Raw genomic sequence first — 137158 nt, 5'->3', positions numbered from 1 at the left:
TATAAGGTCCTATGTTGGGTCCTAAGTTTCATAGGGTGGACTTTGGTTCGAGCTTGAAACTAGGTTCGGGAGCCAGGTTTAGGATCTCAAATACAAGAAACCAAGTTTGCACACCAAGGATTTGGGTCTGGGCATCTAAGACCCGGGTCTAGGCTTTGCAAACCCACGTGCGGAGCATCGAACTCGAGTCACAACGTCAAGGCCCCAAGTCCAAACACTAGGAATGGTGCGATGCGGTGAGGGTAATCTGAGTGAATTTTTAGATTTTATCTGTGTTCTTTTGTACGGACTGAAATTTATATTTTAATCATGAAAATGTTTTTCTCTAATTCTAGTTTTAGATTATGTTAAACAGGAAAAAATATGGAAAATTTGGTGTAGATTTGATTTTATTATTGTTCCTCAACCAATTGGGAAGAACTCTGTGTTAAAATTGGATTATTAAATACAAAGTGATGATTATTACTTGGCCAAAAAATAAAAGGATGGGTTTTAGTTGAAGCATTCATTTTCTCCGTTTGACATTGAACTTTGAGAAAACTTCAAATAAGGACTTGAAATGAAGTCATTTTCTTAAAAGATGACCCAAAATGGATCTTATCTCAAATAAAGGTCTGAAGTGACCAAGTAAGTCTCAAATAAAGGTATGAGTCACCGGATGGTGAGCATTTGATATTTCCGATGACCGGATAGAGTATCTTTCTCCATATAAAGATTTAAAAGGAAAGAAAAAACTAAAAAAGCTCCCAAGAAGAGAGTCTTCGCTCGCTCAAGAGAGGAGATCCTCGCCAATAGGCATGTGGCCCTGTTGGTAAAAAGGTTTGGGGGGTTGGGGACACTGGTTTCATAAGTGCGGTTCGACTCCCACGCTCTGTAGAGGAAGAGCAAAAATCAGAAAATGAGGAAAGTTAGAAATAGGACGGACAAAAAAAAAGATCCTATGTTCCATTCCAATCAAAATCCAATTAAATCTCACTTTCCAATTTGATTCCAGCTTTGTTGCCCTAAAACCCCTCTCTCCCTATTCTATGGTTTATGTTGATTTGCTCTTGTGAATTCTTCTTGCCCTAGAGGGGAAACAAACAATGCGACATCCTTACCAAAAAAATAATTCCTTACCAAAACAACAAACAATGCGACAGTTCCGACAAAGCACGTCCATGACGACTTAAACTGCCACCAACAGCAATGTGGCGAGTGTAGAGCTGGCGCCGGTGAACGGAGGTCAACGACACTCGCTGGCAAACTCAAAAAGGCCGAGCGCACACCCCCACCTTTTTTTTGCTTTTTTTTCTTTTTTTAATTTGTATCCATATTTTTTTTTGGACAAAAATGCCATCTTTAGACAACCGGAAAAACCAACTACTTGCCGACTGGAGAAAATTTGGCCGGCTGGCGAGCTTAGACCCTTATTTGAGACTAACTTGATCACTTCAGGCCTTTAATTTGGGACAAGATCCACTTTGGTCTCTTTTTTAAAAAAATAAAGACACTTCATGTCCTTATTTGGAATTTTCCCTTGAACTTTTGTAGGAGTCCATAGTTAAAAGCTAGTGATCCAATTACTGTTTCTCCAATGCTAAAAGAGAATTTAGTGAGCTTTCTAAAGGAAAAGGTAATATATAACGTAAAGATGGTAATGTACTAAATTTTCTATCATCCACGGTTCCCTAATAATTTTAAGATATCGTTAACAAGTGTCTCAGGCACTTATTAAAAATATATAATTAAGAAATAATTTGATTTCCAATGCACCATTTATACACAGTATGAGAGAATCATATATTGGAAATAACAACTATTTTTTTTTTTGGATATTTAATAAGTGTGTCGAGACACTTGTTAACGAAATCCATGAGTTTAAATTATGTCTATTTCAAATTATGAAATGCGGAAAACTAAGTTTTGTTTATCCGACAAAGATAAAGAGATTATTTTAATGTTTTGAAATGAAAATTATTAAACGCGGAAGAAAGATTGATCTTTTCAAGAGGCCTTCCAATGGAAGTTTTCTTTTTTTGCTGGAGCTGATGAGTGAGGCTCATCCAAATAGGCCAAAGCTTAAGAGGAAGGTGTCTTATTATGGACAAAAAAAATTTATAATATACAGAGATGTAACAAATCACTATTTGAATTCAATTCTTTCATTCAAATCTAATCTCTTTTGAACTTTTAATGATATGCCTAAACCTGCAAGTAATCCACGTAAGTCCTAGAAAATTTGGAAATGGAGTGACAAGCGGACCTGGGTCTAGGGTCTAGGCATTGGGTCCTAAGTATGGGTGAACAGTTCCAGGCTCCACTTAGAACCTACCAATTAGAATAATTTCCCTAATTTTTGAAATCCGAAACCTATCATGTATACCTAGAAACCTGAACCTATACCCTATCATAAGTTTCAAGGTTGATTTCAAGATCTACCCAGGTTTCACATATACTCTTAATTGAACGATTGCGGTAAATCATCACCTCTAATGACAATCATTTGCTACAATCCACTTGTAACAACTCATATTTAGACACCCAAAGAATATGAAATATTAACAAAGTAAGTAAAAATCTCAATCATAGATATCGCTAGAAATGGGAGATCATAATAGTGTTTCATAATACACACTCATCATTGGATGCCATCAAATGCCGCAAGATCGCGCGAAGATATAGCACAAAAAAACACAAAGACTTGTTCCAAGTTCTAGGTTCTAGATTCCAAGGAACTTACTCATCAGAACAGGTTTCCCAATTTTCGAAATCTGGAATCTACCCTGCATATCCTAGAATTTAGAACCGAATCTTAGGTTCCTGCTTCTATCCCGGAACTATGCTCACCCCTAGTTTGAGCTCAAAACTAGGTTTGGTAGCTAGGTCCGAATTTGGAAGCCAAGAACCCAAGTTTGCACAACAAGGACTTGGGTCCGAGCATCTAAGACCCCGATCAAGGCATTGCAAACCCAAGTGCAAAGCAGCATCAAACTCCGATCACCACATCAGGGCTCAAATCCGAGTTCCAAGAATGGTCAACATGATGGAAATATGAGTGATTTTTAAATTGGGCAAATACCACCAAAAACCTCAAATTATGTCTACTATGAAACAAATACCCCTAACTTTTTGTGTCAACAAAAACCCTAAACTTGGCCACTGTAATACATAAACCCCTAACTTTTTTGTATCGCGAAAAAATCCAAACTTATACATATGCGATATATATATCCTCTATTATAGTTCCATCTAATGTATATTTGTCATACTGGTATAAGTTTTGGATTTTTTATGACACAAAAAAATGTTTAGGGTTAGGGTTTTTAATGACACAAAAAAAAAATTGGGGGTATTTGTGTCACATTTGAATAGTTTGGGGTTTTTTGTGGTATTGACTTTATATTTTATTGATGTTCTTTTCTAAGGACTAAATTTTATTGTTTTGAACACAAAAATACTTTTCGCTGATTTTATTTTTTGTAAACGGTGTTAAACATGAATAAGTAGGAAAAAAGAAGAAACGATATTTTGTGACGCCCGTAAAAATCTACCAATGTGTTTTCTAAGATGTTCGATTGTAAGATTTGATTTTACTATTGTTCCTCGGCCAATAGGGAAGAACACCGTGTGGACATTTGATTGTTAAATATAAAGTATGGTCTTTTGCTTAGCAATAACGAAGGATGGCTTGTAATCCAAGTATTCTTATTCTACATTCGAGAGATTGAACTTTCGTAGTAGTCCCATGGTCAAGCTAGTGCTCCCATTTCCTAAGCGTTTCTCCGAGGCTAAGAGAGAATTTAGTGGGTAAAGAGGGAAAAAAGTCATACTTTTCAAAAGAGAATTTCCATAGCTCTCTCCAAAAGTAATCTATGAGATCAGGATGATAAGATACCGAATTTTCTAACCTCCACGAATCTCTAATTAGTTTGTGATAATGTTGCACGAGTGTCCAGATACTCATTAATAATTTTTTAGATAAGTGCCCTAAAAGTCCTAAAACTTGTTATAAAAGTGCAATTGAGTCTTAAAACTTTCAAAAAATACAATCCAATCCTAAAACTTGTCATGAAAGTGCAATTAAGTCTTAAAACTTTCAAAAAATATAATCAAGTCCTAAAACTTGTCACGAAAGTACAATCGAATCCAAAAACTTTCAAAAAATATATTAACGAAAGAACTCGATTAGACAAATTTAATGAATTTTAAGACTTGTTGGCACTTTTGGAAAGTTTAAAACTCAGTTGCACTTTCGTGACAAATTTTAAGACTTATTTGCACTTTTTAAAAGTTTCAAAACTCAATTGCACTTCCTTAACAAGTTTTAGAACTTACAATGCACTTACCCCGTAATTTTTTATTTGAATGTTAAGTGACGCAAGACACAAATTAACAAAATCCATAAGTTTTCGAAATATCAATTTAAAATTATTATAGTTGAAAAACTTATTTTGTCTATCCCACAAATATAGAGAATTTATTTCGAATTTTTTTAAAAAATTTTACAAAAACCAATAACGAACAACACAAGACCAAAACCCGGGACTCGAGAGGCTTTTTGTCCCAAAATCCATTACCAACCACCACCCAATTGCTGGTGTAACACCAATACGCTTAAGGACTTCACTATGTCGACGTACAAGTTGAATGCAAAAGTCTAAATGTCGCCGCATGTTCCATTATGCAGAAAACAGGTACGCAGGAACGAAATCATTACGATGAATTATTATGGAGAGAATGAAGCCAATGTATTTACATGGTAACAGCGAAATAGTAATCTTTTATGCAACCACTTAAGCACCAAGTTCAGTTCTCCTTTATCATAAAACCAAGGATGGGGCAGGAATTCATCAAGGATGGAGAAGGAAATATAGAGATAACTAATGGAGTTTTCAGCGATTTATTGCTCATGCACATACAGGTTCAGTAGCTTTCTTCAGCCATGCCATTTCAGCATCATCCAAGTATGGGGCCAATATATCTCTACACTTTGAATGGTATGTGTTCAGCCAATCGATCTCTTCAGGTGTCAATAAACTCAAGTTGATCAGCTTGGTCTGATACGGTGCCTAGATAGAAAACAAATTATAAGTACGGAAAAGAGCTCGACGATTTAGAATAACATTAAATTAGTAACCACATCTTAAAATATTATTTATCTGATAAGATGTTAAACACCAATGATGCCTATGAAAGAGAGTGATGTGGTGATAATTCTCCAATAAAATGACTCCGTTAACAATTTAGTTTTTCCAATAAGTGAATGTTCAAGTCAAGTCCTTCAAACTCCATAGGGTATCACATTTTAATAGAAACAATGGTTAAATAATGATTTAAGGTGATCATGCCTCTTTTTTTTTTTCGTCGAAAGAGATCATGCCTCTAGGAAACAACATTGAATGGGAAAAATTTCTGCTCATGCTTCAAGTGTTGTTTGGTCCGTACATGTCTTCGTTTGTTATCTTTTCAAAAGACGAATAAAAGCAAATTTTCATTTTTTCCCCCTTATTCTCTCCATATTCAATGCACTTAAAAAATCCAACTACTAGTCGCCAGTCAAAAATGTAATGAGATGACTCGACCAGTGACAAAGCAAAGAGATATTGAATATGTCAAATTTGTCGACAAGATTGAAATATCACCAACTATAAGGAAGAATTGCATAGCCAATAAAGGAAAACCAAAGTGGAAAAGCAACCTTTCTTTGTAATAACAACTTACCCATGTTATATGCTCAAATGATAAGTACCCCTTGTCACCAAAGTTGAATTTTGTATCCGCTTCATTGACCACCAAGACATTCTCTAGCCTTATACCAAAGTTCCCATCTTCATAGTAGCCAGGTTCTGAAAAAAGTGTCCATTTTAGGAAATCAATGCAACCTTGATGTAACGGGATTTTCAAATATGGTTCATGAAATGCCTCAATGAATAAGTGATGCACAACAGCAGATGGACAATAATACAGAATGCCAATTACAAAATTAGGGCTGCTTCTTTGAAGAAAGACACATCTGAATAAAGATCAAACATAGAGGCACAGGCAGTTGTGAGTAGCATTCCAAGTAATATCTTTGAGTAATTTCACAGTGCTGTCCTAAAGCAGCAAGTCATAACCTTAAACTACTCCAGAAACAATTGAATCAAATTCTACCAGCTGCTCTTAAATCTACTAAATTCAATAGAGCTCTCTTCTACCAAGAAGGTTATCATATTTCACATTCCACAAAATAACCACGAACAGAAATGTTACGGAGTAATAAATTCTGGAAGCATTGCTCCTGGTGCATATTGATCCTAGACCACAGTTAATAGACCACATCACCTCAGCCTTATACATCGAATGGCTGAGATAACAATGCCCCCGGCATCTAATACTTTTCCCAAATTACGAGCCGGTACACTACTAATACTAACCATCTGTAACTGTCATTGAAGCTTGCATTGGCACATTACGAGCCTGCGGTCTGAAACTGATCAAATGCGGACCTGATCATTGAAAGGTCAAGTTAAACAACATTAGCTAGATTATATATCAAAAGTAGCTAAGCTTGCCTAGACTGAGCTGGGATGGCAGATATCATGGCCAAATATGGCAATAAATGTGCTTTATCCCTGCTCATCCACATACCTTCATGAACATTTAGAAAAGATCCGATTCCATGCCCTGTGCCATGTCGATAATCGAGCCCGTCCTTCCACAAAGGTACTCGGGCAAGAATGTCCAAAGCATAACCTTAAAGATTTAATTAATAGAAACTTACATAAGACGAAGGAAAAAAATCTCAGCTTATGTTGACAAGACTAACCCCTGAATACAACTTGGTTTAGAAGTATAATTTATTCGAGTGCGAGGGTGAAGGATTGTGATACCATTTGTTCCATTCGGAAATCTGGCATTTCCCAGAGCGATATGCCCTTTTAGTACCTGGATAAAGCCCAGAACCAAAAGCTCTCAGAAGCCTGTAAGACTTAGCATGAATCCGAAATCAAAGCACTTGCTGTTTTGCAGAGGGAGAAGGAATTAACTGGATTCAAATAAGTAGACAAAGCACATAATCAAGACACTGTACTTTCTTAATTAAAGCTTGGATCTGTGCTCAGGAATATGAGGTCTCTACACTACTAACGCCAGCGAATATATGGATGACAATTTAAACATATGAAAGAGATATCTGGAGAAGAGAAAGATGCAAGAACGTGAGGTGTATTTACAAGCCAAGGTGCTTTGCACCACTTGCATTAGTAGCAGCCCTCAATGGTTAAAGGGAGTCATTATGAACAATGTCGGTGGAGACATCAATGTTCACAGATGGAAACACAGTAGATGACATGCAAAGGCATAGATAAAACAACAAGGCTTCCAGCCATAACTAGAGGTTTATATCATAGGAAGACAACATTTTACTCTGGTATTAGGCGATACTAACAGCTATTGAGGGGTGAAGGGGGTATCACCCTGTGAAGTTGATGGCATATTAGAGACTGGTCAAGATATGACTTAAAATACTCAAGTTCTAAGACAATTAGAGAAATTAAGGACAGAACACTGCAATAGGAAGAGGTAGATTCACATCAGGGCGGCAGCCAATGATGAAATGATTCACTGAGAATAAGAAAATAGCAAAGGAGGCCAGACGATGTTGGAAATATTGAAAGAGCTACAAAAGAAAGTGATAGCACACTGCCGATGAATCTCTTCAAGGTAGCATCAAAACTAACGTGTTTCATTCAGTCCTATGGCCAATTTATCGGTTCAAAAACTGCATGTGGGACTTCATCCTTATTCTTAAAACTAATCAAAAGAACTTCATCTTTTACTGAATTCAAGAAAACATTAGGTGCAGTGCTATGGAATACACCCCATGCACTCCCTACCCTAAGATCACATGAGTCTCATTCAGGGCCCACCCCCCGATGAGATCTATAATCTCACCTAGATTCTACCACCATATAATTGCCACGTAACTATATAACATAGCTGAACCGAAACAACTCACCGCTGTATAGCATGCTTTCTCATGTGCTGAAGGTCTACCAAAATGAACAGTTCGAGTTATATCTGTTGTTCCATCTAGATACTTTGGATACAGCATCCACATGACCAAGAAAGGAAACCATAAGCCTCAGGAAAAAGATCACATGATAAGATGCAAATTGACAGATTCCCTTGTTGTTAAAGCAGCCAATTTTTAAATAACAAACACCAAACAGAAGCACAGCTCAGATACCTGTGCTCCGGAATCAAATAGATAAATGCAATCTGCATCTAACTCTGCACAACTGTCCCGCTGTGGTGAATAATGGATGATTGCCGCATTTGGACCGACTGATGAAATGGTAGGAAAACTTAAACTTTTGAAATGCTGCAAATGTTAAAGAAAAGGATATTGGTTATTCCATAGAAACATCATACAAACATGTGGTAGCCTGTGCGAATCAAAATAGGTTTGAATATCGTATATATTATATCACTAGAGATACATGAACAGTTACAAGCATTCACATAGCGCAAAATTACAAAAAGCAAATGCAAGAGTAACTCCTCTACTGACCGCACCTGCAGACTGTTGGGTTTACAAACATCTTACGCATGCATAATGTTTTCTTAGGCATACATTTGTAAGACATCAAAATATGAGTCCAATATCGAAAAAAATAAATAAATAAATAAATAAAGATTCCGCACAATTCTGTGGAAAGCCATGAGTAGGGGATTACCTCTTTCGAAGCTCGAAATGACTCCAGCTTATCACTCACAGTCACCTCCGTTAGTTTCTTTCCTTCCCTGCTATTATGACCAGACATGTTACACAGATGTGCCTTGAACCTAAATTTTGGAAGATAACTAGCGAAAAAGAAATCAAGTGATGCTTTAAATCAACTGGCGTGTGACATTAGAAATTTGCCAATGCATTCGTCAATAAGCTACACTTTAGAAACTCACATTCAGCCCACAAAATTAGTTTGCTTCACCAGATGTGCCCTAAAAGAAAAAGAAGGAAACATTTCCTTTACAGGCTTATGATGAGCCTTTGAAAGAGAAATGGTACGCACAAAGAGAAGAGGTTCACAGTCCTTGATGTCGGAGTTCATAGTCAAAGTACTAACCTCTTTATTATTAGCTTCATGTTATCCAGAAACCAAATTTAAAGAGGCTAAATGATTAGGGAGGTAGATGGCGTCAAGCAATAAAGATACCAGAGTACTTCAAGCCCCTCTTATTAGGTGGTGCATCAGCTCAAATTCTGTCACCTCGACTAACAGAAGACGGACGATGAGGACCTCACTAGAAGGCCAAAAGTATAAAGAATTATCTTAATGGAGCTAGCACTGATCCATCATGTTCCCCAAAAGAGTTTCCTACTATGAGCAGAAGATTTTCATTCAGACATAGCCAATGCCAGAACTGCCACCATGTCCCCACCACTAGAATACACTGATTCTCTAGGGAAAGCAGTGCCAACACACATCGAAGAACATTGAAATCAGGGGCTCAGTTAATGTCTCTCATAAGGTTCTATGCAACAATTGTTAATTCAAATAGAAGCGGTTCACCCCAGATGCTTCTTTCATCCAACATCTCACACAGTCACATGCTTTATTGGCATTAAGGATGACCAAACAATGGAATGTTCTTTTGCTGTTTGAGAATCTACAGATAGATATTATAGACTAGCTGCAAGCCTTCCTATCCTCATGGCTGATTCAAGTAATGACTTCAAAATGAACATTTTTCCGCAAAGTTGAAGCTTGTGGTTCTGGTAAGTTGAGCTGAGATGATGTCCCTCCTGCTCATTGATTAGAGCGGGCGCATCTCTTGAAAACTAGCAGGAAACTAATCCAAGTTAACAAATGTTTTTGCTTTGCTATTCCTATAATATTGAAACTCTTTCACTATCTATTCTTGAATGAGTAATCCAACTTTCCCCTTGACTCTGCATTTGCATCCAAACCAAAATAACTGGCAACAAAATTATGACCAGCAAAATGAACTTACAACTGCTTTTTCTGGGTCAAAGTCTCTCCCTCCACGAAGTAACCAGAAGCACCATAGTCTTCTTGCATCTGAGCAATTAGACAAACAAGATCATGCATCACTCACTAAAGAAACGTTCTTGTATGATGGAAATAAGAAAGATCTCCATGTGTGGCATGATAAGGAAAAGGAAAATAGTTCTCAAGGCTAATGCAAGAAGAATCCGTGGCATACCTGCTTATCCAACCAGACAAGATATTGTACAACAGCTGCACCATCTCTGATGTGTGCCTTCCTTAACCCATCCAACTCAATTGGATTCTGAAATTTACAGAGTTAGGCTTCATTAAGAAAAATTGGCATGCTTTCATAATCAAAAGTAGCTGACCAATACATTGCCGACAAGGATTTAAAAAAAAGGAATATCCTAGTCTTATCAAAATAGTAGGATGGTAAAGTCATGTAATTGGGCTATTTACCACAAGATGGATTTAGAAGAGGCCTCTTGAATGTGTAATGGATTTGAAATGTGCAAGATTAGACAACTTGAGATTTCTATACTATAAAATGCTAATAGTCTTCCTGCCAAATTGAGATTTCTATGCAAGATTACCACAAGAATATCACTGCTCATAGTCTTCCTGCCATTGTCTTCCAGATGATGTAAGTTAATGGCCAGATGACCAGGCAGAAAATTATCAATTCTTGGCTATAGAGTCTTTATGGCCTTGTACTTTACAAATCAGAACCCAGTGATCCTTTGCACGCGCATTCAATTTAAATTGGCTTATTCTGCTCATAACTATCAGACCCTCTTACAGATTAATTCCTAAAAATTATGATCCTCAAAAAACTGAATGCTTTTCATTCCCATATTATTTCAGCTAAAACCAAATAATTTGCAGACCTTATTCTTAAATATCAACTAATAAAGAAAAGGCCTCCTAAAAAGAAGCACCTGGGTTGGACGAAATGTTCAGGAAGTATGACGTAGCAGCAGCACAAAAGCTATCTTATCAGTTCATATCATTAATGGGACAAAACACATAAAAGGAAATCATGGAGGATCCACAATAGAGAATCATAATCATTCTTTCATATCAACGTCCATATAAAGAGGACATGTTGTTTTCAACGACACATTAGAGTATGCACATCTCAATGCCAATGTCCACCAGAAGTGAAGCTTTAATATTATTAAATGGTATCCAGTCCACCAATTCGACCCTAGTCAATCATGAGATCAAACCTTCCACCGACATAGAACAACCGAAAGACGGTGCCAGCTCAGATTTTTTAGCTAACATCAGCTTATTTCGATGATCACTACCTTATGTATGACATCATTACTACATACACTCGAAGATCATGGGCGAACATTATAAGTGACCATTACTACCTCACAGATAGGGAATGCATGTATTACCTTCAAAGCTTTTGCAAGGGCCAAAGGAGATTGCTTCAGGAGAACTCTATCGGAATTTAGTTTCGAATACAAAGCATAGCAGCAGGATCCAGGATCAGCCCATATCAAGTCAATACTATTTCCATCTTCTGCTTCAGTCTTAATGCTTTCAGCTGTATCCTCCCTAGAGCCAATGCCTGTTCCCCCAGAAACCTCACTTTGAGTTTCTTTGAATGCACATGGGCCAAGCTGGTTGGATGCAAGTAAGCTCACATCTGCGCTTACTGCACCATACTCCCGCACTTCGATTCCATTCTCTTTTAAATAGCCACTGACCTGCATATGACTCACATGATTAGCGCAAGCGTATCACTAACAAAACATGATAGGAGAGAATAAGAAACATCTACTTATAATAAGATGGAGACTGAATATGTCAGGAAGAACCAACCACGCCTCGATGATGACTATATCATAAGGAAAAGGGGTGATAACCAAACCTCAGAAGATAGCTTCCCATGGTCCACATAAAAGAAAGCTGAAGTGGGCGTGACTACGGCAAATGCATGAACTACGGGGCAGTAAGACACGTCACTTCCTCGAATGTTATACAGCCAAGCAACCTGCAAAGTAACAGTTAAGTTCTAATACTGCCAATAAAAAGTATCTACAATATATATGATTGGGAGATGACCCATCTAAAAAATCATGCCTCATCAAGGGCTGTGATTACTATGCCACGAGCTTTCTCCTGTGTAAGCTTTTCTCTCAAATCATGCAGTTTATCTGTGGTTGATCGACCAGCAAATTCCAGGGCATGTACATTCACCGGATTTATTTCAGGAGGTGGCCTATTTTTCCAAACCTCATCAACCAAGTTGGTGGAAGTCTGAACCAACTTCTGCTGTTTTTTGGCAAAAGCACGTTCCCATCTCTGCGCAGTGTCTATGGACACGCACCAAGGATCGGTGCCAATTGCCGCATCATTTGGCAAGTTCTGATGAAGGATAGACATGAAATCCACACGGAGCGAAAAAGGTTACTTAAAATATTGTCGGGAGTAATCTAAATAAGCAACAGAAACTTACTGTTCAGTTGGACCAAGTACTCTGAAGTACATAAGCAGGAGCATAAGTATTAGCACTTTAAAATTGTCTTATAGCATAGGTTAGGCCAGATTTATCTGAAGGGAAAAACATGATACTGGCTTAGACATGAGACAAGAACGACAAAGCCAGTCAGAGAAGACTTTCAGCGTACCAGAACTTAAGTAAAATAAAATCATCGTTGATTGGCAATCATCACAGACATTTAAAATGAAGAGCTTATATCTAAAAAGTTTTTGGCCAACAAAAAATTATATAACCCACTTCATAGAGGTCAAGAAATCGCGGAACGATTAATTGAGGAACTGTCAAAGAACATGTCTCAACTTCTGATCTTGCGCAGAACAAAGTAGAATTAGAATGGCCTTTAAGCTTAAAAAGTTGTCCAAAATTCACCAAGAAGATATAGACTCACGTCTGCCATCCAAACATCCACAGCAGGGTCTTCTCCTATGCGCATGAGTTTCCACTGATCACTAAGCTGTTGAGCAGCCTGTAAGAAATAACGCCCATCGGTCCATAGCAGTGCTTCATTGATTGTTATAAGAGCCAAACCTGCACGATTCAAATTAAAAGAGTTTAACTAAGACATACTCCATAAATTTAATAAATCACATACAAATTCTAAAAATCTTAATTTTCTGCAGATTTCTCCAAACACAAAAGAAAATAGATCAATGAGTTGATGCTGGTGAAACATTAGTGATGACTTTCGTCAGTCGCGTGACTGTCAAAGTATGACATTTCTCTGCATTAAGGTGCAAACACTCTTCCTCTTCCTCTTTTATTTCTCCGAACCAAGCATTTGCCGCATATGCAGATCTTAAACATGTGAAATTACACTAAAGGAAGCAGGCAATTCAGCCTACAGTTCAAAAGGATCCTTAAAATAAACCTAGTGTAAACGTCATTTGCAATGCCATAAAAACAAGATACAGCCGATACATTGCTACGACACCTCATCAGATGCATAAAATACAACTGTACTAGAATCTAGCACTAAAGCAGCATCGACCAAAAGAAATCCTCACCCATTTTAGGATGAAAAGCCCTATCGGAACAACGTTGTCAATTTCATCCCACGGCATTTTAATCAATTCAGAACACCAGCTCATGTTCAAAGAACACTTTTCTATTTTTCCACCAAAACTTTTGAAATCCAAGTAAAACGGAGAAATGCTCTCTCATCTTTTTAAGGTTGCAGTTACACGACAGTCAAAAGTTTCGTCAAGCACAATGCCATGAAAATGAGGACACACATGTTTCTCACATTTCTAGTCAGTAGGAATCATGTATCGATCCGAAACAATTGATGCCTATGTCTACCATTTCTTCATAAATATTAACTCAGATGTTCAATCCCGAAAAGCCGAAAGAAAGTACGACAGCGCTGGTATATCAGTTTGCCTGGCAGAAATTAATGTGTTCGATTACGAACTCGGTAAACACTAACATTGCTGTCAAAGTCTGTCTAGCAAGAGACACGATAATGTGCAAGCGATGAACCGATTCCAACACAAAAATGACAAAAGTCGAAATTCTTAATCTCAAACTGATCAAAACCAAATCCAACCGACTCATCGCACGCGATCGAACCGATTCATAACCACAAACAAATACTCACCAGCACTTCCGGTGAACTCAGAAACGAACTCGCGCCTCTTGTCCCTCGAAGACACGTACTCGCTCTGCAAACCAATTCAGCCACATCCCCAGCATCAGCGGAAACTCCGCAAGAAGAACGAGACGGGCGCCGCTAAAGGAAGCAGAGCGCGAATTCGACAATGGGGAAAAGGCAGGACCAACCTGGTGATAATCTTCGGAAGGAACGACGAGGGCATCGAGAGGAGGGGCGTGGGAGGACATCAGGGACCTGAGAGCAGCGAGCGTGTCCGCCATTTCCGACCTCCGCGTCGCTTCGCAGCAAAAGGGTGTCTCGCTCGTATCAGCAGCAATCGAATCGGGGAAGAAAGATTGGATTTTTGTTGTCCTTTTCTTCAGAGAAGAGAGAAGCGCTGCAATGGAAGTTCTCTCCCTGTTGCCCGGAGATGATGAGAGAGCCTGATTGAAATAGGCGTGTCTTATAATTGACAGAAAAATATAAAAAAAGACATGAACACACGGGAGGTGCGACGAATCACACTATTTGGCTTGGATTCCTTAGTTGGAATCTGATCTGTTTTGACTTTTTTGGTAATGCCTAAAATTGCATTGCTTGGGACATTTGGAAATGGAGTGATGACAGGGGTACCCTGCCCCGGGTCGAGGGTCGGGTGGATTGGGTCCGGGTGTCGGGTCCTAAGTCTCCTAGGGTGGGACTTGGGTTCGTGCTTGAAACTAGGTTCGAGAGCCGGGTCCTAGGATATGGAGTGGAGTCCAAGAAACCAAGTTCGCATGCCAAGGTCCGTGTGTTGCAAACCCAGGTGCGGAGCATCAAACTCGGGTCACAACATCAAGGCCCCAAATCCAAACGAGAGAAATGGTCGACACGGTGGTGGAAATCTGAGTGAATTCTTTAATTTTATCTATGTTCTTTTTTTACGGATTAAAATTTATTATTTTGATCACGAAAACGTTTTTCGCTAACTTAAATTTTATTATTTTAGATGATTTCAAACGCGAAAAAAAAAAATAGGGAAATTTTGGCGTAAGATTTGATTTTATTGTTGTTCGTCAACTAATGGGGACGAACCCTGTGTTAAAATTAGACTATTAAATACAAAGTACCGCTTTTAGCTCAGCCAAAGAAAAGGGTTAGCTTTTAATTGAAGCATTCTTTTTCTCCACTCGACATTCAACTTTTGCAGAAGAAGTCCATAGTGAAAAGCTAGGGATCCAATTTCCGAAGCGTTTGTCCAACGCCAAAGGAGAATTTAGTGGGTAAAGATAGAAAAGACTTTTTTCGTATAAAGAGAATTTGCAAACACCATCTGTTTAAAGAAAAAAGTCATCTACAGAATAAAGATGATATGGTTCGCTAATAAGTCCATGATATTATTAACGAGTGTCTCGGGTATATATTTCGATTCCAATGCGCGAATTATACTCAATATGATAGAGACTCCAGATTGGAAATAATAACCTTTTTTTTTCATTTGAATGTTTATTAAGTGTGTCGAGATACTTGTTAAAGAAAATCCATGAGTTTAAGGATACGTCTATTTTAAATTATTAAAGGTGGAAAACTAATTTGTGTCCGTCCCACAAAGATAAACAGATTGTTTTAATATTTCGAAAAGAAGTTATTTTCGAGAAGCCTTGCAATGGAAGTTTTCATTTTTTGCTGGAGTTGATGAGGGAGACCGATCCAAATAGGCCTAAGCTTAAGAGGAAGGTGAGTCTTCTTAGTGACAAAAAAAATTATAATATACGGAGATATGACAAATCACTATATGATTTTGATTCTTTTGTTCGAATCTGATCTCTTTAACTTTAATGTTGTGCCTAAACTTTGCAAGTAATCCATGTAATTTATGGGAAATTTGAAAGTGGATTGATGACAAGGGGACCTGGCTCTAGGGTACGATGGATCGCATCTAGATGTCGAGTCCTAAATCTAATAGGGTGGACTTGGGTTCGAGCTCGAAACTGGGTTTGGGAGCCGGGTATAAGATTCAGAAGCCAAGGACCCAAGTTTGCACACCAAAGCTTTGGGTCTAGGCACTGCAAACCCAGGTTCGGAGCATCGAACTTCGGTCACTACGTCGAGGCTCAAATCCAAACTCCAAAACTGATCGACGAAATGATCAAAATTTGAGTGATTTTTTAAATTTTATTTATGTTCTTTTCTGAGGACTAGATTTCATTATTTTGATCACGACAATATTTTTCGCTAATTTTATTTATTTTTAGACGGTGTTAAACACGAAAACTAGGGAAAAAGAAAAAAAAGCGATATTTAGTGGCGACAGTAACAATCTAACAAATGTGTTTTTTAAGTCGTCCGATTGTAAGATTAGATTTTATTATTATTTCCCAGCCAATGGGAAGAAAAATGTGCTGACATTTGATTGTTTTAAATATATAAAGTATGGATTTTTACTTAGCAAAAAAGAAGGATGGCTTGTAATCGAAGTGTTCTTATTCCTACACTCAAGAGATTGAACTTTGGTAGTAGTCCATGGTTAAGCTAGTGATCCCATTTCCTAAGCGTTTCTCCAATGCCAAGAGATAATTTAGAGGGCAAAGACAGAAAAAGTCCTACTTTTCAAAAGAGAATTTGCATAACTTTACTTAAAGTAATCTATGAGATAAAGAAGATAACGTATCGAAATTATTCTATCCTCTGTGAATCTCTGATTAGTTTATAATCTCGTTAACGAGTGTTTGAGGAATTCATTAATAATTATTCATAGTAAGTGCCCCAAGACACATGTTGACAAGATCCATGAGTTTAAAATATGTCCGTTTCAAAGTATTAAAGGTGAAAAACTAATTTTTGTCCATTCCATAAATATAAAGAGATTACTTTAATTTCTTTTTAAAAGTTTACGAAAACGATTACCCGATATTTAAATGATATAAAATGTTGATGTTCATATGCTTTTAAAGATGGGCGAATAGCTCAAGGCCAAAAAAGAAGATGAACAAATAGCAATAAACATCCAACCTTTCAAATGAAAAAAACCAAAAAACATCTCAAATTACTGAGATTTTGATGTCCACTCTTAAATTAAAAACTGAAGAATAAATATGAAAAGTAAAAATAAGATAAGAAATAAATAAAGTCGCTTATGAGCCGCTCAAACCATTTGTATACAAGGACCCGTTTGTTTTACGAAAAAAAAAAATTGAAAAATATTTTTCAAATAATAATTAATTATATTTCTAAAAAAAAATTAATCAATGGAAAATGTTTTGACCATTCTAAACAATTTATGTTTAAATAGTTTCGTGAACAATAACAATATTTTCATTCATTCGTTTTAATAAACAATACATTCGATCATTTTTTGAAAAATAATTTTCAAATTATGAATTTTTCGTGAAAGAACCGCACCCGAATTCATTTCCATTTGCCACCACAACATACACTTATACCCATTCCCTCTAAAGAGTTACTGGGCTTCTAATCTTCGATCTTGACAATCAAATTGAGGAGAAGGACAGAGCATCGCCCAATGCTCCCCTTCATGGGGCCAAAATTCCAGCATAAGGTAACTCGTTTTAGGACTTCTAGTATCAGTGGAAACAATGTGACAAGATTTGATGCACCATATACAGAATTTCGAGCACAAGACACATGAAATGAGAACCAAACCATAAACTTTCGACGACTCCGACGACTCTTTGAATTGCCCGAAAGAATAATTGATATCATTATTCGAATGAATAAACAGAAGCAAGGAACCAGGTTTGACATCATTCAGAAGATGAATCATCAATCAATCCAGGGCAAGCCTCTTGACAACTGCAGCCATATACTTGCCCTGATGCTCCGCGAGCGCCAACTCCGCATCCGTTGCCTCTCTCGAGCCATCGCCCGCAAAAACTCCAGCACCATACGGGGAGCCCCCGCGAACTTCGTCCAATTTAAACATACCAGCGCCAAAGGTGTATCCGATCGGAACAAACAGCATCCCGTGGTGAGCCAACTGGGTGATTGCGGTCCAACTGCATCGAATCAAGTACGGATCACCATCAAGCAAGACAACTGGTAAAATATTGTTAAATACTGTGCTCATTATAAATGCAAATCAAATGAAAGATCCATATTATTTTTAACTTGAGCATAAATTCCAACATCGAACATGCAGCAGTAGCTACTGCCAGGATATAAATCTTCTGCAATATAAGCCTCCACGATAATTCTTGTGCAATTCCAGTGCCAAACGTGGAAGAGTTTTAGAGCTATCACGAGCAGAAAGACAACTAAAACAACAGGCAAGTTCTAACGGCAAGTGACTAGACGGAGTGCATACTTTTCTCCAATGAGCAGAATCCACCATATTCAATGCACAGAAAACGGTATCCATTATTTATGCATGCAAGACTTGAATTAGTTATCAGAATATGCATTTGAAAACGACAAATAATAATAGAATGAGCTCCGAAGCTGCATCACCAGTGATGATTACAAGCCCAGAAAAATGAAGTTTGACCAAGTCACAATCACCTTAACAAAAACAAAACTCCAGAATCAGTCAATTTCAACAGCCACACCACTCTTTCTTTTTTATGACCATGATGGGAATTCGCGCCGTCCTAGCTTGCACAGGTTGTGGCGGATAAAACCTTTCACGGGGTGCTAGGAGAGGCCCCACCCTCGCTCCGGGTAAGTCTGAGGTGCAATGCAAGCCGGAGGACTTGAACTCGCACCGCATGGGTGAGATCAAAGCAGCACCACCAAACTGCGCTGCACCCCATGGGGCAACAGCCAGAATACTTAATTTCAATCAACCTGTGCTATATGTTCATTCATTTCTTACCACAAACTGTTTAACATCCCCTTAAAATACATAATAACAAAAACCACTAGTGACCTTGCACCAGATCAAGCAGATTATGTTAATAATAAATCCAACTGTAGTATCTCTGTTGCTGGGGACAATATGTTTGCTACTATAGTATTATTGGCCATGATGTTTTTTTTGGTAAGGTATTGGCCATGATGTTCAACTCTCAAGAAGTTAAAAATGCAATTAGAATAAAAATAACCTTGTCACGTTCAAGAGACAGAACCTTAAACAATAAAACTAAATATAAGACCATAAGCTGTCTCAGATGGAAAATCGCATCTGCAAAAGTCAAGATTCCTCAAAATTAAGCTGAAACACAATGTGCCAAGCAAGCAGAAGCATAAACCGAGAAGAATAAACTCATTCATGATAATCAAGAGAAAGTACATGATAGATGATAAAACTGTGCTGCAAAAAAGTAAAAAAGTGGTAGTCGCAGGCTCAGAAATAGAATTCTAGCTCCAAGTTGAACACAAAATGAAGCTTATCCTTACCCCTTCTGATAAGGAACCAAAACTTTCAATTCTGTTCTTAGGCTTAAGCTACAAGCTATCTTCACTGCCACCGAGAAAGTCTCTAAGAACCCACATGCTTTCACAAGTATCTTGCAGTTGTCAACTGCACTTAGCAATTAGCATCAAAAACTTGATTGTCGATAATCCAATATACTTGAACTTAGAACCGGCATAACCAAACAAGTCTTGATTCGCTGAACTGTTATAACAAAACAGAACAGAACAAGAATCACTTTGAAATGCAACCCCATTGCAACTAAACTGCAGATTCACATCAAGAACACTGCACAAATAATCCAATATACTTGGAAATTAGACTGCCACATCCTTCCATTCTAAGCTAAATGCAAGGAAATTAACGCCCTTGCCTCTGATCATAACAAAGCATTCGAATGGCCACATCACTAACTTTCTGCATACAATTCCAGTAGCGCAAATATTCATCCACACACAGAATCCACAAAAGATTTGCCTCATCTCAAACACAAAACAAGCACCAAATACATTGCACATTCAAGATCAACCACAGAAATTCTCTACTGGAGCAAGAAACATAACCAAAATCGGAAATTCACACTTACGCGGTTGTCTCCTGCCCGCCTCCCTGAGTCCCGGTGCTCACGAAGAACCCGGCCGGCTTGCCTGCGAGCCTCTGCTCCCGCCACAGCTGCCCAGTGGCGTCGAAGAAGGCCTTCATCTGCGCCGCCATGCACCCGTACCGCGTCGGGAACCCGAACAGCACCGCATCCGCCTCCACCAGCTCCGCCGCCCCGATCACGGGGACCGCCTCGTCCTTCGGCGGCGCCTTCATCTTCTCCAGCACCTCCGGCGACAGCGTCTCCGGCACCCGGTACAGGACCCCCTCCACCCCGTCCACGCCGTCGACCCCCTTCTTCATCCGCTTCGCCAGCGACTCCACGTGGCCGTACATGGAGTAGAACACGATGAAGATCCTCAGCCTCGTCGCCCCCGGGGCGGCCTCCCGCTCGGCCTCCAGGGCCTGGTCCTCGACCGGGATCGGAGCCGCGTCCGGCTCGCCGTCGGCGGCGGCGGCGGCGGCGAGCCTCTTCTTGCTGGGAACACAGCCGCCTCCCTTACCCATCTTCCGCAAACCCACTGAAATTCGCGCAAACACCAAGGACAAATCAAGAACTGGAATTCTGGGTCGACCCAACAAGCGACAAGGCAACGAGAGATCGAATTTCCCTCGCCTTCCTCGTCTGCCACTCGCGGGTTTTGACCAAGAAGCTCGACGACCAAGTGGGTCCTTCTTCTTCCCTTCAAATTTTCAGCTTGACATTGGAGTCCAACGAGAGAGGGAGTGAGAGAGAGAGAGAGAGCACGAAACGAGCCGCAAAGAAGGAAGCGACGACGTGCTGGTCACGGCCGCGGCGACGTCGTTCGAAGCGCCATCTTCTCTCTACATGTTATGTATGTGCAATTTATGAAGCACAAGGTCTACTAGCAAATCAGCAATCGTATTACTAATTTCTTCGCTAATTCCTAGGATAATTATCGTTCGATTTTGTACCCCTCGGATGACTACAGATGCATGGCCTCCGGATTCAAAATCGCCTGAAAATTCGGGTGCGATTCTTGTTGCCTTAAAAATTGTCTATACAAATGATGGAGAATAATCGGACAAGTTGGTGTGGGATAACGACATAAATAGTCCCTAAACTTTAGCACGATATACAATGTAGCTCCTAAATTTTTAATTCGTTCAATGCGGTCCTTGAGCTTTACCGTATTATGCAATGTGGTCCTCAACTTTTAATCTGTTCAATGTGATCCATCAACCTTTGGTAATGTTTAATTTAATCCCTGAACTATATGAAAATGTTCGATATAGTCCGTCCATTAATTCAAGTTCGAAGACGACACTATATATAGTCCAAAGACTACATTGAACATGTACCAAAATTTAAGGGACCGCATTGAATAATTTAAAAGTTCAGAAACCACATTGCACATTGGGATAATGTTCAAGGACCACATTGAACAAATTAAAAGTTCAGGGGTCATATTGCATATTGAGTCAAAATTTAATAATTATTTGTATCATTTTCCCTTTATGTAATGTGCAACAACATTTTTAATACCCTTTGTAGATTCGTTTCCGTAATTAGGAGACGTGCTTAATTTTTAAAATTTTGACCGATATCTTTTGTTATCAGAAGGGCAATTAGTTAATTTGCATTTTTGGTTGTTAGCACCCTTAATTTGGATAGCCATTTGCCCAAACTCATTTTCCTAATCCATATTGTCTTTTCCTTGATTTGACAGATGTGGGAGAATTTCTGACCATGTTTAACTTCTTTCTTATCCTTCGTAATCTATTTCAATTGACTGACCAGCATTTGGGCAATTTCAGCATTTTTAGCTAGGGTGATTGGTTATCGGGCAGTCCGATAGCCCGGGAATAGGGAATTGGCCCCTCTAAGCCAGTTCCTTATTTTTGGAATTCGAAACTGGACCGATTCTCGGGTGAACCAATGGATCCAGTGGCATGTTAATTTTTTTTTTGTCATTAATGTTTCGGACAAAATTGAAAATGTTCTTCATAATCAAAGCGTTTCTACAATAAGTAAGTTACGTGTAATATTGTAGGCTTTACAGAGATTTTTCTGATGTGTTTTGATTTGTTCTTGTCATCTTACTCATGTCAATAGGGCCTTCATTTGTGAAATAAGATATAGATTAGGATTTTTTTACAAATTTCTAAGAAATGAAAAAAAATCTCTACTCTTGAAGGATCTTCCATTGTGAAATGGGAGATAGATTCAGGTTTTTTTACAAATTTTTTAGAAATAAAAAAATTTAAAAAAAAAATCAGTCCGGTCCCGATGGGTTAAGAAATTAAAAAATTAAAAAAAAAAATCAGTCCAGTCCTAATGGGTGGAATCGGGAATCGGACTGAAATTAACAAGTTCCAATTTTATGGAACTGGGCACTAGACCAATACCCTCGGGAAGCGCTCAGAACCGGCTAGTTCGATCCAAGCAGTTCATTTTGCTCACCCCTATTTTTATCGGACCCTTTCCTAGATTCCACTAGTCACTTTTTTCACCACCCCTAATCATTTACTAGGGTATATTCCGTGGACACCCCCTTGCACTTTAACTGATTTACGAATTGGCCCTAGCACTTTGAATCTTGTAAAATTAACCTTCTGCACAATTCAAAATTTCGTAAAAACAACCACTGTGGTGAAATCCATTGCCTCGCAATCGCCTGGCTATGTGATGCAGGCCGCCCCACCACCTCATAAAGCTTGTGCATGGGACAAGCTTCGTCAACCCTGTGAAAATGGCGGGCTTGGACTGAGAAGTCTTGAGAGGTTCTCCTAAGACCTTCACCGGGGAACCTGTGTGGCCCTCTGCCGCGAACTCCCGGGCCTTGTGGTCGGGTTTTCCTTTGTGATGAGTATCTTTGCGGCGAAAAACCATGCCGCGCTCTCTCCCGAAGCGAGCGTGTTGCTCTTCGCTTTGGAGAGCCTCGTGCGGTGTGTGTGCTGACGTTGTTTGCGAAGCTCGGTGGGTTGTTGCAGATGGACGCGCAACAAAGTTCCGGATCGGCAATTGGGTGGATGAGATTGGCTCTTTGATTTACTGGGTGGACACCACCTCTTTCGATCCAGAACCGTCAAAACTCAGTAGCTGGTCATGCCAGGATTGATTAATGGGATCTCCATTCACTGGAAAATGGCTTGCCTCGTGACATTACTGGGAAGATTTCTGCCCACGTTACCTCCTGTTAGAGAATTCGAGCAATGATAGGATTGTCTGGGTTACAACAGTCGGGGAATTTTTCATATAGAAGACGTTCGAGTCGGCTTATCTCAGGCAAATTGGGAACCCGTTGAAAAGTTATGGAGGACAGTGTTGAAATGGAATGGCCCGCAACGTATTCGTAGCTTTCTAATGCAGAAAGATTCCACCGAAAGTTCGCGGCTTTCAGCTAGGTTCTCCTGCACTGGCAGTCCAGGAATTGCTCAGATCCCTAACCACGTCCTAAGGGACTGTACGTAAGCTTGCAAGAATAGAGCGTGTAGAGTTGCTTGATGCCAGGAGTATTGACTGAAGAAACTTTTACTGACGATTTCCAGCAATGGTTTTTGTTGCGATCACTTTCCTACAGAATGCTAACCGGCCATTAGTTTTTGGTGTGGCCTATGTTGGTTCCTTTGGCTGCGGCGCAACACGGTCGTCTTCCCAGATGATTCCATCCTACCGGCGCACCAAATCTTACCATCATGGGTTGTGCCCCATGATCCTTTGCGGGCGCAGGAGCCAGAGATTAGACCTTCGTTCTAACAAAAACATGAAGGTTTTGCGGGTTCCACAGACTCCTCCGCCAGGATGGATCGAGCTTAACACGGACGGGTCCTACTTCAGCAAGAGGAATCATCCAAAAATGATGAAGGGTGATGGATACCAGGTTTGTGTGCAGCCTGTTGGGTTGTGCTCGTCTCTGAAAGTTAGAGCTTTGAACAGTGTTCTTAGGCCTTCAACTTGCGGTATCTCCGCAAATCAATAGCCTATATGTTGAGCTCAACTCACAATGCTGCGGGGCTTTCGCTCATCGAATCGCATGAATCTTGTCTCGAATTTTGGCGACGATGCAGTTCCGAGGACTACCACTCTCTTCAATCCGATTCATGATACGTGGGGCAACGATGATTGATCGGTAACACCACGTCATCACTGACGCGCAGTGTTTCCATCACATAAAAAAGCGGTGTTTCCGTCACATAAAAAACTTTCTCCATTCAGGACCAAGGGTGCTGCGATTTGAACGTGATATTCCGATTCAGGTCCCGTTTGAGATGCATGTACGAGCTGCACAATTTGACGATTTCTTCCCTTTAATTTGGCGTTCCAAACAACATCTTTCAGAATGTATTTGCTCACCAAAGTCGATCTTAACGGCCACGACGAAGAGAGAGAGAGAGAGAGAGAGAGAGAAACAATCGACATAAGCCACGCAAGAATTTTTGAGTCGTAGAAAACAAACGAAGCTAAACGAAAGAGTTGATTGCACGACTTTCACAAGTTTTAGCCCCAATGCAAAATTGAAATGCACATCCCCACAGTACTAATGTTTTGGGCCTGATTTGACTTTGGGCCCTTCTAATTAAGAATCTTGTCCGGAATGAAATGTTTCGATTGAAGATTTGCTATCTTCCAATGAAAGATAAAAAGGTGGGAACACCGCACTTGGTTAGGCAAAAATCCGTTTCGTACTCGGCCCGGCCCAAGTCGTCAATCATGATGGGCCTGATGGGCCTCGCCTGACAAGAACGGATTAAGTCAAGCTAGAGATCATTGTGGTTTGTTCTTATTGTTCATAAACGAGATTACAAATCGGATTTACTACTACGCCCACTGCCACCACAACATCTCTCTCTTATGCGTTCACCGTCGGATGAGGCGACATGCTGGTGAATTCGGTTAACTAGACTACGCCCGAACACATACGTCACCCATCTAACGATGAATCTGTAGAAAGCTCTTTACATCGGCAGTTCGATCAAACAAAAGCCATTAAAGACGGGATTTTCTCTCTAATTTCTTTGCAAGATTCATTCTCGAGAGTTCATGTTACTTAAAAAAACTAGACATAAAAGTGCGTTATGCGAAAAGGTTTTCGTCCAATAATTAATCAAAATAGATAATGACACAAATAGTCCATTAACTTTGGCTCAATATACAATGTGATCCCTGAACTTTTTATTTGTTTAATATGGTCCCTGAACTTTTGATACATGTTCAGTTTGGTCCCTGAACTATATGAAAAAATGTTCAATGCCGCCGTTCCATTAATTCAAATTCAAGAATAACATTAAACATTTTCATATAGTCCATGGACTAAATTGAACATGTACCAAAAGTCCAACATATTTGGCTAAAGTTCAGGAATCAGATTGAACAAATCAAACATTTAGGGATCACATTATATATTGAAACATAATTAGGGACCATTTATGTCATGTTCCATTAATTGAAACTTCGTATCACCAACCTATCCCCCCACGAGAAAATATTCCCTTTTGGACCACCATTTGAACCCCCCACGATAACTATTAAACTAAGTTTAGAAATCAGAAGGAGGGGGGGAGGAAAGAAAAGCAGCTTGTTGTTGGCCTGCATCACAGCCGCTGTCTTCGGATCCAGAACACCTGAAAGATCAATCTGGAGAGACTCCACGCCCGCTCTCGAAACGTGTACGCGCCCCTCCGCGCTGCCCGCCCGACGCGTGCCCCTCAGGATCGTCTTCAAGATCACCCCCCACCCCAAAAAACACGACAACCTTAGCTTAATCAAAGGGACTCCTAAACAGTGGTTACCATGTGCTAAAAGTCTGTCTCTCATGCAGTGAGAGGGCAAAAAACAAAAGGGTACAGCTAACTAAAGCCTAGCCCCCCCTCCCCCACCCACCAACCAAAAATATTGAATTAATTAATTAAGCAAGTTTAAAGAAAATTAAACAAATGAAAACCCTTTTGAACGAAGGGACTGTGGAACGCCACGTTTCCCACTTGTCTAATCCGGGGGCACCCGGCCAGGGTCCGTACGATCTGGGGGGTGTTCTTTGATTTAGGGTTTCTGATTAGGGAAAGGGGGGGCGGGGGGAGAATCTTTCTGGGTTTAATTTGTTAATTAGTGGGCCTAAGTAGTGATCACTTAGCTGGTTTGGGGGGAGAGATTTGTTTGCTTTTTGTGAGGATCCACACCCCCCCCCCCCCCCGCTTTTGTGGCGTCTTTCCTTCTTGTTGTTGCGTTTATAATAATGGCAACTCGAGTGATCGAAGATGAAAGTGACAAAAGCTTCTGTGGGGGGTTGCCTTCCAATGGGAAAGATGGGAAGGGGGGAGGCTCTTTTCCTCTCCTCTTTTTTCCTCCACCTTTTGGACTTCTCTTTCTGAGGGGATTTGACTCTCTCTCTCTCTCTCCCACTTCGTGAATAGGATTGGGATGTGGATCGATTTGAGGGTATTAACTTCCACGAAAGTTTATTGTGCAAAATTTATCTCGGGGTCGATTGTTTCGACATGTGGGTTATGGATTTTCATGTTGAATTGAGTTTCGATGAGTGTTATCTTTACCGAAAGAGAATGACGCAGCGGGGTATTGCCGTTTGAAAACTCTAGATTCTTTGGAAAGGAGCCGATGAGATACGTGAAATGATGCCGAGTGAAGCAAAATGTTGCGAAATTGATATTAGATACGTGTGATAGATTCGTGCTGTGTTGATTAATATGATCCGCTAATTTAAACATCTACTCATAATTTGATAACTTGATAGGCCAATTTTGGTGTGCATATTGGTTGACTAAAGGAAGGAGAATGGTGGCCATCACACTCCGGTCGCTATATGTGCGTTAGAATTTCCTAGCGAAATTTGGTAATTTCTAGAGAAAATCTTGAGTAAGGTTTTTATTTTGCTCCCTCGCGACGTATTTCATCACCTCAACTTAAATCTCGTGGTACATGCTCTTAAAAAAATAATTTTAAAGATACTAAATCGACATATTTAATTGATTTATAAAAATTGACGTGTCGAATTCTTATGGAATACTTGAAAGTACGCTAAATTAAATAAGTACAAGAAGGTACTATTTAGCATATTAGTTTATAAAACCAATTTAATATAGGCCAATCTCAATAATCTTCAACATTACTCATTCTTTAACCTATCCTTTTGAACTTGTCAATCTCTCCCATCATCTGCTAAATCTACTGGCGCCACGCACTCTGGTATTGCCTTGACGGATGCCGAAGTCTCTGCCATCTTCTGTACACGGATTGGCTACTTGTGCGTGCCGAGGGGAGCTTTAGTTTAATCAATTTGTCCTAAACCTCGAAAGACTAGATAATAAAATAAAGTTAACAGCCCTTGAACTTAGAGCTTCTGGGGCACTTAAAGTCATGACCCCGTCTAGATAATGGCCTAAATTAAGGCGTAATTCAAGGGGCTTTTGGAACCCGAGTTAGAATGGAAGAAAGGGTCGTGGTCAGACGTAACAAAACTAGGGTTAGATTAATCAAAAGAGAGGGTAGGGTTTGATTGGTGAAGAGAAGAACACGCATTCAGAGGGAAGCTATGAGGTTTTATTTGTGCTCTGTGCCTTCTTTTTTAGAGAGATGTTGGGTAGGATGGGAGGAGGGAAACATGGAGTGTCACTTGACAATGATCATCATCATCATCTCCCATTTAACATTTATATCTAGAGACGCACACATCCCAATCTATATTGCTCTTTTGTTGCATACATAGGGCCTAATCTAACTATATACATAGTCCCCAAAACCCTAAATATAATGCTGATGGATGAGATGAGTGAAAGAAAAGATAGGGAGAACATTAGTTTATTGGTTTTGCATGGCGCTCTAGGTCATTCTCTTTGCTCTCATCACAAACCCATTGACTTTAGTAGCAAACCACCTTAGTTGACTAGCTATGCCCAAATACTTGGAAGAACGAGGAAATAGATTTGACACCACAAACACGACATGTTTTTGCGGAACATACGAAGTTTCACCGGAGTCGAAAGAGAGATGTTTTGCTTAGAATAAAGAAAAGTGTATGTGTGTATGTGTGAGGGAAGGTTCAATGTAGGGAATCAATTAAGCCACATTGTTTAAGGAGAGGTTGATGATCTTATTCGAACATCTAGAACCTGAGGCAGCAATAATGCTCACAAGAAGCCTCTTTTCTCTCATTGGATATGGCATAGCACAGGACCACTCTACATGAGAATTTTTTCTGACCATTGAGAAACCCAAAAGCAGCTTTAGTTTTTCGTCTTGTGGATGCGGTTGACGCTTGTTTTGTAAGAAGGTGGTGGCTCCAAACGGGGCATAGTCAATAGGTTTTTAGGGATTTGCTGAACCGCCCTTAATTAAGGGGGGGAAAAGAAAGGGATTGGATTAGGGCAGTTTTGTAATGCAGCTAATCACCAACAGCTGTTGATTAACATCTAACATGGGAGTTGGAAGATGGGAAACAAGGCTTGGCATTGTCGGGATAAAGATGACAGCCATTACTTTATTCCATGTTGTTTTACTAATGAAGCTCAAAAGATTAAATGAAAAGGACTTATAAAAAGCTCATAAACAACTCAAAAGCAAACAAAGGAATCACCCCCCCACACCATGCGCATAATATGCTTCAACCTCACATCTTTTCCTGGTCAATCCCTTCGCTGCTTTGTATTCAATTAAGATATTTTAGGGTTGCAGTTTTCTTAAGCTGCCAGCTTAGGAGAATCTCTCTCTCTTTCTCTCTCTCACATACATTTCATCCTTATCCTCTTCCAACCTTTGTCTTTACTTTGATCTCGGGATAAACTATGGTGAACTAAAAGAGAAGGGTCTCTCCGGTAGAGACTCTCTAGAACACAATCTTATCTTCTCTTACCTTTATTATAAGAGTTAATAGCACGAAAAACTCCAAACTAGTATACCTCTAATAAAGTTATTTCATATTATTTTTTTGATCACAAAAAACTCTAAACTGGTACACCTGTGACAATTTTACCCCGAACTATTTTTTTTTACCACCAAAAACCCCACATTGGTACATCTGTGACAATTTACCCCCGAACTAATTTTTTGACCACAAAAAATCCCAAACTGTTACACCTATGACAAATTTACCCTCCGTTAGTTTCCGTTAAATTTTATTGTCAAATTACTAAATTTGATGACACGTGGTAATTGACAGGTGTACTGATTTTAGGTTTTACCCCTCTGTTTGTCACAAGTTTTCCAATTTGTGATTTTTCGTAATATTAATCCAATTTAATAGACACTAACGAAGGGTAAATTTATCACAAATGTATCGGTTTGGGGTTTTTAGTAGTCAAAAAATTAGTTCGGGGTAAAACTATCACAGGTGTACCGGTTTGGGGTTTTTTGTGGTCAAAAAATTAGCTCGGGATAAAATTGTCACAAGTGTATTAGTTTGGGATTTTTGGTGGTCAAAAAAATAGTTCGGAGTAAATTTATCACAGGTGTACCAATTTAAGATTTTTTTGTGATCAAAAAAATAATTTGAGATAAAATTATCATAAGTGTATCAGTTTGAAATTTTTTATGATATTAATCTTTATTATAACCCAACTTAGAACTAGAAATAACTCGACTTTCGAGGGAACCCTCCTTTGCTTAGCCTGCGAAGTTAAGATTGAGAAAGAGCGGCCAAAAACATAAAAGAAAGGTTGAGAGAGAGAGAGGGAGAGATGGGACACTATTGCACACAGGTCCTCTGCATCCGCAGGAGTCATCTGTTTAAAGAGAGCCATACAAAATAATGACTAAAAAAGGCTTGCATGCTTGCCAAAATAGAAACAAAAACAAGCATCAAAGATCAAATCAAGGGGTTTCATCCTATAGCAAATTCTGACATCCTCACCAGCCATCACCCACCCTGCAAACCTATGGCCATTAACAACACAGTGCTTGTCAATCTGCTCTCTCGAGAGGGTCCAATTTGGCTACTCCCAAGGCAACACGTGTGAAGAAGGGTAGTGCCCGTGACTGAAGAGGGGGTATAATCTTCCTTCCAGGGGTTCTCTTTTTTCTTACTGATCCTCTTTCCTTTATCAAAATGGAGGAATCTGGTGTTGCATCCATGGCATGCTGTACTTGAGATAATGTACTTTTATGCATGCTCTTGGGGTATTATCCTGACAAAGAAGTGGTCGACAACCATTTTGTAACTACGGTGGCAATGATTCCAGCAGAGGAAAGATGATCACCACATCCATCCATCCATCCATCAAGACTCGCGTAAACCTTTCTTTCTCTCGTTTGAACACTGGCGTCAAATCGACCCCACTCTTCAATGATAGTGGAATAGTCTCCAATGCGTTTAATTATCTTCACTGCATTTCGTCACATGTACGAGCTCATCGCGCCGATTATGTAGGCTTTACGTCCTTTTAAACATTCTGCATAAAGCAACTATCCCAGTCGTGTTTATCAGTATGGAACTGTCATTGATCAATAGGCAAAATCTTTACATTGTCTATACGGTTTATCACTAGAAAACTTTTCCATGACTATCTCGAGCGGTTGGCGTGTATGCTCTATGATGATTTGACGTCTAATTCGAGAAGGACAGCTTATTAACTTTTTGTTGTGCGCACTTATACCGGCATATTCCTCTTTATATATACAGTCAGGAATATGAGAAACAAGAGAACTGTGTTAGTTTTTCTGATTCTTGAAAAGAAGTGTTGTTAATTAAGCATCGTTGGATTTATTTAAGATATCGTTGCGTCCTTTTATGAGCATACGTGTCATTTATTTCCAACAATATTCATGAAGAACCTTTTATTTTTATCGAAAGTTGGCCTACAAAGCTTCCTACGATAACCAATTATCTCAAAAAGAGAGTTTCCACCACTTTGGTCAACAGATGATGCGAGAGCTACAAATAGTAACCTGGGTTGTGGGCACGCACGTGAAAGTACAAGAAAACGAAGGAAGACCCCGTGATTAGGCAAAGAGTAACGGAGGCAGGGGACCTTTGGAAACACTACGCGAAAAAGTTTTTTGGGAAAATATAGAGAAATTTAGGTAAAAGGGTTTTTCCAAATGCGAAAAATGTTTGGCAAAGTGTATTTTAGAAACATATTGAAAAGCAAATTTAAGTTTGGAAAAAAAATGCACTTTGTAGAGGACTTTTGCTATTTTTTTTAACAAGGAAAATTCTCAAACTATTTGTCAGTGGAACTCAATCGCCAGCGATGGCAAGTAGCCAGATCTAGCCATCAGCCCCTCGCCGGTGACGTCACGTGAGGTGAGGATATTTCCGAAATTATGAAAAATTTTTCCTACCGAAATTATGAAAGTTGAGTACGGGCAAAGTTGGAAGAAAAAATTGTATTTGCATTCTAGAAATACTCAAAGTTCAAAGTACCTTCAAATCAAATTCCTTACCAAAAAAAAAAAAGTACCTTCAAATCTATCTTGGGCCAAAGGTCTTTGAAAATGCAATTGCATCTTTAAAAAACACTTCAAAAAATTTACCAAAAGGTATTTTTATTTGCCCAATGGTCTTTGGAGGCAAAGCTGTTTCCAAATGCACTCACAGTTAGGGTGCGCATGACAATCATTCTGTGCCCGGGAACTATTTCTACTTAGAAATGATTCTTTTTTATTCTGTGCCCGGAAATAATTTCTGAGCATTTAAAGGTGTTTGGTAACTGTCCAAAATTTCTATTCCTGGGAAAAGCTGTTTCCAAATGCACTCACAATTAGGGTGCGCATGACAATCATTCTGTGCCCGGGAACTATTTCTACTTAGAAATGATTCTTTTTTATTATGTGCCCGGAAACAATTTCTGAGCATTTAAAGGTGTTTGGTAACTGTCCAAAATTTCTATTCCTGGGATAGAAAAGAACAGAAATACGTTTGGTAACTACACAAAATTTCTTTTTATTAATAATATTTTAAATTGTTTAATATTTTTTTTCTTTCTACCCTTCCCTTCTTTGGCCATGGCCGGTCGCCGGCGCTGGCGACCGGCCACAGGCCAGGGCGTCGCGGCCCTGGCCGCCGCCCTGGCCGCCGCCCTCATCGCCGGCCTCGCCCAGATCTGGCGAGGCCGAGGCTCGGCCTCGCCCAGATCGGGCGAGGCCGACCTCGCCATGATCGACGGTGAGCCGCCTCACCCAGGCGGCGAGGGTCCAGCCCTCGCCCTCGCCGGCGAGGGCCATGACACCCTCGCTGGCCCTGGGCTATGGCCGGTCGCCGGCGACCGGCCACAGCCCAGGTAAGAACAACACAAAGAAGAAAAGAAAAAGAAGAAAAAGAATTCATTCTCAAAATTGTGCCGAGAAACAAAAAGCAATTTTTTTTTACTTCTTGTTTCTCTTCCAAAACTGTTTCTGGGCACAAATTTTTGCAAAAAAGTGCCCGGGAACAAAAAGTTTACCAAACGCATTTCTGTTCCCAAACTATTTCTGGGAACAAAAGAACAGAAATTTTCACTGTTTGGCACGTTACCAAACGGGCCCTTAGTTGCTCGCAGACGTACCTCATCTGAAGGATCTAAACTGATGTGAATATTATACCCTAACAAGCAGCAACAATGACGAATTTCAAACGCCCTCTTCTCTCACGGCACTAGCAAAAAAAGGCAAATAGCTTAAAGTGAGTGCAGAAAATTCAGCATCTGTGTTTAGCATGGAAATGGTTTGCGATTACCCATCTAATTTAAGTATAGTTATTTATCTCGTGATCTTCGGACACAAATATTGAGAACAACAAGATAGGATTAAGTGAGTCATGTCGAATCAATGTTAGTTATCGATGATGCTACGCAATAAAGGTTAATTAAACTTATGGGAAAATTTGTCAATAGGGAGTTCAAACCCGAGCTCATTAACTCGAGTTTACTAAAAACTTGAGTCATTCGATCATGATTCAATATATTGGCGGCGGGCAATCTGTATGTGAAATTACTAGAGTCGTTCAAATTTTTATAAATCTTCTAACGTGCATCATTGTATCACTGACATACTCTCGTGCACGCATCACAAGATCTCTTCACTCACGTGCGAGCCTTAGGCATGTGGCTTGCTAATCTCCCTAACTAATGTCGGTATGTTTTGGTACTGAGATATCTCATTATTTTTTTACATCACATACACTCCGACATGTATGCTACATGAGTAATATAAACTTCATAAGGTTTTGCTTAGTAATCAATAATTTGTTCTCAATGTGTGGATTAGGCTCGTCGAGGTTCAATTCTCACGTAACCCAATGCAAACAATTTCATGTAATGGTAAACGTCTTGACCAATCCAGATCATTAGTAGAATACTTCATGAGCTCGAGATTTACCTTAGTCGAGCTGGGTTTCCAAACATCGAGAGAGATCAAAAGCAATACGAATGTTTTGAACTCCTCCTTGGGAGGGGGGTGTTGGGTAGCGCACGGCGGCTACCGTTACGGGCCCGAACGCCGTCGCGATTGGCCGGGACTCTCTGTCTCTCTAGGAACTGTCCACATCAATGGGAAAGGTGCGCGTGCATCGATATTACTATGCGGGGTGGTCCCATGAAGCGGTCGACGTGGGGGTGTTGACGCGTGTGATTGCAAACCCATGTGACCTTTGCTTGTTCCCCTGTTCTCTTCCAACCTTTTGCCCAATGGGAGCTGTCTATGTCTTTCGCCATCACCTTGCTTTTTGGTCTGACGCCTCGACGAGAAAACGACCCCTGTCTATCTCTCTGTCTCTCTCTTTCAGTCTGAGCTCGTCACTAGGGCTTTGAGGATGAGCCATTTGCCAATTCTTTCTCTCTTGCTTTTGTCCTGGGGATGTGTGTGGGGGATGGTTACTTCGGTCCCTATCTTCGTGTCTGTGTGTGTGTGTGTCCGATGTGATGTTTGGGCACACCCCATGATGACTTATGTTGTCTTGTGTCTTTCGGATCGTTCAACTCCCATCACCTCGAAATATCTGTATTTCATGTGTATCTGTACTGTGTAATTGTATGAACGTTGATAATCTTTACTCATGCTTCAAGTTGCCCCAAGATTTTCTTTGATAAGGAAAGGGAGCATAGGACCTGAACAAATTCTTAAAAAGCTCCATCTTGATCATCGTCCGAATCTCGGGGTCATCGAGATATAAAACTTTCAAAGGGTACTCCCTTTCCCTTAGGAGGAATTGGAGGTGCAAGGCGAGTGAGCACCAACACGTTAAAATAAAAAACGCATAAGTGAAGCCCGTCATTTCTATATATTAAACGGACATGCCGCAAAGGCTCTCATAAGAGCTTCGGCTCCCTTCCTTTTCTTCGGATCTAAATGTCCTTACAAAAACATTGTGCATGTAGCACGTGCGTTCGAGAGAAACCCGTTATGATATCGCATCATAGTTATTTTTAGTGATTCTTGATTTTGTAGTAGAATCGATTAATAGACCCGAGATTTGTAGCTTGAGACGAGCACACGAGAAATCATTGATCTCGCATCTAGCTATGCCATTTTTCTTTTTGTGACTAAACTTTTCTTACTTCATGTATCTACAACTACGGCAAGACCAATAAAGCATATAAATGGCTCGCTCGCTTGCTTTGCAATTTGGAGAATCTGACACCGGGCAGGTGGGCGGACATGTATAATTAACTGCTAAAGTTCTAAGGTCCGACAGAATTAATGTAACGGGTGAGAGGATAAGGTCTTCCATATACTTATCGAGTCATTTCCACTCAAAAGAATTTGTACCTACGAGTTTTAAGTAAGGTTAAAAAAAAATTAAAATCACGAAAAATCTCAAATTGGTACACCTTGATAAATTTATCCTCAACTAATTTTTTGCCCATAAAAAACTCCAAAACTGATATATTTGCACAAATATACCCTACGTTAAATTGAATCAATACCATAAAAAATCACAAACTGGTGACAAACGGAGGATAAAACCTCAAACTAATACATTCGTTAACTGTCATATGTCATACAACTCAGAAATTTGATACTAAAATTTAACGGAAACTAACTTGGGGTAAAATCATCATAATTTGAGATTTTTGGTGGTTAAAAAATTAATTTTGGGTAAATTTATCATAGGTGTACCAGTTTGGGGTTTTTCGTGGTATCAACCCTAAAAAAACCTCCAAGAAGTTCAACACTTGATTGGGATACATCACAAATCTTGTCGTTCAAATTAATCATCCCGTCTCTCACTCTTATTAACTCGGGGCCGCACACTTTGACACATTGAAAGCGTAAACACGTAGCAGGTGCAGATTGCCCGTATACAAGGGGATTAGTTAGAACGAAAGGTTTCAACACTCCACATTGTATTACAAAACTACTAAGATTGATAGTAATTAATTATTGATCAATTTCGTTCTACAAAGGACAAATATTTCAATTAGCGTTGCACGGGGAACATGTGGCTTAACAAAAGTTGACAAAATGATCTATTCAAACTTTGGGTAGAGATTTCAAGTTTTTAGTATATCGCAATTTTGTTTGATTAAGTTTTCCTTAAAACTAACATAGTTACATTTTGTGATTTATATAGGCAGAAAAGTAAATCGTCATTCTTTTTCATCAAGAGGATATGGATCAAAATTTGAATTTGCACACTAATGTTGAACTTTTGTACATTTGTACTCTATAGAGTGATAATATTAATCCATTTGTATCAACCATTTGAAGAACAAATGATACAATCATCTTAAAAGTCTAATTTTATTTGGACTCACAACCCAACACCTAGACCTGGATCTGACCAGAGCCCAGAAATACCATGAGGCTTAGGAAATTCATCGCGGCCAATATGCACCATTCACGAACAATCTGGACCACCACACGAGGTGGTTGCGGCTAGATATTCGGTTTCAGGTGTGTTTGAGCCCTTCTCAGATTCAGTTTGATCAAGCAAGGCCCTCCGCCACCTCCTTCGCCACCACCGTTACTGTCTCCTCCGTTGATCTTCACTAGGTTTTTTTTTTTGGTAAAAACAAGGGTTGATAAAAGTGCAAAAGCATTTTCGACAGTCCAAACATATCTCTAATCCCCAACATTTGCCTAACGAGTCAAGCATGCACAACTTACAAAACTCGATTGAACGCAATGGCACTATTCGTGCTATTTAGTCAAGTGGTGGGGGTGTGGCTGTTTCCTCTCTCGAGCTCCCCATGGGGTCTATTTCGGGCAATAGCTTCTGCAAAGGACAGACAAGAGGGAGAAATGACCGGTGCATGCATTGCCTTTCCCTTTGCCTAGAGAAAATTGAGAGCTCACCTCACCCCCTTAAAGCTGGTCAAGCCCTACCCACCCACGTACTCCAAATTCCAATTTATCCACTTTGATTGGATCATCTTCGGTGCCGTGTGGGGGGGGGGGGGGGGCAAAAATAGGTAAGTAGATATGCGCGGAAAACAAGGGGGAAGAGACAGTGCCACGCTCTTCAATTGGTAGCACGAATTTAGGAGAATATTGATTGGAGTAATAGAATACGCGAAGTTAGACAAAAAGAGAAAGAAATTAATTGGGCATTGTGCCCTTCACCTGCTTCGACCAATCTTAGCTCGACACCTTTGCATGAGATATATTCTTGTGATTTGAAGAGAAATGGTGGTACGACTGGACATTAAGGTTGCCACCAAAGTACTTTTTTGACATTTTAAATTGGGTGGTAAAATGATTATGCATATAGGAGAAACCCACATTAAAACAACGAGGAAAGAGACAAGTCTTCTCGGAGCCCGCCCCCGCCGGCGGAGGCTCCTTCCCTCCCCGTGACTCGAGGTCACAACTTCCCGTGCAACCTCCGGCGAGGTGACCGCGAGCGACCTAGCCAGAGGTTGCAATTGTGGGCGCAACCGTTGTGCAACCCACCACGGACGAGAGAGAGAGAGAGAGAGAGAGAGAGAGAGAGAGTTGGTGGAGGTGGTTCAAGATGGATGGCTGTCGTTGGTGGTGATGGCGAGGAGTCGATGGCGAGCGGCAATATAATTGGGAGAGCAAGAGAAAGACGAGAGAAAAGAGGCTATTGTGTGTAGAATTAGCCTTCGGTATTCATCTCTGTTTTTTCCATGATAATTCTGAATCTGAATTACAAAAATGTGTAGAGCATCAAAAGTTTTGTTGAAGGACATTTTTCTCTAGCCAAGAATGAAGGAATGCACATCTTTGTGAGTTCTCTAAGGATTGCGTCAATACTGTAAGTCATCCCCTAGAAAAGATTTAAGGTCACTATCGAAGCGATTTCATCTTTCAGGAGAATCATTTGAGAACGTCCAAACTAACTCATGTAAATAAAATTTTCTAACTTACACATCAAAATGCGCACTCCCATTCTAATACTAGATTGGCATGCATTACATGTACTTTTTTTTATGGGAACAAGAATACCTCGAATCAATACATAACATTGCAACTGTAGTTCTCTATTGAAGCGCTTATCTAGAGAAATAGTTAATAATCATGAATAAAAAACAAGGGGACGAAGTATCTAGTACCGTTCATCAAGAACTGTTCACTAATAAATACAAACAAATCCAGATTTAGAGTCCCATGGAACCCATGATTAAAGAATACTTGATTGCAGCGCGTGATTCACAAAGGCTCAGAAAGTACTTCTGCCATGAGGAAAGGGTCCCTGAGTGCTAAGCAACTGACGCAAAGAATGACGCTTTCTCTTAGTTTGCCTCAGTTTGCTCCAATGCCCTCCAATATATTACATATTTCTCTCTCTCCGCACGAAGAAAAATGTTGGCGCAAACCCGAATAACTCGTGTTAATACATATCTTATATCTTCATAACATATTTTATATGTTATTTATATACATGTTGTCTCCCTTTTTAACTATCAGTTTAAGCTTTTGGGTTATAATTTCTACCACGCTATCAAAGCCAAGTACTATCCCTTTCGCGTGTATCTCCACTTCATTACAAAGTACATGTGATTTCCCTCCACTATCAACTTAAGTATTTGGGTTGGATTTTCTAACAATCCATATGATCGATCCACGACCCCTGGATGTCGAATTCCGCATATTCTAGAATCTAAGTGATCATGTTATTGTAAAATCGCAGATCAACTAAGGGTCCTCATTTGTTATATTAATATAACATTGGCTCCTGTCACATAATCAATGCATGAAAGGCTTTTTCAATTTTTTGTTAAAGCATCTCACGTCCTCACACACAAGGTTTATACACTCACTTTTGAGTCGGGTCAGAGTTAGGTTCTGCCCCAATCTATTTCAAACTTGCGACCCCTCGTTCATTGAATCCACTTGTCATTCCTGATTCGGCTTGCACATGAGAGAGGTACACGTATTGTTCCCAATCCAGCTTTCACGTAAGAGGGGCATTAGAAAAGTCTCTTATATATTGTTTGCGGGGTTCATATACTCTGTCCGTACACATGCTCTCTTTCTATTCATAAACCCGTCGGACCTTCCAACACATCTATCGCCCTATAGATTTGCGTAGAAGGCTCTGGTTCTCATGAGCTAGTGGCGTTTTTCTTCCCCCCCCCCCATTAACCCTATAAACCATCTTGGCCAAATATAATAGGGTCAATATTCCAAGGTCTTTTAAGTACTGTTCTTTATTCGACAAAAAAAAAAGTTCTGTTCTTTTACTCTTCTCGAGCCACGCATACGAGATATTTTTCTATTAGGACAAAACGAGTGCGACGTTGGTCATGGCACATAGCGGAAGTGAGAGAATACCACCCGATTGGACAACAAAAGGTTTTTCCATCACGGCTAAAGTGTTCAAATCCAGAGGCCACGACCACCCATTCTTGTTGTTTATTCGAATTCGAGGTGGTCAGGTTTGGGATCATCAACCTAACCTAACCCCCCCCAATCCAAATTACTAAATATAGGGTGAGGCCCCTATGTTCACGCCACATCAATTTTGACCCGCCTCTCCCCCCTTAAATTCTTCAGAACTTATCATCTAGAAGGCTATAGTAAATTCTTATGGGGTGTGATGAAACGGTGTGATTCACATTCTAAGTAGAAGCATTAAAGAAAATAAAGCGATGGGTATTTCTAATTATCTTTGCACGATTCTATCGGTTCAGGCCCACATGAAATGGTTGCGCCGGTTGTGCAGCATAGCATTGTCCCTTTCTCCCCCCTCGGCATAAGTGGCATGAGTCTGCACACATCTAGATGAGCCGTATTCTCCCCCATGCCTAGTTGGAAGAAGCTCCAATGAGTCTTATTGGCACACTACGTATGTATTGACCATCGCCCACGTTGATTTCAATCCGATTTGAATGTGAGCGATGGTCAAATTCATGACCCACCAATCTTAGACTCGGTTGAAGGAAGCACGGCCCCACCTTAATAAATCAAGGACTTATAGGCATAGGAGAAATTATATTTGGAGCATCACGGGCGCAAGATTTCGAAACAACCCACGATCAGGTGAAAAACTTAATTCTTAACGCAACAGTTTGATTATTGTTATTTATGTTGACGAGTTTAATGTACATTATCTAGATAGTCACTTACCTACACATGTTCCTTGGGGGGGAAAAAGCTATCTTATCCAGATGGTTCAGACTAGATTGCACTAAATTCAACCAAAATCCTCATGTAAATGAGTCAGACATCTTAACCTGCTATTTCAAGAACCGAACTAAACCAGATCTTGTTCTTCCTCCAAAGAAACCCGCACAAAGACACGTTGGTTCAATTATATCAACTGACACATATGTCAGAGGCCACGACTCCGGTTTAAAAGAGAGAATCAGAAGAGAAATATTGTTGGGGCAAGCACCAAAAATCCGATATTTTTACTTAGACAGACACGTGTTATATCGGAATATACCCAAAATGAGCGGTGCATGAATCTGGTCCACGATCATTGATTCTGCGATTACCATCTTTACACAGTTTGTCCAAGATAAGGCCAATGGATTCACACAAGGACTTCGGGCTCGATATGGGAGAAGGGAGGAGCTACGGGGCCGTGGAGTTTCTGTGTGCAAACTTTTTCATTTTACTTGCTTCCTTTCGGTAAAAGTATTCAGCAATACGTAGAAACGATGTTTATGTCCCAATGAAGCCAGACATAAATACAAGTGAGGTGACATCAGCCTCGTCGTCAAGATCACCAACAAGTCTCGATGGCAATCCGGATAATTTAGGGCGGTCGGAGCCCCATTTAGCAGCCCCTCCCTTTATAAAAACAAAGTCTTCCGCCCTGCCAGATGCTTGAGTTCCACTCAAAAACCAGAGAGAACACCACGCACTTCCCTGCAAAAAGAAGTTGCAGCAAAGCTCCTTTTATGCAGGCACAGAAAGAAAGAGAGGGTATGAGGATCACCATGGACACCGACAACCAATTAGAAGATCATATGGCTCTAATCTCTGAGTTGTACCCGGGGGTTTACGCGCAGATCGTGCCGCCCGTCAAAGGTTAGTCCCTCTTCTAGTGCATCTCCATGCTTAGAATACGTAGTATGCACGCTCCTCGACGGCGCCAAAGACGGGCATCGATCTCGGAGGGTCGAAAGTTAGCCCGTCGAGCTTTTAAGGGCGGTTGTGGATATGAGGAGCAGGCTGACTGATTTAGCGGGGCTGTTCTTCTGTTTTGGGTGGCGTGCAGAATCGAAGCCGCGGCGCAGGAGGAAGAAGAACAAGGGCGAGGGCGGCGCGGTGGGGCCGAGGAAGAGGAAGCTGAGCGACGAGCAGGTGAGCCTCCTGGAGCAGAATTTCGGGAGCGAGCACAAGCTCGAGTCGGAGAGGAAGGACCGGCTGGCCTCGGAGCTCGGGCTCGACCCGAGGCAGGTGGCCGTCTGGTTCCAGAACCGCCGGGCCCGGTGGAAGAACAAGAAGCTCGAGGAGGAGTACGCGAAGCTGAAGTCGGTGCACGAGGGCACCGTGATCGAGAAGTGCCGCCTTGAGACCGAGGTCTCTCTCTCTCTCTCTCTCTCTCTCTCTCTCTCTCTCTCTAGCTTACAGTGTCATCTTAAGGGTATAAATCGGTTGATAACATTATTTTCTTGAAGTGGATTGATCTCCACTAGAGTGTCGCACACGTTGCTTTAAAGCTTTAACTGGTCCAGTGATCATGAAAGGCTACATCAAGAAGATAGTCAGTGCAAAGAGAGAAATCTCCATGCAAAAGCTGCTTTGTTTTGTCATGCACCAGAGGGTTTCAAGAAAACTTCTCACAATAACTCGAGTCACAGTCTTCCTTTTCGGTTCTTTTTCTTTTAAATTCTTGCATCTTCTCCATATCAGCAAAAGAAAAGGAACAGAGAATAAAACTCAAATTCTTCTTCCTGGGGACGCAGCTGAGTTGATGATGGTGGTGGCCTTATCCTGAAGAAAGAGTACGGCTATGACCCCACCAGCATCTGAACGTGCATGAGCTCTAGACTCGAAGAAAGCCAAATGCCACCTTGCCCTTTCTTTTTTCCCTCTTTTTCTATTACGTTCCCTCGTTTTAGGAATAAATTAAAAAGAAAAACGACAGACCCGAAAGAAAAATGGTCCAAGAACAGCAATCTGACACCTTATTTGAATGCAAGAAAGTACCCAGAGGTGGTCCGTACGATGTTTGTTTAAGGTGGCTTGGGCTTTGGGAAGAGGCCCACGTAGCGTGTTTGTCCACCTTCTTTCCAAAAGCTGACCTGCGGATAAGATCCACCCAACATTTCAAAAGACGATAGTCGCATCTTTTTTTCATTCTTGACATGATTTCACCTCACGCTAATGTGATAGTTTTCTCTTTTACGCAGATGTTGAATCTGAAGGACCGGCTTATCAAGTCGGAGAAGGAGATCCAGCAGTTGCTGGAGCGGGCCGCTGATGGGCCCACGGCGTCGAGCAACAGCCCGAGCTCGTCGATGTCAATGGACGCGAGCATGGACCGGCGGTTCCCCGGAGGAGAGCTTGCGTACGAGGATGTTTTCTACATGCCGGAGAACGTGTACAATGCCTACGGCATGGACTGGATGAACCTTTTTGACTCGCGCCAATGAGGGATTTAATAAGTGTTGAGCTTGTTGCTAGTAGGGTATATGTAGCTAGCGCAAGGCACTATTAGTTAGGGTAATGTAGATAGTGATAAAATCTTAGTGTAAATTATTTTTTAATTTCTTTGTCTAAGTGTCCCGGTGTGTGTTCAACGTGGTGACCGGTAAGGATGTGAAAAATATGTAATCATCAACTAATTTGTAGCTAGGGTACTCTTCAACTTGTGGAAGCTAGTAGTGCATTTATCCTAGTGTGTTTCTTGCTTTAATAATCATTTCATTTTTAAACCCGGTATGGTGAATATCGTGAAGTGATAGTCCACTCATAAAAATGTACCTACAAATTTATCCGATGGGGTGGAGCTTGAACCGATGTACATGGATGGGGCAGGTTTCACGCATATTCGTGGGGGTCAATCGAGTCGAGAGTTAGGGATGCTCTACAATGTATATCTGAATAAACATTAAAATCGGTAAGAACTTGTGACTGACAAATATAGTTATCACGCAACTGTTGGTACCCATTTTTGTCATTGTGTGTGTTGCGAAAGATAGACAGAATAAAGAAAATAAATCGAACATCAGATTTACGTGGTTCGGTCGTGGTGACCTACGTCAATGGGGAGAGCAGCACGAAATTTCACTATAGACAAGCAATATAATGGAGATTACAACCACACTCAAATCACTCAAACACTCTCAGTGTTTCTCAAGCCCCAATTACACCCAATAACTCACGCAATGTTTAGCCCAACAATTTCTCACGAAATAATTTCTCAATCTCAAAAAAGAATTGTACACAAATTCTTACCACAAGAATTTCATCTGCTATAATACACTCGGATATCTTCAGGGTGTAATTCCCTAGCAGAAGTTCCTCTTTTATGATCTTTACGATTAACATCCCATTCTTATTTATAGGCAAGAATTGGATCCAAATTGGGAAACCTTCTCCAATTAGGAAACCTATTCAAAATAAGAAACCTAATTGAATTAGGAAACTTTCCTTTTCGAGCTCAAACTCGAGACATATTTTAACAATCTCCACCTTAGCTTGACGTTTGAGTTAAGTCACAATCACTTCGTCTGAACTTCACTAAAAATTCGAACTTCACTACTACTGTCCCACAGCCCTCAATGGGCTCAACCGCCACAGACATCTTTCAAGTCCAAGCCGCGCTTGAACTTCACTATAACTGTTGACCTCATCAGAAGACCAACTTCACCTACACCTTTAACTGCTCTACAAGAATTTTCCGACACAACCTCCTCTACCGCAGATAAAGCAAAACCAGCGTTGCATCTATATATGTCAGGAGATCAAATATGCACCTTATCAATAGCAGCAGTTACAGCAACTGTTGGCTCAATAGGCTCCACCTCGCTACAAACACCATCCGTGCTGATAACTGCGCTAGTACCTGCTACCTTAAAAGTTTTTGGTTGCAACTCAATCTTAAGCTGAACAGCGTTTATATCAGTATAAACACTGCTATTAACACTCTTACCTAGAAGTACTAGAGACTCGTCAAATGTAACTTCTCTACTGATAACAGATGAATTTAATTCCGAGTACCACAACTTACAGTCCCGCTCACCTTGTGCATAATCTAGGAACATGCACATTCTTGTCTTTCCATCGAGCTTACCATTACTAACTCGAACATAACACGGGCAACCAAATATCCTTATAACCAAATAATCAACAACGTTACTTGACCACAACATATAATCGCAGTCGATGGGAATCTATTCATTAGGTAGCTCACCGTACTAAGCCATTCGCCAAAAATCTCCTAACCATACCAGCACTAGAGAGCATTTTATGAGCCGTCTCTAGTAATGTTCTGCTCATCAACTCTGCAACATATTGTGGTTCATTGGCACTAGTGCAGTATCTCACTATGCCTTCCTTCATGCATAATTCATTTAACAGCTTCGAGCAAAACTCCATACTATTGTCAGTCTGCACCTGTTTGATCGTTTTACTAGTCTCCTTTTCGATCAAAGCTCTCAACTGCCTGATCTTTACAATAGCATCAAACTTGTGCCTTAGCACAAATACCCAAGTCTTCCTCGAGTAGTCATCCACAACTATTAGCATATATCTAGCACTCTTCCTGGAAGGAAACCGCGACAACCTATAAACATCTAAGTGAATCAATTCTGCAATATCTGTGGTTTCTTTGACAGTCATATTGAACTGCACTTTCCGCCGTTGATCTAGGGTACGGCACCTGCATACATTCAGTTTGTCAGCAACATAACTACATAGCAAATTCCTTTTACTTAGAACCTTCAGGTTTCTCTCGCTAATGTGCCTCAAACGCATATGCCACAATTCATTCTCTCGAACCGATGCATCGGACGTCTCCGCAACGAATTCCGTCATTGTCTCACCTTAAAGTTCATACATGCCATTATGCTTGATTCCTTTCATTATCACCAAGGCACCTCGAAGAACTTTCACAACTCCACATTCTGAAGAATACCGACACCCAGCTAAATCCAGGGCACTCAAGGAAATCATATTTTTCTTCAACTCTAGAACATGCCTCACTCCATTCAATGTTCTCACAATACCATCATGCTTTCTGATTCTAACACACCAACACCTACAACATCGCACTTCGCATTGTTCCCCAACTGGACTTTTCTACTATCTGTGCACTAATAATTAATAAACCAGTTCCTATTTGGTGTAGCATGAAAATAACAACCGGAATCCATAATCCATTTGCCAAACCACGAATTATCATTGACAGACAAGATATAATCAGCATTATCCGAATTACCATCAGCTACAGCTGCAACATCATCCACAAACTTCAACTCTAATTCCTTTACCCTTGTCGTTTTTCAGCTTAAGGCAATCCCTTCTAAGATGTCCCTTCTTGCCACATCTCCAATAGACAACACCACTAGTCCTAACTTACTACGTCTCTTCGAGTTTACACTACTCCTGCAGCACATGTACTAGTTTTTTCTCTTCTTTCACCTACTAAAGCAGCAGATACATGTTCACCAGATTCTCTTCTACGAATGTACTCATTTAGAATTAAATCTCGAACACCATCAAATGTCAAGTTTGTTGACCTAGAGGAATTACTAATAGCAATAACAGTAGTATTCCAACTATCAGGCATAGAGGATAATAGAATCAAAGCACGTACCTCATCTTCAAAGTCAATGTCAACTGAACTCAATTGACTAAGGATCACATTAAATTCATTGATATGATCAGCAACTGACGCACTGTGACGCCCTAGAACGTCACGCGCGACACGTGTCTTTTATTATTACTAACCTTAACTAATAATCAAGCCAACGGAAGTTAAAGTCTGAACATGTTTTAAATATGAAAATCACACAAGTTTAGTCAACATACTTATGCTTCTTATTAACAACACTTGTCAGATTTACAAGTCCAGACAAACATCATATAATCACAAAAAACAAAAGACTGGGTAGGTCTAGGCTGCCTATCTCCATACTAAGTTATACTCCAAAAGTCTGCCTGGACAAAAGTCTGGTGACGTCACGTATCGATAACTTCGTCCTCCGATGCGGGATCATCCTTAGCTATGTCAAAGTCTGTCAACGGGCCAACTAACTCGCCGTTGATATTACCGTACCACGCAACGAACCGATAAAGAACCCACTTCATAAAACCCACATCAACTTAGATAGTAGAGCTACATTTAGTATCTACTGCTTCAGACTCAGGCACAAACACATTTTCATAGACAACTCCATGATATACGGGAACTCCAAAACGCAGAGGCTGTGGAACACCCATCCTACATGTCTGAAAAATAAAGGAATGAGCCGAAGCCCAGTAAATGAAATCTCTAGTTTTAAGTTAGGAAAATCAGCTTACCACTTCACTTGGTACAAACAACATACATGCATAACAAACAGTATGCATATAACTTGAATGAATGTTATACCTTTTCCATCTGGATATGCCACAAAATCTAAGCAACTCAACATTTCACAATACTTTTACTCAAACGCAAGAATATGATGTAAACCATTCATGCTCATGTGTTAGGTTCATTACTTTTTCCTCCCGAACACTCCCGAGGTATCTCGACTAACAGAGCATCCCAACTCTGAGGCATCCCGGTATACCCTCCGGGGCATCCCCAACCAACGTGGCATACCAACTCCGAGGCATCTTGGTACACCCTCCGAGGCATCCTGATCAACGAGGCATCCCGACACAGGGGGCATCGTCACCATTGAATTGTGAGTGACGGAATTTATATTATTTTCATGCAAGCCATGACAACCAAGCATTTGCATGCATATACTCACATTCTTTACATCACATATCATTTAAAGCAATGAAATGCATTATTCAAGCAAATAAGTATGAAGCAATACGGGTTCAGACTCAAAAGGCTAAAGTCTACTCAAGTTCAAAATCCAAACTTTGAAAATAAAGTCTACTCGGGTTCAAAATACATATGTCCAGACTTTGAAAACAAAGTCTACTCGAATTCAAAATACATATGTCCAGACTTTGAAAATAAAGTCTACTCGAGTTCAAAATACATATGTCCAGACTTTGAAAATAAAGTATACTCGGGTTCAAAATACATATGTCTAGACTTTGAAAATAAATTCTATTTGGTTTCAAAATAGACATGTCCAGATTATAATAGTAAAATCTATTGGATTTTACAAGTAGACATGTCCAGACTCTGACAAAAAAATCTGTTCATTCTCAAAAATAGACTTGTCTAGATTCTGACAGTAAAGTCTGTTTAGTTTAAAAGTAACTAGAATCAGAATTTGAGGCTAAAATCTGTTCAATTCAGAGGTAAACAGAATCAGAATTTGAGATTAAAATCTACTCGGTTCAGAAGTAAACAGAATCAGAATTTGAGACTAAAATCTACTCGGGTTCGTAAATCAATTTGTCCAGATTCAGAGAGTAAAAATTTTCTCGAATAAGAAGTCAATAGATTTTACAAAAGAGGCTTAAGTTTGGACCTATAAATATGATTTTTTCCAAGTTCTGATTCATCATTTGCACTCGCCTAATATACTCCACTTTAAGTAAAGCGATTTTCTACCTTTTAAACATACATAAAACTAGCAAAACGAATTTCACAATCACCTCAAAGATGACATTTACACATTCAGATTTAACCATTGCACTTGCCGATTTTCGCCACACTTTAAGGAAACAAATCATACGCATTTGAACATATACAAAACCAGCAAAGCAGATCCAACCATCACCATACCTTCACTGTGATCACACATCAAAATAGCATTTCTCAAGCAACCAAGTTAAAAAGTGTCAAGTAGATTTAACTAGCTTAACTCTAGAGTCTTCACTTACCTCGCCTAAAATCTGAACGCCCAAAACTAGCTTGTAGATTTTGGATAGGGTGTTGATGAAGGTAAAATCTCTTTGAAGATTGACGGTGAAAAAAAAAAAAGAGTTACCGTTTGGGGTGAAAATTCCCTTCGATGTTACCCAGATAAAAATGAAACAAAGGAGTAGATTGTGAAGTAGATAAGTGCATGCACTCATAGGTGACACTTCCTCTTTCCATCCACGGCCAGGTGTAAGAAATCAGGGCTTATTAGGGAAGAGTAATGACCAAGGGAAACGATGACCTATGGCTAGGTGCCAAGCTAAAACAAGAAGCTTATCTTAAGAGGGTAAGTGGCATGTGACCATGGTTAAATCCTTCATAGGCCACGTGAGAGTAAGGTGTCTTGAGGGGATTTTGTGAGAAAAACAAAATATCTTCCCCCCTTAACGGCAATTAGAAAATAATGATTATCACTAATTAACTAAAGTTTAATCTAATAATATTACCCATTAATTACTAAGACGACGGCAATTTAATTAATACCGCACCACTATTAACGTACACAACAACGTTTAAAATTGTAAACACGTCGAGCTCGGAACGATTACGTTCTCGAATCCGCACCTCACAATTTACAGTCCAACAAAGATTTCTACGCGCCTGCATAATTACTAAGCTAGATAATACTTAGCTCATAATCTAAGTATCATTATCGAACATAGAAAATTTCCAACGTCACATACTTATTATTATGAAATTTCCGGATGTCACACACACCTTCGCTCATCTTCAAATTAAACGGACGTCGCATCAAATAGACCTTGTTGATCGCAGAAGGCTTCTCGTATATGTCCGACAGGGCTTCCATCAAACTCGCAGTTGTATTCTCTTTCACGATGTTAAACGCGATGGGCAAGTGCAGTTTCATCTGATATAGACGATCCTCAATTTGCATCTTCTAGAAACCAAAATGCTTCCCATCAAATCTGTCAATTTTCACTTTTCCTTCTTCCATCGCCATCGATTTGCTTTAACTCAGCCAAACCTGGCTCTAATACCAATTGTTGCGGAAGCTAAGCAATCGAACAATAAAAAATACATAATAATGAAAATAAATCGGACACCAGATTTACGTGGTTCGGTTGTAGTGACCTACGTCCACGGGGAGAGCAGCACGAAATTCTACTATAGATCAAGCGATACAACGGAAATTACAACCACACTCGAATCACTTAAATACTCTCAGCGTTTCCCAAGCCCCAATTATACCCAATAACTCACTTAGTGTTTAGCCCCACAATTCCTCACAAAATAATCTGCCAATCTCAAAAAAGAATTATACACAAATTCTTACCACAAGAATTTCATCGGCTACAACACACTCGGATATCTTCAGAGTGTAATTCCCTAGTAGAAGCTCCTCTTTGATGATCTTTACAAATAACATCCCCTTCTTATTTATAGACAAGAGTTGGATCCAAATTAGGAAACCTCCTTTAAGGAAACCTTCTCCAATTAGAAAACCATTCAATTAGGAAACCTAATTGAATTAGGAAAATTTCCTTTTCGGACTCAAACTCGAAATATATTTTAACAGTGTGTTTTTACTTTAACCGTGCGAAGTGCATATTCGACGAGCTAGATCGAATGCACGTGAAGAGGGATGAAAACGATTCAAGTTGGTTGGCTGCGAAGAGAGGAATCCGACCGAAGTGAACGTGTGATGAAAAGACGACCAGGTTCGACCAAGAACACATGCTGTCTGTCCACTCGAGACAAATCCTTGAAGTACGAAACTGAACTGGTCTTGACTGACCTTTATGCTCATGCAAATCAGGAGTCTTGTGACTTGATTTTTATCTTCAAATCATTCGAATCTCTGTACTCGTGCCCATCAGGAGCCTTAAAAACTTGGAGAAACATTGAAGGTTGCTCCACCACATGCATGCCATGAATGCAGATTTCAGTGGCTAAGGAGCTGGAGAGATGATCTTGACGACAAACACTGAAGGTTTCTCCATCGATCAGTGTGGTCGGCGACCGGTTCATCTTCGTCTTGGCGGGTATGAGTAAGCTCGATCATGCTCGCAGTACATCTAGTACTGTAAAATTGATGTAAACATTCTTGCTCGAGTTGATCCCGACTATCGATAGAGTCTGGCTTGACTAGAGGCTCGGATGCTCTCTCATCTTTGGTCCCTCCATGAGTAGATGTTCCCACAGCATCTTTTGTTGCAACTTGGGACATCGCAGCTTTGATCTATTTGCATGTCAGGCATCTTTTCAAGTTTAGGGAATTGAAGATCATATCAACTTTCATGCTATAGTCTGTTGGGAAAGTGTCTTGTCCCACACAGAATATAAGAGTGTATGGGTCGATATATAAATGCAAAAGTCTTTTATTCCCTCCAAAGAAGATGATGGGCTAAGTGGTTCGAACCCTACCAAACCTGCGTGCAAATGCCTAATTATTAGATGCATTTTGCATCGATCAATGTTTATTATTTTTTGTTTACTAAAATTCGAATTTATAATTATAAAATAAGTTATTTTTTATTATTTAATTCAGAATTTTGTTGTTTCTGCCTAACAGTTATTATGTAGTAACCGTTAGCAAGAAAAAAAAGATCCTTGTTGGGAAGATCTTAGGTGATTGTGTCTATCGAGAAAAAAAAGATCCTTTTTTACTTAGGTGATTGTTAGACACAATCACCTAAGTAACCATGAGCACATCTTAGGTGATTGTGTCTATCAAGAAAAAAAAGATCCTTTGTTTCATAGAAAGAAAAAAAGAGAAGATGGTCAAGAATAAAGACCACAAAATTGGATGACTTGCATTAGGATGAGTACTAAAAAAATTCGTATAAGATTATTTATAGAGAGATATTTTTTGTGATATATAATTCTAAAATTAATCACCATTTATTAAAACTTAATGGTCACAACTTCCGTAAAAAGTTTATCCAAAAATAAGTTTAGTGACAATATTGCAAATTTAAGTACAGTGTTGTACTTATATAAGAATATACATTATTAATGATATGTTTCTGTCAAAATGTTTATAATTGAATTGAGCACTATATATTTTCATAAAACATATATTAGCATTCATACAACTTCGATAACATAATTAGGAACTTTTTCATGTCGAAGCACCATGAAAACTAAAATTGAAAATAATATTTATGACACGTGGATTTAAAATTTATAACAATATGTACATTTATGACTTTCTAAATTATCAGAATTCAATATCCAAGGTGATTTTTACTTTTCTTTGAGATTTTACATCTTATAATGTCGATTAAATTGGAACTACTTCGTTAGGCTTTATAGATTAGTATCATCAGCAACATTAACTTCGCAAGAAATATTTTACTAAATCTTCGTGGCATTGTTAATTCATTTAATTGCAAATCAATGTTTATATTTTAGTAATTAATTAACCTCACTTTTACAAAAAAATTTATAAATTTATCACAGAGGGATAGTTAAAACTAAAATTTAGTTTTATAAAAATTTATAAATTTTATAAAACTGAAGATTTCACAACCATCTGTTTACATAGAAGTAAAATTAAAAATCATATATTTCAACAATAAATTTATCATATTCAATCATCAAAAGATAGGAAATAATGTCGATTCTAAACTTAAAAAATTAATCTTGCATAAGTGTTGGAAACATATATTTGCATACTAACTATTAATATCATCCTTATCTTCTAAAAAGCTTATGAATACATGCGTAATTACATATAGCTCTTAAAGCTTTGTTATGGTTCTGTTTAGCCAAAATTCGATCATCGACGAGACACCCTTCACCAAAATTCTTTCTTTGGTTTTTATTAAGAGGAAACGGGCTTTGTGGCTATTCCGGACACAAGTCGTATCAATAGAACACAAGGAACAAATATGCTTCAACGGAATTTAATCAACAAGAAGCCCGACGACATAAAAAAAATTGCCGGAATTTAATCAACCACAAAGTGCGATGACAAAGATACAACGTGGTAATTTCATTAACGATGAGATGTCTAAAACTATGACTAAAATACGAGAATTGAAAGATATTTAAATTGTAGATTAAATAAATTACGAAAAAGTAAATATAAAGATAAATTTGCGAAAACGTTGAGTTCTTTGATTGATTGGAGAGATGTTTTACAAAGAGTACAATGTAAACTCACAATCGACAGTTACATACATCGGTTATTCAAATAAACAAATAACTTCCTAATGGTGATTTCACGGAAACTAAATTTAAAAGAATAACTCCTTAACCCTTTTGGTGGTTTCAGGAAGTTAATTCACGAACACTTATTCAAAAGAAGTTAGACAAATTCTAAATTAACGGATATGGACATAACCACCCAACTGTTATCTTTGTGTCGATCACTCGCCTTAGATATCGATAAGTTTTTTTTTTGGTCCAAATATCGATGACTTTATCGAGAAACTTCAAGGCTCTCATAGATTACTTCGCATTGTGTTATCGATGACTTCACCGGCAAGTTGTCAATTCCCTTCAAGTTATCAATAATTTTGTTCACAAATGACCAAACTTTTACTCTCATCGACTAAGCCTATTACTTGTCGATAAAACAAAAAATTGGTCATTTTTTTGTGTATACATGTTTAAAATTAGTGCAAAAGATAATCTACATGCGAATGTCCTCCATCGCCTCATAAAGGAACAGTTATTGGAGAAAAAATGACACGTCAACGTTATTAATGAAATTAATATGCATAAATATCAGGAGAATTATCAAAAAAGTCATAAATCTGTTGCAATTGCATCAATTCAGTTATAAACCATTTTTTTCTTACCAATTGAGTCATAAACCTTTTGCATTTGTATCAATTCAGTCCATCCGACTAAAATTGGCCGAATAGACTGAATTGGTACAAATGTAAAAGATTTAAAACTGAATTGGAGAAAAAAAGGTTATGACTAAATTGGCACAATTGCAATAAGTTTAGGACTTTTTAGGCCATTCACCCCATAAATATCCATAAAAAAAATGGGCAAATTCAAAGAAATTACTCATCCCTATACTTCCAAGTTTAATTTTTGTTTTCATGTAAACATTTGGCTTTGAATTTTGTGTGATGACTAATTTTAACTATTAGCGTGAAAGGTCAAGGCTACAATTAAAAGCAACAATACAAAACAGATGATGAATTATACAAGCAAACATTTGCGAATGTCATGAGCACGTTTGATTAGAAAACCCCAAATATAAGAACTGACATAAAAAAAAATTAGAGAATTAACAAGATTATTGAAAAAGACATCTTATACATTGATGTTTTTCAGCTAGCTGGTTTATGGGAAAATTGTTCAAATATTCCTAAACATATTGAATTTTGGCCAATTCAGTATTAAATATTTCAATTTTGCTAATTGAATCTTAAACATTTTCACTTGTGCCAATTGAGTCCATCAAGCAAATCTTAACCAAAAATCGTTGATGTGGATGCCAGTCATCCTATGTGACACAGTCGGCGCTAATGTATACAATTTTTTTTTAAAAATTATGAATTTTTTTATGTTTTTCTTCTTTATTCTTTTCTTTTTTTCTTTCTTTTTTTCTTCTTCCAAGCCCACCAAAGAACACTGGTCAACCCTCATCGGTCACAGGCAAGGGCTTTGCGGCCTTCGCTCGATGGCCAATGATGGTCAACGAGGTTGCCGGCTCTCGCCTGTGGTCGGTGAGGACAACCCTCGATGGCCTTGGTAGAAAAAATAGGAAAAGAAAGAAAGAGAAAGAAAAATCTAATTTTTTAAAAAAAATTATAAAAAATTATCTACGTCAGCACCTAATGCTATCGGCATCCACGTCAGCGATTTCCGATTAAAATTGATCGGATAGACTCAATTAGCAAAACGAGAAAATATTTAGGACTGAATGGACCAAAGTGCAATAGGTTTTAGAATTTTTGAACAATCTTCCCACATATTTAAACAAATGGAAACATAATCGACCGAATAGAAACTTAATTAGAACTAAAAAATAATATGCTATTTTAGGAAGTTATTGACAAAAATACAATATATGTAAAACTCAAGGAAACTATACTAGGAAAGAATAAAAAAGTTTAACTGGAAAATGTGAACCGCTAAAATAGAAAATAAAATTTTAAGTTTCTTAAAAATTCTGTTACAACAAATAAACGACTTATTAGAGTTCCTCACGTATCCAATTGAATCAATCTTCACATGCAATCGATCTGTAAGCAAGATCTCCTTAATCTCAAGCGAAAAAGAAAAATAGAAGATCTCATTAATCTGTGGATAGATTAATCAAACATTTGGAGGATGCAGCATTTGATCTGATTTTTCTTTGCATATAATAAAAAAACACCTGTCGAACAAAGGATGTAGAACATGTTGGCACATCTTAGGATGAACATTCTCGTTTACATTTTGTTATGTTAAATTGCAAACTTTCACTGCGTACGTTGTGTCAAACTCTTTGTGTAGTGCTCGATTTAGCCATAGTCTGTGTTATAAAATTCCACTTAAGTACGAGCCTCAGGCTTTTTCGAGCTAGGACATTTGAGTCGGGTCTGCGAGTGAATATTTTGCATGTTAAAAAAGAACCCCCCACGCGCGCACGATGAGATCTATGACGGGACTCTTCATAAATGATACGTGCATAACTTTTTCACGCATAGAATTAGAGCCGAGGGGATCGGTTTCAATATGAGCCTGTTCCCAACCTAGAATCGGTTTACGCGAAAGTATGAGCTATTGCGACACTCCCTCTCGAGATTGTTGAAGATCTCATAGAGAGAGTTTGCTGCTCGCTTTCTCTCGCTTTTGGGAGGCGAAGAACCGATCCTGAGACCCTCGGTTCTAAAAGATTGGAATCGGGAGTCGAATCGATCCGGCTCCTAATTTTACCTAGAAAGCAACCCATTTTATGTCGTAGGTAAAAAACCAAATTCCTAGAATAAATTATTAAAAGGTGCACCATTTCACTACAAAAATATTTGTTGGTCCAAGGGTTAGTTGTCATTTCTTCATGTGAAGACTACGGTTCGGTTCTTGATGAATGCAATTCCAAACTGGGTGAAGAATCGGTTCAACCCGAAAGCCTTACTAGTTACCGAATAGAACCGGCGATTCCGGTCTTGGAATCGGGAACCTCTGGAGCTAGTTCTAGGTTCGCACACCAGGATCCAAACAGGTCGGTTCATGCCATTTCGGTCTAATTTTCAAGTTGAACCCAACCCTTGCTCACCTCTAATTTTGAGTATGCGTCCCCCTTTTCAATATTTTCCATTTTTTAAGGGAAAAAAAAAAAGGAGAAAATCTCTCCCGTGAGATTGAAGTAAGGACCGTCTATAAAATTTTCCCAAGTCGCCCATTTGAATTGTCTGCGGACATTTCTTAACTCCAAGTCTAGGATTAAGTGCAGCAAGTTTGACCAAGAAAATATCTTTGATGTCCGTCCAAGAAACGGACCTATAATTCACTGATTTGTCCTTTACGTGCCCTTTATTATTGTACTAAGATATATGATATCTCTTGAGCGAATCACAACTAATAAAATCTAGTTTGGATGTTTGACTTCATCCATTGATTAAGCCGCAAGTCTCTGACTCTTTTTAGGAATTCTAATAATTAGTAGACTCTTTATGTTAATCCTTCTAACATAAACAAAATAGGATTCAAAACGAGTGTGCAGAAGTATACGGGGAAAATTACCGAAAAAATCCTAAACGTATTGAGCTTGTACCAATTCAGTCCTAAAGTTTTTAATTTGGCCAATTCAGTCATCTACCTTTTGACAATTTGCCAATGTAATCCATCTGGCCAACTTTTGCCGGAAATTGATAACGTGGACGACGGCCGTCCTACGAAACACGGCCAATGCTGACATGGACGACGGCTGTCTTACATTGGCAGATTGTCAAAATATTTAGGACAAAATTGACCAAATTGAAAAGTTTAGACTGAATTGGCACAAATGCAATAAGTTTATGACTTTTTTGGTAATTTTCCCAAAGTATAAGCTATCCAGCGAAGTCAAGTCAATAAAGTCTCTTCAAGAAACTCCCCGCCAAGTATAGCTCCGTTTGCTTTGCGAAAAATTAATTATTGAAAATACGTTGTCTGTAAAATAAGGAAAGCATCGTCTGTTACTAGTTTCCATGACTAAGACAAATCGATTATCTCAGTACTTGATTTGTAATTGTTCAAGTGATCATGTTTCCTAGTTCGTTTATGTCAATGAGAGGATATTACCGAGGATCGACCCTAAAGCGGCAAATTTCTCCTAATACTCGCTCCAATTCCATTTTCTATATTTAACCCAATCTAAGAAAAACTCATACCCAAATTGAGGTGAAAGCGCAAAGTGAGTAAGCGCAAGATCGAACGAGAGCGCGAGAGAATAAAGAGAGAATCATAGAGATGGGCTAGGTGTAAATAAGTTGTGAACTTATTCAACACCCATATTGTTTTGGGCTTCACTGTTCGAAACCCAATAATGATCCATTAACTAAATATAACTAACATATAAAACAACACATCCATCAAATATGGGTTAAGAAATAGGTCTATGACTTATTTTGATAGATCTACTTATAACAAGCGCATCGCTTCTCTTCTAGACATACATCAGTATATATCAAGAGTGTCCATAGAACATGAAGTTTTTTAGCTATTAACGTGGGGATAAGAACATTACAATTGTCATACCTTTCGTATGGTGCTCACTTGAGAGCCATAACCTTTGTTTCGACCGCTTGAGTGCCATAACTTCTAAAAAAACGTTCATTTGAGTGTCATAACTTTTAATCAATCACTTAAATGCCATAACTTTTAAAAAACATTCACCCAAATGCTAAAAGTTTAATGTGGCATAGCACTTATGGTGAACGATTGAAAAGGTATATGGTACTCAAGCGATCAAAAGAAAGTTATGATACTCAAAATAACACCTTGCAAAAGTTATGGCACTCATATAATTTTAAGAAGAAGAATTACAGCACTCAAATGAGCACCGTGCGACAATTATGATTCGCATAGTATCCTTTTTCAGCACTCAAATGAGCACCGTGCGACAATTATGATTCGCATAGTATCCTTTTTCCCTATTAATGTGCATAACTCGCGACATTCTATCAAGCACTCTTTGCAAATTCTTTTAGGTTCTTCATATTTGCAAATCATAGTAAATGAATTTGTCCTTTTGATGGTTATACAAATCGTGGAAACAAACAAAGAACCACGTGGTAGTTGGAGAAACCCACCCAACCTCTTGGTCTCACCAAAACACCCACGTGATGCATGTGGCTTTCATGGCCTTCTGTATTGTTATATTTGATATTTTCCTTAAAAACAAGACAATAAAAATTTTGATTCGCAAAATAGTAAACGATTTGGAAAACATTTTCTAAAAACAATCGATCGTATCTTTTAAAAATTGGATGAACGAAAAACATTTTCATTATCAAAGAAAACATTTACATATACGAATTGTTGTTGATTATGAAAATAATTTTTATTGCCTGATGTGAATCATCATTATTAAGAAAATATTTTTTAAATTATTCTTTTTTGCGCGAACGGAACGGAAGTTAGTTAGTGGTGAAATTACTCTGAAACTCTTGGAGTCCAAACCCTACCTTTCCAAGCCCACAGCCCAAAGTACCAAAGAGCGAAGCTTATAATGCCTAGTCCGAAAGGCCCACGAGGATCCTCCCATCTTAGGAAGAAGGATCCATCATCACTTTGCTTACAAAGTGATGGACGTCTATTGCCCCTTTTCCAACCGGTGCTAGCCATCGTGTTCTTGCTAGAGAGAGCCAACGATCGAACTCGCGAGCACATAACGAACGGCGTGGATGGTTTCCCGCCCTCGGATCGAAGACGGGGGACATCTTGCACGATGCCGACCGCATTATCATAGTTCTAGACGGGAGTTTGCGACGACTATGCACGCTGAAGAATTGCCCATCCATCCATCTCGAGTCCGTTGAATCGCCCATCATCACGTATAATGTTATGATCCCTATGGATTCAATCCACTTACATTAACAAAAGAAAGAGCAGCCAATTTGTAATTACCTTAGATAAAGGGATCGACTGATCATGAAAATGTCGTATGAAAGAAATTCGAAAGGTAGGTGTCCATCGATCATCGTTGATTATGATGTTTTTTGGGATCAAAACCAACTGTTTTAAAAGTTTAAATCGTCCCTTGCTAATTAAATGTTCCGATAGTTGACTTCTACGAGCTGTTGTTGACTCTCTAGTAGCGGTTTAGCTAGCCATTTTAATATTTATTCTTAGTTGAAATACTCTTGTTTATTCACGTTATATATCTTTAATAGATATCGACAACTTTATTCTTTTTCCACGCTCAAATCTACGCCCACGAAATATTCTCTTCTGTTTTTGCTCTATATTGTTCTCGTACTTCTTGTTGTCCCCGCTCTATCTAAATAGTGAGGCGCACGCTATTTAAAGGGTCAATTGAATTCTTGACGATAGCCACGGCATAGCTTTCGTATTTCGCGAAGGGCGAAATTCATCTTTGAAAACGGCAGTTGCACGCCTCGGACATTCTCAATTTTTTTTCAACATTTCCAATTTGCAAATCCTCCAAATTTCACCATGAAAGGCTTGGTGGCTCCAAAACTTCAAGGGTACCAACCATGTCCATATCCCACATTATATTTTTGTGGCAATTCTAAGCTTGACTCTGCGCGGCACACCATCTGGGTCAAGGAACATATCATTGAAGACAAGATGCCGATACAATGGAAACCCACAAGCAAATGACATGGCACTATTCAGATCAGGACGGATCTCCTCCATGATGTCTGTGTCTCCTCCTCCTCTTTGATTCATCGGTGAAAAGGCATGGGAAGGGATACATCAACATCTGTGATCCCCCTAGATAGTATTTCAAAGTGTTCGACATTTCTGACGGATTGTTCGGTTTGAGTGATAACTACTGCTCATCTTTCAACGAACCTGTCGTCGTCCCTCCACCATAAACTCCAGCGGAAGTAAAAAGCCCGGGATCGCCATACACCACAGCACGATCGACCCTGCGTTGCGAGCAAACGATGTCTTTCTTGGAAATCAAGAAGAGACTCGAGGATTTGAACATGTCTCTTGGAAGGTATGGGATAATGAAACAAATGGTCCAATGTGCAATGTGATCTCTGAATTTTTAATTTGTTCGATGTGACCCCTCAACTTCTGGTTCATGTTCAATTTAGTCCCTGAACTATACGAAAATGTTCAATGTTGTCATTCCATTAATTCAAGTTCCGAAACGGTATTAAGCATCTTCATATAATCCAGGCATTAAATTAAACATGAACCAAAAGTTTATGAACCAGATTGAACGATTTAAAAAGTTCAGGAATCACGTTACACATTGAATTATAGTTCAGGAATCACATTGAACAAATTAAAATTTTATGAATCACATTACATATTATATCAAAATTCATGGATTATTCGCGTCATTTTCCCGTAACGTTTTTCTTGGCAAGCTCCAACATCCATCGTTTTCTTTTCCTTCGTTGTTTTTTCGTGTTTGGCCACTTCTAGAGGGAGGGGGTGGTCCTGCTCCAGCGAAACAGCAGCAGCTGCCAATTATGACTCAACCTCCTCCACCAGTCAGAAACCACAATCAATGCCCCCCCACCCCCCGGTCAAAGTCAACAAGATTCTTTTCTGGTGGATATTATCGCCCCCGGAATTTCTCATTTTCCTTGCTATGTAAAACGCAAGTAAAAAGGCAAACAAAAAAGAGTAGTTTTGGTGTCACGAAAATGAATTATGGCGTCATCGAGCTTATCGTAAAACTTTAAGTGTGAAATGGCTTCGTTATAGAAGATTTTCGGCGCGTCGGGATAAATTATTAGGTTTTTCTTTTTAATTAATTTAGATTTTAGGGTTAATACCTCGAAAAACCTCAAAGCGATATATCTGTGACAAATTTATCCCGAACTAATTTTTTAACTATCAAAAACCGCAAAACAGGTGTCGTGTTTATCGAGTTGGATGACACGTGACAGTTGACGGGTGTACAAGTTTTGGATTTCACCCCTCCGTTTGTCGCTCGTTTACCAGTTTATGGATTTTCGTGATATTAATATAATTTAACAGAGAGTAAATTTATCACAAATGTATCAATTTGAAATTTTTTATGGTCAAAAAATTACTTCACAAGTATACAGAATTTGGATTTATGGTGGACAAAAAATTAGTTTTTAACAGGTATACCAGTCTGAAATTTTTCGTGACATTAATCCTACTCAATAAATAGATAGATAGATCGACAGATAGACAAGGCCGTAGGGAAGATTGTAGATATGGATAAATTGACCGATTGACTAAAGAATCAAAAACGAAAAAATCGAACATTTATAGCAGAATTTGTGGGGCTATGTAATCCATTAAATGAGGAAACTTCAATTAATAACTTCTAGTCTCTGTACATCGGTTCTAATCCAGCTTAAGCAATTGATTTAACATGTAGAGAACGTCCAATTTATGAGATAATCATCATTTTCTTTGAGTAATTATAGCTCGCTGTTCATTCAATAATTAGATATCATGTGTTTCGGCTACTAATTGGGCCAAAATGACCATGTTCTGAGGATAACGATCAAGTGATGTAAAATAATATGAGGGACAAAATTGGAACAAGAGTCGAATTTTAAATAAGTGAAGTACATTTTCCAAACAGAACGGTAAAAGTTTGGATCAAGAGGTTGTGCAAGTTTCTACGGGGGATCACACCAAGTCAAGCTACTCTTGAGTAGTTCAGACCGTGCTCGACGATCCCGTGAGGTCAGCTCGTTTGATTTCGAGTCGAGCTCGACAAGTGTTAGCTCTACGAGCACGCAAGCCTAATTGAATCTCCATTATTATTCTAAATAAATGTTTATTAGCTAAACATAGACATTAATATTTACAGTATGACATAATACAATAACACCGTTCGAGCTTATTTGTGACAAAGCTCAAGCTCGAGTTCTTTAATGAACTGATTGTAACGGTGAGCCTAATCGAGTCTCCATTATTATTCTAAATAAATGTTTATTAGCTAAACCTAGACATTAATATCTACAGTATGACATAATACAATAACACCATTCGAGCTTATTTATGACTAAGCTCAAGTGAACTGATTGTAATTGAATTGATTGTAATGGTTAGCCAAATGTTTTACTACCACGATCTATTTCTAACATGTATCTAAGGTAAATTGACTACTCCGCACCTCCGATGATTTACATGTTCCAAGGCATTTAGTCCTCACAATACCAACCACGAACTATGGTGCCGAGACCCCGTAATCCATGGCTCGGCTTGGTGATTTACTAGGTTCACGACCCTTTAGCCGCTGAACCAAAAAAGCACGGGTTGCTAATATATCTTACTCTAGTCGATGTCCTGCTCTTCTTTGGCCGTCTTCATGTCTACGCACGCCTGTACTTCTTGTGTGAAGTCCGACTAACATGCGAGGAGAGTGCTGAGTAACTAAGAACTGACTTTAACATTCATGATAATCCGTAGAATGAAAAGGGCATCGAGTTTACAGTTTGGTTATTGAACCGAGATCCATAATCAAGATTCGGGGACCCAATGCAATCACAACCGTTGATCGTGCCGACCCACGCGTGGGGCTCATGTAATCGACAGCTATGATGGACCCGGATCCATAACGGGTATTTGTCTACTCTGTCCTTGTCCCCTGCTCGCGCCGGAGAGAGAGAGAGAGAGAGGAACAATGTACATAACATGGGAGAGGAACACACTGCACGTAATGGAACATGTGGGAAGTAGGTCCTCTTCCGAATTAAATTACAACTCCAACCAATTTTTTTGTTCGCATCATTGTTTTCTGCAAAGTAAAACCCAGGATCTGGTCCGGCAGCTGGGAAGTTGTTGGGTATAAAGACAGTGACTCAAAAGAAATCTCGCAGCATAACAGGTCGCCCTGACCCGATTCGCGTTCTTCTGTTCCCGTTTGTGACTTCATTTGTTTCCGTTTCTTTTCTATATACATGCTATTTACTTCAGCTTGGAAAGCGACCCTTGTCAATGGGAATAATGCCAGACCAAGTCTTTGGCATCTTCTTGAACTACTTGGGTTTTGTATTGATCACATTACTCCAAAGTCCCCCAACGAAAGCATGAGAACAACAAAATTTTGTCTTTGTTGATCAGGAACCTGGTCCAGCTCCAAGGGTTTCCTTTGACAAACCATGGCGTGGAGATTGATGAGAACCACCCAGAAAAAGGGAAAACGTTGGAAAACTCAGCCGCTGTTTTTCATGGCAAAGACGTGATTTTTCGCTCGGTGCAAGAGCCGGGAGAGTGATGCCAATCTATCATGTGCCCATAGCAACAAGATCCTGAATGGTTCTTGAAAACATAAATGGGAAATCTGGGACAGATTTGAATAACCCTTTTGCTGCTTTTCATGAAACCATCATGATTTGCACCATCACAATCCGAGTAGAACTAGATTTCGGTCCGGATGGTGCTATGATCCACTTCACTTAAGCAATATCCTTTGCCTACACTATCCTAACAGAGTACAACATTGGCAAACCAATATCAAGATTGATGTCAACAAGGGGTGAGCGAAGTTTTCCGACCGATGCGAAGCACAGCCTAGTCAGTCCACACTCAGATATTCATGGCAAAATAACAAATCTTCACTATTTTTAAGGCTTCTTTACATTGAACAACAAATGAAATGGCAAAACTAATACATCTGAGATGTATTACTCCAAGACGATTAATGTAGCTACCCATATTCAACTCACAGAGTTCTACGCTGCTGTTCTACCGCTAAAACTCGAGCAAACTTAAAACATCATTTGATCACATTTGATATAGCTCGTACCTCTAACAACACATCACAGATTCACATGGGAAAATAGAAGTCTCCCCAGATTCTAGTTTTAATGGAATCTTCCACATCAACAGTTTTCTTCCACCTTTTATCCAAGGAAAGCGTCTTCTCGATTGTTCTTAGGTGGCTTCTTGCGCAACATCAATTCTTTTAGTACACAATATGCACCAGCACATACTAATTCCCTGCGACTTCCCATTAAGTTCACGAGCTCTGTCCAATGTCCTTGCCGACAAAGTCTCCACTGCCGAATGATGCTGCCGCTGCTGCCATGTCAAGACCACCACCTATAGAGGTCATAAGACCCGAGAAACCACCACCCGGGTTGCCGCCAGCTGCCATCCCCAATCCGAGAAAATCTAAAGTAGGATGCTTCGGGCCAAACATGGTTGGAGTCCCCATCATCAGTTCCTTCAGACCTGAACTCCCATCACAAGGAAGCCCTAGCCCAAGTCCAGCAGCAACAGAGGCATTTTCGTGCTCCACATTACTGGTGTTCCACTGTAAGTTCTCTTGTTGCCCTGATGTGTTGGAGGAAGAGACAATCCCGAGCCCACGAAGCAGCGATGCATTGGTGGTTGCAGTTGCCCCCATCTGAGCAGCCTTCTGCAGAAGCGCAGTGGCTGAAAGAGCGGGCTGTGGAGCAGGAGCATATTGCCGACGCTCCTGCCCTGCACTGCCAAAAAGCGACGACCCGTGATTCGTGGAGAGGCAGAGGGAAATGGGTTCGACGGATGAGGCAGGCCCAAGGTCGACAGAGCAGTCGGGTGGTGCCACGGCACGAATCAAGTCAGTGTAAGGAGTACTCTGTTGCGGAGGCTGTAAGGTTGAGGACGGAGTTGAGGAAGCAAACAAGCCTGCTATGACACTAGTGCTTGTTTTGCCATTGCTGCTAGAGCTGGTGCTGCTGCTAGAGCTTCCTATCAAGCTGCTTGCCACTGGTGGCTCTTCAAGAATTTGGGATGGGTTCTCTAGCATCCCTACATTGAATCCGAAATCATTACGAACAGTCATACAATTTCTCATAGAGCTCAAAAGGCATATTGTCTATCAGAGAGCAAAAGCTAGAACTTTTTCATAAAGAAGAAAAGTAACTCTGCAGGCAAAAGCCAAACCAACTGTTATGCTTCTTTCCCTAATCCACTTCTCAATTCCACCTCTTTTGCTTTTGAATCTCTGTGGTTACTTTTGGATTTTCAGTCTAAAAGGGTCAGAGAGTAACTTTAAGCTAAGGGTTTCTTCTTGCTAAGCTTTTGCTGACTAACACCATTTTACAATTCGTGATACATAAAATACAGCTTAAGAGACTTCAAGAAACAACAAAGATCAGTAACAGACAAAGGAAGCTATCACGTCTAATCCAAGACCCAGCCTAGACAAAGATTTTCTTGTGCTCGTTCTAGACGAAAAACAACTACGTCAAGACAAAATTAAAGCCCAAAACACAGCGACAGCCAGGATTTAGTACTAACTTTTACCTGCTGCTTGATCAGCCAAAACTGTGGACAACATAGCAGCTGAGGACTGTATAGCTGGTGGAGCAGCTGCTTGAGGAGGAGGAGGAGGAGGAGGAGGATGATGAGGAGGAGGAGAGGCAGTTTTCTGGGCTTTCTGATCGGCCTCCGAGTTCGGCTTAATCGGAGCCGAGCCCTGACCCGGTCCCTGAGTCTGAGCCTTTGCGCTCTCCTCAGCTAAAGCATCACAGAACGCCCTGTGGGTGATGAAGCTATCCCTCCTTCAAAAACAAAACACCAAAAGGGGGAAGAACAATCCGCTTCAATTCACAAGCTCACAACAACCCAAGAAGGCTAACAACTGTTAACTTGGACCCAAAAAAAGAGAGACATTGCTTGGGGGAAAATTGCAGTCAAGAACCTTGAGAACAGAGTTCCACAGTCACATTTATACTCTCTGGTGCCACAGATTTTGGAATGGGCCTTCCAATCGGACTGCACGGCGTATTTCTTCGAGCACTTGTCGCATTTCCACTTCTTCTCGCCATGTTTCCTGCAGAAGTGCTTCTTTATCCCGGTCAGATCGCCGAGCGCTCGCGAGGGGTCGTGGTGGACGCAAGTGGGCTCAGGGCACACGTAAACCCTCTTCTTCACTTCCTTGCCTGATCTCTGCCTAAGCTTCCACGGCAGGTTGTGGCCTCTCCTGTGGAGCTGCAGGTTCTGGTCCCTCTGAAAACCCTTGTTGCAGATTTCGCACACGAACCTGTTGGTGGCTAATAGGGTCTTGGGAGACAGAGCTATCACCTCTGCATCTGGATCTGCAGGAACAAAGAAGAAACAAGAAAATTTCCAAATAAGAAATTGAAGACCCCGCACCCCCACCTTCACGAACAAGAAGAACAAGGAGGAGGAGGAGGAGGAGACGAAAAAAAAGAAACGGTGTGTTTGTGATCTTCGCAAGTTTATTACCGGGCATTCCAGGGAGACTCCTCTTTTTCTTGGTGGTGGAAGGCGGTGGCGGTGGTTGCGGAGGTGGCTGATTGCCAGAAGACGAGACACTTGCTTCACCTGAAGCCGTGGACGAATTGTCCAGGTCTGTAGGCATATCTAAGGAGGCTCTAGAAATTTTTTCTTCGGGTGCGTGTTGGGTGGCTTTTGGATTCAACCTAATGGACAAGAGAAGGGGCAAAATCTAAGTTCATTTATCTTGGAGGCAAATCCCCCAGCTCCCCCCCCACCCCACGCCAAAGAAAGAAAAGAAAAAAAAAACACACACACACACACACACTCAAGAAAAGGGCCAAAAGAAAGTTCCTATCTTTCTAGGGTTTCGGTCACAGCTTGCTGCAGCTCTCGCTAGCTCGCTCAGCTACCAGTCAATCCCCTGCTTTTTTTCCAATTTTCTTTTCGCTCCCCTCTTTTCCCCTTTCTACCTAACAGCTCTGATGAAGTCTCTGACCCAAAGAAGCTCGAAACACATTAACCCCAAAAAAAAAAAAAAAAAAAAACCCCCCCAATGATTAAACCCAGGACCGTGAAAAAAAGAGGAGGGAGATAAAGCTCTCTCGTCTCTCTTCTCTTTAGGCAGAGCTGATGAATCAATGATCACACCACCCACCAAACACAGAGTCCCCGGCCGCGCCCCCCCCTCCCAACTTCGATTCAACGATCAAGAAAAGGGCCGAACCACAACTAAACCCAGCAGCTCTCCTTTCGTTTCCACAGGCAGCTGATATTCTGGTTCTTTTATAACTCGTTTCCTGCGTTTCCAAGATCCGGGTGTGAACGGGGTTCGGGTTCAAGAAAGACCAGCGAGCGCGCGCGCGCGCGCGAGAGAGAGAGAGAGAGTTGTGTGCAAGTTTGGGACAAGGGGCAAGAAAAAGGACAGAGATCTTGCAAGTCATTGGTCCCCCAGCCAACTTCCCATGTCTCCCCCCCTTCCCCCCTCGCTATCTCCAAAAAGTCTCGCGAGCAGAAAACCTCTTTCCGAGCCGGGAGGAGGGGGGGGTTAATGAAAAGCAATCTCCCCTTTACAAAAAGGGTAGAAAGGCTCGAGCTGATGTTGGTTAATTTTAAGTTTTTTTTTAACCATGATTGGGGAAGACTTGTGGGGGGGGGGGGGGAAGACTTTGTCTGAATTTCAGACAGACAGACAGCAAAGAGAGATAAGGAACAGAGGAAGGGGGGGGAGGGAGGGAGGGGAGGGTTCGTCGCTTGCCTGTCGGGAGCGCTCACCACACCGCACCGGACGCCTTGTCCTATTCGGGGGACGTGTTTTGTCGTGTAGCGCGGTGTTTGGATTCGCGATGGGGGAAGGGAGGTTCACCTAATTTTATTTATTTATATATCTCGAACTGAAATTGCATATGGATTTCGATTTGGACCCCCTTCCCCACCAAAAGAAGAAAAAATATAAAGAATGTGGATTTACTTGTCGACGCTCTGAATTTTTCTGAAAGTTTAAGGAAATCTCGAATCAACGAAAAACGAGTCGAGTCGTGTGAATCGCGAGATTTAAATTGAGTAAAGAAAGTGAACCCGTGCGGACCTCAAACTTTCTCGATCCATAGTGGGGTCTGATTGATTGAAGGGTCAGCGAGACTCGTCACCTTTTCGAGTGTCATGGTGCTTACTGTATTTACTAGCCCAAAAAAAAAAACACATAATGCATTTCGAGAAACTCCACATAAGGTTTTTTTATATCTCGTACCCCCTATTTGGGGGCCGCGAAATTTCTTCGTCTTGACCCTCCATACCCCTGAACTAGATTCACCCCCCATCTGCTCGCATCGACCGATCTAATCGAGAGCAAAAACATCCAATGTCATCGTGGACGAATTTCGAGGAGATCTTAAGTTTCTAGATCTCAACCCGACCTTTCCTCGTCCTAACAGCTCGACTTATCCCGTAAATTTCTTCTTTCTTGCCCTTCAAGCAAAAACACAAGCATGGCCACCGTTTCTACCCCGTCAAAGGCAACGGATTGACTTTTCCGCCTCACGCCATCCATCCATCCATCCGAAAGCGCGAGGACTTGCGAATCGCTCCGGGTCAGATCGGATTCGCTTTCCAGAACCCCCCCACCCACCCCCATTTTCCAACACTTTTCTTGGTCGGACGACGAATGATGCTTTTTTTGGCGATGCCTCGGTGCGGCAAAAGCTGACGCACGTCGTCCAATTGGCCAAAGTCCCCGTACACTTTCGAAGGCAAAAAAACATAGCTTCATTGTATGTATAATTAGAGCATTTAGCGGGGGTCGAATTGGGAAAAGGTGGTGGTGGGGTGGGGGGGGCAATTCGTTCGTTCGCTTTCCATATGGGGGAAGCAGCTCGGCATGAGCAAGGAAACCGCACACGCTTACGTGGGGGCGGCCCGCCCGGCCGACACGTGCCGGCGCCTCGAAAATAGCCTCGCCTCGAAGCGGCCCCCCCGCCCCGCCCCCGGCCCCCGCTTCCCCCAAACATCAATGCGTCTGCACCGCTCTTGAAGGGGAAACGAAGAGGGATAAGGAACTGTGGGAACTTCCCAGGCTGCAATTGAAGAGATGGAGATTGGAGGGCGAGCTCGGTGCCTCTGTTTTGATCTTTAATGGGAAACGAGGGGCCATCTATCATCAGAAATTGGGAAGTGAAATCAACGAAATCAATGAAGAATCTGCAGTGGTGGTGATGGTATTTAATGAAGTGTGAGCTCTTCCAGTCGAGTAGGACCACCTTAACAGACTTCATTGGAACTCGGTTAAAACGGGAAAGTTGTTCATAAAGTCCCGAACCCATTTGCTCGGCACCATTTCGATCTTAAACTTTTCGATTTTGTCAATTTAATCCTTGATATTTTTGACGATTTGCTAATGTAGCTTTTCCGGCCAATTTCGACTGGAAAATCGCTGACATGAACGCCGGTTGTGTTTACGTGGCATGATTGACGGTGACGCGGACGATTCTTTTTATTTTTTTAATCTTTTTTTCCTTGCGGGTCGCCAAGGGCCTCGGTGATGGCCAACAACGTAAAAATTCTGAAAATTTAAACAAAAAAAAAGAAGTCGCGAAAATTGTTCACTATAGAGTCGGTCACCAACCGTTGCCACGCGGGATGACTCGCGCTGATTGTCTGGCAACCGGCGCTAACGAGACCACCATTATAGAAATTTTTAGTCAAAATTGGTCAAAATAACTACATTGGCCAATCATCAAAAAATTTAAAATTGAATTGGTCAAATTAAAAAATCAGGACTGAATTGTCACTGAACAATAGGTTAAAGACCTTTTGGACAATTTTCCCGAGTCAAAACAGCGCAATGACGCATTGCATGAGACTTTGTCACGAAAAATAACTAACGAAAGCATATCGTTTGGCATGTCTAAATGAGAAATTCTTTATTACGCTTTATAAAAGGGGAAATTCACTTTGATCGCGAAGCTTGGCAGTGGGGTCCTACATCTTGTCGACATGGAACGGCATCCATCGTCAGGGGGTCCAAGCCTCGAGAAAATATTGATTGAAAATCAATAGAGGAAATGCTCTCATTTTTGCATGCAAGAAGCATACATCCAATTGAAAATCTCTTTCGTTTGTCACGCATCCTACGAGCATCGTGGAGGGATCGGTGAAAGGGGGAGCCCAAGTCCGTGCGGATTAACGTATTCATTTGAATTTAGTCTCGGTATTCTAAGTTTCGAGAAATTACGAGCCAGAATTGAGATATGACTATCGAAACTAACCCTAGTGGTATACCTCTCGAGGATCTCTTGAGTAGGTTCAAGATGGACAGTAGGATTTTGATACTTTGGAATCAGTTGAGTATAAGATTAGTTTCTTTATTTGCTTTGGTGACATCCACGCACGTTGAATGAACTCTATATCTTGGACCTTACCTCCCGTACGTAGTATCTTCCTAAAAAGGCACAGGATACCTTGTCAAATATAATATGAATTTATCACTCATCTCCTTAGTTTCTAGTGATTTTTCAATCTATGTTCGATCTGCCACGTTCGTATACATGGAAACACTAGCTAACTAGTCGTCTCCAACCATCTCCCTGCCTCCTTACCATATTGCAGAGATAATGCAGCAGGAGGTATTCATGTTGATCGAATCGAAGAATTGCGCCTATGTGAACTGGGGATGCAACGAACGTGAGATAAATGAATCGGTAATTTTTCAGCAGCAGCTGTTACTGTCGTGGACCCGTACCTTAAATTGTGACGACTGGGCTTGATATCGCTCGGGACGCGCCTGTCTTTAATCCAAAAGGTTGCGAATGATAACTATTCTATTTCCATTTTTCAGTTTCAGAAACAGGTTTGAAACAAAAATCCGCTTGCTAACGCAATTTCATTTTTCTATTTTCTGGAACAAATTTTGATTACAGAAATAGGTTTGGAACAGAAATGAAAAGTACAAATTTTCTACTTTTCTATTTCTGAAACAAAAATGAGAAATAAAAATTTTTCTCATCGCTCGTCCTCGCTATTAGCCGGTCGCTCACCAACCGCCCACTTGCCGACCGCCGCCTCCCGTCATTCGCCGTCTCCCGCCACTGGCCGCATGCCCGCCGTCCATCGGCCACCGTCTCCCACCCTGCACGCCCTCCTCCCGCCGCTAACCGTCTTCCATCGCCGGCTACTGTGGGCTGCCGCTCGCCATCCACCAGCCACCGTCTCCCGCCGCCGCCGCTACCCGCCAATCGCCTCTCGCCACCACCGCTCGCTGCCGACCGCCTCCCGTCGCCGTCCACCGGCCACAGTCTCTCGCTGCCACATGCCCTCCTCCCGCCGCCTCCCGCCTCCCGCCGCCGGCCGCTATGGGCCGCCGCCTGCCGTCCGTCGGTCACCGTCTCCCGCCATCGCCTGCCGTCCATCGGTCACCATAATGTTTGATGGTAATGCATCGGCGTACATCCCTTTGTAAAACGACGATGGCGAATCGGGTTTCATTTTCCGATTTGTATTGCGCTATGCATGCTTAGATGGTAATGCATGTTTTGCGCGTTTGGAGAAGACAATAGGAGTGAGAAAACGTGGGGAAATGGTGTGGCAGTTGCTTGCGGGAGAAAGAAGAGTTCGAGGGAGTTTTACCACATGAAGATAGAGAGAGGAAATGGATGATTTGGTGTTTACAAATCGTATCGGCAGCTCGATCGATCGACTCGTGAATCGGGAGCCCGATCGGCCCGGACTATAAAAAAAAAAAGAATTACTGCACTGTAAAGATAGAGAGAAGTATCCATGGAAGTGCATTTTGATCACAATCTTCTGCACCGTGTCAAAGACCCAAAAAACAAAAGAAATGATGAGACCAGAGTAAATGGGAAACTACAGGGGAACCAATGCAAAACGTGCAATGGGGGTCGGTCCGTCCGTGCTCCAAAAAGGTAAGAAATCGCCATCTAAAAGTTCGGCGGTCCACGTGGGCATTGCCCGACATTTATCTCCCAAATTCAACGCACCGGTCCACCTGGAACATTAATCGACTTTTCGTGGCAATTTCTGTTTTTCCATTCTATCTTTTGGTTTTTGGCAATTGGTAATCTCGTGATATTATTCCAGTGCTTGATCAATTGGTATATTAGAGGTCGGGGGTGTGCTTTTTTTTTTTTGTGCATTTTTATGGAAAAAAAAAACAAAATGTTTTTACGGCGGGGCGATCGCGGTACCGTCGAAATGGAGGACGGCGATGAGAGCGCCGATCGAGCAGCGGCTCGTGCGGCACTTCCTCGATCTGGGGGCAGGGGGGGGCTGTTCCCGCCCGAGCAACTTCCGGGGGGGATACCGGCGGGAGTTCGGGACGCGAAGGAAACCTAATTTACGATACCTAAACCAAGTACTTAATTAGTCGCTAAGCCAAGGAAAGAGGAAAGAAAGGCTGGGGGGGTGAAGAAGGAAAGAGGATAAGATTTAGTGTGTGTGTGTGTGTGGGGTGGGGGTGGGGGTGGCGACCAAAAAGGCCGGCGAAGGGCCTTTTCAACGGGATCATCATCGCTTTGCATTGACTTGGAGCCAACCCCCCCTTCCCGTTCAAAGTCCCCATTATTTTAGGCACCATGTGGGCCCCCCCACCACCATTTGTTTAATTTTTTTTTTCGCCCTTGATCTTATTTAATTTCTAATTTTTATTTTTTTGTTCTTGGCCTCGAGCTTTCGGGACGGCTAGTGCAAATAGCGACTGGCGAGGCCTTAACAAAGACGACGGGGGCTCTCTATAGAAGCTTCGTCGTCGGCGGGGGCAGCATCACACGAATTCGAGTCGTGACCGTGCTCCTAAATTTTTTGAAATTTCGAGTAATACTTTTCTTGCGGAGGATTTTTTTGGATTGATGTGACTACCTTTGATGGTGCCTTTTCATTTAATTAAGAGGAGGTTTAATTAAATGGGCCCATTTTGGAATAATTAGCAGTGAGGCCCGGTCCATGAAGTTGAGGCCCAAGCACGTACAGAAATTTTGGTGCTCGCCGAAGGGCCCTCTAGCCTCGCGAGACTTCGCGGAGAGAATTCTAGGGCTTACCTTCGTGCTTGAAACATACGGTATGTGGTTTGATGACTAACTACATCGAGATTAATGACGAGATCGATTCGCCGGCGGCGAGATGTCGGCTTAGATGGCGAGAAAGTTTGCTCCTTTTCCTTTTCGTGGTCTTGAAAGTCCAGGACGCACCAGGTCGATGTGGAGGAGCACACCCTTTTAAAACAACGCACCAGATCGATGTGGGGTAAATGAAGCACATGAAAGCTGACCGGGACAACCATCTGACCCTTAAAGCCGGAAACAAGAAGAAACGATCCGTCGTTTTCGTGTACACTTTGTTGCCAAATCGATAATATCGGTTGCGATCTAGGATAAAGTATAATGTACAATATCTCTTGTGTGTAAAGTTGGAAAATTTGTATTTTTCGTTGCGTAAATTCATTACTTTTCTTATCAAGTTTTTATACTCTTGATTTTCTAATCAAGTAACTTCACGTACAAAAAATGTCTGACCAAGTCCTTCGGTCAAAAATCTAGCAGATATGACTGTCGGAGCGTAACGTGGATTAAACACTACTTATGTGGACACCCACCGTGGGTAAAGAATAGGCGAGAGAATAATAAAAATAAATTAAAAATCACTACATTATCCACGATCCACGGTTAGTGTCAGCAATATTTAATCCATTTCACACTCTAGTGTCCTTTACGGCCACGAGCTGAATTTGGTCGGATTTTCTGCTAAAAAGACTTGATTAGTCATTTATAGGCTACATTTTACCTATAAATATATTCCATTCAGCGATAAATTTTAGTTTTTCATTAATTTAGTTATAAAATCAAATATAACCTAAAGATCAATTTGGGCAGGCTTGGAAAATAAGTCGACATATGATGTCCGGTCGGCCTAAGCGAGACTCGAGCCCACCGATTCATTATCTTAATATGTGCAAACAATAATGACATTTGTAGGATTTCACAAAATCAAAAATTAATAAGAAATAATTAAATTACTAATTAATGGAGAGATTTGTTGATGCAATGTAAAGAAATTGTACACAAATGTGTGGGAAGAGAAAAAAATACTTAAATATCTAGAAATTTTTTTGGCAAGGCTCTTTATAATAAGAGATGAAAATTTTTTAAATGTGAAATACAAGAGAGATAAAAATGGATTATTTAATTATGCATTCGTGCATTGATAGAATAATTATTAAAATAAGCACTTTATGATATTTTGGGACAGAAGAAAAGGATTGAGATCCCTCAAAATGGGAGGTCCTTTTTGCTTTTTATAATGCTAGTATATGTGTAACAAGTGTGCACGCAATACCTTTTTTTTTTTGTCAAAGCACGCAAGAACTTGAAATTTCAATGATTATACAATATCATTTATTATGAAATATTTGAATAATTAAATGATGAAAAAATTGAATAGTAAAAATGCAAAATATAAAGGGAGTGCATACGTGGATATATAAAATATCAAAAGACCTGACTTTTTTTTAGAAAAGGTCACTGTGGAATAAAAAAGATTCAAATTTTAATATTGAAATTCGTCAGAGATAAAAGATTATCACCTTACATATTTGCCCATGGATACAAAATCTGTATAATGAGTAATTTAGGATATTTAGGGGAAAAAAAACAATTGAAATCTCTTAAATGTGGGGCGTTCTCTTCTCTTTTACTCTAGTTTAGATAATATAAATTGAGGAAGTACGTTTTAGAAAAGCAAATCTTAGACTCGGGAACTATCTCATTAACCTATTGGATTAGGTAAGACATGAATTGGAGCCTAGAATGTTGGCACGAACATAAAATTGTTTGTACTCAGCTACTTGAGGAATTGAACCATGTCGTGCTCCCGACCCAAATCGAGTCTCCTAAAATGCTAGGCATAGTTCGATCTATGATTTTGTGCATATTACATATACGCATGTTCCGTTTGGTGTTCATTCCTTTTCCATAGAGTATGTTCACTTGTTTTTCCTAATTTCGAAGATTGTAATAGGCAAACTAAACCTATATTTGATTTAATAATAATCCATTAATTCGCTACCACAAAAGTTAAGATTAATTTAATGACAGAAAGTACATTTCTCATAAAAGGAGTTTTATGATACGACCTTTAATAAGTATACCATCATAAAAATAATTTGATTCTCTTTATTTGCTGAATTTAGAAAAATTTCGTTAACGCAATAAAAAATAATAATTGTAATCGATCACTCATTGGTAGTGACATCAAAATCTGCAACCGAGCCGCCTAATGTATAAGTTCGGATAATTATATAAATGGTTACTAAACTTTGACTCAATGTGTAATGTCGTTCCTGAATTTTTTATTTGTTCAATGTTGTCAATGAATTTTAATCAAATATGCAATATGATCTCCAAACTTTAAATTATTCAATATCTAAATCTAGTCCATGAACTATATAAAATTATCCGATATTATCCTTCCATCAATTCAAATTTTGTGACATATTGAACAATTTCATATAATGTAAGGACTAAATTGAACATGTACGAATAAAAGTTCAGGGATGACATTGCACGTTGGTCCAAAGGTTTAAGGATCATATTTAATAAATTAAAAATTCAAAGACGAAATTGCACAGCAAACTAAAGTTCAAAAATCATATGTTTGATTTCTGTCCTTACCATGTTTTAATTATTAAATGTCTTCAAACTATTCCATAGACCATATAAAATTGTCCAATATTATTCTTCCATCAATTCAAATTTTGGGATAGTGAACATGTACAAAAAAAGTTTAGGGATAATATTGCACATTGATTTAAAGTTTAGGGATCATATTGAACAAATTAAAAATTTAAGGGTAAAATTGCACAGCAAACCACAGTTGAGGGACCCCATGTTTGATTTTTGTCCTTACAAGTTCGCCCCTTCTCTCTCTCTCTCTCTCTCTCTCTCTATCTAATGCATCGAGCATATATAAAGGAAGCATCCTGAACCCTGCGTCCGAAAGAAGCCCTAGGACGCAAAGAACTCAGCTTCAAGCGTATAGCCAGTTCGGTCACCGAATCGAAGAAAGCTCGTTCCAGGGCGACGCCGTAGCCGGCGAAACCAGCGGAGATGACGGACTACGACGGAAGATACGAAGGGAACGGAGACGACCTCGACGGCTACCGCGGCGGTTCTCCTCCTCCCCGCGGCCCCGACGATCGTGGCGACTCCAAATCTCAGGTGATTCGCGGATTTCGATCGTCTTCTTTTTGCAATCGATTCGTGGAGTGCTGCTTAGGGTTTGGTCGCCGGTTTGTGCGGCGCAGGAAATGCTCGATTCGTGGTTAGGCCTCGCTTTTGAGGCGATTTTAGGGCAAATTTTGCTGAGATCGCTCTTGGAGGATTGCTTGCTTGAATAGATCGATATGTGCTGGTTGGAAAGTTTTACATCGGTAGAATATTTTTCTGTAGTCAATTTTGTGTCTTGTGCTCTTTGCTTTGTGTATTGGGGACAATGTCGATCTCGGCTTATCTTCACAACCAATCTGCGAAATAGGCAGGGTTTGTTCTACTGGCGAAGAAAAGGTAGGTTTTTTCTTTTTTTTCTTCTCTTTTGCCGTTTTGGGTGAACAAGGAATCGAACCCTTTGCGATAGTGGTTTCCCAATGTGAGGACATTTGCTGGATTATCAATTAGGAAAGGATAATGATGAAGTAGGCCTTGAAATTGATTTCTTACTTAGCTAGATGACTAATTATGCCTTCTAGCTAAGTAATTGGGCCCCAATGTGACTTGTCGTTTTGCTCTAAGTGCTTTGTTTTCTCTGATTTTGGTACCTTGGTCGCACTGCCATTTTACTTCCTTTGGATTGTTAACTCTGAGGAGATCCTCACATACTTAAATTTTTGCAGCGCGGCTCACAAGATTATGAAAGGGAGATCTCAAAGAGCGGTGACAAAGAGAGGGATAGAGGTCGTGATAAGGAGAGGGATAGGGACAGAGAGAGGGACCGGGACCGTGATCGTGAGAAGGACAGAGGGAAGAGTCGTGACAGAGACAGAGATAAGGAAAAGAGCAGGGATCGCGATCGAGAAAAGGACCGTGATCGCCACAGGGATCGCCACAGGGATCGCGGTGAGAGAAGGGAGCGGGGACGAGAGAGAGATGACGATGATGATTTTCCCCGCGGTCGAGATTTTGATAATAGGTAAAAGAAGCAACAGCCCTTCGGTGTTTATCTTTACTTCCCATTACATCTTCAGCTGTATTCCATTAGAGCTTGATGTAAGATGAGGGTTAGGCCAAGCCTAGCTATTGTCCCTACACTTTCGCTTCCCCTAATGTGCTCAGAATATATTTGACTTTTGACATCTTATTTCTCTGTGGAAGTTTAAAACTCTTCTTCTTCCTTATTTACAGGCACAGAGATTTTGACAGAGATCGAGAAGACAGGCACCGGCGTCAATCTCGATCACGGGGCAGGTCAGAGCACAAGTCAAGGTCACGATCCCGCTCCCGCTCGAAGAGGTATGCCATGATGTCACTTCTTCTTGTAAATGTACCTGTGAATTATGTTGCTTTTTCTTTTGCATTCTTGTCACTGATTTCTATAGTGTAGGCTGATGTCATTATTAACAATATTTATGTTTGTGCTACATCACTCTGCCCAATAATCTGATAATATTGTGTCATGGGGACATTCTCTAGATGGCGGCTCATTTCATAGAGTGCTGAAACATCTATTGGAAGTTACCGAAGCAAATCTGTCATATGATGGGCCTGGGCTACTGTATTAGAATGCTGGAGTCCCTTTTTCCATTACCATGTGAAAAATGAAAATGATTAGCTTTTTTAAGTTATTAGTTATCACCAGTTTAAAAGGGTGCAGTTTTTACAGAAAATTGGACCGAGGAATAACTGGCATTTCGTAATAGCATCGGAAATGTGATATTAGTGCTCAAAATGCGAATTTGCACCCATGTATGTACAATGATTCCTTAACATGTCTGTGTGAGTGTAGGTATGCGTGGGTCAGATTAAAGTTTATGTGGCCTGTGGTTGCTTAGGTTGGCTTCTTTTGCAATCCTATTAACATTTTTGCTTTCAGCAAAAGGATTAGTGGTTTTGATATGGCGCCCCCTCCTTCAGCAATGTTAGGCGCTGCTGCCGCCGTCGCTGTCACTGGTATGTTTTTAGTCTCATTATTTATAATGTTTATGTACTTATAACTTCTTTCTTCTCCTTGTTCGATATAGTGTGGAAAGTTCCTATCAAATAGGATGGTGTCATTTTGGTAAGCTATTCTTTATGTTAAATTTTTACTACGCATGTAGCATTTAAGGTGGTCTTACTGGGTTGTACTGAATTTTTCCTTTCTTAGTAAAGTTACTTCTGGAACTGAGAGGCTTCTGGTTTTTTGTTGTGTTGGTGTTTGTTTTGTTTGTTTCTTTGTCTTGTCCATTGTTAAGAAGGCAATGTAGGGCTACTTGCCCCACTGTGCTGACAATATGCGTGAGCCGACTTCTCTAGCTTTTATGTACAAGGAGGACCATTCACCGGTATGATGGGTCTTGTTCGTCTTCACCTGCAACTATTGCCTCTTTTGGTAGTTTTACAATTGTTTAATATATAAGTAATGTATTTTCTCTTTTGATTTACAAATGCACATTAGAGGATATCACGATGGATTATGAAAAGGATTATGCGAAAGATGTTTTAGCTACAAAAATACTTTCGGTATTAATATTGACTGCTTAAGGACTTTATTTAACCGCTCTGAGAAGAAATTGTTTTCTCCCTCTCACTTGCTAGCAGGTCAAATTCCTGGGACAGCTCCAACCATTCCAGGGATGTTTCCAAACATGTTCCCTTTAGGAGCTGGACAGGTATTTTTTTTTTCCTTCTCTCAGAATTTAACTTCACTCAGATGTTGACACTGTTAATTATCATTCCATGCAGCCGTTTGGCACTCTTCCTGTTATGCCAGTCCAAGCAATGACTCAGCAGGTTGGTTTGAAAATTTTTGATGCTTCCTTTCCCCTCTTTACAAGGTTGATTATTGTTGTAGAGTGGTATCTATAATCTTTCTTTGCAGGCTACTAGACATGCTAGACGGGTATATGTGGGAGGTCTGCCACCTACAGCAAATGAGCAGGTTTTTCCCTTCATATAGCTTTACTTCTATGTTTTTTTTCAATGATCTTTTTTTGAGTGCTTTTGCAAATAATTTGGTCTTCCAACCTTCTATGCAGTCGGTTGCGACCTTTTTTAGCCAGGTTATGGCTGCTATTGGAGGAAATACTGCAGGTCCAGGTAGGAGGACTTTAATTTTAAGTCCTTGAGTTAATAACTATTTTAGTTCACATTTCTATTACGGTATTGATTTTCATCTTTTGTTTTTATGTGCACAGGGGATGCTGTTGTCAATGTTTACATAAACCATGAAAAGAAGTTTGCTTTTGTGGAAATGAGATCTGTTGAGGAGGCAAGCAATGCGATGGCCTTAGATGGCATTATCTTTGAGGTAAGTTCAATTACATTTTTAACGTAATCCTACATTTTTCTTGTGGTGGATCTGCCCCCTTTTTTCAAGGACATTCATATATCTACAACATTGACAAAACGTTAACTAGTTTGAATTTTTGTGCAGGGAGCGCCTGTGAAGGTCAGGAGGCCCAGTGATTACAACCCCTCCCTTGCAGCAACTCTTGGTCCTAGCCAACCTAATCCTAATCTAAATCTTGGTGCGGTTGGGTTAACCCCGGGTTCTGCTGGCGGGCTTGAAGGTCCTGACCGCATTTTTGTGGGTGGATTACCATATTACTTTACAGAAGTGCAAGTGAGGGAGCTGCTGGAATCTTTTGGTCCTCTTAGGGGTTTTGATCTAGTGAAAGACAGGGAGACTGGAAATTCCAAAGGCTATGCTTTTTGCGTTTATCAAGATCTCTCAGTCACGGATATAGCTTGTGCAGCTCTCAATGGCATTAAAATGGGCGACAAGACTCTCACTGTTAGGCGTGCTAACCAGGGTGCAAACCAACCAAAACCTGAACAAGAGAGTGTTTTGTTGCATGCACAGCAGCAGATAGCTCTGCAGGTGAAAGGTTTTGACATTCATTGTTGAGGAGTGCTTTTGCATGGTCATGTTTTTCTACAATTTCAATTTTCTTGGCTAATTCTTGCAATTTCAGTTACGTGAATTATAGCAGCATTGTTGACATATTCTCGAGTATATTCATAGTAGTTTTTTTCACCGTCATCTCCACTTCTATTTTATTTTGCATCTGTGAGTTGGAACTTTAACTGAGATGTGGTTCGTTGAATGTGTGACATTAGTTTCTTCTTTTTAATTTGTCTTGTTACGATTATGTCCTCAAGTCTAAATTACCAAGGCTTTTTAACTTTTGCAGAAGCTTATGTATCAACCTGGTGCACTTGCTACAAAAGTGGTATGTCTAACACAAGTAGTTGCTGAGGATGAGCTTAAAGATGATGGGGAGTATGAAGATATATTGGAGGATATGAGACAAGAAGGCGGAAAATTTGGTAAGAACTGTCTATGTAGTTCTTGTTAATTTCTGCTCTTATTTTGAGGTTTTTGACTCGTCAAAAGTATATTAATATTTTTGTTCTTTCTTTGTGCTGTATCTCTGTTTTACAGCCTTTTCTTGTTCCACATTCTGCTTAAAGAATCGGGCCTAACATTCAGAAAGAAGTTTCCAAAGCCTTATATCTTCACCTAGATTTCGAAATCTAAGTTCTTTTCTTTGTTCTAATGATACCTGTTTTGCAGGTAATTTGGTGAATGTGGCCATACCTCGTCCCAGACCAGATGGAGAACCTTCCGCAGGTGTTGGAAAGGTAATTCTACCACCTGCGATGGGCAATGCTCTTCTGCCTCCCTGGGTATCTGCGTTTGTCTGCATTTTTCTCCCTCTGGGTGTTGGGAAAACACGGGTGCTCCTGTGTCTTTCTGCTTTTGGTTTTTTTTATGACATTGTTTGGAGGAGGCGGTAAGGGGTGTTGGCTGCTACCACGTTACAATCCTCTCCCATCATAAGTTGCAAATTATCTTTTATATTATACACGGGTGCTCCTGTGTCTTTCTGCTTTTGGTTTTTTTTATGACATTGTTTGGAGGAGGCGGTAAGGGGTGTTGGCTGCTACCACGTTACAATCCTCTCCCATCATAAGTTGCAAATTATCTTTTATATTATGGTTCGTTGTTTCTGATTCTTTTCTATCTTCTGTGGCCAATGTGCCTACTGTGCAAGACTTAGGAAATGATGGATTTGGGGGTTGATAATGTAGTGCTCTGTTGCCATAAAAGACCTGACCACAAATTAATAATTGTATGTTTCATTCCTTTCAGGTGTTTTTAGAGTACGCAGATGTTGAAGGTGCTGCCAAGGCCCGCACAGGCCTGAATGGAAGAAAATTTGGAGGAAATATTGTTCAAGCCGTCTTCTACCCGGAAAACAAGTTTGCACAGGGCGATTATGAAGGCTAGCTCTGGCCGGCTGCGTCTATGTTTCTGTATCTTAGATAATTAGGTGTCTGGTAGGAGTTCTTTCCATGCCATGATGTCTTGAATTAATGCAAGCTAATAGTTGTTCCAATTAGGAGTCGAGAGATGGTGTGTTACGTTATCGCTGGCTACACCCAGTCTGATTGGTGTAACCCTCCTTAAACAAAATATAATTGCTGCAGTTGCATATTGAAACTTGGTATTGAAACTTGCTAGTGCAAAAATTCTCTCTTTAGCATCATCTTGAGCAGATTCAAAAGTTTAATGCTGTGGGGGGATGGGATTTGAAGAAGAGTTTGTGAAAATCGGAGCACCATTCTAGGCATAAGATTGCACCGGATCGAGCTCCTCCTCGTGTCGAACCATTTCATGGGGCGGGGGTAACTTAGCTTGCGCCGTGGAATGGTATGATTTGGGTGCCGGGTGGATTTTCCACCATGAAAGCTTTCAGGCTCTTTGTAGGAGAAAAACAGAGAGCTTTAACGGCCCTCAAGCCCTTCTGTTCTCCGTGTGTTCCATCAGGCTGTTTTAGACTTTTTCTATCCTCTCTAGTAGAACTTAGCAGACCAATTGCCTTCAAAACCCATCCGACTGGGGATGGCAATGGCAAATAGCAACTCATTCTCCTCGGCTACAAAAGCATTTGAAAGAGGGGATGCGTTTTGCGTACATTACTCGACTTTGGCTATTGGAGCAAAACACAATGTTCCAGCTATACTCTCTCGCATGTTTTTCGAGGGCTAGGTTTCGCGCAGGAGAACGACAGCTGATATGGTGATGTTCGAATTCGATCCACTCGTTTACTCGGCTCGGTGCAAAAAAATTCGACTTAAAATTACTGAGCTTGGCTGAAACACGGGATCGGGACCCTCGAGATTGACTTGACTCTACTCCGTTACCATCAAGTAATATATTAGCCCGAGCTTGACCACATTAATCTCGAACTTTTTCCCTAGAAATATACAACATATATAGGTATATGCGGCTATAGTATGTAATTTTAAATATTCTTGTTTCTATTTTGTAACTATGAAATACTTTTTTTTTATAAAAAAAAAAATAGAAACTTGATTAGGCTAGATTTAGACTTGCAGGCCCGTTGAATTGAGTATGGGCGGGCACGCCTCATCTCGACAAGATACTCGAGCGGCTAACGTGATCTCCACTTCAAATTAGGCGAGCCGATCTCGACTTCCAAGTAATCCTCTAGCCGAGCTGTTCACGAGTAACTTAATTCAATTTTATCCCCTCTTCTCCGGGTTCAAAGGAACCATGAAGTAATCCTTCCAATTAATTAAAAAAAAAATTACCCGAAAAAAATAAAATTAAACACTTACCAGAAGTATGCCATGCTTTTCAATTTTCCTCGTCCATTATTATACATGCCATCTTTTCCCTTTTTTGGTTAATACCATGAAAAACCTCAAACTAGTACACTTATGATAAATTTATCAAAACCTGAATTTTCAACCGCCAAAAATCCTAAACCGGTACACCCGTGACAAATTTATCCTCCGTTAAATGTTATTAGTACCATGGAAAACCACAAACCAGTACATTTGTGACAAACGGAAAGTAAAACCCCAAACTGATACACCCGTCAGCTGTTACTTGTCGTCCAACTCAGTAATTTAACAGTACAATTTAACGGAAATTAACGGAGAGTAAATTTATCACACGTGTACCAATTTGGGGTTTTTGATAGTTAAAAAGTTAATTCTGAATAAATTCATCACAGGTGTACCGATTTGAGATTTTTTTTGATATTAATTTTTTTTTTCTTTCTGCTTGTGCTTTCATTTCGAGAAACGCAGAAGTTTTTTCCTTTCTTTCTCATTTCTTCACTCCACTAAAACCCTAACCTTAAAACCCCCGTCGATCGAACACCCCACCCATGGCAACCATGTCTTCTTCTCGCCAGCTCCACCGCCTCCGCCGCCTCTCCACAGCCGCCGCCGCCTCTCCCGTCGCCGCCGCCGCCGCAACCACCAGCGCCGAGGCCGCGGCTCCCTCGATCTCCATATCCCGAGCGAAGTCCAAGCTCCGCTCCGAGTTCGACCCGGACAAGGCCCTGCAGATCTACTCCTCCGTCTCCAAGCGCTACGCCTCCCCGGTCTCCTCCCGCTACGCCCAGGACCTCACCATCCGCCGCCTCGCCAAGTCCCGCCGCTTCGCCGACATCGAGGCCCTCGTCGAGTCCCACAAGGCGGAGCCCCAGGTCGCGCAGGAGCCCTTCCTGTGCACGCTGATCCGATCCTACGGGGTCGCGGGCATGTTCGACCACGCGATGCGGACGTACGAGCAGATGGACGGGCTGGGCACGCCCAGGACGGTGCTCTCTTTCAATTCCGTCTTGTCCGCGTGCAATGCGTCGAAGCTGTTCGATAAAGTGCCCGAGCTGTTCGGCGCCTTGCCCGGCAAGTACGGCGTGTCGCCGGACAGAGTGTCGTACGGGATACTGGTGAAGTCGTACTGCGAGGCCGGGTCGCCCGAGAAGGGGATCGAGGTTTTGAAGGAGATGGAGGAGAAGGGCGTCGAGGTCACCGCGGTCACGTTCACGACGATACTCGATTCTCTGTATAAGAACGGGAGGGGCGGGGAGGCGGAGAAGCTGTGGGACGAGATGGCGAGAGCGGGCTGCGCGTTGGATTCCGCCGCTTACAATGTTAGGATCATGAACGCGCAGGGTTCGGGGCCGGAGGACGTGAAGAAGCTGATTCAGGAGATGAGCGATGCGGGGTTTAAGCCGGACACGATCAGCTACAATTACCTGATGACTTCTCATTTGAAGGCGGGGAGGATGGACGAGGCGATCGAAGTGTACAAGGAGCTGGAGGGCAACGGGTGTAAGCCGAATGCGGCGAGTTTCAGGACATTGATACATTATCTTTGTAAGAACGGGGATTACGAAAAGGGGTACAAGATCTTCAAGGAGAGCGTGAAGGTGCACAAGATTCCTGATTTTTTGACGCTGAGGAGCTTGGTCGAAGGATTGGTGCAGAAGAAGATGACCAAGGAGGCGAAGGGATTGATTAGGACCATAAAGAAGAAGTTCCCTCCTAATTTCTTGAATGCGTGGAAGAAAGTTGAGGAAAATCTTGGCTTGGCTTCGGCTGCCGATGACACCGATGCGTCTTTGACCCTTGAAGAGGATAAAGAGGCAACTGGGTAAGTCATGAAGCTCACTGCGATTGACATATTGACAGAGTGCCGATAGAGTCTTTTACGATGGAATCGACTTGATCAGATTGAATGCCGACGCGTGGAACAGTAAGATCACAGGTCTGGTAATGGCGGAAACTGGAGAACATTTTGGTTATGCATGATGAATTGTACCGGAGAAATTATGAGGTTCGCCTAATGGTGGTCGGATTGGTTGTTCTCCATTGATTTGTTGTGTGCTTCTTTGTAGTCTTGGAAATTTTTAGTGGATTTGAGTCCAGCTTTTGCCTTGCTCAGAGCCTGTAGTGAGCGACTATCATTCACATCAAAGGGAATATAATTATTTTGCGTTGGTTCGCTGATTAATTGGTGGTGTAAAAGATTGATAATTTATGGTGCGGCTATAGCTTGCCACAGCTCTTTGGCTCTATGCAAGTTGTCCTAGAGACACGCGAATTTTTGTCGTTGCTAGCTTATCTATGAGACTGTTAAAGTTTGTTCACTGCTCCTTTGCTGATTATCATTATACCTAGCTGAGTTATTTAACATCTAAAGGCATTCTAAAGCTACCCGTTGCTGTTTAGTATGCATTCATCTCGCAATATCCATGAAGGACCGGTGACTCTATAGCTTATTAGATCACTAACTGTCTTCTCCGCTTGGATACTTCAATTTTCCTTTGAAAGTGACTAAAGAAAATGTTGATGCGGTCGTGTATGACCATTCAGATAAGGGCCTTATGAGTCTGATCCATACGAGATTATCCAGAACTGGGTTGCTGGGACTAAATAAAGGTTTAGTGAAATCCGGTTCTTGATCACTGTTACAGGTAAATAAGTTTATGAACTGTTTTATATCATAAATTAGGTCCTCCTTTGCCAATTTCTTGCAGAACACATGCACTAGATTCAGGGAGTGAAAAAAGAAGAAAAGCCCTCCTTAGCTCTGACTCTGGATGGATTAAAAGGGCAAAGGAGCAGATGTCTTTGAACTAGAATTTTTCTTTCATGTGGCTTCTTGTCGTTCTTGTAGGATGCGTGAGAGACGGCTTCTCTCTCTTTCTACAGACTTGGTCGTCTTGTTAAATGAGTAGCTTGAGTGACCCAATAAGCTTCTCCTGTAACTACTAACAACTCAGATGTTGTGATTGTGATTGTGAACGCATGTAGATAAGTTCTGCAAGTTGGGGCTGTGAGATTCTTGCTGTGGGTTGGGTTTTCCTTTTCATTTTTCCACAAGGGAAGAAAGCAAGCAAGCTACACTAGTTAACATTTCTGGGGAGTGATATGGTCACACAATCTGCAAGAGAAGTGCTATCTAGACCCATCAGAGGTGACTCGAAATAGTGTGTTGCGTAGCCTCCATTGCCGCCTTGGTGCGAGAGTCTACACACACGATTGCTTCATGGTAAGTATGATTAAGAGAACATTCCCAATCCCGGCTGAAGTGAGCCGAGTTCATAAATGACATATAATGTGCAGCTTCACCCAAAGAAGGATTTACAGGCAAAGGGGTCTTGACGCAGCGTTCAGCGAATAATTCAAGTAAAACCTTACTTAGATAAAGAAATCTCGAAATTCAATATTAATGCTAATATTCTGTTCTTAAAAAAGAACCCTAAAACAAGTTTATATATCCTTAAACCAAACCCTACTAGGATTATAAATCATAAAATATCAAAATTACAAAACTGCCCTTAAAATTAAAAACCATAAAAAATATTAAAATAATAGAAAAACCCATATAAATGATTCCGAATCGCTAAAATCCATCGTTAGTCACGGCCAAAGGCAGTGAGTTTTGTTCATACCGCCGTTTCGCTTAAAACGACCGAATTTGAGCCCGATCCGATGTCGTCAACTAGGGCCGCCGGTTCTAGTCGCATCACCGTTTCGCCTTCCGTTTGGACTTCTGCCTGTCTAACCGGTCCAGAAATGCACCACTAATAGATTCTGCATCATTCTTCTCCACTTGAAAAGAACTCGTCCTCGAGTTAAAATCAGGATCTGGATATAACGGCTCTGCGGACTTATGAAACAGTGATAAATCAGCAACATTAAAAGTGTTAGATATGCCAATACTATGTGGAAGGTCTATAACATAAGTATTATCGTTGATCTTCTTGCTGACAGTGTAAGACCCATACTTCTTTTGCTGCAATTTGCTATAAGATCCAACCGATAATCGCTCTTTACGAGGAAAAACCATGACCTGATCACCTACCGCAAACACCTGCTTCCGCTTGTGCTTATCTGCTGTAGCTTTATAGCTCTGATTAGCTTCCTCTAGCTTCTGTTGGACTTCATGATGCACTTCCACAATCTGTTTAGCCATATGATCCGCTGCTACACTCTTATCCGCTTGCTTAGGCAACCGTACTAAATTCAAAGTATGCTGAGGCGCCTTTGTATAAACAACAGAAAAAGGGGACTTGCCAATAGAACTATGAACTGCATTATTATAAGCAAACTCTGCCTGTGATAAAGCAACATCCCACCGCTTCGACTTATCTCCACAAATGCTTCGAATCAAGTTTCCTAGAGTTCTATTAACCACCTCTATTTGCCCATCAGTCTGCGGGTGAGCAGTGTTATTGAAATTCAAAGATGAATCAAACAGTTTCCATAAAGTCCGCCAAAAATGCCCTAGAAATTTGCTGTCCCTATCAGAGGTAATAGACTTAGGAACACCATGCAAACAAACCGCCTCCTTAAAGAATAACCTGGCCACACTTACTGCATCAGAAGTCTTTCTACAAGGAATGAAGTGTGCCATCTTGGAAAATCTGTCAACTACAACAAAAAGCAGAATCCACACCTCTTTGTGTTCGTGGCAAACCAAGCACAAAATCCATGGACAGACATTCCTATATTGTGTCAGGAACAGGTAATGGCATATACAGACCTGTATTCTTAGATTTCCCCTTAGCAGTCTGGCAAACATAATTCTTTTGTACGTACCTGCTGACATCTTTTCGTGACTAGGGCCAGTAAAATCGCTCCCGGACTGCAGCATTAATTTTATCACGACCCATGTGTGCAGCTAATCCTCCATCATGTAAATCACAAATTACCTTTTCTCGTAATGATGTTCGAGGAAGGCAAAGCTGGTTGCTACGCATCAAATAGCCATCCTGCACATAAAATTCTTGCACAGGTTGACCAGCAGCACATGACTTCCAAATTTGCCAAAAGTCATCATCATCTGCATAACAGTCTTTCAGCTACTCGAACCCCAAGATGTCTTGGCTTAATGTAATCAACAAGCCAGCTCTCCTACTCAATGCATATGCTACGATATTATGCACACTTGACTTGTGCTGTAATCTAAAAGGAAATTTTTGCAAAAATTGACACAATCGCGCATGCATATCTTTGCTAATCCTCTTCTAACTATTTAAATACTTCAAAACTTCATGATCAGAATAAATGACGAATTCTTTCCCAATCAAGTAATGCTCCCAAGTCTTTAAAGCCCTTACGACAGAATAGAATTATTTGTCATAAGTGCTCCACTTCTGCGTCGCCTCGCTAAGCTTCTCACTGAAATAGCAAATTGGTCTGTGTTCTTGAGACAAAACAGCTCTTATATCCACTCCACTGGCATCACAGTCTACTTCAAACAGTTTATTAAAATTAGGTAAGGCAAGAACAGGTGTAGTACATAACTTTTCCTTCAGAATAGCAAAACTATTATCTGCTTCCTCTACCCATAGAAATTTTCCTTTCTTCATACATTCAGTAATCGAGGCTGCGACAGTACTGAAATTCTTAATAAATCGCTGATAGAAAGTAGCCAACCCATGAAAACTCCCAACGTCAGAAACTGTTTTAGGAGTTGGCCACTCTCTGATTGCTCTTACCTTTGCCTCATCTACCTCTATTCCTTCAATAGTAATAATAAACCCCAAGAATAACAGCTTATTAGTTAAAAAACTACACTTCCTAAGATTAACATACAACTTATTAATCTGCAAAGCTGTCAACACCTCCCTTAAGTGCGTCAGATGATCCTTCTCAGTCTTACTATAAATCAGGATATCATCAAAATAAACTACACTGAATTTGCCAATAAAAGATTTCAAAACCTGATTCATAAGTCTCATGAAAGTACTTGGAGCATTGAAAAGTTCGAAAGGAATTACCAACCATTCGTACAACCCCTTCTTTGTCTTGAAAGCTGTCTTCCACTCATCTCCAGGCCGAATCTGAATATGATGATATCCATTCTTCAAATCCAGCTTCGAGAACCACTTAGCACCGTGCAACCTATCCATCATGTCATCCAATCTCGGAATTGGAAACTTGTAACCCACGGTTATTTTATTAATGGCCCTACTATCTACACACATCTACCAACTCCCATTTTTCTTAGGAGTCAATAAGGCCGGAACAGCACATGGGCTCATGCTACTCTGAATGTGCCCCTTTCGCAACAACTCCACCCTCTCTTTAGAATCTCGCTCTCTTTAGGACTCATCCTAAAGTGCGGTAAATTAGGCAGACTAGCACTAGGAATTAAGTTTATACGGTGCTGAATATCGCGCATAGGCGGCAACCCATCTGGGATCTCCACAGGCATCAGATCACTAAACTCCTTCAATAAAGGCCTAACTGATTCGGGCTGCTCCTCCACTTGTAATTCAGTCTCTGGCTCGAATGCCTGTTTCACTATTAACGCGTGAATCTATCAGGTTTCCTTAATCTTAGCTTCAAATTTCCTCGTAAGAGTAAGGAAATTATTTTCAGCAGCTTGTTTTCCTTTATTCTTCAGTGGCATCAACGTGTACTTCACTCCATCCTTCACGAGGTTATACTGATTGCTCCTTCCCGAATGTTGCACATCTACATCAAATTGCCACGGCCTCCCAAACAACACGTGACATACATACATGTCTACCACATCACAATACAGTTCACCATGATATTTTCCAATGAGGAATGGAATTTTACATCGCTCAGTCACCTGAATGCTTTCCGCTCCAAATTTAATCCACCCTAACGTATAGGGATTAGGATGCTTCTCCACGGGTATTCCCAGCTTCTTCACTGCCGTTTTCCCAATGATATTCTCCATGCTTCCACTATCAATAACAACAGTAAATATTTTGCCTAGAATAGTGCATCTAGTTCGGAATAACTGATGGCGCTGCGAATCATCTTCCTGTTTTGGGGCTAACATCATCCTGCGCACCACATAATTTACTTCCCCTTCTTCATCTTCAAAATCATCATTTTCACCATCTGGCTCACAGCAATACCCATCTTCTTCCTCATCTCTCGCTGCCACGTTTACGGTTTTTCTTTGAAGGCATTCATTAGATCGGTGTCCAGGTTGATTACACCTGTAATACTTTATTGCGGTTGGTTTAGCATAAGGGTTAGGGTTCACAGTTTTCAGTGCTTGCGTTCCCTTATCCCTCGGCTCGTTCATAGGACACCTTTGTAATGCCTTATCTTCTTGATTTCGCCCTAAGTTGTTGCGGTTGTTGAAGCCGCTCTTCTCTATCGAACTGCTCGAACTGAAACCTCGATAATTTTCGTATGTTTTTTTTCCCTTGTTTTGCTGGATCAATTCTGCCTTCATCGCCATATTCTTCGCTTCAGTTAAATTTCGCAGAAACTGCACCCCAATTTTATCTCGAATGAAGGGTTTTAAACCATCGAGACATCTGGCCACCTCTATCCCTCCGTCTCCGCTAGATTATTCCGCTCCGCCAACCTCATAAATTCGGCCGTATACTCATGTACAGTCCGATTGCCTTGGTGGCAACGTTGGTACTGCTGGAACATAATCTGTTCATAGTCGAGTGGAAGGAACTCCTATTTCAGCAGCCTCATCATCCTAGTCCAAGTTCGAACTCTATCTTTCCCTTCTCGCTCCCTCTTATTCTGCAATCTCTCCCACCATGCAGACGCACCCCCCTTTAATCTACAGACTACTAATTGCACCCTTTTCTCACTAGGGGTCTCCATATAATCGAAAAATCTATCTATATCAGCAATCCAATCCAGAAATTCTTCTATGCCCAGACTTCCATTAAAATAAGGAATATCGACTTTCAATTTAAAGTCGGTACCTTCACGATCGTCGTAACGTCGTCTTCCATCTCTCCTATCATATCCTCTTTGAAATCCTCCATGACGATATCTGTCGCCATAATTAGCACGTTCCTCATCAAAATAATCGTTTTCTTCTTCTTCCGAACTCTCTGAAAACAGAGGGTTATTCAGCCTGCGGACAGGAACAAGCCTATCAACAGGATTACCGCGAGCAAGATCTGCACCCGGTCTTCTGCCGTTTCACCGATTCCGGTTCACATCAACGCCGAGACCTTCGAATCGATCTGTTAACTCGTCAAATCGTTCTTCGAAACGACGAAGACTTTGATTGATTCGTTGATCCAAGCGTTCCATTAAACGCTGCTCCAAACGTTGCAGCACGTCGTCCCCAAGGGTTGGGGCTCTAGTCTCCTGATCATCGTCACGAAGACCACCGCCAGTCGCCATAGGCTTTGATACCACCTGACGCAGCATTCAGCGAATAATTCAAGCAAAACCTTGCTTAGAGAAAGAAATCTCGAAATTAAATATTGATGATAATGTTCTGTTCTTCAAAAAGAACTCTAAAACAAGTTTATATATCCCTAAACCAAACCCTACTAGGATTATAAATCATAAAATATCAAAATTACAAAACTGCCCTTAAAATTAAAACCCATAAAAAATATTAAAATAATAGAAAAATCCATGTAAACGATCCCGAATCGCTAAAATCCATCGTTAGTCACGGCCAAAGGCGGTGAGTTTTGTTCAGACAGCCATTTCGCTTAAAACGATCGAATTTGAGCCCGATCCGATGTCTTCAACTAGGGCCGCCGGTTCTAGTCGCATCACCGTTTCGCCTTCCGTTTGGACTTCTGCCTGTCCAACCGGTTCAGAAACGCACCACTAATAGATTCTACATCAGGCCTGTCCTCTGCCATATCATTTGGTCCGAGAGCTCCATGACAGTTCAGAGCTTTGTTTGGTACACTGGCAAATGTTCCGAGTCTTTGCCCCTGGTTTCGCAACCAGGCCTGACCCAGAACCCGAAAGTCTACTTCTTCAGTCTCATTTCCTCGATACAAGGTTTCGAAACGAATAAAAGTAGACTCGAGCTTGTCCTAAATAGTTGCTTAAATGAATTACAGGTCATCGTTGTCTTGACTCAACTCGTGTAGCAGGCCCTAAAAGCCCGAGCTCGAGCTCGACACGATATCGAATTTCCTATTCGACCTCGATCTAAAACCTGTAAAAAAAATTCAGAAAGCAATGGAAGCTTAAAGCCAAGCACAGTTGAGCTCGAGCTCACATGACGATATAGCTCGAACTCGATCGGAAATCAAGCGGACCGGAATCGGGCGATCGCATAGATCGCTCAGTTTCCCCCTATATGAAAAAGCCCGCATCTCCATCTAAAGTCAATGAGTGAAATTTCTTTTCCTCCCGAACTGACAAACGTACCCTTTTGGGGTGGAAAACGACGGTGCGTCTGCCGAGGAAACACCCGAAATTTCTCAGCATCAGGTACCAAAGAAAGGCCAGAAAGTTAAACGAGGCGTGATTTCGGAGAGAGCGTGAATTCTGTTCTCTGCTCTTGAGGCCAGGGTCCTGTTCTAATCCAACTTCTTCTGGGCAGGGAAAGAATCTCTGATGCCGTGTGGGAGATTTTCATTCTCCTCGGGCCCCGTGCGTGTGTGGCACGGTGGACATGGAGCTCTGTGGCACGATGGACATGGAGACGACAAGACACATATCGTGTGCACCAGCCGAGCTCGACCTGGCATTGCCTATTCTCGTCCCGGGGTAGCGGGGAAAAATTCTTGTCCGGACTCGGATCCACAGGGGCGAGACTCTCAAAATCGGGAATGCCCCCCTCTGTTCTTGTCGCATCACAACACACCCAAGTCTCAAGAGATAAGGATGGATACGGGGCTCGGAATCGACCGAGCAGGTCTTGAGGCCGACAAATTGTTAGGCGAATCCCGCGCATCCGCCCCTCCCTTGCTCTTCCAGACCATTGATGCATTCGAGTCCTGTGTAAAAAAGTTTGGCAAAATGCATTTAGAACGTGCGCATTTTGGGCAGGCGAGGATCGACGATTGCAGCCCCCACCCGCCATGGCGGGCCCGGTGGACCCAAATCAAGTGTGGATCTGGTCCTTTAGTAACGTGCTGCAATGGAGACGCGTGTCGTTGAAAATGATGACCATCTAATGTTCTTTGTCTTAAAGAGTTAGATCTTGTGGACCGACATGGAAAGATCGACATGTGCACGAGAATGATGAAGGTCCCCGGCCAATCAGTCCATCCCAGTCAACCCCCGTGGCTGGTCAAAGTCAAACAAATGAGGGCCCCTATCATCTCCCTCCCCCCCACCCCATGTAAACTAGGGCATGTTGATTTACACTAAGGCAAAAGGCGAACATGTATGTATATATATATCTTTCCCCTCAAAATTTAAAATATTATTAAACTTCAAATAATTATGAAGAAGTTATATGTGAATTTACCTGTCAATTTTTGAATATTGTAAAAGTCTCGAGAGTTTTGAATTCATAGAAAAAATAAGTCAACAGTGCGTGAACCGTAAAGTTTAAATTGAGTAAAAGAATGAAAAGTAAAAGTTAACGCAGACAAATCCGATATATATAACATTCGTTTCACTTTTAACAATATTAGATTGCAAATTAACTATAAAGGGGGAAAAAAGAGTACAATTGGCCATAGAAAAATGATAAGAAAGATAAAAGAAGGAAAAAAAAAGTTAATCCCCCCACTTTCCATTAAAGACTACACTCGTTGAAATTCCTTATTTGTCCTTGCTGTGTGACAAACAATCACATCATTTTTCTCATTTTCTCTTTTCTAGACATATAGTAAATATTTAATTTTATCCCATGGAAAGAGAAACAAAATGTTCATCCAATTTCAAATATTTGCTTTCATAAAAACAAAATCCATGGCAAATAATGATGATGATGATGATGAATGTTAACCATGTTATTTCTCCATCGAATTAAATTTATTAAACTTATATTATTAACTTCCTGTAAATCCCATCAAAGCCTCTTTTGGAGGACGATCCATCCAACCCGACCGCACATCAGTCTCTTCACCTCTCTTTCCCCTGGAAGTCTTTCCCCCCCCCCCCCCCCTCCCGCGTCTCGCGCTCTGTTCACCTGCAAAAAACTCTTAGACGTCTACGTCCAAGGACCCTTCTAGCTCTAGCTCCAATGGCGCTTCGTCATTGACCGAAGGTGGTCGAACATGTAAATCTTTCTTAGCTTGCAGCGAAGCAGGCGCAAGAATCGCCATGCATCAAGTCATGAACTAGTATCAGAGAGAGAGAGAGAGAGAGAGAGAGAGAAGAAGATCTGCAACGTAAATGGTAGTGAACTGGCTGGAAAACTAAACAGAACAGTGAAAAGAAGAAAGCGAAAGAGAGAGAGAGAGAAGCTAATGAATAGAAATTCATAAGAGTTGGAATAGCTAGGTCATCGGTCTTCGTCGTCGTCAACGTCCGCCCGCCGACGATCTCCGGCCGAACAGGGCGTCCCAGATCTCGGAGAAAGCGTCCACGATGACGCCGTGGTGGTCCCTCGAGTTGAGCGAGAGGAGGCAGCGGAGGAGCTGCTGGAGGTCCTCCTCCGCGAACATCTGCTTCTCCACGATCATCTCAACCATCGACCGCTTGAAGTCCCCGCGCGGGTCCTCCGTCCTCTTCACCACCGCGAAGCTCTCCCTCACCTTCCCTTCCATCACCCCGCACGGCATCATCCTCCTGAACACCGACAGCCTCGCCGCCTCCGCCTCCGCCTCGGCATCCACCGACTTCCTCGCCTTCTTCGCCTTCGCCGTCTTCTTTCTCCTCCTCCTGCTCCGTCTCGGCGCCTCGCGGATGGTCTCCAGCTGGGGATTGAAGAGGTGGTCGGACGAGGAATCGGTGGTGGAGAGGCTTCTGGAGGAGGAGACTAGAGTCTCCGTCTCTTCGTCCTCCTCCTCGTCGCCGCCGCCGCCGCGATCTTCGCTGCTGAAGAGTCCGCTGTCCATCGAGGAAGTGCTGAGACGACCGCGGAGCCTGATCGCCGTTTTCTTCTTCTTATTCTTCACGCGTCGTTTCTTTTTCTCCGCCACGGGGCTCAAAGCCAACACAACGTCGGCTCCACCGTCGTCGTCGTCGACGTCGGAGCCCCCGGAGGCGGAGGAGGCGTAGATTTTCCTGCGAGGGGCGCGCTCGTCACGCGCCGTGGCCACCACGTGGAAGCCCTCCTCTTGTTTCCAGTGGAACCGGGGCGGCTGCGACCCGGAGCGGCGGCGGTCGTCGTCGGAGAGGCGGGGTCGTGATCTGCAGCCGCAGCCGTAGGGCATGAGTGCGGGGGGCACGTGGCGGTTGAGGAAGGAGCGGTGGTGGGGCTTGCGGGGGGAGGAGAGGTCGACGGCGGCGGGGCTGACAGGGGGGAGGCGGAGGAAGGAAGGGACGGGATCGGAGGGGAGGGAGGAAGCGTCCTTGGAGCGGCAGGACTGGAAGGCTCGGGCGATACGGAGCTTCAAACGCTTGGCCATCTTTCTCTCTCTCTCTCTCTCTCTGAATTTCTGAAGTGACTCGCTTGCTCACGCTCAGCTTTTTTGTGTGTAGGAAGCGTGTAAGTGAATAGTCGGGGGAGAGAGAGGAGAAGAGGTGCATTTTATAGGGGCAGAAATGAGCTCTTTTTCTTTTTAAATATGTTTTCGTGGGGGGTGTTTCCTATGGGTATTCGACTAATCTCGAGTTAGGAAGGAAAATGAGTTATGTTTCGTTGTCTTAACTTAATCGGATTGTCGATGATTCCTTTGTTATAACGATCCGGTCCAATGAGGGCGGGGAGTGATAGGGGAGTGATAGTGAGGGTAAGAGGGGTCGGACATCAAGTGGCTCCTGACGGGCTTTTAGATTGGTGAAAGGGGCGGGAATAAACTTAATTGCGCACCAAACTAGAGGAAAGCGTGCATGGATATGTGAAAACTAGAATTAACTCACAGATGTGTCTTTTGACATAACAGCATGGATGACCTTCTGAACAAGTATATGTCGATATGCTAAAGGGCAAAACCGCGAGGTTCAGTATGGGATGGTCAAAGCTGACAATATCTCGAGCGAGTTAATCTAAAAATGTCACACTTATAGTGCATCGTGTCTACTATTGCCAATCTCATGGAGTAAATTATGGCATCATGGGGGGTTGTAAATCTCTTAGAAATTGGAGATAGGGAGCGTGAAAAGCCTAAGCACCTTATCAGGGAAAATTCTAAATAAGGACCCGAAGTGTTTTCATTTTCTCAAATAGGGGCCTGAAGTAAACCATGTGTCAAATAAAGACCCGGAATACTCTCATTTTCTCAAATAAGGGCCTGAAGTGAACCTTATCTTAAATAAGAGTCTGAAGTGGCCATTTCAATTTCAAAAAAGGGCCTCACCTCATTGGAGTCAAGGACATTTTCGTCTTTTAATTTTTTTGATTTTTTTTTCCATAAAAAACAAACTCAAAAATGAAAAAAAAAAAGCTAAAGTTAAAAAAAAAAAAAAACAAGGGGGAGGCCAACCCCGCCTATGGCCACCGCCCCATCGTCGGTCGGGGGGGGGGCGGAAGGGGGCATTCGCCCCCCTATTTTTCTTTTTTAACTTTTTTAAATTTAAATCTAATTTAACTAAAATTTATGTTAAAATTGTTTTTGAATGAAAATGCCATTGGTCGGCAGGAAAATTTGGCCAGCCGGCAAGCCAGCAGGGTGAGGCCCCTATTTGAAACTATTATAGCCACTTTAGGTCCTTATTTTACACAAAGTTCACTTCAGACCCTTATTTGAGAAAATAAGAGCACTTTGAGTCCTTATCTGAAATTTCTCGCCTTATCATGATGCCGATTATGATAGGTTAAATTGTGTTTCGTTTATTTTTTGAGCACGTTAGAATATTTTTCTAAGTTCATATTATTCCATCTGTTTGGGTAAGCATCGGTCCAATTCAAGTTTATGCTGTTGATGCTGGCTAAATACCAACAAATGCATACATTTTGCCGTTAAGACACTTCTTGTACATAAATAAGAGGAAAAATATCAAAAACATGTTTCATTTTTCACGCTTTAACCAAATACATACCTCTATGTTTTTTTAACTACCAGTTTGCTACCTAAAGGCAAAAATCCCTGCTTTGACCGACCAAATTGCCCCTCCATCACCCCTCCACCACACACCATCATTTGCTGCCGCCGCCGTCGACCTCCCGCCTCGCCACAGCCCTCACCGCAGACGACACCCATCTCCATCGCTACCGTCGACCTCCAGCCTCGCCACAGCCCTCACCGCAGACGACACCCATCTCCATCGCTACCGTCGACCCCTCCCCTCGGCAGTGGACACTAAATTTGGGTCATGGCCGTGAGCTCAGATTTGGCACGACCATGGGCACGATACGCTGGAATTGGCATGACCACAGCGAGAGCTCAAAGCTCCAAGATCCGATAGCCATGGCCCGTGAACTCGAGTTTGGACGAGATGGAGAGACAAGATGAGGAGAGAAACATCAGAGATAGAGAAATGCAAACGGATAAAAAGTCTTCGTTATCTAGCTTCTCTCATTCAATAATATACGATCTTAAAGTATGATTCTGGCAGCTTGGCATGCATCCAAAGGACGGATATAAAATAGGATTTTGCATTTGAAATGGATAGTCATGCCATTTGGTTAAAACAGTCTTGTCCTTGTATTAAAAGGCCGTGTGGGACTCATTGCAGCTTATTAAAACAGTTTGCAAATTTGTGCTCCAATATAGCATCAACCTCTCTCAAAAGAAGATACTCATAGCACAAAATGAAATGGGATTTCTCGGCATACACCACAAAGGAGGGACGGATCACCCTGGCGATCGTGTTAGACAAGAACTCTTGAAGTTCCCCAAATAAGAATCTTTCTCATAAACAGGCTCGATATCAACTTGAGATTATCAATTATCTTAAAGATTTCGTTTGAAAAATCTCTAAATTTGTGTAACCTTACAAAAACTCCTGAAGAAGAATCCACCCCGTGGAAAAAAGAGCATGTTAGAGCAGTGCAAGTGTTGAAAGGAGAAGTTGCATCATCTTCCCCTATTGTAAATTCCTTCATAGGGCAAACTAATCTTGCAGACGTACATCTTGAGCATAAGATTGGACGATTTAGTAGAAAAACGAAATGATCTGCAGATTACCTTAAAAAAATTCAATGAAAATTAATGAAAAAGGGAATCCCAGACATGCCTCTCTTTTCCAGGGCTATCCTTTTCCACCAAAAGGAAAGCGATTCTCTTCTCCTTTGCTGACACAAGATCAGGCACCTCGAAGTAGGGATGAGCATAGTTCGGATGAGCGATTTCCAATGTGGAATCGGGAACTGCCCACTAAGGACTAGTTCCGAGAAATTAAAATCGGGAACTGTCCGTTGGTTCCATGGATTCACCCGGGAACTGGACCGCCAGTCCAGTCCGGTTCCCGGGTGGGTCCATGGAACCGGTCCTACCAAGTTTCACGCAAATAGAGGTGACCGAGAGTGAGAGAGAGAGGTAATGAACGGATATAGGCGCGGTCGTAAGTTGATAAGAGTTAAGAGTCAAGCTTTAAATTAGGAATTTTATGGTTTTCAATTTTCTAAAAATGTTTTCTTTTTTTTTTTGGTTGAAATTTTTCTTAAAAATTATATATATGTATATTTATAAATTACTGGTCCAGTCTGGATGGATGGGTGGGCGGTTCGACGCCTAGAACCAAGAACCAGACTAGTACTCACCGGTTCTAGTAAATTAGAACCGGAAACCGGACCGGTCCTCACAGGAACCGCCTGTTTTTGGCCGGTTCCGGGCGGTCCAGGCGATTCTCGATTCTTTTGCACACCCCTACCTCTCCAGCCTATCTGGTGCGGTGTACAGCAGCAAAAAGCTTGCAGAGACGAGTTAGACCTTATTTGATGCAACTAGATGTGATCACAGGCCTTGTTATCGAATACCGAGGAAAGCCACACAGAGAGCTACTTCAATCAAACCCTACACCACAACGCATCAGTCAGAATGGGAAAATAACATAAATGGTCCATGAACTATAATCTAATGTCGTCCATGAACTTTTAATTTGTTCAATGCGGTCCCTAAATTTTGGTCCAATGTGTAATGTCGTCCTTAAACTTTTAATTTGTTCAATATGGTCCCTGAACTTTGATCAAATCTTCATTGCGACCCTTGAGCTTTTAAACATATTCATATAGTTTATGGCCTACATTGAACATTTACCAATAATTCAGGGACAATATTGAACAAATTAAATGTCTAGGGACAACATTGCATATTGGGTCAAAGTTCAGGGTTCACATTGCACAAATTAAAAGTTTAGAGCCGATATTGCACATTGGATCAAAGTTTATGGATCATTTATACTATCATCCCATTGGGAATCTATCTACAGATAATGCAGTGCTAATGTATAGTATAATATATTATTCTCCAATGTATAGATCTGATCTACCATGAATCACATGACCAAAATCGTTGAATGATGTGAGCTCCATATCATATTCATCACATTAACAGTTGAGATGAATTGGTCATGTTTGGATTAATTTTGCCTTGTCAGAGTCGAAATCTCGATTTTCTTATCGAATATCTTTTTTCCTTTTCGATTAGACTTATCAAATATCTTGTAAAAGCTAAAAATTTCAACTTTAGAAAATTGGATCATCCTCTATCCAGATCAAGCAACCCCTAGTGCCACGCATTAGAATGAAGAAATAGGCCAACCTGAATCATGGCGATATGTCAGATGTTTACTGTCGTAACCATTTTCTTTTTTATCATGAAATCACATTTTTCTTGGCACGAAAGAATTGGCTTCTGTTTATATTAATATATTAAAGAAGGGGCTCTAACTTCCAAACGAATATTCTTGTTTTCCTCCCAAAATATTTTGGATCGCTAATTTTCAGGAACAATCAATGAAAAGATAAATACACAGGTAACAACATAAAAGAAAGATTAAATTCGCTTCTTCGATTTCCAAAATTCAAACTAAAGGAGGCAGTGATATGTTTTTGATCGTGTCATAGTGATTCATCTCCCAAATGACATCTCAACTTGCGCAAAGCAAGTAAGATATCCCCAATTATGTATATGAGTCATTTGATTCAACAAGCCCTAAATGGGACCGAGCTGATCGAGGAGTGATCGGTTCTAAAGTGGGTCAGTTCTCATCCTAGAATCAGGAACCTATCCTATCCAATTATAGGCCAGTTTTATTTTTGCAAAACCTTGATCTGAGCAGGTTCTCCCTAGAATCGGCCTTGAAACTAGTCAGTTCATGCTAGTTCAGTCTGATTCCTGGGTTGAACATCATGACTAATCTGTTCTACCTGTTCATACGTACCAAACTCCCATGAATAGGATGTATATAAAGATCGCTCTACTTGCATATTCCCCTTTCTCCCAATTCAAGGCTCCTCGAATCACTCCCTCTTTTTGAAAACTTTCGGAATCGGTGGGGGTAGTCAAAAAAGAAGAAAAGCCAAAGGCCACACCTTTTATTACTCCTCTAATTCCCCTTCCCAAACCCCAGCATCAATTCTAAAGCCAAATCCTGCACAACCCCAAAAGGACTTTTGGGGACGTAGAGAGATGAGATTCTTTCTTCAAAGGAGGGAGAGGAAGACACATTGAGAAGTCAATCCAAAAGAAGCTTTTTTCCCCTCTCTTTTGCAATCAAGACGTGTGTGGTTGGGGGCATCCAAGGAAACAAAATCATTCTGTGCAGGCAATTGTCCTCTCCTCTCTCCCCTTTCTCCTTTCTGTCGTTTTGAAGAGGGCTTGGTCATCTGGTGCCGGTTGGAAAAAGGCTCTTCTTGGTTTTTCACCCTTCTGTGTCTCCACTGTTCTGGCAAGTCAGTCAGATTTGCTCGTGTCTACTAAATCTCATGGCTCATGGCTGAATCCCCCCCATCCATTTGTCGTTTGGGTCGGTTTTGAATTTTTGAAACTGTTAGTTTGCATCTTAGGGCCTTGATTTAGATGAGCTTTAGGTTTGCTGCACCCCCCCCCCTCTTCTTCTCCTCCTTTTTTCCTTTCATTTTCAGGCCAGTGCTTTTGGAAATGGCTCCACAAAGAGGTGGGGGTGGATTATTGGTTTTCCTTTGGTTGAAGCTAAACTAGAAACATGAGCACATTAGATATGTGTATGCCATAGAAGATGTTACTATGCTTGCTGAGAAAGTCTATAAAGATTGATTTATCAAATGATAATATCATCTTATTGGATATCAAACAAACCGATCATCTCATGTTTTGAACCCTAGTCATGGAAACATAGATAATTTGAGTATCTCGATCTTGATACATTATTAGCATGAGCCTCAGATTCTTACCAATTAAAGTCTTAAGTCTGGATGTCATGAGTCAATTCTCATGTCTCTAAATTCGTAATGCATGAGCAATGGCATATTTGCCACGCGAATTTTTTTTTTGTGTGTGTATTTTATGCGTCAGCCCACTTTGCATGAACCGTTAGATTACGCGAGCCCTATCCGATCTAATGGCTCTTTCAAAATGGACTAACAAAGATCATGAATACCTAATTTTCACGTGGTTCATTTTATGTGTTCGCGACTTTAGCAGGGCAATGGAGAAAATCTCCTACAATGGCTTTCCCCAAAAATAAAATGGAAAATATAAAGGAGGAGTCTGTGTCGTCAAATCAACTATTGTTCTCAACAGTAAGCCTGGTCTAGAAAAAGGGTGAAAAATGGTGTTCTCACCTATTTTCACTTTTGACACCACTGTCGGAGTAAACGAAGGTTGAATGTACAAAAGCAAGGTCCCGAATGATCGACACATCTAGACTATCGATTTGGAAAATTTCATCAGTTAAATCATGACAATTTGTATTATTCCACGTCCCTTTAATTGAAAAGGGACCTGAGGAGGCTCCGTCTCCCGCTCCTCATCCTAATTTCAAAGACTACATTGAAAACCCAGCTTTCATTTCATGGAACACTCGCATAGATCTCTTCTATGTCAAGTCAATTTGACAATTACAGTCTTAAGATAGCACGATCACGATGCGAGTCTCGACAAAGATAACTTTTTTCTAGACCACCCTTCGTAGTGTCTTGTCCTAATAATCATTAGATTATTTCAAAGTGAACGAAGAGATCGTTAAAATTCGGGATAAGGACACCATAAATATTGTAACTTTCATACGTTGCTCGCTTGAATGTCGTAATTTTTTTTTTCAATCACTCTAGTGCCATTATATCTTAAAAAAATGTTTATTTGAGTTTTATAACTTCAATCAATTACTTGAGTGCTATAACTTTTAAAAAAATATTCACCCAATTGTAAAAAATCCGACGTGACATAACGCTTAACACTTAAGTAATTGAAATAAAAAGTTATGACGTTATACGAAAGTTATGACATTCAAGTGAATAATGTACGAAAGTTGTGACATCTGTATTGTCATTTTTCCTCTAAATTCGATGATATCGGTTGAGTGCTTTATTACGTATGACCACCCAAATTCAAGTCAACTCGATATCTCCGTGGAATTCTCAAAAAACAGTCCAATTCTAACTATGCAAAGTGAAATTCTTCAAAAAAAGAAAAAACAGACTATTGGCCCCCCAAATTTAGAAAAACTCCCACAAGGACAAATCGTGCCCACACGACACCTACGACCAAGGCCAGCCTCCAAAGCACCACAAGCAGAAATCAAAAGAAATTAAATTCTCCGACGTCCTTCCCTCCGTAGACAACCTTTGTAAAATACAGAGACAGACATGCTTGGCCTTTGACTACGTTTCTCATACATGCGTACATACATCAACACATTCATAGTACATATACACCACAACCTCCTCCTCCTCTCTCTCTTCTTCTCTCTCTTTTCGCATCATCGAACCCATTTCCATATAATTACAAATCGTCTCGTCGTCTTCTTTTGTTGATTTCTCTTTTTGGGGGGGTTTCGCTTTCCGCGGTAATTACACATGCAAAGGAGTTTGATGAGGAGGCTGTGCCCGAACATCGACCGAGAAGACGGTCTCGAGACGGTGCTGGAAGTGCCGATCCCGGAGGAGATGTTCGCGAGCATGGGGAACAACGTGGCACTCCGGATGCAGAACATGCTGACGTGGATGAAGGCGCAGACGTCCGACAAGTGGTCGTCCCCTATCATCGCGGCCCGCATCAATGAGCTCCGCTTCCTCCTCTACCTCGTGGGGTCGCCCCTCATCCCCCTCCAAGTCCGGCTCAACCACCCCGCCAATCGCCCCATTCGCGATTGCTCCATTGTACGTGAGAGCCTTTTTCTCTCTATATATTCTCGATTAGACGGGCAAATTGGAGATATGAACGCGACATATCAACACAGGAAATGAAATTTTGTTAGGTCCAATATGACTTGAAACTTGAAAGATGTGTGTCCATAGATGAAAGGAAAAACATTTTTGGTCTCGGTGAGCAGTCCTGGCCCAAAGTTTCAATGGAGCAATAGGGGCAACCAGGTAAATTCTGGATACATTAGTGGAAGAATCTCACTAAATATTTGAAAAAGTAATGACCTTACCTTAATTAATAGATCTGAATCTTAAAAAAAGAAAGAGAAGAAAGTATCTGTAACCTGACATGATAACCTACTTAAAGTGTCTTGACTGCATGAAACATGGCAACGATAGGTTATTTCCATATTGCCATCTACTTTTACATTTGATGAAGAGTCAATTGAACTGTTTATTCCCAGAATTGATTTATAGTGGGATTTGTGTAAATTGGACAATAAGAATAAGAAGTATTTATAGTCAATCCAAATTCCACTGGGACCTTTTGCATTGTTTGTAAAGCAGTCGTTACAATTATGAATTGACAATCCATGGCACAACCCTTTTATATATAGATGTTGTCTACATGAAAGGTGGTCAAATTGGTTAGACTTAAGTTTTTAATTGTATTTTCGTGTATAGGATAAGCCATTTTGTGTGATGATGAATGTTGTGTTTGCTGGACTGACTTCTTTCATTCATTGAATGATTGAAACATAAGTTCAGTCACATACATTTATTGGGTATGCTGATGTATGATTTGAATAAAATGTGTTTTTTTTTTTCGTAATTTCACTTTATGAACGTTTAAAATTGTTTTCAAATGTTCAAATATGAGAGCAGATTTCTCAAATGTGTTATATTGTATAGTATATTTAATAACATGTCATGATTCGGATTTTTAAATTTCGACATGATAAAAAATTATTGCATTTAGGTTCATATATTTGATACGACACTAACCCAAAAACGCAGTTCACTGATCTGATAATCAGTGAACATTATAATATTATTATTGTGTTATACATCCGATGTCATTGTGTGTGAGGACTAGACCACGATCCTTGATCATATTGAATCGAGTTTACGCAGTCTCATGAATCGGGTTTATTTGAAAATCTCATAGTCGCATGTAGTCTCACACATCCTAATTTGCAACCAAACCCATGTACATCGTTTGGCAGGAAGCATCGACGGCAAAGTACATAGTACAGCAGTATATAGCGGCGACGGGAGGGCAGGCAGCAGTAAACGCGGTGCACAGCATGTGCGCGACGGGCCAGGTGAAGATAAGTGCATCGGAGTTTCACCAAGGGGATGAGAGCGTAGAGGCGCGGAACACGCAGGAGATCGGCGGGTTCGTGCTGTGGCAGAAGAACCCCGATCTCTGGAGCCTCGAGCTCGTCGTCTCGGGCTGCAAGGTCAGCTGCGGCAGCAACGGCAAGCTCTCGTGGCGGCACTCCTCGAATCAGCAGACGCCGGTCTCCAAAGGGCCTCCTCGGCCCTTGCGGCGATTCCTTCAGGTATAATTTTCATAACGTTTTGGACAACGATGGTGCAATCTACAGGACAGAATAATTTATGCAGAAAGTAGCTCTGGTTTAGATTGTACAATTAATTTTGGCTTTCGCAATCGCACTCGATTGGCAACATCAAAACATAATTTCATGTCCATGCTCTAGTTTCTTATCCTATCCTAGTTGCCGATGATACTAACCATAGTATTTCATTTGTTTGTGGGAAGGGATTGGATCCTAGATCGACGGCCAACCTTTTCCTAGACGCGATGTGCATTGGCGAGAAGATCATTAACGACGAGGACTGCTTCATCCTCAAGCTGGAGACGAGCCCGGCGCTCCGGGAGGCGCAGAGCGGCCCCAACTTCGACATCATCCACCACACCATCTGGGGCTACTTCAGCCAGCGGTCGGGCCTCCTGATCCAGTTTGAGGACTCGCGGCTGCTCCGCATGAAGACCGCCAAGGGCGAGGACGCGGATGTCTTCTGGGAGACGAGCACGGAGTCGGTGATGGAGGAGTACAGGTACGTGGACGGCGTCAACATCGCGCACCGGGGGAAGACGAGCGTGACTGTGTTCAGGTACGGCGAGCAGTCGGCGAACCACAAGAGGGAGATAGAGGAGACGTGGAAGATCGAGGAGGTGGACTTCAACGTGTGGGGGTTATCGGTCGAGCACTTTATGCCGCCGGCGGATATTAAGTATGGCCAGTTCGTTTGGTGAGGAGCGTGAATTGAGTTAATTTTGATTTCTATGGTTTGTGAGAGAAGGGTTTCTCATCAATTGTTCATAAGAGTTTTGTGAGAACTTCTCTTTTGAACCTTTTGGTACCTACAGTGTAAATAGGAGGTAAATCTTAAGCCACAGAGGGGAAGCCATTGACAGGGAACAGCCGGGCATTCAAGAAGGTGAGTACATCCGTTTCTCGAATCGGTTCGATCGCAAAACGACCACCCCGCCTCTCGACATAAGATTCGGGCCACAGCGCGCATTGTTGTTTTCGTCGCCGTGTTGCAAAGCGGGCATATCGGGAACATCTCCGGTTCGCATTGTCGAAGGCGGCCTCTGCTGCTAGGCGCCACAAAAATACTTTTATCCTCATGAATTTCCAAACCCCACCACAACAACTTACAAAACTCTACTGATGCATTTGCAAATCTAGGCAATTGTTTTACAAATACAGCCTTCTTTTACAGGATATTTTGTCCCCATTTTTTCCCTAATCACATCAATCGCGGTTTCTGCGGAATGTGAATGTTGGAAATACCCCTAATGCAATCCTCATCAAATAGTTTGGTCCAGTAAGTCTAACTTCCAACTGCGATTTCTGCCAATCGATGAGGGCGTCGACGGTTTGGTCGGGTAGATACATGAGGTTGAGCCGAGGGTGCGGTTTGTGTTCGCACATCTGAGATCCACGGATGATCCCAGACAGTAGCAGATGAACCCGTCCTCAATGGAAAACGCAGCATTTTCAGCTATGAGGCTCCTACAGGAGTATCGCAAGCATCGATCAATCACTTCATATTTGCTCTTTGGCAACTGCATGTTTGACATAAAATAACCAGGTATGCCTTGCCCCAACATTGGCCTTTGATGTGGCCTCTATGAATTATTGCATGTTAACATAATCATATTGGATGGGAAAGATTGTCCAATAATTACTCTCTCTCCTCATCGCCCAACACCTAAACAGAGATGACATGATCTTTGCTTAGTAAACGAGTTACGTCAGCAAAAATCACATAGCATTGATAAATTGTTCAGCAGACGTCTCGCATAATACAAAAGAAAGTTTGGGCAATTAATTGAAAAAATGAACAAAAATTCAAGTACTTGCAATGTTATAGTCCTTTATGAAAAAGAAGATACTTGAATTTTCCATATTCACACGCTATCCAGACGTTTTACAAACTCGTCCACAAACAGCTGCATTTCTTGCAAAATTGAATGTGAGGATCTAGCAAACAATATTAGGAAGGGTGAGCATTGATCCCAATTCAAACCGAACCGAATTGGTCGGTTCAAGGCCAGCTCTCAGGTTAACCGGTAAGTTCTTTGGCGTAAAACCTCGAAACCGACAACGGCCGGCTTGGTTCTCGGTTAATGCTCTAAACTATTGGTTCTACTCGAGAGTTGACCAACCCAACTGGTTCAAGGATTGAACGTGTTTAGAACCAGTTTGACACTTTACATGAAAAAGAAAAAGGGTAGAAGCTACAAAAAACCTCAAATTATATACATTATGACACATTTACCCAAAAAAAAAATTGTGACACCAGATATCTCAAATTTATACCCGTATGATATATTTACTCCAATCTTATACTTGTAAGACACATCTACCTTTTTTGTGACACAAAAAAAATTCCAAACTCTTATACATGTGACACGTTTACCCTAAACTTATTTTTTGTTACATAAAAATTACTAAACTTAGACCTGCGCCATACATTTATCCTTTGTTAAGATTTATTTTCCTTTTCTTTTTTCCTTCCTCGTTTGTCTTCGTCACCACCGCCCTTACCGTCGCTATCACCACCGTCCTCAACGCCGCCAAATTGAGGAAGAAAACAAAGGAGGAAGTTAAAAAAATGAGAAAAGAAAAACATACAATGAGTTGACATATTTTTGCCACATGAGCGCTACGTCAGCACTATTTGCTTTTCATCGTCTGTGTAGGCAGCCACATAATATTTTTAGCGGCATTCATTAACGGAATTTTAATGAAGGGTAAATGTGTCACGTGATCACAAGCTTGAGGTAACTATGTTACATGGGTATACGTTTAGGGTAAATGTGTCGCATGGGTATAAATTTGGGTTTTTGGTGTCACAGAAAATAGTTTGAGGTAAATGTGTCACATAGGTATAAGTTTGGGGTGTATGACATAACAAGAAAAAGTTTAGAATAAATGCGTCATGGTGGGCATATTTTGAGATTTTTTATGAGTTTTTCCAAAGTAAAATTAGAAAGTTGCAACTTTGAGAAGTCAATCCCACGGTACGAGGTTAGAGTGCAATTTTACTCGACTAAGCATAGACTAGTTGACACTAGTTAATAATATGATTTCACAAGATAAACCCGGTTCTCATGTAGAATCGAGAACCTATCTCGGTTCGATTTCAGTGCGGTTCTAAGAGTAACCGGCTTGGTTCTCATTTCCAAAAATCATAATTGACACCTACAAGGCAATTCCTGGTTTTAGTCGTAAGGTTCCATTCATTTCGCGAAAAATATGACGTTTTTAGAAAATATTTTCCAATAAGCTATTTTCCAGGGAAATGACAATATTTTCCGATGTTCTGCCGAAACCTGAAAATAAACTAGAAATTCTTTTCCTCCTTTTAGTAGGGAAATTAGATTTTTCAAGGTAAATTACCAAAAAAATCGATTTTTTTAATTTTTAATTATTTTCTTCTTCTTCTTTTCCTTTTCTTTCCTTTTCTTTTTTCTTCTTCCTCGACTGATCACTACCGATCGACCATAGGCAAGGCTCGAGCCTCGCCCAGCTCGCCGGATCTAGCGAGGCCCGACCTCGCTCAACCGGCCACAGGCAAGCTCGGGCCAGGGCAGGGCTTGTAGCTTAGAGGATTAGAACACCTAACGAAAAATTAGTCAATTCCTAGCAGGTAGAAGGGATTAGGAGGGAAGAAAAGGGCTTTTAAAAACAAAATCTTGTTTGGATTGAGGGATTTAGAAGGAGAGAAAGGATCAAGAGAGATCGGTAAAGTCATTTTCATGTGCATCTTAAATCGTTCTAAATTCGTCCAATTGTGGAGCGATTAGAGGATTAGGAAGGTTTGGTACGATGAATTTTTTCTTCTTTCTCACTCGTACCCTAATTTTATATTTATTGACAAACACATAAAAGAAATTTTAAGTCGTGATATACATTCTTTTTGTGTATTTTTCCTCACCAACATTCAAACCACATCACGACTCCTCCAACCCTCCAAATCATTTTTTCTTCATCGTCTCTAATAATTATTAACATGGGATGAAAGATACGCGATGTCATCGACCCAACAAATTGTTCCTCCCTAAAATGACCTCCCATTGCACATGATGCCACTTGCTTTACAAACGTGAAAGCATATGGAGCAATGGATGGATAAGGCCCTCGCCGTCTTAGACCAGTAATCGCTCTCGAGTTCCCAACACACACACACTCTCTCTCACTCTTTCTCCAACCATCGAAACCCCCAAACCATGCTGCTCCTATCTCCGACGCCGGCCCAGCTCATCCCGCCATCTCGACGCCGCCGTTCTCGCTCCGCCGCCGCCGCCGCCGCCGCAAAGACCCGCATTCCTGCTCCATCCAGGGTGCTCTCCATGGCCAAAGATACCAGCGACCCGGACTCGGACGTGGGCCTCGCCGGCAAGGCCGCCATCGCCGGGGGCCTGGTCTCGACCCCGGTGATCGCGTGGTCCCTCTACACCCTCAAGACGACGGGCTGCGGCCTCCCGCCGGGCCCCGGCGGCTCCATCGGCGCGCTGGAGGGCGTGAGCTACCTGGCGGTGCTGGGGATCGTGGGCTGGTCGGCCTACACCAAGTCCAAGACCGGGTCGGGCCTGCCCAGCGGGCCCTTCGGCCTTCTGGGCGCCGTGGAAGGGCTGTCATACCTGGCGCTGCTGGGGATCGCCGTCGTCTTCGCGCTGCAGTTCTTCGAGAAGGGGTACATTCCCGGCCCGTTGCCGGCAGATCAGTGCTTCGGCTGAGCTGAGGTTGATCCCTCTCTCTCTCTTGGAGCATAGACGGTGTGGACATGAGCCATTTCAACGTTATCGTGTGTTTGTGGTGGGGATTGGCCCTTGGACGAAGCCTTACATACGCGGTCCATTTTTTCTTTTGTCCGCGACTATTGTTCTATTTGCTTGATTGGCAACCCGCATTTGTACATTTTTATTAAGGTTCGTGTCAACGAATGCTCGGTATCACTTATTTAATGTATGTAGTGAAAGGACCATAAATCCGACTCGATCGGGCCAGTCTAAAATCACCGTCCAAGCGCACGCTCAATTGGGCAGGCCGCCTAGCTTATAGTGATGTCCATCTTCCCCGACCGACTTGCTCTTATAGGTACGACCTTAGGAAGAGTTGCCTCCCTTCTATGGCACATTTAGTCTAGAATGCCAATCATTTGGACACTACCAAAATTTCCCTATGTTCTTTATTCTCGGTCGTTCATTGATTTATCATATGGGTCTTGTCAACAAGTATTCCACGCGACGTTTATTAGCATACGTATCAAAACAAATGTTAATAATTTGCCAACCCCGCTCTACGTGCATCGCTGACGTCGGTTGGGGCATCAATATCATAGCGTTTACCATGAAAGACTATATTTTTTGCAACACTTTTTTCATTTGATTACGGTATTTGGGCCTGATGGGCTTGGACCGATGGAAATGGCTAAGCCCATTATTAGGCCTGAAATGCCTCATCCAAGTCTGCTCGTTGTTCGATTATCAATTTAGGTGCGTTTATTTTGCGAAAAATGAACCATTTTTAGCAAATACTTTCCAGAAAATCATTTTCCAAGAAAATTAGTTCATTTTTCGGTGTTTGGCTAAAACCTAAAAAGACTTGGAAAGTATTTTCAGTTGTTTGGTGAGGAAAATCTTATGGTGAAAATTATCAAAAAATTTTGTATTTTTTAAATTATTTCAAATTATTTGTTATTTTTAAATTATTTTTATTAAGAAAATAAAATACATGAATGTTTTCTTTCTTAGAAAGAAAAGAAAAAAAAAGAAAAAATATTAACAATTCAAGATGAGTAATTCTGGAAAGTGTTTTCACTTTTTTAGATTAGGAAATTCACTTTCCTAAAATTAAACATGATAGTATTTTTCGTTGATAAAATCATTTAGGGAGAACCAAATGAATGAAAATCCGGAAAACACTTTCCAGAAAAACACTTTCACCAAAACAAACACACCTTCTAAAATCGATGATTGGATGAGGGGGCAAGTCGATCACAAGAAAGATAACCGCGTCTATCTGCAGCAAAAAACCGTCAAACAGGTGGATCGAGTCGAAAGTGATCAGACTCAAATTGACTGATTTAACCAGTTTTGATTCATTTACATGCAACACAAATCTAATGACCCAACACATACCCAACCCGAATCCAATTTAAAAAACTTGTTTCTTATAAATTTTGAAAAATTGACTTGTTACAACACACCGTGGACAATTTTCTACGTCTAGTGACCGGCGGCCGGTGGTGATCAATGACGGCGGTGATCGGTGACTGAAGAGGACCAATGACGGCAATGACCAGCGACAACCAACGACCGGTGATTACTGAAGACTAGCGATCGATGGTGAACAGCAACAGGGCAACGACTAGGGCCGATCGGTTAAGGTGGAACCGGGAACCCGACTAGAAGGACCAGTTTCCAAAATTGAGAATCGAGGATCAGGAACCGGACCGATCCAATGAAACCGGTCACTTATGGTTTAGTTCACATTTTATTAATTTTTGTCAATAAATTTATGTTTATGAAATTGACTTAGGGTTTAGTTCACAATTTACTAATTTTTTTGATGAAATAAAAAATAAAAATAATATATGTAATGGTTCCGGTTCAATCCGGTTCCCCTTTAGAATTGGAAATCGGACCGCCTGGAACTGGGAATTGAATTGGCACTCCTGAAAACTGAACCAAACCAATTTGGTCCAGTCCGGGCAATTCCCGATTTGGGCAGTCCATTTTACACACCCCTAACAGCTACCCTTGTCGGATTTCCTAGAAAAAGAAAAGGAAAAGAAAGAAAAAATGAAAATTTAAAAAATTAAAAATCAGAAAATTAAAAGAATTTTAAAAAATGACTTGTCTATCTATAACTCATTTAAACTTATTAGATTACTAACTCATTTATGGCCATTTTAAAACCATTTAAGACTCATTAAGTTATTAACTAAACCATTAACGACCTGCTTAAGTTTGTTTTTAAAATTTAAGGCAATTCATTTATGACCCACACCATTAAATACGGGTTAATATATGGATTTTAAACTCATTTTGCCACCTCTAGTTTTACCATCCTAAACCCAATATAACTCATTTACTGAACATGACTAGTCTATATAACAACTCGGTCTATCAAATATAGGTTAAGAAATTTGTCTATGACCCATTTTAACATATCTAGCGGTAACTAATAATATGTGAGGATTCAACTCGACTAGACCAATCTAAAATCACTGTCCAAGCGCGCTCGCATGATGAAAGTCCATTTACCCTGATTGTACGTGTCAAAAGATACTTTTATGGGTAAGAGAATAGGAAGACTTGCCTCCCATCTTGGGGGGACACATTCATTCTTTAATGTCAAACATTCAAACTTCAAAGCCCCTAAAATCCGAACGCAGCTGCCCGACGTTGCATCTTTATTCGGCATCAACGTTGCAAAACCCACGTATCGGTGAAGTCTCGCGGAGATTGCGCAGAAACTCCTCGAGAACAAGAAGAACGGAGCGAGTGGTCAAAACAGGAAGGTACGAGGAAATTAATTAGCCGGGGACGAGATTGACGTGTATTCATCGTCGTGATGATCTAATCACGGCAAAAAGCACTTGTTAATCAAGACATGATTTGGTTAAAAAAAAAATAATCAAAAACATGATTCGATTTGCAAGAAGAAAAATGACGAGATGGCTTTTTTTTCCCCCTTTTTTTTTATTAATATCACGAAAAATCTTGAATTAATAAATTCATGACAAATTTACTTAAAATTAATTTTTTTATCACAAAAAACCCTCAGATCGGTACACATATAACAAATTTACCCTAAATTAATTTTTTGACAATTTAAAAATCCCAAACTGGTATATTTGTGACAAGTTTACCCTCAAACTTGTATACCTGTCAACTGTCATGTGTCATCTAATTCAGAAATTTGACGGTAAAATTTAATAGAAACTAACGGAGGGTAAATTTATCACGGGTATACTGGTTTGAGGTTAGTTTGGGATAAATTTATCGCAATTGTAACAATTTAAGGTTTTTCATGGTATTAACCATTTTTTTGTCAGAAAATGAAGAAATTGGCTTTATGCGACAATAATTCTTCGTGGAATTTTATAAGGCCAGTCAAAGGGAAAAAAAATAGTTTCGGGTCAACGGTCTAAGCATGACCTGTTCAATTATGATATTATAGTTTTTAGAGCTCTTAAAGATCGATAAAGGGTTGAAAAGACGTCGTAGTGTTACACATTGTATAATAAATGTGGAAAATTAATTCCGAGGTATCTTTCAACCAAAAAAAATAATTCCAAAGCATCTTCTTGTTTTGCAATATTCGTGGATTTTTTTTGCTTTGAATCTTCCGGCTCAAGTTTAGCATGTCGAATCTATCGCACTCGTGGATTGCTATTTAAAAGAATAAAAGTGGACCTAGGAATTTATGTGACGAGATTATCAATGAAAGGAGGAGGAAAGTAAAATGTTTTTTCTTTAATTTTTATAGATTATAAACATGGACATCGCTCGCTTTTTTAAGATTTTTTATGTTGGCTATGTCCATAGCTCTAAGCTAAATTACGATATACGCTAAAATCTTTCCATCTTTACCCGTTACTTAGCTGATTAAAGTATCTTCAATTAAGTTAAAGCTTAAGACCACGACTAATTTTCACTTATTCAAACTGATGTCGCAATTGTAGCACACTTATTACGATAGTGTTAAAATATTTAATTATCAAGCTAGGTAATATTTTAAATTAAATTATTTTAATTTTCAGTCTATGTTCCATTTAAAGTGTGAATAGGCTATGATTTAAATAATATTTTTCAATATTAAAGATAATTGCATGTTTTTAAGAAAACTATTTATTTTACTATAATCTTGAAGTGACAGGTCTTATAATTCGGTTAACTTCCATATAATCAAAAGCAGGAAATATATACTAAATTGTCTTTAAAATAAGGTATGATATGTGAAAGTTCTTTTAATTTTTTATTCACTAATAAAGCTACTTTCAGAAAATAGATGGTATTGCTTCAATTAATCTTTTTTTGTTTTGTAATTGATGCAATTTTTCTAAACTCGATAAATATCATATTGGGAATACTCTCTTTTTATCACTTAATAATGTATTTGAAAACACTTTCTCATTTTTAAAAAATTAAACTCAATAAAAGATATATCTTTTAAGATGACGATTTAGTGGGCTAATACTTATTGGTCGAATGTAAACCACATCACAATCTTTTCTCTTCTCGTATATCCTAATTACTTATTTTAGAAATATTGTATCTATGGACATTATAGGTAACCGATAATCCTATGCTGTCCAAGCACACTTGCATGATAGGCTGATTAGTCGGGCTGCCTAGCTTATAGTGAAATCTAACTTTGTTTCGCAAGAAATCGGGATCTGTCCTGATTAATGAAATATATTTCACCCAAAGTTGATTTTTGATTTTTTGTAAATCGAATTCAGTGGTGATTCGCACGGAAATTAATTTTTGCGTAACGAGGACAAAGAACACTAAATCTAAAGAAAAAGAAATGCGGGTAGTGAAAACTGAGATATATCGATAAAATTGTAATTGAGAAAATATATAGCTTTGTGTTGATGACAACAATTACACACCACTTTATACAGTTTACTACATAGCATAACCGCTCCTAAGCAGTTAATATTCTAATTGACAGCTACAACCACATCTCCATAACTTTAGGTCCATCATTATCTACGAAACCGTTACAACTCTTTAAGTGCTGTTGGACTTAAACCGGCATCTTCACTTTGTTTGCTCTCCTAATTAATTTGGTCATGTCGATTATAAAATAATTTGGTCAATTTTTTTCTAAGTCAACTATTTCCCTGTCGGTGAAGCCTCGTGGTGATTGCCCGGAAACGACTCGAGAACATGCAAAGTGGTCAATAAGAAAAAGGATGAGAATCAGGGGAGTCAAAGGCACGTGACGTGCGAGATTGACCCGTGGGAAGCAATCGATGTGTATGATTCATCGTCATGATGATCTAATTATGGCAGAAGCACCGATCAATCAAACATGATTTGATTTGCAAGAAGAAAAATTACGAAATTGATTTTTTTTTCCCCTTTTGTTGGCCAGCAAATGATGAATTTGGCATTATGCGGCGCTAATTCTTCGTGGAATTTTATAAGGCGTCTTAGAGGAAAAAAGACAAAGAAAAAAGAAACAATTTCGAGGTCAACGGCGTAAGCGTGATCTATTTCGTGTCACAAAAAAAAGTTTGAGATAAATGTGCCATACGAATATAAATTTAGGGATTTTGGTGTCACAAAAAATAATTTAGAGTAAATATGTAAAAATAGGCAAAAAATAATTCCCTTATTATAGATCCATGATGGTAGAAAAGACGTCGTGGTGTTGATACGGTACAGTAAATGTGGAAAATTAATCTTATTAATTTTTTGTAATTGATGCAATTTTTCTAAATTCCAAAAATGTTATTGTGGGCATACTCTCCTTTTTATTTGTTTTCAAAATTTAAACCGATAATAGATAAAATATTTTTTATGACAAATTAAATTTTATCACTTAATAATGTATTTGAAAAAACTTTCTCTTTCTCATTTTTCAAAAATTAAACTCAGCAGAAGATAGATCTTTGAGACGACAAATCAATGGGATAATATCATTGGTCGAATGTAAACCACGTCGCAATCTTTTCTGTACTCGTATATCCTCAACAATTACTTATTTTAGAAATATTGTATCCATAAATAATTACGTAAATGATAATCCTATTTCATTATTGAAATACTCACACGTTTCAATATAAATATTTGCCTACTTTTTATCCCACAAAAACTTCTTAAAAAAATTCATATCTTGAAATATCTTTCTTTTTCCATATAAATCTATATAATTTTTTTATAGGGTTAATACCATGAAAAACTCAAAACTGGTACATCTGTGTCAAATTTACCACAAACTAATTTTTTTGCCACAAAAAATCTCAAATTAGTGCACATGACAAATTTACCTTCAATTAGTTTTCATTAATTTTTACAATGAAATTGCTAAGTTGGATGATACGTGTCAGTTGACAGGTGTACCAGCTTTGAGTTTTACCTTACGTTTGTCACATGCCAGTTTATAGTTTTTCGTGGTATTAATCCAATTTAATGAAAACTAACGAAGAATAAATTTGTCACGAGTGTACCGGTTTGGGATTTTTTGTGGTCAAAAAATTAGTTTTAGGTAAATTTATCACAGGTGTACCAGTTTGGGGTTTTTCGTGGTATTAATATTTTTTGTATTGTGTTTTTATCAACAATTTCTTTCCATTGATTCAAAATTTTTTAATAAGTTGGTTTTTTGTACACACAACTCGCATGGATTTGCTAGTCTTTATTCCTCTTTCAGTCTTTTTTAAAGCACAAATAACATCATAATTAAATTCCAAAAAACTATCTTCCATAGTTTCAGTTATTTCTACTTTTAAGTTCTACTTTATTTAGCAATAAAATGGATTTATATAAATCTACTTTCAATATTTTTTGTTCTTTCCGTTTTCAAATTTAAATGCAATAAGGAAATAATTCCTCAATATACTTTCATCCCTATATATTTGTAAATGTAAATTTAATAAGGAGATATTTCCACACTTCAAAGTGTAAAAGTTCTATCTTTTAGTAAAACGTGTTATTGTTTTTTAACTTTCAGATTTTAATTTAGTTTATTTCAAATTAAATGAATACTTTCGTAATTATTTCCACATAGGTAATATAGTTTTAAAATGTATTTCAAAATATCTTTACCTTAATTTCTATTTTAAACTCAACGAGAGATTAACTTTAAGGATTAACAAATCAATAAAATATAACTTAGCCATTGATTACGTGCAACCTAATTTTAATATTTCAATGCAAAATATTAGAGATTGCTTAAAGTTATAAGAGAGAGGTAAACGTGAGTGAAAAGGGTGATGATTATACAAGTTTAATGGACGATTTTAACAGCGAAAAGTCTAATTTGAGAAATAATTCCGGGAGAGATGTATTTTGAAAATTACTTATCTAGAGAAATCTATTTTGAAGAAAAAAAAGATGTACGAATATGTAAATTTAATGATATAGTCCATTAGACATGTATCGCTCATTCGGATAGTTCTCTTTCAAAATCTAATATGATATATAATTGGCGATTTCGTTACCATCTTTCTAAATCCATCTATATCCCAAGGAATTTAAACTCATACCTTCTAATTCTAATCCAATCTCAAGAACTTTTCATAGCAGTCGCCCATAAGGAGAAAAGGAAGACAAATTGAATGACGAATTTATCGACGCGTCAATGAAATTGCAATATGAAGCGATGACGTACTCGTTGGGGCAAAAACAAAAGAGAGAAGGCAACAAAACATGCATCGTGTCAATCGATAACCAATACGGAACAATTTTACTTCTCAAAAACAATGTCAGCTTCGGACGCTCGTTGCAAATTTAAGTACTCGGGAGACACATTAGGGGGGAATATCTCAAGGGGTACCTCACCACAGCAGGGGATGCAAGCATCCAACTAGGGCCACCCCGCCTGTCTAGATGTACACACCCAATGGGTTGACAAATCTGCGGTCCTTATTTTAACATACTGGTGCCCACACATGCTGACCTCTAATTTGAGAGAAAGTTTTTCTTTCCTCTCCTTAGAGAATACCTCCGAAGTTTAACGTCCTTGAGTTCAGACGGAATAGTTTAAGGACCGATTTAAGTCCAATATCAATATAATATGATTGGAAAAAATAAAAGTTCGAAAAAACGCGAAGACTTGGGGTCTGCGGGTCTTTTCTTATGCACTGCTTGGTTTTCACGTTACCTGAAAAGTCTCTGTTGACTTCCCTTCATCGTCTTCATCGCTAAGAAACATTCTCTCTCTCTCCTCTCTCTCTCTCTCTCTCTCACTCACTGCTCGCATATAGGTTTCTGCTTCTCCACTTCTTCGGTTCCTGTGTTGACTCGGGTCGTCGTCTCTGAACTCTCAACAGCCCCGCACCGATCGCGATCTCCGCTGCTCTCGCGATTCCGGGTACCGGTACATCTGCCTCCCCTGTCTCCCTGTTCTTCCGTTGCGGGTTTTTCTTCCCATCGTTTTTGGTTTGGTTTTTTTGACGATCGCTTGGCTTCTCGTCGTTCTCGAGCGGTTTTTCTTTCCTGGGTCTTCGTTGATCTGTGGTCTTGTCTCGAATTTCAAGTTCGTTTCTTTGTGGGAAGCCTTTTTGGCTGACTGCCGGTGGTGGGTACGAGGTAAGTTGAGGTCTCGCCGGAGTGGCCTCGCGTGTCTGTCTCGTCGGTGAGATGACGGGCAATCTGATGGAAAAGGCAAGCGTGTAACTCCGAAACCGGCAATTAACTTATGAGCCACTTCGATTTGTAGTATTCCCACCGTTCTTGGTACGTCCGCTTTGATCGTTGCTCTGCTTCATCGCATTAAATGAAGAAGGAACTAGTTAGGCAGACTCCCCTGCTCCTTTACTTGCATTAGTCCGAGTCGAGGAAGAGGAGATTGCTGCGGTCAGCCGGTATAGAGTGTCGAGGAAAGAAAAGGGCATTGTCCAGACTCCAAAGATAGGGAGAGTTCGACTGAGTCCTCTAGCTTTTGACGATCAAGAGCCAACAATCACAGGGTTCCTCCTCGTTTTTGAGTGGCTTTTCTGGGTTTTTGTTGGTTGATGGTTCTTTCTCGAATTTCAAGTTTGTTCCCTTGTTCGTTTCTGGGATGATTTCCTTGGGAGTAGGGACTAGGTTTTAGTGGTAAGGTTGATCAAGATGGCATTTTTTTTGGCTTTTTTTTCCGTTAATATATGATGGTTTGCGAAATTTATCTGTTTTGAATTGGGGAGGAGGTGCTTAGGTTTGGGTTGTAATGCCTGAAAATAGAGATTTTTGCTATGTGGGTTGAGTGGAAGTCGAGCTTAAATATGATTGAGAGTTTAACGCACAGTACCTTGATTAATTGCCCTTTTCAATGTGTGTAAAGTCCTTTAATTTGTCTTGCATTCACCTTCTCAAGGCAATTAAGTTGGAAATTTCATGTAGACACCTCCTTTTTGGCGGTTATTTTTCTTGTTTCGTCTTTGATTTGGTGGTGAAATATTTACTGTTGAAATGGGTGATTTTAACATGTAGCTTTTCATAGAAGCTTCAAACAAGTAGGCGATGACGGACTCGGAGTTGGATAACATGCTGGAGGATGCTAGCTTCTCGAGCGATATGGCGAGCGATATGGAAGACGATTCTGATGGAAGTGGTGATTGGATCATAGTCAACCAAATGGAGTCCTTGGACCTGAATGGTGGCGTGGTATGTTCCGATAACTATAGAATCCTATACTTTTGTTACGCATAATACATAGTGTCTCTATTGATCAGATACAGAGATAGATGTCATTTTCTTGTTAGCATCATTCCATGGTACTTGACAACGTAGCCCATTCTTCACTTCTTTAAAATAATTCGCTCTTTTGTATGAATGCAAAGTAATTGATTTGGATACTCTTTACTGCTATTGATACAGATAAGTGATTGGGAATTATCCTCTGACGAGTCGATTGGACAAGAAATGCAGTCCTTGCGTCTCAATGATGTGGTATGTTTCGACTGTTCTTAAATTGCTTAAATGTAATTTACGGAGGACACAGTATATTTGAACTATAACTTCTGTTGATGGCTCTTATACAGAGACAGATGTAGTGATTTTCAAATCATTTTTATTCTCTGTAAGTATTTTTTCTAATGGGATTTTGAAATCATTCTCTCTCTTGAAATCATTCACCGTATGTTAACGACGAAGCATATCTGTCTTTGAGATTCATTTGCTGTTTTGTATGAATGCATAAGAAATTAATTTGGTTTCTCTTACTCCTATCATCAAAAGGTCACATTTTAGTCTGTCCTCACCATATGAATTCATAACCAATGAGGGAAAAGGAGACAGCTTTCAAGTTCAGTATGCTAGCTTCTGTTTGCTGTTGTAGCCGAATCAAATTTTTGGTGGATTAATTTCAATAAGATGAGGGGTGGGTTAGTCTTTGCTTTCATGCAGTTTCGTATGAGGACAAAACTAATGCACTCCATCACTAATTTAAATGCAACACTAAGCACTTCCTTTTGAAGCTTTATGGTAAAGAGAGAGAGAGAGAGAGAGTTTGAGCGTCTGAACAACTTTATCATTGAATCTCCTCGCTGTGCTTTTCACTAACGTTTTCCTTTGGCTTGCAGCTACAAATTGATGGTCCTGAACGCATCATTCATCAAGATTCGAATCGTGTTGCAGAATTCATCCGAAGGTTAAGGCAGACCAGGGGAACTTGCATTGAAGAGGTCGTAAGGGAGCATGTTCTCCCTTTGCTTCCCGCCAAATCGCTCTGCAGATTCAGAGCTGTTTGTAGAGGATGGAATCAATGGATTTTGAATCCCTTTTTAGCCCACAAGCAAACTATGCAGTTCCAACGCATCTCTGGCTTCTTTTGCCAGAAACCTGGTTATGATTGCTACTTCATTCCTCTGGACCCAGAGACACATGGCATGCCAGATCCATATCTCACCTTCATGCCCATACTCGTCAATATCCGCTCCATTTTCAGTGGCTTGCTTTGTGTCCAAGGAGTCGATGACGCCTATTATATTTGCAACCCTGTGTCGAAGAATTGGAAAATGCTTCCGAATCCGAGTTACTATCATGGGCATGGAACAGCGGTTGCCCTTGCCTTTGAGCCCTCGATGTTCAACTTCAGCGTAAATTTTGAGCTAGTTTGTGCAGTTCCACTTACTGATTCGGGATTTGTAGTATTTGAGATTTTCTCATCAAGGTCGAGGTCTTGGAGGGCCTCGGACGACATCTGCTTTGAGCTGGCGAATGCAACATTTGTTGGCGATGGATACTATTGGGATGGATCTGTTTATTGGGTGGTTGACTGCGGGGTAATACTGGTCTTCAATTTGAAGATTGAGCGTTACAGTATCATGCAATTACCTGATGGAAGCGGTACTAATGGTACTCTGACCGAGATGCAAGGGGAGTTGCGTTATATTGTGGTCCTCAAAGAAGGCTCTGATCTTGCTATACACATATACGGGGGAGTGGATATGAGCTCGAGACATAGGATCTGCATCCCAGGGGCATGTTCAGGAAACATTCCGAGGCAAGTTCGGCTTATGGGTTGTGTTGACGGGGATGTCCTCCTAATGTGCATAGGAAATGTCGTGATATCACATCGTATCTCCACAGGAGAAGCCCGGATGTTGGGTGCGGACCGGATGCGTGGAGAATGCACGGCGGTGAGGTATCTGCCGTATGTGAACAGCCTGGTACATGTGAACGAGCTCTCCGAGCCCTGTGAAGATATGGAGAGCATGGACTTCTAGGCACATGTCCTCTTTTCGTGTTTTCTCTTCCTTAATAGTATCACGGGCCGAGACACGATAATTCGGACTATGACATTAGCTGGTACTCGTTTCTGGTGCTTTAAGACCCGTTTAAATTTCTGTAGAGTTTGGTTTCGGGGATTCCACTCGGGATTATGTAGAGAATTTCAAACTTTGTCGATGCGTCTGCCGATAACTTCAGTTCTCTGATGCATGTTTCAGGGAATGATCTTAATGGTTGATACCATCTTTCTGTGTAACTACTTGTTAGATCCTCTTTCGGTGTAATGCTTCGGTCGGCTTATGAACCGGGTTTTAGGTAGAGATATTATAACTAAAGATGGGGGCATTCTGTCACTTAGATAACTTCAGTTTGAGGGGCAAATTGATTTCCTTGAATTCATACGTATTCTTGTAGGATAATGTGCATTGGTTCCATTATTCCAGAACGGCTAAAGGTCTCGAGTTATATCGTCTCTCCATTGATTATCAGAGAAGACCTGGCACTTCGGGGAAGTTCATTCAAAACCAGAAAGCTCCATATACAGCCCGGTGAAATTCCTTCTCTCTTCGGAAGCGTACATTCGCGCTAATCATCTGAAAAAAGATGCATAACAGAAAAAGAAACTAGTCGCTTGGCCCGCGCTTTACCATCCCATTCGACCAAATCACGGATTTACCTGTTTCAGGACTATCTATCGTCGAAACGAACACTTTTGACTCATCGGTTTCATATTGGCTTCCATTTCATGGGATTCACTTCGAGTCGCAAGCAATCCACTTCAAGTGATTAGTGAAGAGTGTATTTGTCACGATATTTATGCATAATGAAAGAACGGCTTCTAGAGAGCATGGCTAAAGTAAGATTGATTTTCGGGGAAGTTCGCTTTCCTCTTATCGAAGCTCCTCTTTGCCTTTTTTAGCTGGAAACAAGGGGGCTCAGGCGGCATCGAGCAACGTCGGCAGTAGGGGTGGTGGTCGACGGCGGTCGAGGGTGGTGGGGACTTGGCTCGAGGCTTTAGGTGAGTCGGTATGCGGATGGTTTTGACGCCACGGTGTTTAGGAGGGCTTTTTCTCCATGTCATGGTAGTCTAGATATGTTTAGCTTTGCAAAGGGTTCACGGTGCAAGATTTTGTTTTCAAAAATAAAGAATTACAAGTGGTAAAATAGTGAAAACTCATTTCGCTTTTGGTACTTTTCAAATGATTTTGTTAAAAAGTGCTCAGAAAATACTTAGGTAGCGCATGATAACCATTCTGGTTCTATCCAGAACTGGTTTTCTGTTCCCAGAAATAGCTTTGGACTAGAAACCCGTTTGGTAACACAATTCCATTTTTCTATTTCTGAAACAACTTTTTGTTCCAGAACCAATTTTGAATCAGAAATCAGAACCAAAAAAAAGTAGGTTTTCTATTTCTAGACAAAAAATGAGAATCATTTCTGAGAGAACTCTTTGTTCAAAACACATGTTCATCTGGAAGTCACGATCTTTGAGGTGAGAAAAAAAAGCAAAAAATCAAAAATTTCAAAACTTTACAGAATGGTTTAGAATCTGTGGCTACCCACTTTGAGCGAAATTTAAATTTTTTTAGGTGCCGAAAAAAATAAAAAATTTCACAAAATGGCTTAGAATACCTATGGCCACCCACTTTGAGCGAAATTTAATTTTTTTTAGATGCCAAAAATAATCAAAAAATCTAAAATTTAAAAACTTCACAGAATGTCTTAATAGAATACCTGTGGCCACCCAATTTGAGCTAAATTTAATTTTTATTAGGTGCCAAAAAAAATTAAAAAAAGCAAAAAATAAAAAATTTCAAAACTTCATAAAATGGCTTAGAATACCTGTGGCCATCCACTTTGAGAGAAATTTAAATTTTTTTCGGTGCCGAAAAAAATAAAAAAATAAAAAATTTTAAAACTTCATAGAATGGCTTAGAATACTCGTGGCCACCCACTTTGAGCGAAATTTAATTTTTTTTAGATGCCAAAAAAAATAAAAATAAGCAAAAAAGCAAAAATTTCAAAACTTCATAGAATGGCTTAAAATACCTGTGGCCACCAACTTTGAGCGAAATTTTATTTTTTTTAGGTGCCTACAAAAATAAAAAAAAAACAAAAAATTAAAATTTTTAAAACTTCACAAAATGGCTTAGAATACCTGTGGCCATCCACTTTGAGTGAAATTTAAATTTTTTTAGGTGCCGAAAAAAATAAAATAATAAAAAATTTCAAAACTTCACAGAATTGCTTAGAATACCTGTGGCCACCCACTTTGAGCGAAATTTAATTTTTTTTAGGTGCCGGAAAAAAATAAAAATAAGCAAAAAAGCAAAAATTTCAAAACTTCACGAGAATGGCTAGAATACGTGGCCAACAACTTTGAATGAAATTTTATTTTTTTAGGTGCCGAAAAAAAGAAAAAAAAGCAAAAAATCAAAAATTTCAAAACTTCACAGAATGGCTTAGAATACATGTGGTCATCCACTTTGAGTGAAATTTAATTTTCTTTAGGTGCCGAAAAAAATTAAAAAATTAAAAATACCATTTGGGCACCTAAAAAATAATTAAATTTCACTCAAAGTGGGTGGCTAGAGGCATTCTAAGTCATTTTGTGAAGTTTTTTTTACTTGTCATTATTTTTTTTTGGCACCTAAAAAAATTAAAATTTCACTCAAAGTAGGTGGCCACAGATATTCTAAGTCATTTTGTGAAGTTTTGAAATTTTTGATTTTTTGCTTTTTTTTTCACCTCAAAAAATTAAAATTTCACTCAAAGTGGGTGGCCACAGGTATTCTAAGCTATTCTGTGAAGTTTTGAAATTTTTGAGTTTTTGAATTTTTTTGGGCACCTTAAAAAATTTAAATTTCACTCAAAGTGGGTGGCCACATGTATTCTAAACTATTCTGCGAAGTTTTGAAATTTTTGATTTTTTGATTTTTTTGGGCACCTAAAAAAATTAAAATTTCACTAAAAGTGGGTGGCCATAGGTATTTTAAGCCATTCTATAAAGTTTTGAAATTTTTGATTTTTTGATTTTTTTTGAAAAAATTCAACAAATTTCCTATTTTCCCGAAATCTGAATTTTTTTATTTTTTGGAAATTGTGATGAATTTTTCTAGAATTTTTCAATATTTTTTGGATTTTTTGAATTTTTTGAGATTTTTAGGAATTTTTTGGATTTTCTAATTATTTTATTCCATTTCTAAAAAATGGATTTTTGTTCCTAGAAATAGAATTTTGTGTTGTTTATCAAACGGGTTTTTGTTTCGGGAAATAGAAATTTTGTGCTGTTATCAAATGGGTTTTTGTTCCAGAAATAGAAATTTTTTGTCGTTATCAAACGGGTTTCTTTTCTCAGAAATTCATCCTGGAACCAGAAATAGAAAAATCTATTTCTGTTTCAGGAACTCATTCTTGAACAGAAAGGTTATCATTCGCTACCTTATTGAACAACGAAATAAAGAAAGTCCACAGTTTTCAGTGTTTTATTTTATCTTTTTATGTGTAATCAACACACATACCGTGTGTGGAAAAAAATTGGAAAAATTTATTAGGTAAAAAGAGAGGTTATATTTGAAGATTTTATTTGTCTCGAAAAGACTTCACCTAACTCTTAAGATAAGAATATTTCATTTTCAATTCAAACTAGTAACGGGTAACACGCTTTGCTTCGTGGGTGAAGAAGATAGAAATAGTGAAATTAAATTAATAGATAATATAATGATATGTAAATATTTCGATTCATCTTTTAAACGTACTTTCCACTGTCGTACGAGGGAATACTTGATAGTTAATTTTGAATCCAAATTTAGAAAGGGGAAAGATTCATAGATTATTTGTCAATTATCTTAAGTATGATTGCCATCTAGAGTTGCGAGTAATCACATGTGCAATCTAGAGTTACGAGTAACCACAGGGCATAGTAAATATGTACATAGGTTTTTCGTGAATTCTCTTTTTTATTTGTAAAATATGCATTTATTTAATCAACATGTGCGAGAGTTGAGGGATTTCCTTCTACTTATCTTGATTCTTTTTAAATTACAAATTGCACCCTTTTTTTAAGTAGGAAAAATGATACAAATAGTCCATAAACTTTACCCTTTACCTTCACAGCACGCTAGGCATACTGCCAACCATTATGTATCTTCTTCTAGAGTCATGCCATGGCCTCGAGGCTACTCCAGCTCGCGCCTCACAAAGCAGAGAACCATCTCGAGCTCTCTCTCTCTCTCTGTCAAGCCTTCCACCTCCTCGAGTCCAAGCTCAGACCGCCCCTTCTCAATATGCAACGTGGTCCATGAGCTTTTAATTTGTTCAACATGGTTCATGCGCTTTACCCAGTGTGCAATGTGGCTCTTGAACTTTTAATTTGTTCAATGTGGTCATTGCCACATTGCATATTAGGCCAATGTTCGGGGACTGTTTGTATCATTATCCTTTTTTGGGTATATGATCTCGACTCAATTTAATGATAGAAATTGACATCCAACGGTTTCAATCGACCTTATATAGGGAATGGATAAAGAAGAGAGAGAGAGAGAGAGGGGGGGGGGGGAAAAAAAAGAAAAATCATTCTAAAAAGAAAAGAATAAATACCTCTGACGTGACGTCGTGGGCCGAGGGGCGCCGGGGGGCAAAGTCGTCAACTCAAGGTACGATGGCGCCAGCGTAATTAAGGGGCATCTCCGGGGGCAATCCTTCAAACTCAACTTTCCCGCCCAAAGGCAGCGCCCCAGAAAAAAAGGAAATAAAGAAACGATAAAAAAAAGAATGTCTTTCGAGGCTTTTCTTCGATTTTTCTTTTTAAAAAAAAAAATATTTTTTTAAGCTCTTCGCTTTTATGGAGTGGCTCCCCCCCCCCCCCCCCATTTCTTCTTCTTCCGCTCTCCCGAAGCACCGCAACGTTCCATTTCCCCTCGCCTCCTCCATCGAAGCGGCGGCGGTGAGCTTCCCTTCTCCCTCCCTCGCTCTCCCTCGCTCTCGTTCTCGCCGGCCTTTTCCGCCGGCGCTCGCGGTCGAGGGCGAGCCGGGGGGTTGGCTCGTCTCCCGCCGGCGTTCTTCCCCCTCTGCTATTTCTGCTGATCTTGGCCCCCGTTTCTCCCCGTAGGGTTTTGCTCGGAGGGGCGGAGATGAAGGTGGACGCCGCTGCGGAGTCGCCGACGTCGGTGCTCGGGGAAGACGTATGGTTTTTCTTTTCTTTTTTTTCTTTCTCGCTTTTCCGCGCGCGCTCCTTGTTCTGAGTTGGCTGCTCTTCTGCTGCTGCTTCTTCTCCTCGTCGTTCGTCTTTTGGGAAATGGGCAAATGCCTTGTAGGGATGCTCTCCTTTTCCCTTGCTTAGAAAAGGCAAAAAAAGGATGTGTTTTTTATTTATGGCTCTCTGGCTTTTTGGTTGAGTGGCCAAAAATGTGGCGAGATTGCTCGTCGTATGGATCATTTCTTTCTGAGAGCTTAGAGTTCTTCGTGTACTTTAGAGGCGTCCCTCGTGTATTTAGGTGCTGTGGGTATGAGGGGCTCGTGTTTACTTTCGAATGCTTGATGTATAGTTTGACTGTGAGGTTGATCTTCATATTTTGTTCGTAGTTTGTTTTTCTGTACGAGTGGTTGATGGGTAGCTGCCGCAGTTGCTTACTCTACTTGTATTGTGGCTATGATAATGCGGCGTCTTTCGGCGCCGCTGTCTTTTTCCCAGATTTCTTACTGAAAAATGGTTTTTTGGGCTCCAAGGGCCTTCCAAAAATAGGAAATCCAACTGAACCTTGAAAACGATGTGATAAGCTATATATATATCACATGTTGCTACTTGCTATATAGCTAAATGGCATGGCACATGATGCTGGGTTTTGGCCGATATTGTCTAATTTTGTTGCACATGGGACGGTCGATGTTCGGTCAGGGGCTCTTGTGAACCATGTCATGTCATGTTTGGTTGTCCATTCGAGCAAAAACTTCAGCTGTTTGGATGAAAGAAAACAGAGTGATGATAGTTTAAATACTGTGTATGGCGGTTGCTATGATGCAGATGGCAGGTCAGTGGTGAAAATTCAAATGAGCTAAAGTTGGATGATCACCTATGATATTAACCTATGGATTGAATATTTTTTAGCTTGCCGTGCACTTATTTATCACTTCTGGTGTCGATGACTTGCAGCTGCTGATGGCACTAAAAACTCTCATGCTCATGCTAGATTTTTTTTTTTTTTTTTCAGAACTTTGTTAATGTCGTTACTAAGTAATTCGTATACGTATAGATATTCATTTCTGTCTCTGGATGTACTGGTAGACATTAATTTGTTGCACCTAGATTTTCATATTTTGGTGTGAGATAGATTGGGCATTTGGTTCAGCTTTGTCTTTATGTAATTTTGTCTAAAATGTGTTTCATGTTGGGAACTTGAAGGGCAATTGCACGGAGGAATTGATCCCTAAGCTGGAGGATGAGATACTTTTAACTGCGAAGAATGGAGATTCTTCTCTTATTTCGAAAGCCATGACTGAGGAGGAAGTAAAGTTGCTGGACGCACGTGTGAAAGAAGAAGATGTAGAACAAGAAAATAATTCCGAAGAGCCACCGGAACTGGATGACAACCAGTTTACTAAACTTGATGAGCTTCTAACACAAACCCAGCTATACACTGAGTTTTTGCTGGAGAAAATGGATGATATCACATTTGTATAGTCTTTTACTTCTTTTACCCTGGACGTCTTTCCCTGGTCTATTTCTTTTGGCTGAAATCATAAGGCATATATAATTTGCACATGCAGAATGAAGTGGACCAAGTGAATGAGAGCACTGAAAAAAAGAAAGGACGCGGTCGGAAAAGAAAAGCGGAATACAATCAAGTGAGCATTATGTTGTTTCTTAAGTGAAGTGAATGCAGAATTTTCAGACATATCGCATTTTATAATTGTCAGGGGAGCTCTTTTAAGTAAATGGTGAAATGGGTGGATTGTTTTTTCATTCTCTAAATTTGATTCATGCAAGTTGTGGTGTAGTAATTCTTTTAATGAACTAATCAGAGAAGTTTAGCAAGAAGAAATGACAAATGGCGCTCGAATTTAGTTCTAGTATTGATCTAGAATGAATTCTACCTTTCAGAGTTTGGTGATTTTGTAGGACGCATGTGATTGAAGTGAAACTGCACTCTAAAGCTATCTTCATATGCTTTTTGGTTTTTAAATTTAATCAATGTCTATTTAGAAGACATGGTACTAGGTGCAGCAATCTTTCTTCTTTAAGGTGTATCTGGATAGACTTTTATTTGTGGCTTTATCTTAATTTTGCGATGGACCTACTTTGAATTTTTTTTTCCGACTGACATATGAATGTCGACACATAGATTTACATATAATTTTTTCGTAATTTTTGAAATTTGGATAATATTTTAGATTTTGATGAGAGAGCAGAATAGTATTTTTTGCTATTACTTAATCTTAAACAAACAGGCCCTTAAGTAATAAGTATGCAATGCATGGTTTTTTGAACTTGAGGTCTTTTTGTCTGGGTTCCTGGTTTTCCCCTTAAGTGAAGACCTATTATTCTGTTCTTTCTTATGTCAAATTGGAATTATTTTACCATACCCATGGTGCTTGTTAGCATTTTAGACGATCTTGCACTAATCAATTGATAAGTGTCGATGCATTTAAGGTTGGGCTTCTATTCTTCTATTTCTTTGCCATGTATGGACCTTTTCCTGTTTATAGACTCCTTTGTTTCTTTTTCTTTTTTTTGGTTGAGTCACGATCCTCTTTTTTGTTTTAGGGAAGCATTTCTTATGCAATCAACCTTCAGCCAATCAATTATGAATATGCACTGTTGCATGTACTTTCTAAAGAGCTAGCTAATATAAGGCACTTTAATGACTAAAATTGCTTTGAATGTCATGACTTGCTTTTCAGAGAAAGGCCAAGAGGGCGGTTGCTGCGATGTTGACAAGATCAAAAGAGGGTCCAAATGAAGAAGATGTGAATCTGACAGAGGGAGAAATATTTGAAAAAGAGCAGCAAAAACTTGTACCCTTGTTGACTGGTGGAAAGTTGAAGCCTTATCAAGTCAAAGGTGTGAAGTGGTTAATCTCATTATGGCAAAACGGATTGAATGGAATCCTGGCAGATCAAATGGGACTTGGGAAGACTATCCAGACCATCGGTTTCCTTGCACATTTAAAAGGGAAGGGGTTGGATGGACCATATTTAGTAATTGCTCCTCTCTCTACTTTGTCCAACTGGGTCAATGAGGTTCAGAGGTAATATGCTTCACTTTTGGACAGTGGGACTGGATCTACATGATTACTTTTTGGGTGCATAACATTGCTTTCCTTGGGTATGTTCATATAGGTTTGTTCCCTCTATTAATGCGATCATATACCATGGTGACAAGAAACAAAGGGATGAGTTGCGGCGCAAGTATATGCCTCGAGCAGTTGGACCCAGTTTCCCGATTATTGTCACTTCCTATGAGGTTGCGATGAATGATGCAAAAAGATATTTGAGACACTACAGTTGGAAATACATTGTTGTGGATGAGGTATAAACGTGATTAGTTGTTCGTATAGCTGCTTTTATTTCATCACTGGACTCATGAAATGGAACTATGCAGCTGGGCTTTTCTTTGCTAATCTATTTTACCATCTTTTAGGGGCATCGGTTGAAAAACTCGCAGTGCAAGCTGCTGAAGCAGTTGAAGTTCTTGAGTGCTGAAAATAAACTCTTATTAACTGGGACGCCTTTGCAGAACAATTTGGCCGAGCTATGGTCATTACTCAACTTTATTCTACCTGATATCTTCTCGTCCCATGAAGAATTTGAATCCTGGTAAGTACATTTTGTTTGTTCTCCTTTACCTGCGTTGCTCTTTATCCAATATAAAAATGCCAGTCTGAAACTGGCGAGCTCGATTGTGTCCGTGAACTTGGTCATTAAGAGCCAGATATAGGTCATAGGAGTTGAACTTTGGGTTTTGTTTATGCATATCATTTAAGCATAGTGTCAAGCATTCCGTATAGGAATGAAGAAATGGATGCCCCAAAATTCATATGACGTTAAAACCAATTATGTGTGCATTTAGTCGAATTGCAGTTGTAGTTTTTATAGTTAAGGTGATGATATTTATACTATTGACTTATGGCTCGTGTGTTTCATGAATCAACCAGGTTTGATCTGTCAGGAAAGTATAGCAATGCAGCAACGAAGGAAGAATTAGAAGACAAAAGAAGGGCTCAAGTGGGTATTTTTGCAGAAAGCACAAATGTACTTCAGGGAATTCTTTTCATAACTGTTGCTAGTATTTCTTGTCACTTGTAGGTGGTGGCAAAACTCCATTCTATATTGCGTCCATTTCTTCTCCGAAGAATGAAAGCTGATGTTGAGCAGATGCTTCCTCGTAAAAAGGAGATTATCTTATATGCCACTATGACCGAGCATCAAAGGAACTTTCAGGATCATTTGATAAATAGGACTTTGGAGAATCACTTGCTGGAGACCGTTGACATTGGTATCATGCAGAAACCTTGTGTTGCCTTTGTTTGTTGGTTATTATGTTATTCTTGTGGAAGAAATATGAATGGCGGCCTAATCCTGTTCTACCTATTTCACTAGTGTCTTCGTGTCATTTATGTGGGGCAGTGTTTTTTCTCTTGAGATGTATTAGCATTTTAATTAGCTGGACTTTTATCTAATATTTTTTTGAAATATCATGTATATTTGCGCTTGGTGGTACAATAGCCTGATTGGCCAGCATTAATCTTTTTCCACTTTATTGACTATATTTGTTATAGTTATTTATTTGTTATTGACAATTTTTGCTGATAATTAGAGTCACCTCTCAAGAAGTGTTTGCTTTAGTTACATCTGATTAGCTCTTGTCAAATGATTTATTTGTTGTACTGTTTGACAGTTTCTCTTCCTTCTCAAGTTCTGTTAATAGGTGTACGCGCCTGAATCATGTCTAGTAGTTTGAAACCTTGGCATTTAAATTACTATGCTCTTCGGGTCATTGTTTTCCTCATTGGTTAAAGTTTCTCGGACTTGCAGGACGTGGAATGAAGGGAAAACTTAATAATTTGATGATCCAGCTTCGCAAGAACTGCAACCATCCCGATCTTTTAGAGTCAGCTTTTAATGGATCATGTATATTTCTTTCTTTTTGCCTTGGATATAAATAGGTAGTTTCTTAGCTTTGCTTGACAAATCTCTCTTTCTTGCTCTTGCAATAGGTATCTATCCTCCTGTCGAGCAGATTGTTGAACAGTGCGGCAAATTTCGTTTGCTAGATAAATTGTTGGGAAAGCTATTTGAACGCAAGCATAAAGTATGGTCTGCATTTTGTTTCATTTTCTATGATTTGTTAACAAGCTCAACTTATGTTTCATTTTCTTTTAGGTTCTGATCTTCACTCAGTGGACAAAAGTTCTCGATATAATGGATTACTATTTCAGTGAAAAAGGATATGAAGTCTGTCGAATAGATGGAAGTGTCAAGTTAGATGAGAGGAAAAGACAGGTTTGCCTCTTATGCATTCTGACCATATGAATTTCTTTCATTCAGGACAAGATAAGTGACCCTACACAAACTTCTCAACTATTCAGTCTGCCATTTGTGTGGTGGATTGACATCAAATTTTAGTGGATTCAATGGGTGTGATTTCCCCACTTGTTACCCTAACAAATAGCTTTATTAAGTGGATCAGTGGGTGTGAACATGAGTTGTCCATCCTCATTAGCATGACCTACTCTTCTGAGATTTGCTTTTTCCAATTGTTCATCGAATCGTACCAAATTAGTCAATTATTATTCCATCGTCTGGCTGAATTTAAACTTCTGTCAGGATAAATGAAAAGAAGTAAATGACTTTATGGTTAGTCTGACCATGGTGCAATCTATTGAGCTGGTTAGTTGACTTGTTGCAACTGGATTGTGTTTTTCTTGCAAATGGCTGGCTATGGCCATGGCATCATATTAAGAAATTCATATCTTTACTCCACAACTGGACCTGATAGCATCTACCAGCTAGTGTGCTATTTATTTTGTCATTATAGTAGCAAATCATTTACTTCTGTTGAGTAATCTATAAAGTGATTGTAGAAAGGTGCGACTCAGGTGGCCTGAGGTTATTGAACCCCTGAACTGACTTCCTCCATTTAAGATATTTGATTAGTTGGCCAGACTAATTGCATGTTGGTTGTGTAGAAGGTGCACATCTAGTACAATTTGTCTCAGTAATATGATTAGCATCTTCTGATCTGGTTGATTCACCTTCTGCCAACCTGGTCTGGGTTTCTCACATACTTACCTGTTGTTATTGTTAGTGACAGCTTTGTTAATTGCGGTTTAAACAATTATGTCATTTTTCTGTTTTACTTGGTAATGTCCTGCTTCAGTTTCAATTATTAATAGCTTGGAGATCTTCCGTTGATAAAATGCTCCATTCGCAGATTCAGGATTTTAATGATGTGAATAGCGTCTACAGAATATTTCTTCTCAGCACTAGGGCCGGTGGACTGGGCATAAACCTCACTTCCGCTGACACTTGCATTCTATATGATAGCGACTGGGTATTTCTCTTGCTGTTTTTAGTTTTGCTTCCCCATTGCTCACTTGTTAGTTAATTCAACACGTAGAATGTTCCTATGTCTGAAATTAATATGAAATGTGTTATCTCTACAATCCAGAACCCTCAAATGGACCTGCAGGCTATGGACAGATGTCACAGAATAGGCCAAACCAAGCCTGTTCATGTTTACAGGCTTGCGACTGCGCAATCAGTAGAGGTTAGACGTCGGCAGCCTGTCGCCGATCTTTTCTTTGAGCGGTAGACCAATTCTGTTTAGTGCTGAGAACTAAAGGTTATCTATTTCCAGGGCCGCATCTTGAAGAGGGCTTTTAGTAAGTTGAAGTTGGAGCACGTGGTCATTGCAAAAGGACAATTTCACCAAGAAAGAAACAAGCCTAATACCTTGGAGGTATGTTATTTGCTCAATTAGAAAGTCTTATTATGGTGGGATGAGAAAAAGTTGTATATCTTCTTTGTGCCTGAGAATGTTTTGTGAGTTTCTTTACTCGTGCTCTGCTTGAAATTTGGTTGGTTGATTAAACAGCAGTTGGTTGCATCGCACTTGGTCTATTTAATATCTGTGCTGATCTGTTTGAAACTACAGGAAGAGGATCTACTCGCATTGCTCCGAGAGGAAGAGACCGCTGAAGATAAGATGATACAGACGGATATTAGCGATGAGGATCTGGAAAGGATGTTGGACCGCAGTGATCTGATTGCTGGTCCGCTTAGTGATGCTGAGAAATCTGATGCTGCTGCAGCAAGTGCTATGCCTCTCAAAGGACCCGGTTGGGAGGTGGTGATACCAACTGCATCTGGAGGCATGCTTTCAACACTCAACAGCTAAAAGGTACCGAGCGAGACCTCGTCATATCTCAATTATTCGGCACATTGGGGATTTTTTTTTGTTGTGTTTTTTGGGATATCATTAGAAGATTTATGAGGCAGTTCTCCCTTTTACTTGGGCCGGAACTCATCAACTGGAGAAAAAGCATCCTCAGGGGAAGCTCTCTTTCATTTTGTGAATGTCTTTGATAGACTGTTTTTCAGAAAGGGAGCTGAATTTTGTAAATTGCTTATGGAGGGGTCGCTTTTCCACTGTGCACCAAACCTTTATATGAGCTCGAGGTACTTTATGGTGCGGAAACATAGTTATTTTGGGGCTTATTGTGCCTAACTATTAATTCTGGTCTGCTGACCAGAATTAATACACTGGTTAAATTGTATTATTGATAACACTTGGGTTTAGTATGGCTTGCAAGGGCATCAAATTCCCATTTCCTGACTGAAAGTTGTATCTACTTGATTACTTGAAGATGTCATACTTCAAGCTCTACTTTTCGATGTTGAACCGGGACTCGACGGACCATTTTTGTGATGAAGAAATGAGGTAATGGTGTCGGTAGTTAGCTCGTCGCGAGGCGTTTGCTTCTCGACTCTGCAGCATGGAGAAATTGCTAGTTTCGGGCGAACTAATAGTGAATGGAAGGCTTTTCGTAATATTGAGGAGTAGTTTTATGTTTCATTGAGTGTGAAAATCGTTCTTAATAAATCATGCGTAGTAAGGTGTTGGGTTTGGTACGTGTTTTGATTTGGGTTTTCGGTTTTGGTTTCCTACTTTTGTCTTTAATGCTTCAGAAGTGAAGATAGTCCGATTCTCAAAAGGGCTAGTGTTCAAAAGTAGTGCAAACTTTTTATCTCTTCCTTCAAGCAAAGGTCAAATGAGATCCTCTTTGCTAGGATAAGTTTAATTGTACCACCAAAAGCGATAACTCAGTAGTAAAGCGGTCGCTGTCTTACATGAGATTAAGAATTCGAGTCATATCGTGAGCTAATATCTAATTAACTCGTTTCTTTAACGTTTGACACTTCAAGTGGAAAGACTTCTTGACCTTTAACATATATCAATATCAAGGTTTGGTCCTATCTAGGCCCGAATCTCTTGAGTCTCGTTCTAGGCTCAAGGCTGCCCAACTAGATCTTCCCAAGTTAAAATTTACAAGTGAAAATTCTTGGAAGTCCTTGCTTTGTGTTAATGAGGAAAAATTAATCTAAAAATAATGTAAAAAATGCCGATACAATTGTATGATTAGGTCCTAAAACTTATTTTTTTTTTGCGATTGGGTCTTAAAACTGTATTGAAAAATGTAATTGAGTCCTGAACCCTACGTGGAAAAGTCGAGTGAAAATAACTCTCGAAGTTCTCACCTTTGTTTCGATGGAGAGAAATCAATCCGAAAGTCCTAAAGATTAGGCGCGAAATACAAGTACGGTTGAGTTGGAAAGCATTCGATCGAGTCCTCAACTTTTCTGGTTTCTCGCGATCAGGTCCTTAAAACTCTATTGAAGAAGTGCCAAAATCCAGTTCGGAGGACGGAGACGAAGATCGAATCGATCGTGTCCGATCGGCTCGATCGCGCGTCGACGTCGGTGATCGGTGCCGTCGCCGGAGCATTTTGATCGGAGCGGAGCCGAGCGAGGTCATCTTCCGTGCGCGCGAGATGATGATGATGACTGGCTCGAAACTCGTCGAGCAACTCAGAGACTACCATCTCCGGTCTCGCCGCAGTGGCCCTCGCCTCTCGCTCCCTTCCCTCCCAAACCCCCCACATCACCACCCGGTATACTCCCTCTCTCTCTCTCTCTCTCTCTCTCGCTCGCTCTCGCGGAGCATTAGGCGTCTGTGCTGCGTGCAGTGCCGTTGGTCCCGTTGTTCCCAGTGCATTAGATGATCGGCATCGTTCGCGACGGTGAAATATTGACCTTTCCGGTGGTCCTTGGTAAGAGATTGCTGAAGAGACGTAGGATGAAAGAGCACCCTGAATGAGCTCCACACTCGTGAATTCCAAGATGGAAAGTGAGTCTGAACTGAAGTGCTGCTTTCGCCATTTACTATGATTCTGAATCAATTATACGTTATCTGGATCTAGTTTAGTCTAGTTGTTTGCTCGTGGACTTTGCTTTCTGATGATAGCTCGAGGATTGCGATTTATTTGCGCGGTCCCGTTTAGTTTTTTTTTATCGATTTGGGGATGATTGCCGCCGTGGCTATCTGTGATCGGATGTTTGTTTGTTGTCGTGTCGGCGTCCGTCTGGAAATGATTTGAGAAATTTGCAAATGTGTTCCGGGTTATCGAAACTGAGATCTTGTGTGAAAGTTGATGCGGGGCTGATGTTGCTGTAGCTATATTTTGGGCAGTGGTGTTTAGCATGCTCGTCGGGCTGACGTATCTGACGTTTCGTTGCGGTCATTTCTGGCTGTCCTTGACTGCATGCCTCGGAAACTTTCTACTTGTATGCCTCCGAAAATCGAGGCACGCTCTGGCCAGAAAAAAGGAGACAAGATTACCTCTGTCCCAGTGAGCGTAGATTAAGTATTTTGACATGAAACCTTCTAACTTGGTCAAGGAGTTTTGGTTACTCTCAATCGACTTGAGCAAATTGGCGAATACGTCCTCGGTGCACATAATGTCAGAAACCCAGTTATGATCTGGAAAGGAAGAAGTACAAGCCTACCTTATGCAATCCCTTGGTAAGAATCTTATCTTATTATGGATTATTCTTGGACAAATAGGCTCTTCATATTAGCACGCATAGGAAGCTGAGGATGTGGAGATGATAGGATGGCTCGAGAAATCTTTGACAATAATTGGCTCAAGTATTTGTGCCAGGTAGTTTTGAATTATTATCCTAAGAAACTTCACCAAGGGGGCAGATACTATACCAGTAAGCCATGTGCTGTTTGAAGGCTAATGTTCTGCCAAGCCTTCTTATGAATGACTAATCAATGACACACACACATGCTCACGGTGACAACTAGTCATTCTAAGACCAATTTCTAATCCATTAATTTATTTATTATTGGTTCAAATGTCTCTTTTCCTTTGCTCCTCCTGCTGTTTGGTAGTCAGAGTTTGTATGCCTGAGAGTATGTTTGCTATTTTTACCACTCTCTCTTCTGGAGAGACAAGTTTCACATTCCGTTCTACTTTGGTCTTTTTACTGGTAATGTTCTACTCTCATGTTTCTGAGGCAATGATTGGACTAATTCCTTTTGGAGACAGGTCCTTGCTAGCTGTACTTGGGATTATCAATGCTTAATCCACTTGATACTTCTCTCCTTTGCAACATCATGTTTATTCAGACTTGGATCGGTTCACAAACTCTTTGGCGCTGTGTGCTACGCATTCTTTTATCGTTCTTAAAAAGGACGAATTGCATCAGTTTGGTCCATCTCGTGCTGCCCTAGTACTACAGTTTTATAGGGTTATCGTTTCAATCGATTCGGTTAGTTCATTTGATTGCAGAAAATTTTACATGCTTTTCAACTAGAAAGAGTGGGTTTGATTTGATGGATGTCAGTTGCAAATATTCACAATCGTTGTAGAGGAGTTCGCTCACTAGGCATACATTGAAAAGCAAACCTTGGACCTGAAATTTGTAATCCAATGATGGAAGCATCTTCTTTAAACTGGTGGAATGTGCAGCTCTCATCATGTGATTGTCCTGGATCAAATTAGACACCGGCTAGAAGTCAGAAGAGAAGCTACCTCAATAGGAAGAAGAAGAGCAGAAGGGAGAAGATATCCCGAAGCCTTAAAGCGCTGTTTCAGCTCAGAGCATTGATTCCCCTGGAACCTCTATTCCATAAAGAAAGCAGGCAAACTCAAAGCATTCGGTCTCCCATTCTTTAGGTCAAGATTTAGACTGCTAAGTTGTTTGTCAGTATTTGAGTGACTTAATGATACCCTTGTAGCTTTAGACAGTTTTGCCTATTGCCAGTCATGTACAATATAGTCAATGTTGCTGTGTTATTGCAGCTTAAGCGTTGTGATTTGCTTACTCCCCTATCCTGGTCTTCTTTTGTAGCTGTTACGCGTTTATCCAATCACATGGCCGTGCTGTCGTGTAACCGCTTGAATTACCTTAGGATTTTTGGTTAGTTTTTCATGCATGCTTTTGTTCCTATGGCTATATTTTGGGCTATAATGTTTGCCATATTTGTGTCATCATCAGTGACATTTAGGTGTTTCTGTCTATTCTTTTCTATTGCATGCCTTGGAACCTTGCTACTTGTACAAGCTCACTCTCCAGTCACAGGATTCTTTTTATTCTATTCATCTTTATGAGCTTTTATTTTTTGTTTTTTTGAGCAATTAACAGCTAAAGCTGAAGCCAATTAATTTGGCCTAGGTGTCGCTATAGCAAGGAAGTTCATTGGCTCACTGATCATCTCATATAGCCTATCAGAGTTTGGTACACCCTGGTTTTCTCTTCATTATAGTACTTACCTCAGAATAGTATCATATATCTAGTAAAGTCTACTGGGCAATGTCCCGTTATCTTTCAATCAGTTTTGTGGGAACTTCGTGAGTAAGTACTCTGTTAATAGAGTTGGCATAACACTTACCAGCAAAGTTGTGTCTGGAGATCCTGCCAATTTGGAAGGCGTAACATTTACCCTTTGCTATTCGTCGAGGTAGAAGAGGACTGACATGCAAGTTAAAAGCTGACTAAAGTTATCCCCCAATTAAGAAAATCCGATCCCCGTTGTCAGATTTTATCATTTGTAGAGCATTCTTTGCATGCAAGGAAGCAAAATATTAGCTTGCACGGTAGCTTAGGTCGTGAAGATGATCAGTACTGAAGTCGCTATGTGGGTAATAATAATTAATGTTGTGCATTATTGATGTTGAATAGCTTGCTATGAGATACAGAGAAGGTAAAATCACACCAGTAGCTTGCCTTTTGAAGGTTAATGTTGTTCTGGGCTTTTTGGTGGGTCTTTCAGTGAACTGCTGTACTGGCTGAAGGCAGCATATCCGTTCCTTATCTGGGGATATAAGAGTTAGATGCAGGCAGAGACACCGAGTCATCGGAAGATTGGCTTCCAGTAGCTTTTTATTAGATCTATTATCGGTCTCGAGTCATTGGAGAGCTGTGTGTACTTGCTGTCGACAGTCGCTATTCGTTCTTGGATGTGCCTGTCATATTTAGTCTATTTATGTCGTATATTTGCTAATAATGAATCTTTTTTCTTATGTTATTGAGGCAAAGTATGGACCAACATACAAATATCAACGAATTCGGCGGTTTGAAGACCACAAAAATTCCTCACTTCATTATGGTTCGCAGACCCCTCAGGCTGTCATGATCCCCTTCTGGACCATTTCCTTCGTCTTCCTTTACATATCGTGCAAACAGCCGAGCTATGATCAGGGCATAAAACGAAGAAGAGAAAGAAGAAAAAGAGTTTGCAAAGATATAAATGAAACTGGGCTAATGGCTACCACACATAATGGGACATGTGGCCCTCTGGTCAGACAAGCTCTTTCGTGCTGGTTCATGGACAAGTGTTCATGTGGTGATGATTGCCTCGTGACGCTCTAATTCCAGCTTTCTTGGTATTATTAGCCTTGTAATGTGGAGTGGTATTCGAATATCTGATGTGTTAGTTTTGATATAATCACCAGCTGGATATTGCTCCATGATTGCTCTCTTAAGTTCTTCTGTCTTTTTGGTTGTTTTATATC

The 137158-nt window shown here is 40.4% G+C and overlaps 11 protein-coding genes and 2 long non-coding RNA genes across 31 annotated transcripts; 9 read left to right on the top strand and 4 right to left on the bottom strand.

The window, feature by feature from the left end:
• Window positions 1-4683: 4683 nt before the first annotated feature.
• On the bottom strand, window positions 4684-14537 carry LOC115687607 (aminopeptidase P1). Of its 2 annotated transcripts, none has more exons than XM_030613242.2 (16): window positions 14278-14537; window positions 14096-14159; window positions 12887-13026; window positions 12078-12362; window positions 11866-11988; window positions 11387-11701; window positions 10195-10281; window positions 9982-10049; window positions 8703-8772; window positions 8213-8347; window positions 7982-8062; window positions 6855-6909; window positions 6613-6717; window positions 6399-6470; window positions 5704-5828; window positions 4684-5051 (listed from the first exon to the last, which is right to left on the bottom strand). In XM_030613242.2, the coding sequence occupies exons 1-16, from the start codon at window positions 14368-14370 to the stop codon at window positions 4890-4892; spliced, it is 1980 nt and encodes a 659-aa protein (XP_030469102.1). In that variant the 5' UTR covers window positions 14371-14537; the 3' UTR covers window positions 4684-4889. The 2 variants fall into 2 exon arrangements, with proteins under 2 accessions (XP_030469102.1, XP_030469110.1); XM_030613250.2 differs by having other exon boundaries at window positions 8703-8769.
• A 3078-nt stretch (window positions 14538-17615) lies between these two features.
• On the bottom strand, window positions 17616-20792 carry LOC115687652 (probable NAD(P)H dehydrogenase (quinone) FQR1-like 2). Its single transcript, XM_030613290.2, has 2 exons — window positions 20026-20792; window positions 17616-18084 (listed from the first exon to the last, which is right to left on the bottom strand). Exons 1-2 carry the CDS (start codon window positions 20544-20546, stop codon window positions 17856-17858), a joined length of 750 nt encoding a protein of 249 aa, XP_030469150.1. The 5' UTR covers window positions 20547-20792; the 3' UTR covers window positions 17616-17855.
• Window positions 20793-40153: 19361 nt separating this feature from the next.
• Window positions 40154-42187, top strand: LOC115687074 (homeobox-leucine zipper protein ATHB-40-like). Its single transcript, XM_030612556.2, has 3 exons — window positions 40154-40371; window positions 40562-40866; window positions 41700-42187. The coding sequence occupies exons 1-3, from the start codon at window positions 40164-40166 to the stop codon at window positions 41940-41942; spliced, it is 756 nt and encodes a 251-aa protein (XP_030468416.2). The 5' UTR covers window positions 40154-40163; the 3' UTR covers window positions 41943-42187.
• A 19771-nt stretch (window positions 42188-61958) lies between these two features.
• On the bottom strand, window positions 61959-65563 carry LOC115686257 (zinc finger protein GAI-ASSOCIATED FACTOR 1-like). 5 transcript variants are annotated; one of them, XM_056313730.1, is made up of 5 exons: window positions 64604-65563; window positions 64056-64452; window positions 63746-63915; window positions 63653-63715; window positions 61959-63160 (listed from the first exon to the last, which is right to left on the bottom strand). In XM_056313730.1, exons 1-5 carry the CDS (start codon window positions 64737-64739, stop codon window positions 62385-62387), a joined length of 1542 nt encoding a protein of 513 aa, XP_056169705.1. In that variant the 5' UTR covers window positions 64740-65563; the 3' UTR covers window positions 61959-62384. The 5 variants fall into 5 exon arrangements, with proteins under 5 accessions (XP_056169705.1, XP_056169706.1, XP_056169707.1 ...); XM_056313731.1 differs by having other exon boundaries at window positions 63653-63742; window positions 63773-63915; XM_056313732.1 differs by having other exon boundaries at window positions 63659-63742; window positions 63773-63915; window positions 64604-64883.
• Window positions 63599-64571, top strand: LOC130138741 (uncharacterized). The gene is made up of 2 exons (XR_008817054.1): window positions 63599-63715; window positions 63746-64571. It is a non-coding gene; the product is annotated as an uncharacterized LOC130138741 (long non-coding RNA).
• An 8521-nt stretch (window positions 65564-74084) lies between the features above and the next one.
• On the top strand, window positions 74085-79811 carry LOC115685331 (splicing factor U2af large subunit B-like). Of its 5 annotated transcripts, none has more exons than XM_030610401.2 (13): window positions 74085-74316; window positions 74988-75283; window positions 75496-75603; window positions 76184-76260; window positions 76891-76961; window positions 77035-77082; window positions 77171-77230; window positions 77328-77388; window positions 77487-77599; window positions 77726-78172; window positions 78486-78621; window positions 78869-78936; window positions 79448-79811. In XM_030610401.2, the coding sequence occupies exons 1-13, from the start codon at window positions 74206-74208 to the stop codon at window positions 79583-79585; spliced, it is 1734 nt and encodes a 577-aa protein (XP_030466261.1). In that variant the 5' UTR covers window positions 74085-74205; the 3' UTR covers window positions 79586-79811. The 5 variants fall into 5 exon arrangements, with proteins under 5 accessions (XP_030466261.1, XP_030466247.1, XP_030466271.1 ...); XM_030610387.2 differs by having other exon boundaries at window positions 76888-76961; XM_030610411.2 differs by lacking the exon at window positions 79448-79811 and having other exon boundaries at window positions 76888-76961; window positions 78737-78877.
• Window positions 79812-81469: 1658 nt separating this feature from the next.
• On the top strand, window positions 81470-83131 carry LOC115688024 (pentatricopeptide repeat-containing protein At4g36680, mitochondrial). The gene has a single exon (XM_030613752.2). The coding sequence runs from the start codon at window positions 81498-81500 to the stop codon at window positions 82773-82775; it is 1278 nt and encodes a 425-aa protein (XP_030469612.1). The 5' UTR covers window positions 81470-81497; the 3' UTR covers window positions 82776-83131.
• Window positions 83132-92066: 8935 nt separating this feature from the next.
• On the bottom strand, window positions 92067-93478 carry LOC115687001 (transcription repressor OFP7). The gene has a single exon (XM_030612466.2). The coding sequence runs from the start codon at window positions 93369-93371 to the stop codon at window positions 92322-92324; it is 1050 nt and encodes a 349-aa protein (XP_030468326.1). The 5' UTR covers window positions 93372-93478; the 3' UTR covers window positions 92067-92321.
• Window positions 93479-100657: 7179 nt separating this feature from the next.
• LOC115686072 (uncharacterized) lies at window positions 100658-103512 on the top strand. Its single transcript, XM_030611262.2, has 3 exons — window positions 100658-101146; window positions 102358-102696; window positions 102918-103512. The coding sequence occupies exons 1-3, from the start codon at window positions 100844-100846 to the stop codon at window positions 103413-103415; spliced, it is 1140 nt and encodes a 379-aa protein (XP_030467122.2). The 5' UTR covers window positions 100658-100843; the 3' UTR covers window positions 103416-103512.
• A 3211-nt stretch (window positions 103513-106723) lies between these two features.
• On the top strand, window positions 106724-107676 carry LOC115683700 (uncharacterized). The gene has a single exon (XM_030608284.2). It carries the CDS (start codon window positions 106905-106907, stop codon window positions 107412-107414), a length of 510 nt encoding a protein of 169 aa, XP_030464144.1. The 5' UTR covers window positions 106724-106904; the 3' UTR covers window positions 107415-107676.
• Window positions 107677-115567: 7891 nt separating this feature from the next.
• Window positions 115568-119331, top strand: LOC115687229 (F-box protein At5g49610-like). Of its 4 annotated transcripts, none has more exons than XM_030612741.2 (4): window positions 115568-115734; window positions 116845-117008; window positions 117222-117293; window positions 117926-119331. In XM_030612741.2, exons 2-4 carry the CDS (start codon window positions 116865-116867, stop codon window positions 119069-119071), a joined length of 1362 nt encoding a protein of 453 aa, XP_030468601.1. In that variant the 5' UTR covers window positions 115568-115734; window positions 116845-116864; the 3' UTR covers window positions 119072-119331. The 4 variants fall into 4 exon arrangements, with proteins under 4 accessions (XP_030468601.1, XP_030468586.1, XP_030468578.1 ...); XM_030612726.2 differs by having other exon boundaries at window positions 115568-115740; XM_030612718.2 differs by having other exon boundaries at window positions 115569-115734; window positions 116835-117008.
• Window positions 119332-124172: 4841 nt separating this feature from the next.
• On the top strand, window positions 124173-131809 carry LOC115687330 (ATP-dependent DNA helicase DDM1). The gene is made up of 15 exons (XM_030612846.2): window positions 124173-124258; window positions 125476-125748; window positions 125841-125918; window positions 126975-127321; window positions 127413-127602; window positions 127714-127889; window positions 128228-128297; window positions 128379-128568; window positions 129108-129203; window positions 129290-129384; window positions 129456-129575; window positions 130507-130626; window positions 130744-130842; window positions 130933-131034; window positions 131230-131809. Exons 1-15 carry the CDS (start codon window positions 124208-124210, stop codon window positions 131470-131472), a joined length of 2250 nt encoding a protein of 749 aa, XP_030468706.1. The 5' UTR covers window positions 124173-124207; the 3' UTR covers window positions 131473-131809.
• A 1078-nt stretch (window positions 131810-132887) lies between these two features.
• On the top strand, window positions 132888-136853 carry LOC115683474 (uncharacterized). 7 transcript variants are annotated; one of them, XR_008817113.1, is made up of 4 exons: window positions 132888-133246; window positions 133322-133482; window positions 133825-134157; window positions 134223-136853. It is a non-coding gene; the product is annotated as an uncharacterized LOC115683474 (long non-coding RNA). The 7 variants fall into 7 exon arrangements; XR_008817112.1 differs by lacking the exon at window positions 133322-133482 and having other exon boundaries at window positions 132891-133246; window positions 133810-134157; XR_008817117.1 differs by lacking the exon at window positions 133322-133482 and having other exon boundaries at window positions 132893-133246; window positions 134034-134157.
• Window positions 136854-137158: the final 305 nt, after the last annotated feature.

The sequence above is a fragment of the Syzygium oleosum genome, unplaced genomic scaffold (genome assembly GCF_021117445.2).
Source record: "Syzygium oleosum isolate NSW1041296 unplaced genomic scaffold, Sole_v2.1 Sole_v2.08, whole genome shotgun sequence".
Lineage (NCBI taxonomy): Eukaryota > Viridiplantae > Streptophyta > Magnoliopsida > Myrtales > Myrtaceae > Syzygium > Syzygium oleosum.
This window is presented reverse-complemented; position numbering and strand designations above follow the sequence as displayed.

Coding starts and splice junctions, on each gene's coding strand:
- LOC115687607 (XM_030613242.2), bottom strand. CDS start 14,370: ATGGCGGACACGCTCGCTGCTCTCAGGTCCCTGATGTCCTCCCACGCC. Junction 13,027..14,095: donor TGAGTTCACCGGAAGTGCTG/GTGAGTATTTGT, acceptor TGAATCGTGCAG/GTTTGGCTCTTATAACAATC. Junction 8,063..8,212: donor TATTTGATTCCGGAGCACAG/GTATCTGAGCTG, acceptor CTGTATCCAAAG/TATCTAGATGGAACAACAGA.
- LOC115687652 (XM_030613290.2), bottom strand. CDS start 20,546: ATGGGTAAGGGAGGCGGCTGTGTTCCCAGCAAGAAGAGGCTCGCCGCC. Junction 18,085..20,025: donor GGCGGGCAGGAGACAACCGC/GTAAGTGTGAAT, acceptor GATTCGATGCAG/TTGGACCGCAATCACCCAGT.
- LOC115687074 (XM_030612556.2), top strand. CDS start 40,164: ATGCTTGAGTTCCACTCAAAAACCAGAGAGAACACCACGCACTTCCCT. Junction 40,372..40,561: donor GATCGTGCCGCCCGTCAAAG/GTTAGTCCCTCT, acceptor GGTGGCGTGCAG/AATCGAAGCCGCGGCGCAGG. Junction 40,867..41,699: donor AGTGCCGCCTTGAGACCGAG/GTCTCTCTCTCT, acceptor TCTTTTACGCAG/ATGTTGAATCTGAAGGACCG.
- LOC115686257 (XM_030611485.2), bottom strand. CDS start 64,739: ATGCCTACAGACCTGGACAATTCGTCCACGGCTTCAGGTGAAGCAAGT. Junction 63,916..64,055: donor TGTGGAACTCTGTTCTCAAG/GTTCTTGACTGC, acceptor TTGTTTTTGAAG/GAGGGATAGCTTCATCACCC. Junction 63,161..63,652: donor TGATCAAGCAGCAGGTAAAA/GTTAGTACTAAA, acceptor GATTCAATGTAG/GGATGCTAGAGAACCCATCC.
- LOC115685331 (XM_030610387.2), top strand. CDS start 74,206: ATGACGGACTACGACGGAAGATACGAAGGGAACGGAGACGACCTCGAC. Junction 75,604..76,183: donor TCCCGCTCCCGCTCGAAGAG/GTATGCCATGAT, acceptor TTTTGCTTTCAG/CAAAAGGATTAGTGGTTTTG. Junction 78,173..78,485: donor AGCAGCAGATAGCTCTGCAG/GTGAAAGGTTTT, acceptor TAACTTTTGCAG/AAGCTTATGTATCAACCTGG.
- LOC115688024 (XM_030613752.2), top strand. CDS start 81,498: ATGGCAACCATGTCTTCTTCTCGCCAGCTCCACCGCCTCCGCCGCCTC.
- LOC115687001 (XM_030612466.2), bottom strand. CDS start 93,371: ATGGCCAAGCGTTTGAAGCTCCGTATCGCCCGAGCCTTCCAGTCCTGC.
- LOC115686072 (XM_030611262.2), top strand. CDS start 100,844: ATGCAAAGGAGTTTGATGAGGAGGCTGTGCCCGAACATCGACCGAGAA. Junction 101,147..102,357: donor CCATTCGCGATTGCTCCATT/GTACGTGAGAGC, acceptor ATCGTTTGGCAG/GAAGCATCGACGGCAAAGTA. Junction 102,697..102,917: donor CCTTGCGGCGATTCCTTCAG/GTATAATTTTCA, acceptor GTTTGTGGGAAG/GGATTGGATCCTAGATCGAC.
- LOC115683700 (XM_030608284.2), top strand. CDS start 106,905: ATGCTGCTCCTATCTCCGACGCCGGCCCAGCTCATCCCGCCATCTCGA.
- LOC115687229 (XM_030612741.2), top strand. CDS start 116,865: ATGACGGACTCGGAGTTGGATAACATGCTGGAGGATGCTAGCTTCTCG. Junction 117,009..117,221: donor TGGACCTGAATGGTGGCGTG/GTATGTTCCGAT, acceptor CTATTGATACAG/ATAAGTGATTGGGAATTATC. Junction 117,294..117,925: donor CCTTGCGTCTCAATGATGTG/GTATGTTTCGAC, acceptor TTTGGCTTGCAG/CTACAAATTGATGGTCCTGA.
- LOC115687330 (XM_030612846.2), top strand. CDS start 124,208: ATGAAGGTGGACGCCGCTGCGGAGTCGCCGACGTCGGTGCTCGGGGAA. Junction 125,919..126,974: donor GAAAAGCGGAATACAATCAA/GTGAGCATTATG, acceptor CTTGCTTTTCAG/AGAAAGGCCAAGAGGGCGGT. Junction 130,843..130,932: donor CGACTGCGCAATCAGTAGAG/GTTAGACGTCGG, acceptor ATCTATTTCCAG/GGCCGCATCTTGAAGAGGGC.